The 121,896-nt window shown below is 44.1% G+C and overlaps 3 protein-coding genes across 14 annotated transcripts; 1 reads left to right on the top strand and 2 right to left on the bottom strand.

Annotated features, from left to right (window-relative positions):
* Positions 1-9,913: 9,913 nt before the first annotated feature.
* TMEM230 (transmembrane protein 230) lies at positions 9,914-22,299 on the bottom strand. Of its 12 annotated transcripts, none has more exons than XM_070485610.1 (5): positions 22,250-22,278; positions 19,870-19,987; positions 19,427-19,505; positions 18,446-18,568; positions 13,191-14,280 (listed from the first exon to the last, which is right to left on the bottom strand). In XM_070485610.1, exons 2-5 carry the CDS (start codon positions 19,887-19,889, stop codon positions 14,140-14,142), a joined length of 363 nt encoding a protein of 120 aa, XP_070341711.1. In that variant the 5' UTR covers positions 19,890-19,987; positions 22,250-22,278; the 3' UTR covers positions 13,191-14,139. The 12 variants fall into 12 exon arrangements, with proteins under 12 accessions (XP_014684211.1, XP_014684214.1, XP_044604534.1 ...); XM_070485607.1 differs by having other exon boundaries at positions 22,015-22,268; XM_070485609.1 differs by having other exon boundaries at positions 22,164-22,268.
* A 1,393-nt stretch (positions 22,300-23,692) lies between these two features.
* PCNA (proliferating cell nuclear antigen) lies at positions 23,693-30,189 on the bottom strand. Its single transcript, XM_014828747.3, has 6 exons — positions 29,748-30,189; positions 28,735-28,832; positions 28,506-28,573; positions 26,800-26,994; positions 24,192-24,315; positions 23,693-24,108 (listed from the first exon to the last, which is right to left on the bottom strand). Exons 1-6 carry the CDS (start codon positions 29,966-29,968, stop codon positions 24,029-24,031), a joined length of 786 nt encoding a protein of 261 aa, XP_014684233.1. The 5' UTR covers positions 29,969-30,189; the 3' UTR covers positions 23,693-24,028.
* A 7,754-nt stretch (positions 30,190-37,943) lies between these two features.
* CDS2 (CDP-diacylglycerol synthase 2) lies at positions 37,944-95,553 on the top strand. Its single transcript, XM_044748596.2, has 13 exons — positions 37,944-38,311; positions 74,592-74,728; positions 75,982-76,078; positions 76,842-76,939; positions 78,643-78,782; positions 80,302-80,360; positions 80,997-81,079; positions 83,129-83,216; positions 83,730-83,798; positions 84,707-84,859; positions 86,447-86,566; positions 87,005-87,108; positions 87,358-95,553. Exons 1-13 carry the CDS (start codon positions 38,255-38,257, stop codon positions 87,488-87,490), a joined length of 1,338 nt encoding a protein of 445 aa, XP_044604531.1. The 5' UTR covers positions 37,944-38,254; the 3' UTR covers positions 87,491-95,553.
* The last annotated feature ends 26,343 nt before the right edge of the window (positions 95,554-121,896 follow it).

Raw genomic sequence — 121,896 nt, 5'->3', positions numbered from 1 at the left:
CGGCCAGTGGTGCAGCGGTTAGTGCACACATTCCACTTCGGTGGCCTGGGGCTCACCCGTTGGGATCTGGGTGCGGACCTATGCACCACTTGTCAAGCCATGCTGTGGCAGGCATCCCACATATAAAGTAGAGGAAGATGGGCACGGATGTTAGTTCAGGGCCAGTCTTCCTCAGCAAAAAGAGGATGATTGGCGGCAGATGTTAGCTCAGGGCTAATCTCCCTCAAAAAAAAAGAGTGCTTCTTTAGATTAACTAAATGGCTCTGGATTCAGAGAAAAGAGAATTAGAGGGAAGCAGGTGGGTTCAAAAGTTTAATGTGTCCCTGCTTCCTGTCCCCCTCCCCCAAAGCCCAAGCATTGCCATAAATGGAGAGCAGGAATGGAAGGGGAAAGCTGCCAGCAGGAGAACAAGAGATATCCTTGACAGACCGGGAAATTGAAATCGGAAGGGACCCACGCCCTTTTTCTAAGTAGAGCCTGGGAAGGAGCAAGATCCTACCATTTCTTTGAGAAACGAAAAAGCTACAGGCAGAGCTGGGCAGCTGGATTGGAGAGAGCCCACACAGTCCCTACACACTCCAGTATGGGGCTGGGAGCAGTAGAATAATTTGATGTGTGTCCAGGAGCCCAAAGGCAGTGAAGAACTTTGGACTCTCCCACCAAGTAGGCACAAGTGCCACCTAATGCTCCCAAGTGCCCAAATGGGGTGCAGAAGAAGGCAAGAGACAGAGACCTTTACGAAAATGTGCAGCTGAGAACAAGGGCCACCACCACAGCTACCTGTATGGACGAACACCTGAAGTCTAGACAAGACAAAGTACATCTCAGCAAATGTCAGTGTGGACACACAAGGGCCAGATGCCTTCGCTCCCTGAAGGCGGCCTTCACACTGTGACATTCCCCTCCGCCAACCAAGATGGCAAACCGGGTAGGAAGGGGACCACTCAATCCCCTGGTAGAATGGTGGCTCATGACTGAAATTCAATGGAATTATTTTAAAAAGCAGAAAACATCGGAAAGTCTTACTTCTTACAGAGTTCAGTCTCTGGACCAAGACTCATGCCTGCTTTTGCTTTGTTTAACCAGAATGACAGATGTTATTGGCAACTTTACCTTGTTTCTGATTTTAATGGGAATGCATCTGGTATATCACTGTTAGGTATTTGCTATTGGTTCTTCATATTCTTTATGATGTTAAGGTCTATCTATTTGAAGTTGGCTAGAGAGTTTTAATTTGCTTTGTTATTAAATCAGGAATAAATATTGAATCTTATCTAATGCCTTTTTGGCATCTATCAAGAGGGACACAGGATTTTTTGCCTTAAAGTATTAAGTAACAAATTAATGAAGTTCAACAACAGATTTACTTAATGTACCTTTGACTTTGCCTAGTTCTGTTAACTCATACCTGGATTTGATCTTCTTATAATTTATTTACAATTTAAAAATCAATATTCATGAGTTTGGTGTGTACTTTTCTAAAACACTTATTGGACAAGCTTTGATATGGGGGTTATACTAGCCTTATGAAATAAATAGTGATGCTTCTAAATTTTTCTCCTGCTCGAGATTATAGACAATAAAAACTATCTACAGTCTCTCTTGAAGATTTGCTAGAAAGTTTCCACACTATTGTTCATCTGGGTCTGAAAATTGGGGGAATAAGTCCTTTGAGGACTCTTTTCCTATCACTAGAGTTAGTGAGTTTGTTTGGGTTTTCCACTTCTCCCTGAACCAATTTTAGTAACTTATATTTTATTTTAAAAAATCCATTTTGAGCCAGCCCTAACGGCCTAGTTGTTAAAGTTCCTGGGTTCCTCTTTGGTTCAGTTCCTGGGTGCAGAACCACACCACTTGTCTGTCAGTAGCCATGATGTGGTGATGGCTCACACAGAAGAACTAGAAGGACTTACAACTAGAATATACAACTATGTAATGGGGCTTGGGGAGAAGGGAAAAAAAAAGAGGAAGGTTAGCAACAGATGTTAGCTCAGAGTGAATCTTTCCCAGCAAAAACCAATTTTAAAAATCCATTTCCTTTCAATTTTAAGTCACATAAATTTGTACCTAATATTCTCTTATCTAGGTGTCTATCCCTGAATCCTGAGTTTCATCTGAAAACAGCAATCTTGGACTCCAGGTTGCCGTCTCCAATCTCACAACAAGTATGATTCTTCTTTTTGTACACATTTCCCGTTACTGGAAGCAACTCCCCTCCAATTCTCCTGCTGCATTTTCTTTTGTGTTCCTGAATTTTCTCACCAGCCAAGTGCTTTTTCTCATCTTTATCCAAAGAAGTCTGTTTTTGTTCAATGTCAGGAGTTTGATGGGCTTCATCAAAGACTGGAGTTTCCTGTTCTAATCTTCTAGTCTCAGACAAATAAAAAAGTCATACTTTCTCTGGGCCTCTTTATCAGATTTAGAGGACGAGCTGAGAGTGAAGAGAAGGGCTGGACCCCCAGCTGGGGCAGGGGACATTAGACCACACTCTTTCCCATGGCTAGAGGGCTCTCAAGATCTCACCTGTCTGCATCCTCTCCCGCTACAACTTTATCAAGCGAGGCAGTTCTCAGGCCACACTTGCCTTCTTGCCTCTCACCATGCTATTGGTGCTGCTCCCTCTGTCCCACAGGGATGCCTGTGTCATGCTTCTTGACTTGGGGGGCGCTTCCTTGAGTTTCCACTTTTAAGCTGTACATTTAGGTTTTGTGCACTTTTCTATATATGTATTATATTTCACAATGAAAAGGGTTTTAAAAGTATCTATATTTAGGGGCCAGCCTGGTAGCGCAGCGGTTAAGTGCGCTGGTTCTGCTTCAGCAGCCTGGGGTTTGCTGGTTCGGATCCTGGGTGCGGACATGGCACTGCGTGGCAAGCCATGCTGTGGTAGGCATCCCACATAGTAAGCAGAGGAAGATGGGCATGGATGTTAGCTCAGGGCCAGTCTTCCTCAGCAAAAAGAGGATTGGCAGCAGATGTTGGCTCAGGGCTAACCTTCCTCAAAAAAATAAAGTATATAAAAGCACTTAATATATAATTATTAAATTTTATTATAATAAAATTTTATTATATATTTATAAATATATATATTTATAATATAAATTTTATTATAATAAAATTACAATAATTATATATAATATAAATATATTAGAGTATTTTATATATGCGTTTTTTCTGGGAACATAACAGTAAACTATTAATGAGGGATCTTTAATCTTTTACTTAGTACAATTCCATATTTAAAGAAATTAAATTAGTATTTTCAAAGCCTGGAAAATGACCAGATAGCAGGAAAAGCCTGGGCTGACTCCAAATGACCAGAGATACTCTCACAGTCTTGGCTGCCTCTAGAGAGATTTCAGCACGCAGCTGTCTCCTCTCTGGACCACAGACAACCGCCCTTTGATCTGCTGCCTTCTACCCGCATTGCAGACTGTCAGTTACTAACAGGGTTTTGAACCTCAGGACCTAACCTTTGCCAGGTCTGGCTCTGCACACTCCAGGGGCTTTCTAAGGATCTCAAAGAGCAATAGGAATTAAAAAAATTACTAAAAAAATTATTCAAACACAATTAGTTCTAATTCAGTTTCCCTTTAAAAAGAAAGACATAGTATTTTCCATGGGAGATAGAGGCTTAAAAAGGAAGGAAGCTATTCCTGTTTTGAGAGCATCATAAAATACATTTATTGAGCGCTTCTAGTCCATAAATCAATGAGTGAAGTGCTGCCCGTGTATCCTAACTTGGCTAGGTCAGAAGTGTGAGCACAGGCCGAGGAAGCAGGTCTAATAACTGGCAGGGGGCACCGGGGATCAGAAGTGAAGCAGCAAGTGGAATGACACTGTTGGTGACACAAGCTCATCCGAACGTGGGTGGTGGCAATGCAGCAGAATCCAGGTCCTGGAAGAGCTTGGTGGAAGACGGGACCATGGGTACCAGCAAAGGGCCTGTGGTGGGGACCCATGTAGGAGAGCAGGAAGGAGGGATAAGAAAACAGGGCCAAACAAGAATTGGGTGAGGCCAGAGGAACAAGATCAGGGCTCAGGTACTGGAATCATAACTCATTTTCCCTCCCATTCATGGCACAGAAAGCAAAGAGAAAAAACATTTTTGTGTTGCTGTGACATTGACAGATGGGACTCTTTCACCCAGGGCCAATAGAGACCTTAGATAGGACTCAGGGCAGTCCTGGGAAAGCAGTTCATCTGCTCAGTGTCAAGTAGACTGGGCAGACCCTCCCACTCTTTTACTCCCAATTACTAGAGAATGATGAATCCTGATCGGAGGGGAAAAAGCAAAGCAGCACATGATTTTATATACAGAATTAACCAAAACTTAGGAATTGGTGATACCAAGTACCTCTAAAAGTGGGGGTAGAGGTGAAGCATACATGAGTGGATTGGCTAAAAGTCTGTTTAAGAATCAGACTTTAGGGGCCGGCCCATGGCCAAGTGGTTAAGCTTGTGCACTCCACTTCAGCGGCACAGGGTTTTGCCGGTTCGTATCCTGAGGATGGACATGGCACCGCTCATCAAGCTATGCTGAGGTGTCCCACATGCCACAGCTAGAAGGACCCACAACTAGAATATACAACTATGTACTGGGGTGCTTTGGGGAGAAGAAGGAAAAATTGAAAAAAAAAACTAAAAAGAAAAGAATTAGACTTTATATGTTTGCTTTATGAAAATACATCAAGCTTTTGATTTGTGTACTTTTCTATATGTATTCTATACTTCAATAAAAAGTAAAAAATAAAACGAGTTAAAGGGTTGGCCTGTTGGCATAGTAGTTAAGTTCGCATGTTCTGCTTCAGTGGCCTGGGGTTTGCAGGTTCGGATCCCAGGCGAGGACCTACATGCTACTCATCAAGCCATGCTGTGGCAGTGTCCCACGTACAAAATAGAGGAAGACTGGTACAGATGCTAGCTCAGGGCCAATCTTCCTCAAGCAAAAAGAGGAAGACTGGCAAGAGAAGTTAGCTCAGGGCTAATCTTCCTCACAAAAAAAGAAAGAAAGAAAAGAGTTAAACCCTACCTCTCCTCCCAACTCTGAGCAACAGGGCAAAGATCACTCCCATACCCTGGCAGAAATCTGGAAGTTTGTTCCTTGGAGAGGGCTTTTGAAGTGAACGTTTTTGACTGAGAGTTTGAGAGACATCATTTACAGTTGATGTGGGAGCACCAAAACGGGAACGGGGGTTAAGTAAAAGTCTACATACTCAGTGCCAAGACTCCCAGCCTTCTTCACCAACTTGGTTCCCAGACATCAGTAGCCAGCCCTGTCTGGGAAAGATGAGCCTCAAAAAGGGATCCAAAGTTACTGACTGTGGGTATTCCCCAACGAATGGCCCAGGCACATTGACCCACAAAGAATCCCACAGTCAAAAAGGCCCTCCCAAAGGCACAGAGCTCCACTGGGTTTTGTATCCTCACTCTTTACAATGAGTTGACAGTCAAGGATCACCTGAAAGATAGAGACCAAAGTAAAGAAACAGAAAAAGCAAAACAAAGAAAAGACAGGCATGAAGGGAGAAAGAAACTTCAAAAACAAATCATGAATATCTTCAAAGAGATTCATTCATTCATCCTTTCACTCAACAAAGATTATTCGTGCCCCACGTGCCAACCATGGTTCTCAGGTGCTGGGAACAACAGTGAAGAAAACAGAGATGTTTGCCTTTATAAGCTAATATTCCAACTGAGGTGGGGTGAGCGAGAGAAATGGAACAGAAAACAATGAAGAATACACAGAATAAATAAGTAAAATTAAATAGTGAGTTAGAAAGTGACAGCTGCTCTGGAAAAGAAGAGAGGAGCAGAGAAGGGAGACCAGGAGTGCTGTCTAGGGATGGGATGGATGCATGGGCACATTCCATTATTAAACAGAGGCCACGGCAGGCATACTGAGAAGATGTGACTTGAGCAAATCTTGAAGGAGTGAGGGATTCTAGGCAGAAGGAACAGCTAAAGCCAAGGCCCTAAGGTGGGAGTGGGCCCAGAGAAGTCAAAGAACACTGAGGAGGCCAGTGTGGCTGCAGCAGAGTGAACAAGGAGAGGCTGATGACATCAGGGAGGCAACAGGAAAGAGATCACGTTGGGCCTCGGTGGCCATGGCAGGGATGCAGGCTTTCCCTGTGAGTCAGATGTGGAGCCACTGTGGAATTTTTAGAGGAATGACATGATATGACATATTTTAAAAGGATAGCTTTGACTGCTGTGCTGATAAGTATATATTTTATGTTGATAAGAGAGCATATTGAGATAAGGAAAGATGTTATAGCCAAAAATAAAAATTGATTTCTATTAAAAGGATACACAGCCCATTAAAAAGAGTCCTTGGACATTAAAACCATGATACCAAAAAACCAAAAAGTATAACAGAAGAGTTGGAAGATAAAGCTGAGGAAATCAGAATTCCATAAAAGAGATCAAAAAGACAAAATATGGAAAGACGACAAAAATGTGGAAAATAGGAGAGAAAAGATAAGAACCAACATCAAAAGAAACAATTCCAGAAACAGAAAACAGTATGTTGCAAAATCCCAGAGGAAGCAGGTGATTCCTGTTTAATGCCTAGAGGTGCTATGTCTATAGTAGGAGCCAAAAAATGTTTCATGGATGAACTTAGAAGTAGAATTCAAGGTGAATTAATAGGCAAATTTAAATCAAAGTCTGGAGATAAAACCAAGGTTAGATTAAAGCTGTGACTGATAATAGTTAAGACATGCAGAGGACCTAATTGTATCAAGATGGAGTTGCTTTCAAAGCTTTGTGGTCTACTTTTTTTTGGTTAATGTTTAACCTGAGTTGTTTTAATAAAGAGATATTTTGCCCCCAAAGTACTCTCAAGTATCAAGTTTCGGTGACCTGGGCCTTGGTAAGTAAATGTGGGTCCACCCAGCCAACACCCTATGTGACTTATAGACTTTGTGCCTGCCTTCTTTGTTTTTCTAGATTGTAAAATCCTATCTTTGTGCCTTGAGAAGTTAAATTATTTTATTGCCAATCAAGAGATAAGACCGGAAGAGAGAAGACTCCCTGGGCCCCTGCTGGATGTGGGAAGCAAAGACCTGGGAGAGCAACAGTAGATCATCTTGAGTCAATGTTCAGAACGAGCAGGAACCCTTGATGTCGGGCCAGCATCATTCCATAGCTCTTTTGGTCTCACTGTAGTTTCACTCCCCATTAAATGTGGAAAATACTTGGCACGTTCTGACTTCCCCAAGAAGGGGAAAGAGAGCTCTCACCAAGTCCCCTGTCAGCCAGCTCTTAAATCCTAAAACGTTGAAATCACAACTACAGGGACAGGAGTCTGTAGCTATGGCCAGAGAGATTTGACTTACCCCGAGCTCCTCACGGTGGCTCCTCTCGCCTGATGCAAGTCACCTTCTGCCAGGTCACAAACCCTCCTAGGCTGTGCTGATGATTCTGGTGCTGCCACCTTTTCAGTTGCAGGGGGATACTGGTCCTGTGCGTGGTGGTCTCAGAGCAAACTCTGCAGATATTAATCCTGGAGAACACCCTCTGCAAGGACTAGCATCGTGGCCAAGACACTTGATCCCTCAGATTAGAGCATTTTCAAGTTGGCTTTTCTAAGTTAGTGAGAATGAAAGAATGGAGGCATCAGAGACCCACAGAGACAGGGAGGAAAGCCAGTGCCTCACGTTCAGGGTAAACTCCTGAGCCACCACGTGCGCTTCCCACAGAAACTGAGAGAAAGCATACCCTGCCTCTCAGTGGGTCACAAATTACACATTGTTCCCTTCCCCTGGGCTTCAGAGAACCAAAGCATGCGTCCACTCCTGCCCCAGACCTTCCCCATCTGTGGGACTTCCGGTTTGATTTCTCACTGCTCACAAAAATGACCTTCACAAAGCCTTCTTGTGTTGTTTCTGTGCTATTTCCATGAAGTTTCTTTGAGACCCTGGGAGTTGGGACTGGCCCAGTGGTACAGTGGTTAAGTTCACGTGCTCTGTTTTGGTGGCCCAGGATTCACTGGTTTGGATCCTGGGGGCGGACGTACACACCGCTGATCAAGCCATGCTGTGGCAGGCGTCCCATGCATAAAGTGGAGGAAGATGGGCACAGATGTTAGCTCAGGGCTACTCTTCCTCAAAAAAAAAAAAAAAAAAAAAGACCCTGGGAGTTACCATTTTAGCTGGAGAAAAATTGTGGATCAAGGAGGAGAGGTTATACCTTCTGGGTGCCCCCCAACCCGCAGCCATTTGGCTCTGCCAGAGGTCCAGTCCCAAAATGAAGAAATGGACTAGGAGGAACATGGCACCCCAGGGCAGTGCTTCTCAGATACTGAAACATAATGGACCCTTTAGAGGTCTTGTTTAAATGCAGGTTCTGATTTAGCAGGGCTGAGGCAAGCTCAAGATTCTGTGTTTAGGGGCCGGCCCCCTGGTGCAGCGGTTAAATTTGCACGTTCTGCTTTGGCTGCCTGGTTCAGATCCTGGGAGTGGACCTATGCACTGCTTGTGAAGCCATGCTGTGGCAGGCATCCCACATAAAACAGAGGAAGATGGGCACGGATGTTATCTCAGGGCCAGTCTTCCTGAGCAAAAAGAGGAGGATTGGCATCAGATGTTAGCTCAGGGCTAATCGTCCTCCAAAAAAAAAAAAAAAACAGATTCTGTTTCTAACAAGCTCCCAAGTGATGCTGATGCTCCTGGTCCACAGACCACACTGAATAGCAAGGGGCAAGACTGAGGAGAGGAAGTGCAGAAAGAGAAGAGGTGAAAATAGGAACCACAGAAAGAAGCACGAGGGAAGAACACGCTCCAGGGAGAGGTGGTTTGATCTCCAGCTGCACCCCCTGTCTTCATGGCCTTCCCTGCAGGGCATTCCAGCGCAGGGGCCTCTGTGACCCACATGTTGGCTACAGTGGGTGCTTTGGTCCTCCCCCTTCCTCTCTTGTTCCAGAGGACTGGAGCACACAGCTTCCCAGGCCCAGCTGCTTGCTAAAGAAGGGCCAGGAGACTTCCTACGGTCTCCTGTAGACAGTTCTGTCAGGGAAGAGAGCCCTGCCTTGGCTGGGGCTGACGGCCGTGCTAGCTCCGGCCCCTGGATCTGGGGTGGTTCCGCCATGAAGCTGCAGATTGTTCAGCTTGGCTCCACAGATAACAAATGCACTCTTCTCCTCTCTTCCTCAGCTTCATCCCAGGCACTACTCTCTGAAGCCAAAGGAATGACCTTCTTCACTTTCTCAAACAACTTCTCTTTACTGAATGCTTACTATGTGCCAGGCTCTGTGCAAAGCACCCTCCCACATTGTTTTATTTAATCCTCACAATTGCCCTATGGGGTAGGAACTGGTTTACCCCCACCTTACAAGATAAGGAAACTGAGGCTCCAGTGGTAAATTGCAATACCTTGTAATAAGCTACAAGATTCCTTCTATGCCCTTCCCACCCAGGCACTAATCCATGACTCAACTACACACCTGCAAAACCAGGACCCTCTGGGACTGAATCTAGCAGAGAAGTCCCGGGATAGGAATATAGATAATAGACCAATGCAACCAAGGTGGGTGGATTTGGTCTATGACCCTTTGAAGGTCAGCAGAAAAGTCAAGGCTGTTACTGTCCCTCTACCAGTCTCCCTCACCGCACCAGTAACAGGAAGATCTCATGTGCCAGCTGGCCAGGATGTTGAACGACCCTAGAGGAGACGACTTGCAGGTGGTTGTGAATTGGACTCACTGGCCTAAGTAGAGGGTGCCAGGCAGAGACTTGACTCACCAGGTAGCACCAAATCTCTTTGAAAAGAAGCTGGCCTGCCAGGGAGCTGATGGAGGGTCATTTAGGAAAGTCTGAATCACATGGTACCAGCCCACATATCCATACCTCAAAGGAACATGGTGTCCTGGGAAGGAAATGCACTTTCTGAGGCAAAGAATTGATAATCAATCTATAAATCAACATTGGGGTGAGTTTATTAAGAGCCAGATCTGAGGACTAGCCCAGGGCCTTCCTTCCCCAAGGAAGGAAGGGCACCAAAGTGGGGTGTACAGAGTGGTTATATACCATCTCGGAACAAACAGCATATGTCACACATGATAGGAATGTCCCATTTACAACTGTCACAAGATGCTTAGCTGGCACAGCAGATCAATGGTCAGCAGGTGAGTGTTCACGAAGTGAGCACAGCAGGTTGGTAATTAATCCTTAGTTCCCAGGAAGAGATGCTTATCCTTAAAGAAACGCTGATAAGGGGGGAAGTTACACCCCTATCTTTAGGGGCATCATTCTTGTCTTTGGGACATAGTAAATATTTAAAGCAGACATACAATGCATGCTCAACAGGCCTCGTCAGGCCCTTTTGGAAAAACAAGGTCAGGCTGAATTAGTTTTAAACCAAATGGCTTCCTCATATACTCCAATATATCCTATTACTTTTCATTTACTTATCACACTCTTGAATCCGGTTCTTCATTCAATAAACCTAAATGCCCACAAGCACTGTGCTAGACTTTGTGGGACCGTAAGACATGCTCTTTGCCCTTAATGAAGAAAATTAGCAGGCTGGGTAAAAAATTAACTGAGTGGTGGGGACTGCAGTAAACTGGGGAATTCTGCTCAGCCAAAGCCTCTTGACTTTCTTGTTCTAGTTGGTTGCAGCCTCTCAGTAACAAAGAAAAATCTATTGATTTTTCAAGAAAAGCCCCAAATCAAGATCATGTGAACCTTTCCATTTCTAAAAACACAATGCAGGCCAAAATCTGTGGCCACTAGTCTGGAACCTCTGCTCCTCACTGACCAAGCCCTATCTTGTCAAGCCCTGTTCTACCCTCAGCATCTAAAAATTCCTGGTAGAAACAAAGTGGTCAATGTGCTTCTGGCACAATGACCCGGTGAAGCTCATCCAGGGGCAATGGGTTTGGAATTGCCATCATACATGGAACAGCTGATGCAACTGGGGAGGAGTTTTAGCCTCAGAAATGACTGAGACATACAAGAGTTGTTGCCAATAAGAAAACCCTCATAGAGAATTATGTTAAGTGAAATAAGCCAGCGAGAGAAAGATAATCTGTGTATGACTCCACTCATATGAGGAATTTAAAATTATGGACCAAGAACAGTTTAGTGGATACCAGGGGAAAGGTGGGGTGGGGGGTGGGCACAAAGGGTGAAGTGGTGCACCTACAACATGACTGACAAACATTAATGTACAAATGAAATTTCACAAGATTGTAACCTATCAATAACTCAATAAAAAATTTAAAAAAAATAAAAAAAAAAAAAGAAAACCCTCATAAAGCTAAGGCAACCATTAATGTACAATTGAAATTTCACAAGATTGTAACCTATCAATAACTCAATAAAAAATTTAAAAAAAAAAAAAAAAAAAAGAAAACCCTCATAAAGCTAAGGCACATGATTTGGCCAACACTTTAAAGAGGGGCGGGAGGGGGAGAAGGCTGCTTTTAGGTAAAACATACATTTCACAATTGACCTTGGTCCCCACTACTACTGTCCATAGCTCTACATCCCCCAATTTCTTGGTTCAGCCCCTAAAAACATTTGGCTTTCACACTTCGTAAAGACAATTCAGGCTTTGCCTAAGTTTGAGTCCTGAATATCCAACCTACTACCTCAGAATCTCATCCAACTCAGGGTTTTTAAAAGGATTAAAATGAAATAGAGTATGTAATCAAAGTGCTTGGCCACATGTCTGGCAGAGAAACATTTACCATTATGATGGAGGTTTAGATGTTTTCTATAAAGCACTAGAATATACAATTACTGTTAATGCATAGTTACAGGGAATCCGACTTTGGCTTAATAAACAATACTTCTTTAACAATCCAAACTGGAATGAGATTATGAGCCTGTTCCTCAGGGGACATCTGAGAGGGGATTCCTGCTCCAGGAACCTAACTTTTAAGGTCTCTGTTCTTAGGACCCTATGACTGCATGCACAGCACGGAAAACTCTATTTATAATGTACATTAAAAAGAATGTGTTAATCTCCATGCATATGGAAAGATATACAAAATACAGTAGGTGGAAAAAAAGAAATTTTAACTATACATGGGAGGCCCAGTTTTTTAAAAAAGAACATATACGTTTATGTGCTTAGAACATTTCTGGAAGAGTATACAAGAAACTTAATAAGATAACCTTGGGGACTGGGCTGGAGGAACAAATGTTTACTACCCCCTCACCCATCAAATGCTCACTTTTCACTTTACACCCTTCTGTTACATTTTTTTTTCTCTTACTAGCAGCATCATTCTCATAAAAAGAGCCAAATAATTCGGTTTGGCCAAAACCTCCTGGTCTGAGCTTTGCTTTGCAAACACTGCCCAGGATAAAGCTTTATATGTTTCCTCACACCTTCACTGTCAAGGCCCAAGAACTTTAACTAGACTACTGGAATCCCCAGCCTACCCTCCCATTACCAAACAGACCTAACCTTGGGGGCTACTTCAGGTCACCCTCTCTTTTTTGTCCTTCATTTCCTGAGTCCTATTTTTTTCCATATGCACTCACTTGGTAGGTGATCTCAGCCAGCCCCTGGGCTCTCAGATATCGTCCCAATACTGACTCCTAAATTTCTCTCTCCAGGATAGACTCTCTCCCTGAACTCCAAACCTGCACACTACAATTGCCCACTCAACATCTCCACTGGGATGCCAAGTAGTATCTAAAATTTAACACATCCAAAGTTGAACTCATCTTCCCCAATAAACTTGCTCTACCCACAGCCCTCCAAATCTCCAAAGCCATCCCTCTGATAGCACTTTGAGGCTTCTAGTCACCCATGTCCACAACCTCAGAGTAAAACAACAATTGGAAAGCATTCTGACCCACGATGCCAGATATCTAAAAATTAAGATAGTCCTGGGTATTGGGATCAAAAATATCATATAATCATTAAAATGTTTTCTGAAATATGTTTAAAGTTAACTCTTTGTTTTTGGTGAGGAAAATTAGCCCTGAGCTAACATCTGTTGCCAATCTTCTTCTTTTCGCTGGAGGAAGATTGTCCCTGAGCTAACATGTGCACCAATCTTCCTCTATTTTGTATATGGGATACTGCCACAGCATGGCTTGACGAGTGGTGTGTGGGTCTGTGCCCAGGATCTGAACCTGCAAACCCTAGGCCGCCAAAGCAGAACATGCAAATGTAACCACTACGTCACCCAGTCGGCCCCCTAAAGTTAACTCATTTTAAGTCTAGGATGTAGATTTTAACATTTTAATTTCTTTTAACTGTAAGACGCTTTTTGCAAGCCGGAAACAGAATCAAACTAAGGCAGTCCAGTCCTCTAGGGATCCAGGCCAAGTCTTGTGATCTTCAGCAGAATGACGACATAATACAAGGTGCTAACAACGATGTTATGAACTCTAAATAATAGCCACTTATCTATATTTTTCCTTAGGAAACAGCCAAAGGTCCAGTCCTTAAAGGCATGATATACAGTACATCTTGATCTACAAAGGACAGAATGACCATAATTATATGCTGGCCAACCTATCGGTAAACCAGATCAGAGATGGCCAAGGATTGGTGAAGACAGAAAGTGTTTACATTTTGAAAACTTGCTCTGAGGTTTAAAAAATTCCTGGTTGCTGGTTAATAAGAAAGCAAGTAAAAAATATTACAGATGCACCCACAGTGATATCTGAGTTTGCCAAGGTCTTCCACTAGAACGCAAAGTTAAGAGATGAATACAGGGGATAAGATACTTAGGTATTTTCAAAATAAATTACTTAGTAATAAGAAATTTGACACACTATATTCTTCCATTTGTCACAAGAACAAATTGATGATGAGAACTATTTAAAGAAATGCTCAGTTCTAAAAACAGTGGTGGCAGCAACACTTTCCACTACAGAGTAACCTCCTGCTTTCCCATAACACTGCTACTCTTCCATGATACATATTCATGTGGAATACACTCATGATGAGCTTCTGCCAGGGCCAGGAGACGAAAAATAGAGCATGTCCTAATTAGCTATTTGTAAGCTCAGTTAACATCTTTAGGATAGACCCATAAAATCTGGCCATTGTTTTGTTAACATCTGCAAACTGCAGAATTCCTCAGCCCTTAGTCATAGCTTCTGCTCAAAGTCTTAAAGCTGGGCTCAGCCATGTGTGTGACTCTTCTCCTCAGGGCTGATGTGGGTGCTAGTCATCAAAGTCTGGAATGTCATCGTAGGAGTAACCCCGGTAGCCTTTGTATGCATAGAAGGCGATGCGCAGGTGGTAAAATCCTGGCAGGAACATCAAGATGCCAATGATCAGGAAGGGAACGGCCTGGTTTGCCTCCTGGTGGCAGAAGGAGGCAAATGCATTAGTACCATACAAGTTACAAATTTTAAAAGAAAATAAAGCCATGGGTCCAATTCATAGATCAGTATCTTACACTTTTCAGAGCATTTTCTTTGGGTAGTACACTATCAAGGGAAAAGATTTACATCTCTTTTCCTCTTGACTATCAATTGTAAAAAAACTGCATGGGCCTGGCCCCGTGGCCAAGTGGTTTAAGTTCGCACACTCTGCTCCAGCGGCCCAGGGTTTCACTGGTTTGGATCCTGGGCATGGACATGGCGCCGTTCGTCAGGCCATGCTGTGGTGGTGTCCCACATGCCACAACCGGAAGGACCCACAACTAAAAATACACAACTACATACTGGGGGGCTTTGGGAGAAAAAGGAAAAAAAATAAAATCTTTAAAAAAAAACAAAACTGCAAAGTACTAAAAATTATAAAAAAATAACTTATCCATGTTCATCCATAGATATTTTGGCTCATTTCCTTCTGCTGCTTCTTTAAAGTTTTTGGTTGTGAACACATCACACTGTGACTTGTTTTTGCCTCTTATAACAAGCAATTGCCAAAACATTATTAAAAGCTCTTCATTGGGGCGTGAGGGATGGATGAAATGGGGGAAGGTGGTCAAAAGGTACAAACTTCCAGTTATAATATAAATAAATCCTGGGTACATAATGTACCCAGGTGACAGCATGGTGACTACAGTTAATAATACTGTATTGTATATTTTAAAGTTGCTGAGAGAGTAGATCTGAAAAGTTCTCATCACACACACAAAAAATTTCTAACTATGTGTGGTGATGGATGTTAACTAGACATATTGTGGTGATAATTTCCCAATATATACAAATAGCGATTTATTATAATGAACACCTGAAACTAATATTATATGTCAACTAATGATGTGTAACATTCCACTTAACGGATGTACTAAAATTTTATTTAACCACTTCCCCAGACTGTGAGTAATTTTGTCGTCTCTCACTTTTTGTTATTTTAGAATACCACAATAAACTTCAGTGCTTTTCTTGGCCTTTCAGATTAATTCCTTAGTGTACATTCCCACGAGTACAATTCACAGGTCAAAAAGAGATGAACGGTGTTTAGTCTCTTTTAACAGTAGGGCTTCAACTTTTGGGGGAGTTCCATGAGGGCAGGGACTTTGTTCATCCCTATTTCCCCAGCTGTGCCCAACATACAGTAAAGGTTCAATAAATATGCTGAATGAAAGGATTCACCTTTACAAAACTACTTTGCCCTTTCAGGTGTAGTTTTAACTGTTTATACAGTTAAATTTATCCTCCTTTTCCTTAATGACTTTTCCTACTGTTTTTAAGCTTAGGAAGAATTCCCTCATTCTAAAGATTTAAACACAATCTAAAAATCTCCTTCTAACACGGCTATTTATACAATGTATATCGACAAGTTATTTAATCAATATAATTTTGGCTGCATCGTTCACAAATAGGAGTATTTACCTTACATGGTTAAATGAGGTAATACATAGAAAGCAAATGGCCCCAGCTGGCACACACTGACTCAATAAATGCAAGCTTAAAACCAAAGATGGACTGTGTGAACATCAAAAAATAAAGTCTACAACTTCACAATTGACATACTTGGTGCTACTTCTGTTATTTTACATTTTACAAAATGATATTTTACATTTTCTACCTTTCTGCTTTTTTTTTTTTTTTTAAGATTTATTTTTCCTTTTTCTCCCCAAAGCCCCCTGGTACATAGTTATGTATTTTTAGTTGTGGGTCCTTCTAGTTGCGGCATGTGGCATGTGGGATGCCGCCTCAGCATGGCTTGATGAGCAGTGCCATGTCCACCCCCAGGATCCGAACCAGCAAAACCCTAGGCCGCCAAAGTGGAGCGCGCGAACTTAACCACTTGGCCACGGGGCTGGCCCTTGCTTCTTTTATTTTTTTGCAGGATTTTGAATGTACATCCCTAATGGGATATATCCTAAGGATTAAAAGAATTGCAAAGAAAACTTACAGTGTATTCAGCCTTCTCATACTTAGCATTAAATCTATTACTGTTATTTGGTATATAATGTAGGATAAGGCAACTAAGTAATTATATCAATATCATTAGCACATACATAATAGAAAATCAAAGAAATTAAGTTCAAACTTATCTTAAATTTGCACTGGAAATATTTATATCTTATTATATGTATGTATATATTATTTTCCCTTGTTTTCTAAAAGCTACTTATTTCCTGATTCTGTCACTGAAAAGGCCTGAAAACAATGAAAACTAATAGCAATAAACACTATTAATGCCCAGTTTCTGATCTCTAAATCTACTCCCCAAAAAGAAAGTGGGGTTCTTTAGAGAAACAGCTGTTTACAAGCTGGGAGTAGGGTCAGGAAATGTATAGATGGGCTGGGATAACCTGCTGTGCCAGAAAGCTAGCAAAAGCTACCCGGGTGGCTTAAAAGACAGGGGAGTAACTTGAAGGGGCTCCTATTGACCAAAATTGGGACAATGTATATGTTAAAAAGAATACAGACTGTGACTGATTGAAACACAAATATATTCAAAAATGATAAGTTTATAATGATACTAACAATTCTTTGGTCGCCTTTTGGGGTTGCCAGGGGTATTTTTATAAAAGTTGATCAATAAAGAGAAATAATCAAACACTTTCTACCTTCACTACACACATTGTATTTCAGGGTAACCAAATAGCAGATTTGAGAAAGTTCTTTACAGAAGAATTTCAGCTGACAAATGCTGAAAATGATAGAACATTTGTGCAAAGGGTGATGCGGAAGTTTATAATGAATGAATTTGGCTGAGGACACTTGAACCCAGTAATGAATCTTGATATCACCTAAAAATTATGACAACCACTATGTGCTTCCTAAAGCAATGGTTCTCAAAATGTGATCCCTGGACCACTGGCATTACCTGGGAACTTGTCAGAAGAATGTAAATCTGGTATTTGCTTTAATATACAAAAAAAGGGGAGAGAGATGAAACAAAACGTTTATAACTGTTGAAGCTGGGTGGTGGTCACATGGGGGTTCGTTATATTATTCCATCTAATTTTGTTTTGTTTGAAATGTCTATAATTAAAAGTGAAAAAACCCAAACCAAAAAAACAAAAACTCTATTAGTGATTTTCTTAATTAAAGATCTTTATCCTTATTTATAAAGTAGTCATTTATAAATCACACAAGATGAAATGATACTCATTGCTTGTGGATCTCACCTCCACTCTCCATTTTTATACTATCATTAACAGATGCCTTATTATACCTCTGGGATTAATACTACATGCTGCAAGGAAACTTAACTGAAGGCAAAGTCATAAAGTTAGGTGTTCAAATTGTGCACCAAGTAAGCATCTGGTGGCCATCTAATAGTTTTAAATAGCTAAGGACCTGAAGCAAAACAGATACACTTCTTAAAAACCATATGCAGCCATTTTATTATGACAGGGCTACCATTCCCAATTCTTTTTTTTTTTTTTTTACATATAGAGAAAAAGGAAAAAAATAATATAGCTGTGTTCCTTCCAGAGAGCAAGGTAAGCATCATCACCTGGCCTGGTGTGTGCTGAAGAACAGACATGAATTATGGTCAGTATTAGTTCAGCACAAGTTAGACACTGTGTATAAATGTGTGTATAGAGCCCAAGAGAAAGAACCACCAGACACCCCTCTAGGTTTCTAAGGCATTATATGGAAGCTCAACAAGAACTCCAACCAAACCCAGTGTAAGAAGGATCTGATTCACGAGCCCAAAGTCCTGGATTGGTTAGTGGCTCCAGACCTATACAAGCCACACTGCTTCTCCCCAAACACTAACTAGTATCTCTGTGGCACTGCAAAGCTACGATAACAGCATTCTATTCCAGTTACAGCCTTTGCTGTTCCAAACTATGACAGTGGCAAAATCACCCAACATCTCAGAGGGAAGATTTACCTATCTGCCACCATCCACCTCATAGGAATTGTGGGAGAAGTCTGCTTTTGCTCAAAATAAGAAACACATGTTTTGTTATCAGAGGAAAAAATCTAAAAGAAAATCCTTTTCTTTCTGCTCGAATCTGCTGTACTAGATATAAATATAAAACAACAGAGCTCTGGCTCACATTGTAAAGATCTCATGGCACATTCCCACAAGCCCTTCAGCTTACCCCTTTGCTGATATAGCCCGCCAGCAGGAGTGAGCCTATGATAATAAGAAAGGCGCCAAACAAAAACAGCACTGTAGCAAGCGCAATGGCCTTATATGGGATCTTAGGAGGGCTTTTCTTAAACTGGAAGAGAAAAAAACAAAGAAAGACAAGGAGGAGCATTATGAAAATACCAGGGCTCAGACGCTTTAAGGCAGAGAGGATAATAAGAACCAACATAAATGCTTTGTCTGTCTTGAAGTAAGTCCTACTGCCCAGTGCAGCTTTGGGAAAGGAAAGGGACAGGCAGAGACGAAGTGCAAATTACTGCTCAAAGGAGTCCCAGCAGAATGTTATTCTTGCTAGTTCTAGTCTCAATCCACAGACTATTCACTGTACCATAAAAAACTATTTTCTTATAAAAACAAAAAACACTTTATGGTCATTCATCGATTAGACTTGTGTTTATTAAACGCCTGGCACATGAAAGGCTGTACTAATCTACAGAGATTCAAGAGCGAACATTATGCTCTGGAGATGTAAAGAAAATAACTGATTACTGGCATTCAAAGTCAAGTCAGCATATAGTCACAGGTTTTAGAAACGGCTTTTTCTGAAGCATTAGTTGCCTGTCCCACGGAGCAGATAACTTGTCTTATTAACAAGTTCAATTCAAGATTAAGATTCAGACAAACTTTCTAAGGTTTGGCTCATGGTTGTATCTAAGCTAACCGGCTGGAAACTTCCCAGATGTACTTTTTAAAAAATCTCTCTCCTCCAAGTGTGGGTCCAAAGGCTATAAAGAATAATTGATTTGTTTATTTTTAAAAGGATGGGTTCCTGCTACTTCCTCCTTGGCTTTGGTTCCACCCAAAATATTCTGTTCTAAGGGTAAGTGAGCAAAAGGAGATCCTACACCATTAAATATTTTATAATCAATGATCAGAGTAGGATACAAGGTAAATATTCTCTGTTTTACTTACTGTTTGCCACAAAAAATACCTTTAATAAATTGGATCTCATGACATCAGGAAAGAAGGAAGATTCCCACAATCTGCTGGCTTTAGCAGTTAGTTTCTCCCTTAAAAGATGAACTGGCTTTGACTAAAGCGTAAACAAACCGATGACACAGTCCTAAAAAAAATTCTACTTAATAAAACACAATCTGATTATTTTCCAGATAAACTAAAGAAAATTGGCAACTACTGGCCTCCGGTGTTAGAACTAAAAATTCTTAGAAATGGACAATAATTATATTGGTTTGAAACTTCTCTGCCAAGGCCCCTCCTGCAGGCTATGGCTGAAAGGGTCTCAGAGGCGAGTTTCCTTCTTGCTGTTCACTCTAATCCCCAGGGACAGTTAGCAAAATCTTGACCTGAAATTTCTTCCTCCTAACTCAGCAGAAGCAGCACCAGCCACTCTCATCAGCACCCTTCTGCATTTACCTGAAGGTCAATGTAGCCATCGTCTGTGGAGAGCCTTGAGTATTTCACTTTACTACTGGGGATTCCAGTAGCCAGGTTGGTACGAGACGGCATCATAACACGCTGACACAGCTACCGTCTGAAAACAAAAAAAACCTGTTATTGTCTGCAAGTGACAATGGTATGTTACACATTGGAGTTCTGAGCTGTGATGTCATACCAGCAACTTATAATTTAGGCTCTGCTGTTCTTAGAATCTTATCTTCCTTTGACAAGATGAAAGCATTCTCACTATGTATCTACTCTAATTTGTCCTGGTAGAATAAGAGTCAAGACATGTGCCAAGAACCAGACCTCACGTTTAATCTTGCCACCAACATCCCCCTGCCTCCTAATTTTTCCAAAGTCACACAGAGAGTAGGTAGGAAGAGTGGTGACTTAAACCCAAGTCCATATGACACCAAAGTCCATATTTTCAACCATTCTGCTATAGTACTGCCTGTCCCTACTTCAGGAAAAAGTAAGAGCAGGATATACTCAAATGATTCTCTCATTTGCCAGGGAGGAAGGAGAGAGGGTGGGGAATGGAATACACTCACATCAGCATTTTGCCTATTTCCCCCTAATGGATGTCACCCTTTTAACACAGAGGATCAGTAAAGCTTCCCCATGTAAATTTGGATAAGCTACTGGCCATCAGCACTGTATCAGTGCCTTCTGATTTGCCTCTCTCTGCCCCACTCCAAGCACTGAAAGTAGTGATTTCATTTGCCAGATTACTTCTATAGCTGCATTAAAAAAAAAAACCAAAAACGCTGAATAAATATATGATTTTTGTTCAAAATAGTCAAAGACGACTTCACTAATGAAATTACGGTTATTTTGTCACCAGTTTAAGAGCCAGTAGGTAAGATTAAAAAACAATGACATTTATGGGGCTGGCCCCATGGCCGAGTGGTTAAGTCCGCGCGCTCCGCTGCAGGCAGCCCAGTGTTTCGTTGGTTCAAATCCTGGGCACGGACATGGCACTGCTCATCAAACCACGCTGAGGCAGTGTCCCACATGCTACAACTAGAAGGACCCACAACAAAGAATATACAACTATGTATTGGGGGTCTTTGGGGAGAAAAAGGAAAAAATAAAATTAAAAAAAAAAAAACAAAAAAAACAATGACATTTAAATTGAAAAATACTTGTAATTTGTGCACTTTTCCTTCATAAAATCACAGTTTTATGAGTAAAACAAGTAAATCTGTTTTAATCGTGAAGCTATTTGATTTTTAAAAATGAAAACATATCTTTAAAAAGAGATTAAGTATTTCAATAAAGGAGATATTAAAAAAACAAATTATAAAGACTCGCCTGCCTCTAGTATGACACTTTCCAAATAACCATCATTATAATAACGGCTGTTAGTAATTATCTAGTGTTGGTTAGCTGCCAGGTACTGTTCCAAGCGCTTTATATATATTCAATTCTGAATATTAATGAGCTGTTTTAAGTGGCTTTGAGTCAACCTAAAATAACTAGCATTATGAAGGAAGTGGTGCTAAATGCTCATGTTCCTTTTTTGCAATTACATACTATTGGTCCAGAAACCAAGTATTGAAAAAATAAGAGTATGCTAACACACGCTTTTTTAAAAGAGATCAAACCGCGTCAAACACTAGGTTTTTGTTTCGCGATCCCACTTATATGATAATCTAAATTTAATTCTATAAAACTTAAAAGTCCAAACTACCAATACGTGGAGGTTTTGACGGCATTTAATCACCACTAACTTGTATTAGTCTTTTCTTTTTATGTTTACGTACTCTGCCTTTAACTATTCATACACCTGCATCAAACAGAAAAAAGCGCAGGGCGGAAGGGAGAAGAGAATACTTATTGGTGGCAAAAAGTAAGAATTCTAAAAGAGGGGAAAGGAGAAACGTAAGAGCCGATGTGTTCAAAGTACCAGTCCAACTTCCCAAAAGGCTTTTTCACAGCTCCACCGCAACCCCCAAGTTCCCTCAGCACCTGAAGGTTGCAAGAAGCTTAAAAGCACCAGCAAAGCACTGAGCACAGCGCCTGGCACCACGCGCCCGCACACACACTACTCTCTCCAGGCCTCGCTCGGAAGAGATACAAGAACCGACGCGAATTTAGAAGGAAAACAAACAAAACCGGTTTCTGGAAAGAGGCCACCGTGCCCAGGCGGGCGGACGCTCCACATCAAGGAGTCGGGGCTTGCTTTCGGCGGGCAGCGCAGCCTCGGCCACGCCGGAGCCTGAGGGGTGCGCCTCTGCCGCCGCCACGCCGCACGCACGCCTTACCGGAGCGCCGCGCCGGGCAGCCCGCGCGCCAACAACCAGCTAACGGTTGGCAGCTGCGGCGCCCGACGCCTCGCGGCACGCCTCACCTGGCAGCCGCTTCGCCCCGCCCGGCGTCGGAAATGGCGCAGCGGAAGGCGGCGCGCCGGAAGTGGCGTCACTGGGAGCGACGCCTTCTCCTCCCGCTATCGGAGATCTCCCCGTTTCAACCCTACGCTGCTGCGGGCAGCCTGCGAGAGGCGTCGGAGTGCTGCTTCGTGTGGTTTCGGGAGGTACCGCGGCCTGTGCTTGCTGCCGGCCATCTCCGCAGAGGCAGGGGGTGGGGGGCCGTCCCTTGGGTGCCTGCCCGCCCGGGCCAGTGAGGCCCAGGACAAGCCAGCTTTTCTTTCCCTGAGCCCTCGGGGAGTGTAGGGAGCTCAGTGGCGTCCCCTGGAGGCGGAAGCTCAGCCCCTCGGAGCCCCCGAGTCTCAGACCCACTGCAGGACAGTCAGCCTTCCACGGGGGCGCGCCACAGTCTCTACCAGTCAATAACCCCCCATACTCTTTAGCAGCCCCACGTTCTCATGCTTCAGTTTCCCGCTCCTTGTCATCAGGCCTTGCCCAGGTAAGAGGCTCGTCCACAAGGGATATTTTGCCGCACATGAAGCTTTTTAAAATGTCAAATTTATTAAGGCATAATTTACATATAATAAAGTACAATTGGATGTTTTGACAAATGCATAGTCTTGGAACCACCCCCAAAAAGTTCCATCAAGCCCCTTTGCAGCCAGTCTCCTTCCCTGCCCAGGCACACACAAGGTAATGAATAGTTACCTACTGGATGCAGTGAGTTCTGAAGTCCAATAAGTAGAACTCCTCAGTCCAGGTACAACAAAATCATTTAATCTACCCAACACAAAATACACTGGGAAAAAGGACTCATAATTCTCAGTATGTAGCATGCCAGTTTATGATCTTGTTTTAAACAGTCTTTGTTTCACAAGTGCTGGGCCTTTTCACTTTCTTGGTTGAATCCAACATCCATGGAAATTAAGCTGCTTCATCCTTTAAGGGAGTAAGTCCCAAACAAGGCTACTTATACTGGAGAAATTATTTTTGCACACATACTCCTTGAATCCTATACAGATCTATTAAAACTTCCAAGTTTCTTATAAAATGTTCCCCCGGCTAAAGAAACACCACCCTATAACTAATAAAAACCCACAGCTTTTGAGTACATTAAGCTTCTGAACAAAGTGTTAGTTTTTGCTAACGAACATGACAAAATAATGAAATATATAGGATTTGTCCTACTCTCCCCTGTTCATTTCTTGAGCTCAAGTTAGAATACCAAAACAAGTTTGGCAAATGAATCCCCAAAGATACGTCGTCACATACTGTATTTGGAATACTTTTTATTGCTATATCTAGATGTATTTATATCAGGCTGCTCTACACTGAAAAAATAAACACATTACATGATAGGGTAGCTTCAGCTGTGAATTCCCTAGGATCCTTGTAACAGTCGTAGTCTAAATGAAGGCACTGTCCTGTTATGTTTAAAATTCAAATAATTTTTATTTAAATTGAAAACATTTCTTAAAAATGCATTTAGAGTCATAACCCTTTTGTTATAAAAAAAAATCATAAGGAGTATTTCTTGGTAAGTTAGAAGTATTTCTAGGTTAACAAGACCAGATTTGACTTTGGACTTTATTCTTTAAACAGATTGTAGAGAATGAAGAAAAAATAGGTTATTTACAGAAAACATTATCTACATATGTACTCAGAGATACAAATTTGGTGACAGAAGATAGTTAAGTACATGGTGGCATTTCAGAAGCAGTTCTCAAAGAGCTTGGTTTTGTTTTCTTGGATTTTAAGAATGCCTAGGATGCGTCCTCATCCTCGATCTTGGGAGCCAAATAGTACTTTAAATGTCCCATATCAGCAATTTTATACTCTACAACTGAAAGAAGACAAGAAGATAGTTAATTACTGAGAAGTACCACATACACTACCTACAAAACACGATTCAACAATTTATCTTACCAAGGGGTACATCTGCAGACATACTGAGTGTTACTGTAGGAGACAGTGGAGTGGCTTTTGTAAAGAAGTTCAGGTACCTCAGTGCAAAAGTTAGCTGAACTGGCTCATTCATCTCTATGGTAACCTAAGGGAGAAAACAAGACTCATCATATTGAAAAATGTCAAGCAAGTTGCAACCCATTAGTTTGCAATATATATATATTTAAAGACAAAAACAAAAAAAACCCTTTACTGGTTACTTTAGAAGATGCTATGAAACTAATTTTCTGTGTGTGTGTGTGTGACGAAGATTGGCCCTGAGCTAACATCTGTGCCAATCTTCCTCCATTTTTGGTATATGGGACACCACCACAGCATAGCTTGATGAGTGTTGCGCATGTCTGCGTCCAGGATCCAAACCCGCAAAAGCCAGGCTGCTGAAGCGGAGCATGCAAACGTAACCACTGGGCCGGTCCTGAAATATTTTCTAATAAATAAACCAACTAATAAATGAAGAAGGAATTAAATATATTACAACTCTGCAAACTCTAATGACTTAATGAATCTAGACAATGATTATTAACGGCTGCTAAAATCACAAAAAGATATCCAAACACCCCATGCCTTCTACTGGAGGTACACACTACTACCTAGAAGTATTCTTGCTCACCCACTCCCAAAGAAAGCACCCTGAATATCAGATCATCAGGCCTCTAAGTTGTAGCTACCAGTTTATAGGAAATAAATGTAGAGGAACATAAGAATTGACATAAGGGTGCAATAGGCAAAATCCAGACTCTGAAACAAACTTCTGAAATAACCAAGGAAATAGGAATACTGAAAAATTCCTTAATATTGAATAATTTTCTTAGATATGGTAAAGTTTAATGTTTATACATCAGATAATATTAAAATATTTATGGAAGAACTAATATTTGAGATTTTAAAAACATCGAAGAGGGGCCAGCCTGGTAGCTCAGCGGTTAAGTGTGCAACGTTCTGCTTTGGCGGCCCAGGGTTTGCCGGTTCAGATCCTGGGTGCAGACATGGCACCGCTTGGCAAGCCATGCTGTGGTAGGCATCCCACATAGAAAGTAGAGGAAGATGGGCACGGATCTGAAGGCCAAGGCCAGTCTTCCTCAGCAAAAAGAAGAGGATTGGCAGCAGCTAGCTCAGGGCTAATCTTCCTCAAAAGAAAAAAAAAAATGAAGATAGCAGGAGAGTGGAATGTAACTTAGGAGACAAGTCAGAATTAGCCTCTAGGCTTTTGTTATTAATATATATATTTTTAAAGTTTATATTTAAATGGAATTTTACCTTCATTTAAACTTAGGGTTGACTATTCATGCAAGGAACAAGAAAATAATATCTAATATTTACTATGAATTTACAATATGACAGACACTGTGTTAAGCACTTTGGATGTTACCATATTTAATCCTAATAATCCTGTGAGGATAGGACCTTTAATTGTCCTTGATTTAGAGTTAACTGAGGCTCACAGGCTAGCAAGTATAAGTTTTATTTTAGTACAATTGCCAAATATTAGTTTATAAATACTCCACGGATCTAAAAAAAGACCTGATTACAGGAAAACCTTAATTTAAGGATATTTAGGAATTAGCATGTTCTTTATTTTTCGGTTAAATGAGGGTTGTCTAGGCCCCCTTTTGGGCCTACCACAAAGAAAATTAGTATGAGGATTACATACCTCATAACAGCTAGATTTTACCCCTAACTAGATCCCTGGGGTGAGTTGCCATCCTATGCTCAATTATTTGGTAAAAGCAGAGTAAGTACCTCTAGAAAGCTAAAGGTTAGACACCTAGCTTCGCAGTCCTGTCCTTGAGTATGTGCAGGTTTCATACAGACCCATTATTCTGTGATTTATTAAAAAAAGCACTGGGGGTCCGGCCCCGTGGCCAAGTGGTTAAGTTGACATGCTTTGCTTTGGCGGCCCAGGGTTTCACTGGTTCAGATCCTGGGCACGCGACATGGCACTGCTCATCAAGCCATGCTGAGGTGGCATCCCACATGCCACAACTAGAAGGACCCACAACTAAAAATACAGAACTATGTGCTGGGGGCTTTGGGGAGAAAAAGGAAAAATAAAATCTTTAAAAAACAAAAAACAAAACACCTGCAGATTTCAATAATGTCTTTCAGTTCTCACAAATTACTAAGAAATGCAGTTGTCTATTTTTCTTTAGAGTGTTCTTTAATTTTAGCAATTACACCTTGTCTAGACTGAATGTTTGTGTTGTGCCCCCCACGTTAAAACTGAATCCCCAATGTGATGGTATTTGGAGGTGGGACCTTTGGGAGGTGCTTAGGGTCATGAGGGTGGAGCCCTCAGGAATGGGATTAGTGCCCTTATAAAGGAGACCCTAGAGAGTTCCCTCGCCCCTTCTACCAGGTGAGAAGGCTGCTGTCTATGGACCAAGAAGCAGGTCCTCATCAGACACGGAATCTGCCAGCTTCCAAGCCTCCAGGCCTGTGAGAAAACGTACGTTGTTTATAAGTCACCATGGTATTTTGTTATAGCAGCCCAAGCAGACTAAGACATAACCTAATGCTAAGCAGTGTTACAATTCTCTTCAAAGTATTTGTTTACTTAAAAACTACTTACAGCTTCCTCCTCTTTATCAACATTACTTGTTTGTGACAACTTAATATTTCCATTTCCAAGTTCTCCACTTGCAGAAAATTTCACTCCGTCTTTTGCACAGGAAATCACAACAGCATCTCCAATATGACTGAGATCTCGGCATATACGTGCAAATTCGCCAGAAGGCATCTTTACTACACAGCTATACTCTTGTTCCTATAAAACAAAATTTTGAAGTCAGTTGCTGGAAATTAAAGATCTGGCACCCTCATTTTCTGAAGAATCAGCATCTAAACAAGAATTCAGAATTTAAGATTTTCTGATTATTTTGAAATATCACTCGTATAATTTCTTAACACACTCTAACCACTCAAAAAATAAATGCAGGGGCCGGCCCTGTGGCGCAGCAGTTAAGTGTGCATGTTCCGCTTGGGCAGCCCAGGGTTTGTCAGTTCGGATCCCAGGTGCAGACATGGCACCACTTGGCAAGCCATGCTGTGGTAGGCGTCCCACATATAAAATAGAGGAAGATGGGCACGTATGTTAGCTCAGGGCCAGTCTTCCTCAGCGAAAAGAGGAGGATTGGCAGCAGATGTTAGCTCAGGGCTAATCTTCCTTAAAAATAAATAAATAAATAAACACAGATATAAGACAAGTATGTTATAGAAAAACAAATTAGAAGTTAAACCTTTAACAGTAAATGCACTATCCAGGGAAGTAGAGCCTCCCTGTAATCACCCTCCAGGGTTAAATCAAGAGGACATTAGGGGCCGGCCCAGTGGCGCAGCAGGTAAGTGTGCACGTTCCACTTCGGCGGGTCGGGGTTTGCTTGTTCGGATCCCGGGTGTGGACATGGTACCACTATGCTGTGGTAGGCATCCCACATATAAAGTAGAGGAAGATGGGCATGAATGTTAGCTTAGGGCCAGTCTACCTCAGTGAAAAGAGGAGGATTGGCAGCAGTTAGCTCAGGGCTAATCTTCCTCAAAAAAAAAAAAGAACAAAAAGAGGACATTAGAAAGGGCCAGCCCGGTAGCTGAGTGGTTAAGTTCACAGGCTCCCCTTCAGAGGCCCAGGGTTTCACCGGTTTGGATCCTAGGCGTGGACATGGCACCCCATGCTGAAGGCCATGCTGAAGCAGCATCCCACATAGCACAACCAGAAGGACCTACAGCTAGAATGTAGAACTATGTGCTGGGGGGCTTTGGGGAGAATAAGGAGGAAAAAAAAAAAGAAAATTGGCAACAGTGGTTAGTTCAGGTGCCAATCTTAAAAAAAAAAAAAAAAAAATTAGAGAATGGCATACAAACTACCAACAACGATGGTGCAAGCAGGCCTACCTGCTTCCCAAAACAAAACAAGAGAATATGATATTAGGTATTTTAAACACTCCAACACCTCTTCTCTCCTTTGATGTTGATAAACCTACTCTTAATAAAAACCAAGCATTCTAAGGAAAAGAAAAAAGCATGGAGGTTAATGCAAACATGCATACTTGGCAGCAATGAATTCAACCAATGATCCACCTTAGAGTACTGTAGTTTAATAAAATGACAAGTGTGTCAGTCTAAATACTAAAACCCCACTTTGGATCATGCATCAGCAGATACATAGAAGAAGTTCTATTAGGAAGTAGGCTTTAAATTATACTAACGTGTTAACATATCAACATATCGTATGTAACTATCATGGCTGTGTACAGTACACTCAGAAATTTTGATACTCACTGGAATTCCAAGTTGTTCAACATCTAAATCCATCAACTTCATTTCATAGTCTGAAACCTTTTCTTGATCTACCAAAAGAAAACAAATGTTGAAGAACAGTGGAAGTTTACAACTGATGTAAATTTTACAAGCATCACAAACATTATCTTAAATTTCTCACAGCTTTGAGAAATACTGATACCACATTTTAATTTTTTTTAGCATAACTCAGTAGAAGAGTATGACTTACTTGGAGCTTCAAATACTAGTGCCAAGGTGTCCGCGTTATCTTCAGCCCTTAGGGTAATGATGTCTTCATTGCCAGCACATTTTAGTATTTTGGACATACTAAAACACAGAAGACAGAGTTTAAAATCGACACCATCTTCTCAAGATTGTTAGATTTCGAAGCAATTAAAACAAGCAGTTACCATTTTTACCCATTAGGCGGTCTGATGAATTGGAGAGTTAGGTAAACGTGCTGCAGGAGGATGTGGAAACCGGTCCAGCCATTTTGGAGTGCAATCTGGCAGTATTTATGTTTAAACTAAAAAGCCCACACCCTACCACCAGCAGTTTCATTTCTGAATATAAATAAAAGAGCAGCATTTCCTGAATTGCAAACTCCTTTTAGCGGACGAAGTAATTACTGGCCCGCGAGGACCATTAAAAACGATGTAATACAGCTATTAAAGTACATCGCATGTAGCATGGGTAAATATTCCTCATAAGCTTTTAAAAATTGAAACATGTATACGTGCTAGATAGTGACCAAAAGTTGAAAGCTACTGCCCTGGAGAAACCTTCCTCGAATCCAAGATCTCAGGTGCCAAGTGCAACTTTGCAATGATAAGAGACCAGAAACAACCTATTGTCCCTAAGTAAGGAGGCAGGCCTAGAGAATGTTATAAAGCGGTTAAAGTCAACCGAGACCAAGATTTCTCATCCAAGGCCGCCGGCACCCAATGTCCAAAGAGCTCTGGAACAGTCTTTTCCCGGCACCGCAGAGAAGCCCATCATTTTCCCGCCACCACCAGCTTTGTGACTTTGGCGCGGAAAGTGCCGGTTCGCGCGGCCGCCAGCGCGGGCTTTCGGAACCGCGCGCTCCGCTGGATCCCGCCCCCCGGCATGGGAGCCCAATGAGAAGGCGTAGACACCCCACGCCAGCCAATGAGAGCACGGCTCGGAGGCGCTCCCGCCAAGAGCTGGGGGGGGCGGGGGACTCGGGGACCAGGGCCGGCTCCCCGCCGCCCCGCGGCTCACCTGGTGAGGTTCACGCCCATGGCCAGGTTGCGGTCGCAGCGGTACGTGTCGAAGCCCTCCGAGCGCAGGGTGAGCTGCACCAAGGAGACGTGGGACGAGTCCATGCTCTGCAGGTTCACGCCGCTCGAGCTGATGTCCCAGCAGGCCTCGTTGATGAGGTCCTTAAGGGCCTCCAGCACCTTCTTCAGGATGGAGCCCTGAACCAGGCGCGCCTCGAACATGGTGGTGGAGTCGCAACGACACGGCTACAGGCGAAGAAGAGGAGGAAGGTGTAGCCGGCTTAGGCTTCACAGAACAGGAGAGAACCGCCGAAAGCCTCAGAGCGAGAAAGATCCAAGCTTGCCGCGCCTGCAGCCGTTTAATACGGCCGCGTCTGCGAGCGCGCGCTCTCTGCCCCCGCGCCCCGTGTCGAGGCGTCACCACGCTGCCCCGCCCACTGCCTGGCGGAGAGACGCCAGAGCCAATCGCCTGCCTTCTCCGCGCAAAGCCCGCCCCCCCAGGAACACCCATTGGAGGATGCGGGGACGGAGGCGGGGCAGGAACTCAGTACCTCCCCGGGCCGAGGGGGCGGTGTCCGGCAGGACTCCCCGCCTTTTTGTTATGTTCCGGCGTCTGGGCGCTGGACAAGTCCGGGCCAGGCCCAGGCCAGGGTCGTCGAGCGGCGGATGTGTGATGCCTCAACCTCCCGCATTGGGGATAAAGAGTTTCCAATCACGAAAGTGAAAGTGAAACACAAATCCAGCCTACCTGGGGGGAAAGCCGCCGTGTAGCCTCAGGAGAACAGCTTCTTTAAAGGTGCACTTTATTCTTGCTGTTAAAGAAGTGACGCTCTCCTAGAAGTCAAACGATAAAGAGATGCACAGTTATGATAAAAAAATTATCTCAGCTCCCCACCCGCCCCGAGCGCAAACCACTCAATCACTTCCTGTATACAGCTTTCTAACCTTCCTTTTTTTGTACAAATATACATTTTTAAAAAACAAAAATGGGTTCATACCGTTAACACTTCTGTAATGTACCTAATAAAGTATATTTTATGCCACGTACATCTTTTTTATATCGGTACCTTTTAAAAAGATGGCGTCATATCCTATGTAACCTTTTTTTTTGTTTTTTACCAATTTCTTGTGATTACAAACACCTTTGGGAACTTAGATGATTTTTCTGAGATAAACTTGAAGTAGTTTTGCAGGGTCCAAGATCATACACATTAAATTTTTGGTAAATGTTACTAAACTGACCTCTAAAATATTGCAATTTACATTCCAGCCAAGAATATGAGCATGTTCATTTCCCCTTATTTTCCTAACTATAGATATTAGCAGTCTCATTTTAAAATCTGTGCTCATTTGTGTGAGGTTGGACCTCTTTCATATACGTCTTGACTATTCCATGTTTATATTTTTTCTATTAAACTTTTTCCTATATATTAAAAGGAGCACTTCATTTCCCTATTTTATGTATCCCCCCATTATTTCTCTTTTGCTTTGATTACAGCATTTCCTTTTAGTTGCAGCTGATATCTTGGTCTGTGGATTCTTTAGTTTTTCTACCGTGTATCTAAGATTTGGTTTTATTTATCCTGTTCAGGGAATTTTGTGTTCCCGAATCAGAAGATTCCTATATTTCATTGTCTAGAATATTCTCAGACCTTTATGGCTTCAAATATTGCCTTTCCCCACTCTGTCTCTCCCTCTGGCATTGCTATTAGATGTATCTATTTCATTGAGTTTAAGACACCTTCAATTGTTGTTGTTTGTTTTTTTGCTATTGAGTTGTATGAGGTTTTTTTTTTTTTTTCCGAGGAAGATTAGCCCTGAGCTAACATCTGCTGCCAATCCTCCTCTTTTCGCTGAGGAAGACTGGCCCTGAGCTAACATCAGTGCCCATCTCCCTCTACTTTATATGTGGGATGCCTACCACAGCATGGCTTGCCAAGCAGTGCCATGTCCACACCTGGGATCCGAACCGGGGAACCCCGGGCTGCCGAAGCGGAAAGTGCAACCTTAACCGCTGCACCACCGGGCCAGCCCAGTATGAGTTCTTTATATGTTTTGGATAGTAGCCCCTTATCAGATATATGACTTGCAATTATTTCCTCCCATTCAGTAGGTTGCCTTTTCATTTTGTTGATAGTTTCCCACTTGTAAATTTTGATACTGGCACTTTCTTGTGTGATCAATTTATGTGTGATCAATTATCCTTTCACATACCTCAATATGTCAAAATATATTAGCTTTATCATTTTGTGTTCTCCTTTCTTAGGTCTTTTAGAGTCTCTGTTCTTTTGCAAAACATGGAATGTGTTCATTTCTCCAGTGAGGCACATTTGTTTCACTAATAACAAATGTATACTCTGCTACTCTGTTTCTGAGCTTTTTGCTGACATAATAAAATTCTGGTTTAATGCTAAGTCAAAGTGTAATCAATTTGAAGACATTTTAAATGGCAATTAAACTCCACCCATGTGGTACCCACAGTGCACATGATCAGTTGAAATAAAGACATATGAATGGCTATCACCTGTGGTCATAAAAGGCCTCTACAAGGAGGTAGCATTTTACCAGAGAAGCTAGCTATTTGGAGAGTGGAAGAAAGAGTATTCTAGGCTGAAAGAATACTGTGTTTTAAAAGGAGAGCATGGAGGCCAGCCCTGTAGCGTAGTGGTTAAGATTGGCAGGCTCCACTTCTGTGGCCTGGGTTCATGGGTTCGGATCCTGGGCACAGACCTACACCACTTGTCAGCCATGCTGTGGCAATGACTCACACATAAAGTGGAGGAAGATTGGCACAGATATTAGCTCAGGGGCAATCTTCCTCAAGCAAAAAAAAAAAAAAAAAAAAATGGGGGAAAAAAAGGACAGGATACTTAGATGGTGTTCAGATAGTAGTTTTAGAATTCAAAGATTGGGGTGGGATCTTTTTCCCCCAGTTTTTTAATTGAGATATAATTGGCATATAATAGAACTCAAAGATTGATGTGTTTGGAACACATTGAATGGGAAGAGTGGTGCAAGGTGAGGTTGCAAAGAGAGGCAGGGTCGAAGTCTCACAGGACTTTGCGAGCCCTCTGTAAATGCAAGGGAAAGTTATCCAAAGGTCTTTGATACGATCTAATTTGTGTTTTAGGCAGATCACTTGAACATCTGGTAAAGGTGCTATTCCAATCAGTGAGAGAAAGAATGAATTAAGTAAATTATGATCAAACAATTGGTAAAACTTCTAGGAAAGAATAAAGTTGTAGATTCTTCCTAATAACCGTTCACTGAAACAAATTCCAGATAGACTAAACAATTAAGATTCAAATAAATGTAAACCCAGCAGGAAATAGAAAAGTATTTTGGAAAATATTTATGACATCTTGGAGCCAACCCCATGGCTGAGTGGTTAGGTTCCCGTGTTCCACTTCTGCGGCCAGGGGTTCATGCTTTGGATCCTGGGTGCGGACATGGCACAGCCCATCAGGCCATGCTGAGGCACGCATCCCACATAGCACAACCAGAAGGACCTACAGCTAGAATATACAAGTATGTACTAGGGGGCTTTGGGGAGAAGAGGAAGAAGAAGAAGAAGAAGAAGAAGAAATATTGGCAACAGGTGTTAGCTTAGGTGCCAATCTTTAAAAAAAATATATGACATCTTTCTGTGGACATCTAAACATAAAAGGAAAAACCCCATAAAACGTAAGGAATGACATACATAAGTTTTAAAACTTCAGTATGCCTAAACGCACTGTGTTGGTCAGTACACTTCAAATTTTCACAACAGAGAACCCAATTCAAACTGATTAAGAGAAAAGGGGAATTTATACATCTAAACAAAAGCCAGAGACATCTGACTTCCAGTGTCCAAGGCCTGGTCTTAGTAAATGTATGAAATAATGGTTGGTCATAATAATAAGCAAAGAAATATAAATTTAAGGGAGATAGAATTTTAACATACTGTATAATAAAAATTGTGTTAACACTCATTTATTAGGAAGGATTCAAAGAAGTAGGCACTGTCCTGCATTGAAGATGGGAGTATAAATTCATATAACTTTTCTGGTGGTAATTTGGAAACGTGTATGGAAAGACTTAGAATTTTGTTTATTCTTTGACACAGAAGTTCAATCTCTAGGACTTTTTTCTAAAGAAGTAATCAGAGGTACTTACTAAGATGAAGCATGTTTGTTTCTTATAGAATTCTTTTTTTAATATTTTTTTTTAGATTTTATTCTTTTCCTTTTTCTCCCCAAAGCCCCCTGGTACATAGCTGTATATTCTTTGTTGTGGGTCGTTCTAGTTGTGGCATGTGGGACGCCGCCTCAGCGTGGTTTGATGAGCAGTGCCATGTCCGCGCCCAGGATTCGAACCAATGAAACACTGGGCCGCCTGCACGGGAGCGTGCAAACAACCACTCAGCCACAGCCACGGGGCCAGCCCCTCTTAAAGAATTCTTAACAATTCCCCTGAAACTGGAAATAACCTTGAGGTCTAACTATGGTCTTTGTAAGGCAAATTATGGTAAATATGTAAGATGGAATACTATGCAGCCTTTCAAATACTATTCTCAAAGGGCACTTGATAAAGAGAAGAGTCAGCTTATGAAACAGTTTAAACAACAGTATTCCAGTTTTCTAAAATTGTTATATCTGAGTGTAAGTACACAGAGAATAGAAAGAAAAGGTGAGAATATTAACAGTAACTATCCATGGCTGATGATACCACAAATAATTTTAATATTTTTAATTATACTTTTCTGTATTTTCCACACTTTCTTCATCAAACATGTATTGTTGATGGAAAAATGTTAATGAAGGTTGGGAGAGAAAAATACTGTAAACTATTTTATATAATTTCTGGCAAACTTCTTTACAAGGTGATAGCATGTATTAGAGTGATTCTCAATCCTGGTTGCACATCAGACTCACCTGGGGAGCTTGACAACAACAAAAAAGCCCATTTCCTCTAGGTTCTATCTCCAGAGATTCTTATTTAGTTGGTCTAGGGTGGGCCCTCCATTGGTATATTTTGGAAGCTCCCTAGGTAATTCAAATGAATAATCAGGGCTGAGTAGTACTATTTCAGCATGTGTGATCAATAGATTAATATTTGTGCTTAAAGCCACCTGCATCCCCATGTAGACGATTGGTTTGAAAAAGTAAGACCTACGGTTTGTCAGAGAGGAGACTGACATTATAGTTTAGATGGACTGTCTAATAATCTAACAGGCCTGTTAGTTTGAGAGAGTGCAGGATTTACAGTTTTGAAGCTTTACGAAGTTTGCCAATTCTGCATAGCCCATTCTCACTTGCTTTTTGCATGTCATCTCATTAAACTGAATATGAAATTTTAGCTGGGAACACTAGTCAAACTAAGAAGTAGAGGCAATAGGAAGGGTAAGATAAAGAGCAGATAAAGCCCGTTTTTGTTTATTGACAATTCTTTAAATAATTCATTGTTTAAAGAATTGTTTACTGGGGCTGGCCCGGTGGCCAAGTGGTTAAGTTAGCACGCTCCACTTAGGCGGCCCAGGGTTTCGCAGGTTCGGATCCTGGGGGCGGACACGGCACTGCTTGTCAGGCCATGCTGAGGCAGCGACCCACATAGCACAACCAGAGGCACTCACAACTAGAACATACAACTATGTACTGGGGGGAGAAGAATTAAAAAAAAAAGATTGGCCACAGTTGTTAGCTCAGGTGCCAATCTTAAAAAAAATAATTAAGAAAGAAAAACACAATTGTTTACTGATAACTCTTCCCCTCTAAGAGGAAAAACGCTATTCAGGGAACTGAGGAATTTCTTGTCACTTGTACCAATGCAGTTTTCAAATATCAAAAAAGCGGGAGGTGTTTTTATTATAGAATGATAATTACAGTGATAGCTGCCCACTTATACTGAACTCACAGGCAGCCTTCACAATTTGGGGGACTAAATCTTATGCTAGTTACTTTTTCTTTTGTAGGGCAAGATTCACCCTGAGCTAACATCTGTTGCCAGTCTTCCACTTTTATTTCTCCTCCCCCAAGCGCTAGTGCATGGTTGTAAATCCTAGCTGTAAGTCGTCATAGTTCTTCTTTGTGAGCCACCACCACAGCATGGCAACTGACAGAGAGGTGGTGTGGTTCTACCACCAGGAAAGTGCCAAACTTTAGTCAGCTAGACCATCAGGGCTGGCTCAGCTAGTTACTTCTACTAATCAAAATAACATCTGAAAATAATGGAACTAGCCAAGGAGTACAATGAAAAGAAATCACTGTATACAAGATATGCCACAAGCCTGGAAGAAATGACCCTAGAGCAAAGAGCTAATACGAGGAATAGAGAAAAATCAGGGATAGAGGAGGAGGTGTAAAGTAATGTAAAGGAACAAAATTCCTTTTTGGGCTGGAGGTGGGGGGAGATTTTTGCTTTAATTTCTTTCTGCAATTGAGGGAGAGGCCCTAAAGCTGGCCCAAAGGCCTGTTAGCATGGCTTCCAGAAGTCTGAGTACCTGATCCCTGTTCTGCACAGCACTGACTTCGGGAAAGTACTTGGTCTGAACTCAGTTGGCCTGGGAAGGCTGAGTGTGATGGAAAAGAAGTTCATGTCAAATTGGAGGGCATTATCTACCTTGGTAATCATACCATGCATTCTGAAACTCCCATCTAGGTGCACTGGTTCTCCAGCCTCCTTTACGTTAGGCTGGATTTGAAAGGGAACAGCTGAGCTTCTGGAAGGACTGATGTGATGCTTACTCACGCAGATTTGGCAATTATGTGCCCTAAAGGCGAGGATCTGGATACTAACACCTCTGCCTCTCTCAGAGGATGACCTTGTGGCTCTCTCTGTGTTGATGTCCTTCTAGGTCCTTTAGATAATAAACTTTGCTTAATTTACCCAAGGGGTGTCTGGCCTTTAGATCAAGAGATGACCACTGACATTAGTCAAAATGGTGGTCACACAGTCCTCAGCAGATTAAAAGAGTTTTAAAATTACCATCAGCATGTTATTTACTTTTATAAATAACATTGAAAGACAAAACAAAACACAAAAACAAAGCTTTCTCTAAAATTTAAAATACGGTCTGAAGGGAGTGGTCTGTTTCTCTAAAAACACCCCACAAGTATTTTTGCAATGTGATTAATAGGAAACAAAGCATTCTCCTAGTTCAGTGTTCCTCCACCCTATTTTACTGTCACTTTGAAGCACTGTTACAGGAATTTGGGAAGATAATCCGACATAAATCAAAAACATATAATGCCCTTCTCAGAATTCTCAATACTTTCCCAAACCCGCGCAGCTGAAGTCAAAATTGCTAATATGAAACTCCTAAGTATGCAAGTTTCTCTCTGTGTTAAATTACAATATGCTTAAGGGAAGGGACCCTATTTTATACTTGTTTTACATCACTCACAAGGCATCAAATAGGAACCGCTAAAGGCAATGCTTGAACATAAGGGTATTAATAAATTTAGGAAGGTAGGCAGTATGTACACTGGTTAGTGTGGACTTTGGTAAGAGATCTGTGTTCTAATTCTTAGCTGGCACTTTCTAGCCGTGAGATCTGGGGTAAATCATTTTCCTTTAGGAGAAATTTTAAACCCATTTAATAAATACATGGATGTGTCAAATAGATAGAGGATCATCCGGTTGTGAACAAAGTAGGCAAGCGCCTGTCCAAAAAAAGGTCTTTCAACAGTCCAGAAGACAGAAAAACAATCTGAAAAACTGCGGAAGATCTGTAAAATGAAAATCATATCCACTTCTAAGAGTTGTGCGGATTAAATGACATAAAGCGATTACTTAGTTCAGCCCAGCACATAATTAAAGTTCAATAAGTACTAGGGACAGCTTCGCAAAGCAACGCAGATTGAAGTTTGGGTTTCACTTCCTTATCACGTGATCCCTTTCTCTTACACAGGTGGGCTCCCAGGCATTTCCACGCAAGGCCTAACAAGTGTCTATTTATACGTGTGAGAGAAGAGCCCTGGCGAAGCCGAGAGAACGAGGATAGCTAGCCAGGACAGAGGCTCAGGGTTGCCGCTTCTCCCGCCGGTCAACTCAGGGCGCCAGCGCCTGCCATCCGCGGTGAGGCCCGAGCTCCCATTGGCTAGTCTCCCTCGGAAAAGCACGCCTTTTTCCGCTCCGTGGCGCTGCTGTCCAATGCACGCCTCTCCACTTCGCTCCGCCCCGCCCTCACCGCCCCGCCCCCCGGCGGGTTCGCGCCATTGGTGGATTTCCGGGGCCGTCATGGCGGCGGTGCGCGTGCGCGCTCGCTCCGCAGTCCTCCTCCCGAAAAAGGAGCAAGTGGGGCCGGGGCTATCATTCTCCGCCGGAGTGAAAGGGCGGCGGCGGCGCTGGGCGGGGCCGAGCCCCAGGACTGGCGGCTGGCTGCGGTGGGGCCTGCGAGCCGCTGCGGAGTTGAGTGCCGCTCAGGCGGGGCGGGGCCGGGCGAGCGGAGTCCGCGCGCGTCCCCGCTGAGCTGCCCTCTCCGGCGGCTGCGCTGCTCGCCCGCGGCGACGTCGCGCCCGTATCGCCAGCATGACCGAGCTGCGGCAGAGGACTGCCCGCGAGCCGGACGGTCCGCCCGAGGACAAGGTAGCGGCGGCGTCGGGGTGGGCGCGGCCGGGGCAGCGGCGCCCCCGGGAGATGCGCAGGGGGCGGTGCAGAAGGGTCCTCTCGTCCTCTGACCCTTTGTCTCGGCCAACAGTGGCAGCGGGCCTGGGCAGCGCGGAGGGTCCTGGGGTGCGGGGACCCCGCGGAGCGCGCGTCGCGGGTCAGCAGGTGGGGGCTCTGGGAACACAGTTCTGGGTCCAGTTGGGGGTGGCATCTCCGGGGCGTAGGAAGGAGGGCGCGGGGCGTTGCGCACGGCCGCCTGCCTCTTGCCGAGGTTGGGGCTCCCCTTCTTGTCCCCCACCTCCCCGAGGCCTTCTTCTTTGTGAAGACGTCGAGACCTCGCAAAGCCTCGTCTGGCAGGCGACTCCTCTGAGCCCGACTTAGAGTCTCCGCTCCCCTTTAAAATGTTATCTTTTTGGCGGGGAGTTTATCAAGACAAGGCCAGGGGATTAGCCTTTTAGGGGATTTAGATGCCTTCTTGAAAGTTAAATCTGTTCGCTTTAAGCAGAGAAGTTTCTTAACTCACATAGTCAGCAGGTGTTGAAAGGATACTCCCAGTAGATGGGCTTGTTTCCTGCTTCAAGTGTGGGCATTGATGGGGTAGAGGAAGAGGATGAAAAAGAGGCCATCTTGGCGGGGATGCAGCTTGTTGAGGGGTGAGGGATGAGAGGAGTAGACTGCTTTCCTTGAAGTGAAAGGGTTGTGTAGGGGACTTGAGGAAGGTGGAGAGTGGCTATGTTGCTGTGGACGTTGAATGGCAGCATAAGGCTTGGCATTTCGAGTCTCGAGGTAGCAGTGGTCAGGAACAGTGTATTTGGTAAATGGATCTGGCAGTGATGTGTACAGTGGATTGAGGGAGCCTGGACCAGAGTGAAAGTGACTGGTTAACTCGAGGCTTTGGTGACCTGCAGATGTTTTCTTTGGTCCACATGTTGCTTTGAAAACCAGGAGATTTCTCCTAAAAGTCTGAATTTCTTGCCTGTCTTGGGTAATTGGAAGATCTGCCATCATATTCCCACCTGGTTAATGTCTGGCTGGAGCTGAGGGATAGCTGTTTCCACCAATCCCTGTTGCCATACACCGGGCCCACAGCACCCACGTATGTAGCTTGCAGGTTTTGATAACTGGAGGAAAGGGACGTTAGGGGAGACATCAGGAAGGGAGAAAGCACAGGATTTGGTGACAGAGTGTCAACAGAGCAGTTATACGAGGAGAAATGTTTTGGGTGAACGATAATGAGGTTGTAAACAACATTTTTGTTGTTGCTGTCGACAGTGGGTCATCCAAAGAGAACTCTCCGTGGTGATTTTTAGAATATATTTTGGAGAAAATTTAGGGCTTCAGTGCAAGTTTAGGAGCTGCTTGCAGAGCTAAGATACTTTGAAATCTCTAATCTTCCCATTAAATATCCTGGTGGGGCCTGCAAGAACTCTGTCCCCACCTTGTATACACTGGTTGGTGAGTATTCAGGTGTTTGGAGGCTGGGTAGCTCTGTTTAAGGGTGACAGATCAGACTTGATGTTAATGAGACTTTGTGGACCTAGAAGGTGTTAGAAGAGGGAGAAAAAAGACGGCATGATAACCAGTGGGCTATATTTTTGAAAGGTAATTATTTGTAATAAGTAAGACATACTTGTCAAAACAAAACAAAACCACACACACAAAACCGCACAGGATTATGAAATGAAACAAAATTTCTACCCTCCTTACCCAACTCATTGGGTCCCTCTTCCAGGTTCTTTCCCATTCCATGTTTTAGATAGGGAGGGCAGGAGGAGCTGTCCAGCTGAAGGTGCCTTAATTTTTTACAACTGCACTTCAGCCACTTATACGGTGACAGACTGCCTGGAGCTGCGAGGTCCACTAAGTGCCCGTTGCTCCCTAAAGCGCAGTAGCTGCTGTGTTCTGCTAAAAGCCTGATGTAGTCCATTAGCCCAGAACAAGGCAATCAGCCCCTCACCCCATCACTTAGTATTTCTGAGTTATCACGTATGGGATTTTTAATAATAAAGATAACATTTTAAGAACTGTGAAATGCTTTATCTGCCTCTGATGAATGTCTATAGTATTGTTTTTAAAAATCTTGATTTATTCTATTTCATAGTTTGAAGAAACTTACTTCCATGATTCTGACTTTGCTGATATTCTTGTGTTAGAACTTAAGAAAATTAGAAATAACAAAACAAGCATATCTTGAGAGGGAAATGAATTGTGAAATGAGAGCTTATTTCATAGTAGAGGAATTCAGAAAACACTATCAAGTCAATTCGTTAAAAGGACTGGAACAAATTTGAAAGGTTACGTTAAAACGTTACGTTTGCTTAACTGCTGTGGCAAAATTGTTTTGTAAATAAGCAGACAATCGTTAGTTTCAAAATAATCTGGAAAACATGTTTATTATGAAGGTCAGAAGATATTTTGTTATATTTAGCATCCTAGAATGGAATTTTCAAAGCCAGTTGCTAATAAAGGAAATGTTTTCCTCTGGGAACCATGCTTATGATTTTAAAGTCCCAAAGCACGGTATTGTTGCCAAACTAAGAAACTTGGAATTTAAGCTTTGGGAATGATCCTCTTCCTGTCTAACCATGCTTTTCCAGTGGAACTTAGGAAAGAAAATGATGAAACATGAGCCAAAAGATTGGCATGGTAAGATTTATGATTGGGTTGGCAGTTCAGGAGACTTCGTTTTGGAGGTTAGAGTGATGATTCTGGGGTTTTCTGCCGTGCTTAGCTACTGGAGTGTGATTTAAATTAGAGCTTTACTCCTTTGGAGGCTTCCTTTCTAGATCGATGAAAGCAGTATGGGAGGAAATAGTGACATCATTTAGAAATGGGAGTTGACATTTTAACTGAAGACAGTGTTAAAGAGCAGGCACTGAAGAGTCAGCTGGATCCATCCAGCCTGCCACTTACCGGTTGTGTAACTGAGCAAATCACTTGTATAAAAGCCTGTTTGTCCATCTCTAAAATGGAGGTGGTAAAGTAGCATATGCTTCAGAGGATATTTATGTGCATTAAATGAGTATTCATGTTACATAGGTAGGGCAGGAATTGTCACATTGTAATGATGTGTTAGCTGTTGTTGAAATATAGTTTCGTAGGAAAAAAAACTTAATATTCACCTTCCAGTCTTGGCAGATGATTAAATCTTCAAGTTATAAGTGTTGAGAGTAGTCTTTTCCTGTTCTTGCCCTTTTAAGGAAAGTCTTGTAAACAAGGCTTGGCCTTCTAGGACCTATCTTTTCAGTTCTTCTCTTGCTGAATTTTTCAGTGCTCAGAATCACAGTCGAGCTTTAGCTGTAGAAGGAGCCTTGCTGTCTGCAATTATCTTTCCTTCGTAGCACTAACTATAATATATTTTAGGACAGTGGTGAATAATTGCAAATTGTTTTCTAATAGACTTTTAAGAGGGAACTGCTGAAATGATAAAATCTTAAGAGCTGTAACTACTTAAGATGTAGGAGAAATGCTTTATTTCTTTCCAACTTTTTTTTTACGTTGAGAAATACTTCGGGCATTGAAAAATCAGTAAACCTTAACTGTGGTTCTCAGACTTAAATAGGGAGAGCAGGTGAAAGGTTGATTTGTCATATGACCCACCATTTTAAGTTTCTTCTTTAGGTTGATCAAACAGTTTAATTTTATTTTAAAAACTCAGTTACTTCCCAATTTATGACTACTTAAAATTAACTTTTTTAAAAAGCTAATTTTGTTTAAAATGTTTTGTGTTTGCACAGATTCGTGATATTTCATTAGAAGAATTTATATCTTTTAAAAATGTTAAATTGGGCCGGCCTGGTGGTGCAGTGGTTAAGTGCGCACGTCCCACTTCTCAGTGGCCCAGGGTTCGCTGGTTCGGATCCTGGCTGCGGACATGGCACTGCTTGGCACGCCATGCTGTGGTAGGCGTCCCACATATAAACAAGTAGAGGAAAATGGGCATGTTAGCTCAGGGCCAAGCTTCCTCAGCAAAAAGAGGAGGGCTGACAGTAGTTAGCTCAGGGCTAATCTTCCTCCAAAAAAAACCAAAAATGCGAAATTGCTCTCATCGGTTGTTAGATCTAGAAGGCACTTTAGAGGTCTTTATTTTATACAAGAGGATGCCGTAGGCCAGAGAGTTTCTTAACTCGTTGAAGCTCACACAGCTGGTTAGATGCAGAATGGTTAATAGTACGAAGGTTTTCTTAATTCCTGTTTTTTTCCTTATGTTGCATAATGCTGCCTTCAAGGTACAGAATTAACTTACAGACTTTACAAGCTCTGCATTGATTGACGTTAATAGAAAAGATGCCCAAATATCACCTATTTTTGTTATGTGGCTACAAAAATAGGAAAATACATCTTTCAAAATGTCAAATATATTAAAAAAAGTAAATTCTCAGTAAATGTGGAGATTCTGGGGAAAAAGGTTTTTTTTGGTAGAAAAAGTTGTCTAGGTTCAGTTTTCCCAGTTATTGGATGCCTAGTGATTTATATATTTTAAGCGCATCCCTGGGAGCAGCCCCTTGGGTATCCTTGAGAGAAATGCCCAATGACGTGTGGGCTTCTCCTTGTAAGCCTGCTCGGAATACGTGCTTTCCAGTTGATGACTCTTAGTATCAGAACTGTTTGTTCTAGCAATAACCATTCATTGAATATTCAACACACCTTCTCCTTAGAACGTTCTCTGGGTCCAGTGTCTGCTGTCTACGGTCTCTCTTAGCTCTGAGGGAGGGCTGGTATTTGTGTTCGTGAGGAAAATGTCCAGGATTTTATACCAGTTTTGGCTCTAAATCCATTCTTTCTCCAGTGATTTGAAGAAATCATATAACCTTTGAATGCATCTGGGAAACTTTTGAAATGAATTTTGTAACTAATTTCATAGGGCAAATAATCATCCTTTAAACTGTTTGAAAAAATGTGAGCATCAGTGTTTCTGATTTGCCCACTCTTCCCTCTTTTCTGGGATCCACATAGGTGGAGTATAGGTGAACTCGTTAGTGGTCCAGCGGGCATGCACAGTAACTCTCTTGCACACAGCTTCTTAACCTGTTACCTGTGCTCCCCAGCCTTCCTGACTAGTGCCCGGGGTGAGAAAGCACAGCCTTGTACGTATTCTGCCTCTAGTTTGTAAAAGAGATCAAGAGACCATGTCTCTTGATTATTAAATTTTGCCGGGGTCTTGTTGGAGGAATCCTGATTTGTTCCTGACGTTGGACAGAGTTCTTGCCTTCCAAACCTTGTCACGTGGTGATTGCGTGGTTGGGGTGGTGGTGCAGCGCCAGCGAGGGCAGACCTGGTCCACATTAGGCGGCTCGTCCCGCCAGTCCCTGATCTTTGTTCTCATGCTGTTTGCCTCAACAGTGGGGATGGCATAGGGCCCACTTAGCTGAGTGACCTTTAAAAGGAAGTTAAACTTGATTCTGTTATTTTGGCTAGGCAATGAGTGGTTCAGAATTTGAAAGGTGCAAAGGTACACTGTGAACGCCTCCTTCTTGCCTACCTAGTTCTCCTCCCTGGAGGCAGCCACTGGTGCCAGGTTGTAGTGTTCGCAAGTGCCTGCCCTCCATGTGGAAGGACCTGAGCTGGCCTTCCCAAATCAGATGTTCTTTTGCTTTGTTGCGCTTTGGCAGCAGCTCCTTTGTATTAAGGTCACCTCAGGGGCTTCTCTGAAGACTTTGTTGTGGTTTTGAAAGAGCCCTTGAGACCTAGGAGTTACTGGCAACATTCTCTGCTCCTGGGTCTCTGACATTGAGAGGATGTCTGTCATTGGCTCTGGATCCCTCAGTGGATGACTCTCAGAACCTTGTCCCCACAGTCTGTGTCCTGCTAGTCCTGTGGTTTCAGTGGTCTGGAGGACATTCCTAGGTGCATGTCCCTCAGTCATTGCAGACTTACTCTGTCTTAGATCTGACTTTTCTTGTCTTGGATGTTGATCTTCCTTCTTCTGTCTCCTGTGCAAGTAGAATCAGGTTTCTGAGTTGCTCAGCTTGAAATCCATCAGTCCCTGTGTCTGTTGCCTCATCCAGTCCAGGTCACAGGTTCTAACCAGGTGTTACACTGATTTCTTATCTGTTGCTATTGCATATTTCACATACTTCGGGAATTGATGACTGCACTGTTGTAAACACTTCTAATTGAGCTCCCTCTCTTCAAAATTTGCTCACAGCCCCTTCTAGTATCTGTCCTTTTTATCTTTTAACAGCTCTGAAACCACCTTATGAATTCTAGAAAAGAAAAAAAAAAAAGAATTCCGGCCCCTTTTTCGTATCTCTTAAATTTGGTCCTTTATAGCTGTCTCTCCTAACCAGCCTTTTCTCCTGCTTGGTGCCTCTGTGACATGGATCTTGGCTCTTGCTATTTCCAGCTCTTGAAATGTGCTCATTTTCTGTCACCCCTCTCTCCTCCTCTACCTGTTTAGATCCCACTTTCTCCATGTCCATTTCAGATCTTCCCCATCTCAGTACTGTTTCAGCAGGCATGGATTTATTGTAGAAGTCACGGAAATGTGTACATGGGAAAATGGAATCCGTCTGCAATCCTGTCATTCAGAGAAATACCCATTGTTCAAATGCCTTCTCTCTCCCAAGCATATTGCTACCTGTGACTGTAATAATAGTTACCATGCATGATCTGATAGCTTGTCTTTTTATGCTGCCAGAAGCATTTTCCCAAATCCTTGAGTGCTTTGCAGAGAGTATTTCAAACTTTTTTTTAAATTTTATGAAAGAAACAGGTGAAAATAAAAGATACTCATTGTAGAAGCACCAAAAAGAAAAGGAATCACCTTAATCCTACCACTCAGAGATAACCACTGTTAATGTTTTGGTGTATATCCTTTCTTTTTATACACACTACACATTCCTGCACTATGTATATTATTGTTTTAGAACTCATTTTTTACTTAAGAATATGCCGGAAACATTGTTCAGGTTTTTAAACATTTTAACCCAGCATAATTGTTAATGGCTGTGTGTCATTTTGTTGTGTGGTTGTACCTTAACTTATTGAACCAGTCAGCCATTTAAGTTGTTTTAAATTTTTTGCTATTGTAAGCAAGCTGCAGGAAATATCTTTGTACAAAAAACCTTTCTGCACGTGCATGATATCCTTAGATAAGTTCTATGTTTAGAACTGCCTACTCAAACAGGGATGTACATTGTTTAAGCTTTTGATACAAGTATATTTTCTTCCCACCATAAATTTGTAACCGCCATAACTTCATGAGTGATTGACCTTGTGGTCTCTCTTCCCCTCACAGGAATACTGAGTACATATTCACTTGTTTCTTTGTCTTAGGAGAGGCATTATAGCTTAGTGGTTACAAGCAGACGCTGGAGTTGGACTGTCTGGTTTATAACTTGGCTCCACCACTAATTTCCTTTAGTTTTCTCATCTAACAATGAGGCTTAGAGTGTGGGTAGTTCTGAGGCATTATCATGCCTTTCCTACAGGAACTGTACCTTAGAGTAACCAAATAGTTGATTATGAGTTTTTCTTTATGGAATAAATAGAAAAGGAGTGATAGAATTAGAATATTAACATTTTCACCCACCATTGGATTAATAGAACAAGGCAGTAACCATCCATGCTGCTACCATCACAGAGACAACCAGATGTTGTGTACCTCCTGATGGAAGTACACAGCACTACTGATGGAGGCATCCTGTCCAAAAATCATACTCGAGCCTAATCACGACTCTGGTTCTGAGTGCTAGTTTACAGGAAATTGAAGGGACAGAGGAACACGTCGAGAAACAGCACTGGACAAATGACTTGCTTGCTTTAGAAGTAGCTGGCGAGGAGACACGGCCCCCATACATAAAAATAAAGAGTGAGGGAAGCGACGGGAACGGTAGAGATAGATACAGAGAGTAAAACCTTCAGATTAAAAGACTTAAGGCCTATTAATGATTTCTGGATCTTAGTCGGATTCTCATTCAATCAAACTGTGGTAAAGAGAAAAAGATTAAAATTATCAAGTAGATTTGAGTATTGGATATTTACTATAAGGGAACTGTTAATTTTTTTTAGGTGTGATAATGGTATAGTGATGTTTAAAAATCCCTGTTAAAAAAAACAAATTGATAAATTGAACTATGTTAAAATTAAGAACTTCTATTTATTGAACTGTTGAGAAAATGAAGAGAAAGGCCACAGACAATGAGACGATATTTATAAAAAATATATCTGACACAGGACTCATATCCAGAGTCTATAAAGAATTTCTACAAAGGGAATATATAAAAAAAGACAACTCAGTAGAAAAATGGGCCCTTCAGATGGTCAATAAAAATTTTCCCATCATTAGTCATCATGGAAATGCAAATTGAAACCCACAATAAGATACCACTACACACCCACTAGAATGGCTAAAATTAACAAGACTGAAAATACTAAGGGTTGGCAAGTATGTGGCGCATATGGAACTTTCATTTACTGCTTGTGGGAAGATAAATGGGTACAGTCACTCTGGAAAACTGTCAATATTTACTAAAGATAAAATATACACAAACCTTGTGATCTAGTAGTTTTATTCCTGATTACACAGTAGAAATCTGTGCATATATTCACTGAAGGACAAGTTCTAGAATATTGAAAGCTGTGTTCTCTGTAGTAGCCTCAAACTGCAAACAACCCAAATTGTGAATAATGCTTCTATGAACATGGGTGTACAGATATCTCTTGGAGTCCCTGCTTTGTTATTTTGGGCATATACGCTGAAGTGGGATTGCTGGATCATGTGATAATTCTATGTTTTAATTTTTTGGGGGAACTACTATACTTGCATATTCTTGTATTTTAGGAATGTCTCACTTTTAATTTCTAAAAATGGCAGGTATGGCTAGGTATAACCCACATAAACAACTATCGAGGTCATCAATAATTAGGAGTGTAAAGAGGTCCTGAGATAACAACATTCAAGGACTGCTGCTTTAATGAACTGTACTACTCATTAAGGAAGAGAAGGGTTGAAGCAGTCGTTGTTAATCTGTGTGAATGAGGTGGGTGATGAGTAGGATGACACTCTTTTGCTCTCCAGTGTCCCAGTTTGGAGGATACATTGTATGGTCACTGTAATAATGGGGTCCACATGAGATGGCTCGTCAGACTTGGTAACCTTGTTACCTTTGTTTTTGTGGTGTTGTAGAGCTTCCTGAACTGGCAAGCTTTCATCTTCCTGTGGACTACGGTGGACCATGCTTTAGAATGAAAAAACTGCAGAGCGAAGCTTTGTTACATTCCTTGTTACATTAAAAATGTCTTTGTGTGGTGCTATAAGACATCAGGCTGTTTTTTAAAAGAAAGCTCCTCGTGTGTTCACAAAGCGTTTGTTGCCACCGTGCCTCTCAGAATACCAGTACCTTTGGAGACCATACGTCTCTTTGGAAATTCACCTAGTGCTTTGAAATTTGTCTCATGATTCTGACCTTCTCCCAGTGTTACTTGAAATGTAACTCAAAAATGTTCCCATGCGTTGTTTTCTTAAAAACGTTGATGGATTTTTGAGACATAAATAAACATTTTTTTCTGTATAAACATTGACTGAAAACATCATGTTGAGGATCACGTGCATTCTGTGAAGTTTGTCTGTTAACCATCCATGTATGTCTTCCCAGGAAAATGTTATCCGAGGAAGGTTGCAGAGCGTGCGCGCTTCGTTTAGTCTTCTCCTCTTCTGGCTTGCAGAACACATCACTTCCTCCTGAGGCAGGCAGCACAAAGCCCCATCCAGTTACTGGTCATTGCATGTGCCTCAGAGTTCTGCATTGACATTTGATGTCCAGTAATCTGCTCATTGGGTCTGATGACCATGCACTAAAGGGTTATCTGTCATCCCTCCAAGTACAATTGTGGAAGAGGGACAGGATGAAGTGGGGCAGGATAACCCAAATAAGCTTTCCCATTCAGACAAGGGAGAGAATAGGGGAGTTACACAGCAATGTCTTGGCTCACCTCTCTCCTGACTGGGAATTTGACTGAGACCTCTAAGCTGCAGACGGGACCTGTTGCCTGAAGGCTTCATTTTAGGTTGAGTGGGTTGGGAGCAGAACCCCCTAAATCTCATCTACCATTCCATGTGTCAGATCTCAGTGCAGAGCTTCTCCAGGGTTTCAGAGGGCAGAGGGCTCCTACTTTTCCTGGATTCTTCCTGAAGTGTATACTCTTGACTGCATTTTCTGTTTTGTTTCATCTATTTTAGCTCTCAATCTACTTAGTCATCCAGAAATTCGTTGAAATCTCATGTCCACTGATGATCCCTGTTCCCTCTTATTTCTGTCTAAGACTGTGGTTTCATTCCTTAGTGTACTCGTTGCCATTCATTTCAGGGGGATATTGAGCTCAAAAGGCATGGCTTTCTCTGCCCTCCTCAACAGGAAGTTTTGAGTTTTGAGAGCTGAGCTGATCTTACAACATTAAAAACAGGTAGTTGCAACACTTCTGTGTGTTTTGTTTGTGTGGCGAAGGATAAAAATGGCTCCTCTTGACTGATGACACCTGTGAATTCTGGGCTTCTGCTCTTGACATTAAGAAGGGCAAGAGCTGATGCTGACCCTGGAAAGTGCCTGTGTTTGGTTGGAGTCGGCTGATGGAGGAGAGGAGACAGGGTCGGAGACCAGCGAGTCAGGACAGTGTGGTTTGCTACCAAAGCCTGAAAGAACCAGTTTTTGAGGTCAGTGTCAAGTACCACAGAGAAGGCAAGTAGAATGAGAAGTAGACATGTTTTATGCTGGCCACATTATTTCCCACACTGGCCCAAAAATCATTTTATGGAAGATGACATCTCAGAAGGTGAGGGGACCCAAGTTTTTTTGAACAGTAAACCTTTATCCATATATTTGCCATTTTATGGACTTTTCTAAGCTCTTATGATATTTTTAAGCCTCTGTTACCTTATAACTAGCACTGTGTGTTTTATAACCCATTTCTTTAAACGTTACAGCAAAATCTCAGACTTCTATGCCAAAAAGTAGTCCCTGCCCTGTTTAACTGTAAGTGACTGAAAACCAAAAATGACAGTGGCTTAAACAAGGTAGAAGTATATATATCTCTCTCACATAAAAGAAGTCTGGAGGCTGGCATTCCAGCAGCTTCACCGTGTCAAGGATTCAGGTTCCTTCTGTCTTGCTGTTGGACCATCCTGAGTGTGTGACTTCCATCTCTAGTACAGGAAGGCTGCTGGAATTTCAACCATCACATCCATTTTTCAGCAAGCAGGAAGAAGGGAAAGAGAAAGAAGAGGCCTGCCCCTTTCCTGTAAGGACACTTCCTAGAAAATGCACTCACTGTTTCTGCTTACATCCCATTTGCCAGAACTCTGTCATGTGTCCTTGCGTGACTGCAAGGGAAGCTGGGAAACGTCCCTTCTAGGAGGCCATGTGCTTGGCTAAGCGTTGGGGTTCCTATTACAATGGAAGAAAAGGAGAATGGATGTTGGGACAACCAGTGATCTCTGAGCACTTCCAAAGGCCTGAAGATGCCTGTTAAAAATTGGCAGGAGATCTACGAAGCAACGAAGAAGAAAAACTGTGGGAAGATGCAGGTGGAGAGTAGCTGAGACTGGTTTTGGTGGCTGAGGGTCTCCTCCAGTGGTGGCAGGCAGATGAGTCACTGACAGGCAAAGAGAAAAGGGGGACTGTTTCAGGTTTGAGGATGGGAAAGAAGGGCCGGGGGTCAAGCACAGGCAGCTGCCTGCTCCTCAGTGGGAGAACTCTCAAGGCACAGGCCTTGAGGATCTTTTGGTGTGTGGTCCCTAGATGTCTGACAAACAGGAATAATGCGGAGAAAACTCCCTGCATCCCAGGAGCTCCCAAGTACGTCCAGCACCACTTTTCTAGAAGTAGAGGAAAACCCAGGCCCTCAGTTCAGTGTCCCTCCTCATTTCATTTCTGCCTTTTGATCTCTCATAGGACAGAGCAGTAATTGCTACCTAAAATGGTCTTGAATTCTTAGGAAATTGTGTGGAAATGACCTGTTGAAGGCAGCCAGAAATGGTACTGCTTTAACCAGATGACTGTGGATAAAAGTTTTCATCACACATGCACTCCCTTCCTGCCCTTGCAACAGAAGTGTATGTTCCCTAGATGTTGGCCCTTGCTAGGTGTGGCACAGGTCCTGGCAGGTGGCGTTGAGACTCAGGTGTCCTGCTGCCTGAAGGTTAGGCTCTTATTAGCACCATGTGGCAGTTCTCTTTGGAGAAATGAATCAGTTATTAATACATGCAGTCTTCAAAATAATAATAGAGTCTTCTAAATGAGAGGTCCTTGCAAGAGCAAGTGAAGGGTGAGGTTGGGAAATAGCCCCATTATGTCCCATGTGGTCCAGGGAGACTGCCAGCTGGCCGGAGTTCTGATTACCTCTGGCTGTTTTTTCCCATGGGCTTTGCTCCAAAGGCATAGACTATAAGTCTTCTCTGTTGCCTTCCACTGTAGGTTTATGGTGTCCCATCCTGCTCTGAGTGTGAGGGTGCTCGTAGAGGCCCAGGGACCCCCTTCACTGCTGATCTTTGGCGACTGTGAATAGAATCCCTCACTACAATCCAGTTTGCGCTGTGTTGAGCTGGTATCTGTCCCTTCCTATGGATTTGGGAGAGCTAGAGCCATGTGAGCTTTGTTTTCTCACAGGAACGTCAGCCAAACATCCAGTTTTCTCTTAGCAGTTGCCATTTCTGTCTCTTATCTGTTCCACAGAATTCTCAGAGAATTTTCAGTTTGCACATACTGGTATATTGAAAACGTGCCACTCGAGAGTAGCTATTTTGAGAACTTCTGACAAAGAACCATTTCTTCAGCCTTTCCTAGGGGCTTTTTGTCAGACAAGTGATGTCTCATCGTTCTGGAGAATCTCGCTTGAGTCCTGGGAGCTGTGGTCAGATGTCTTGTTTCCTAGATCTCAGGGAACAATTACTTCAGTTATTGGGTTTGGTGTTCTAACGCGTGACTCTTACATTTCTCATTGGTCTTATAACATCCAAAATGCTAGAATGAGCCACTATTTGAAGTTGAAGAAACCAAGACTTCTGGTGTCCAGAGGATCAAAAAGGGAAAGGGAAACTAGGACGGTTTGAGATTTTTCAGGGCCCTTCCTTTTCAGGGAAGTTTGGCCCAGGCCTTCTGGCCTTCACTGACCAGTAATCTCAGCTTTGATGGGTTCCGTGTAGGTAATGTGGTTGTGGAAGCCGACCCTGGGTGCTGGTTCTTTGGGTTGCTTTGAAGAATGTCATATTGCCTCACGAGGTCATGTATGTGACTTTAGGGCTTGCTCAAACTTCTGAGGTATTTAGCACGGCCTGGGGAGGGGTGGAGGATGGAGCTTGATGGGGGTGGTGACATTTGAGCTGGAAAAACAGGAATGTGCCTGGAAAGGTGGACAGAGAATGAGACAAGGGTCCCGACTGGAAGGCCCTTAAGGGCCATGCCAGGGAGTTTAGGGGGAAGCCAGTAAAGGTGCTGGCACAGAGGAGTGAGAGGCTGAGATATATCCATTTTGTACTTTTCTAAATTATGGAAGCAATACTTGTTTGGTGAAAATACGAAGGTGACAGGAATGTATACATTTAACTTACCTTTAATTTTATTACCCAGAATGTAATTGTGTTAACACGTTCATCATGTCCTGCTAATCTTTTTCCTACAGTTTTAAAATGTCTGTTTGGCGTTCCCCCCATCTTTGTTAAATAGATCATGGCAGAATCTTGTTGTTTTTTTTTTTAAAGATTGGCACCTGAGCTAACATCTGTTGCCAATCTTCTTTCTTTTTTTCTTCTTCTCCCCAAAGCCCTCCAGTACATAGTTGTATATTCTAGCTGTAGGTCCTTCTGGTTGTGCTGTGTGGGACGCCGCCTCAGCGTGGCTGATGAGCAGTGCCATGTCCACGCCCAGGATCTGGGCTGCCAAAGCTGAGCATGCAAACTTAACCACTTGGCCACGGGGCCAGCCCCCGCCCCCGTTTAAAGTCTCTTACGGCATATTTTCAAATTGCCTTTCAGAAAGGTAGTACTAATTTACATTTCTTTGAGTACTATATGAGTGTACTGGTTTTCACCAACTCTATTCCCCAATGAATATTCTTTTCATTCAGTCTGATGTGAGAAAAATGGTTTTTCATGGCCTTTTTATTTTTTATGTCACTGATTATTAGGTTAAATAAAGGATACAGGTTATTGGTATTTGGGAAGTTGTCCTTTTTGCTAATTTTTTTTTTTGGTTGGCATGTTTACATTTTTCTCATTGATTTGTAAGAGTTTTTTTAATAGTTAAAGAAGTTGAAAGATCTAAACTGGTATTGTTCTTAAAGGATTTTCAAAAATGATCATCCATTTTTCACAAGCATGCCACTGTGGTAGCCTAGGGCGGATTTGGGGCAGGGGGGCTTCTCAACAGGGCTGTGATGTTATTACAAGGCCTGACCATGCAGTGACTAGCTGGCCATTCGTATATATTTCTAGAGGTGGGCTTGCTGGATTCTCAGAAGTATTGGCTCCTATGTTATAGGGATGAGCAAAAAGCCTTGAACTTCAGGTTAGAATGTGAACCCAGGTAGGCTGAACCTGAGTGCCATGCTCCTTGCTGTAGTCATTCTGCCTCCCTGGCCTCCTGGTCTCCCAAATCATTTTTCTTCCATGGTTTGGGCAGAGCTGCTCACACAGGAGGACCTGTAAGCATCTCAGGGTGAGCCAGCAGGGCCATGGTGGTGGGGGAGCCCTTGCCTCGCTGCATGGTCTCAGAGAGAGGAGATGGTGACAGTGGCCACTGAGTTTCTTGGTGTCTGCAAGCTGGCAGCAGTGGCATCTTGGCGCAGACCCTGCAGGGTGCAGGCAGGCTAGGGGCTACACCAGGGTGAGGCCTGCGTGGCAAGGAGCCCTTATCCCCTGAGGCCCAGCTCAGGCTGCATCCTCCTCTATGGAACCCTCTCGACTCCTGCACCCCATTTCTTCATCACCCTCTTTTCTCCAGGCTTCTGTGGAAATTGACTGTCCAAGTCCTGGTTAGATGTTGTTTCCTCAGCAGGTGAAATCTCTGGAGTTGGGCTCCTTGTCTTGGATTTCTGTAGCTCCCACGTGATTCAGTAAAGGCATAATGATCTGTCATAGGGTTCCTGGCGGAGTGGCAAAGCTGAATGTCCCAGGGAGCAGAGAGTAGGCAGAGCTCAAAGGCTCAGCTCTCCTGCTGGCTTTGTCAAACTCCTGGTTGCTGTCAGACTTGGCTGTTCTTAGCACATAAGGTGGTCAGGAGTTTGAGTGATGCTAAGTCAGCTGTGAAGATTAGCATCTGGCTGAGCAGTGAACCAGGCCTCTGGTTTCAGGAGGAATTTGTTGAGCTTAGTGACTAGCATTGTGGAGCAAAAAGAAAATACTGGCATGTCAGTTTATTTACTGTTAGCATTGCAGTACCATGCTGATGTTAACGTATGATGTGCTTAGTATCAACCCCAACATTTTGTTAAAAAGTGGTTAGAATTTGTGAAATGAAAAAGACAAAGTGATTCAGATGCACGAAGTTTGAACACACTACAGAACATCAAGTAAAAACTTAAATTCATAAAAATTAAAATGCTAAACATAAAAATTACTATTCCTATATAGGTTATTCAATAAAGTAAGTAAAATTTACATTTTGTTCAAAATTAAAATTTGCTAAAATGTGCTAAATCTAAAATTAAAGCTTACTAAAATTTAAAATGCAATGCTCTTTTAAAATATACATCAGTGGTGACATTGATTTAAGCATAGCATTTCTGTTTGACTTTTTCCTCTGTGCTGAAGAACTGACTCTGGCGGTAGGGAAATGATGAGACCACTGCAGCCCTTTTCATCTTCATCTTTCAGCTCCCAAGAATCCCACCTGTTGTTCTCAAACTTTGAGGATTCTTTGTTTTTTCGGAGCAGACTGTAGCCTTTTAATTGCGAGTGTGCTGTGGTTTTTGGTTCCAAGACAGCATTTCCTGTTTGTCTTGGGGTTCTTTTGTCTCATCATTACTTTGGAAATTCTTCGAGTTGGGGTAGGAATTAGTCTTAAGGCAGAAGTTTTGCTTTATTGGTTGATTTTCTTCCTCCTCCTGAGGGTTATGGAGAGAAAGAAAAAGACTTCTAAGTGGGGATCTGCAAGTGTGGGTAAGTCTCAGATGTATGAGGGGCGATGGGAGAGCACGTCATTTAGAGCGCCTTTGTACCACACGGGCGCTGTGTTTTAGTTTTCCGTCTGTGAAAGTTCAGCAGTGCTGTCTCTGCCCCTTATTCCTGCTCCCAAGTAACAACCAGCATTTGTGTGATGATTTAGTTTATAATGTTTCTCTGCATTGCCTCAGGGCCTTTCAGGCTTTTTTGGACCTCTTTGAGCCACAGGAATAAATACATTTTACACTTTGTCCCAGTACAAGCTTGTATGTATATGTCACTTTGCAACAAAAGTTTCATGAAGCAGTACTTTTACTATCTGTGATACATTCAGAAGTTTCTGTTCTGTTTGATTCTTATTCTACTTTTTGTGTAAACTTTTTATTGAAGTGTAATGTACATACAGGAATAGCTCCCTATCATGATTATACAGTGGGGTGATTTTTTGTAAAGTGAGCACATCTCTGCAGCCGGTCCCCAGATCAAACAAATCATTACCAGGACCTGGGAAGCTCCCTCACGATCCCTTCTAATCACTGCCTTCTCAGGGCGGCCACTTGCCTGACTTCTGGCACTGTGGTTTATTTTCTTCCTTGCTAGTTGGGATCCACTGAATTGATTTTAAGACCCAGTGGGTCTCGTCCCACAGTTTGAAAAACATAGCCTCACCTTATTCTAACTCCGCAATACCCTTGAGATGGGAATTGTTTCTATTTTATAGGTGAAAAGGCTGAGGTCCAGGTGGTGATGTGATTCCTCTGAGCGTCGCATAGCTGGTCCTAGCGCCCCTTCCCCGTGCCTCTGAGGCCCTCTCCCCCAAGAGAAGGAGGGGTGTTCTTCTTTGGAAAGTCAGCGGCAGCCTTTTCTGTTTTATGTCTAGTTTCTCACTCCCTCTTGTGTTTACAGGATTGACATTCATTATTCATATAGCTTTAGTGAATTCCGCTATTGCCATTCTTAAGTACTGAGAATGTTTTTGTGAATATGAGTTCTGTAGACTTGCTCACTGCTTTGGAGGCTGTGTGGTTTGGAGGCTTTTGTGGCAGTCATCCTCTGCCCCCACCCCGCAATAGAATGAAACTCTGCAGAGGCATAGATGGCCTGTAGATGTAACAAAGGACTTGGACTGCCATGCATAGCTCCCCACCCTCATCCCACAAAGCACTGTGCTGACTTGCATGCCTTTCCCTGCCCGTAGGCTTTGCCTGTGGATAGATTTCTTCCCACCTCGTGTCTCCCTCAGGCTCCGGAGTACCTACCTGCAGGACCCAAGTGCTGAGCTGCCTCGCCATCCTCAAGCCTTTCTGGTTGAGAGGTTGTTGCTCCTAGCCAGGACCTCTCGAAGTAAATGTTCTGAGAATGCTGGGGCCGATGTCCCGCAGTCCACGCCCAGACGTCCTTGACTGGGCATTCAGCCTGAGAGCCCTCTCGGGCTGTGAACTGTTCACTGGCTCTGTCCATCCCTAGCTCAGGCCTAGTTCAAAGAGCCTTGGCCTCCTGAGTTCTCCACCCTTGATAGAGTTCTCTGGGAGAGAGGTACTTGGAAATGCCCTTGAGGCAGGTATACCCATAGCAAGTGGCCTGACAGTGAGGGAGGATAAACTCGAGGAGTCAAACCTGAGCACTGAAGCACAGGGTCTGTATTATTGGGGCAGACAGCCTACTCACTCCTTCGCTGCTGAGGCCTGCACCTGCAGAAGAGCAGTGGAAATTGAAGATGTTACCAATGGGACAACAGGCCCAGAATGGAGTTGCTTATGCTAAGCCCTACGGCACCAAACTGAGACTCTTCCAGAAATGGAATCTGAAACTAGTCAACCAGGAATCACGTGATCAGCACTAAGCAGGTAATCTGCCTGATAGACTCCTGTCATCCCCTAAAGGAAAACAACCTTGCAGTAACCAATCTGCTTTATTTTTAGCCTCATGGAACTTCCTTGTTCTTGCTTTCTTCTGCCTATAAAAGTCTTTCGTTTGGTACAGTTCCTCTGAGCTCTGTTTTGTCTGCTAGATTGGATGCTCCACGATTCATGAGTCATCGAATAAAGCCAATAAGAGCTTTAAAATTTACTTAATTGAACTTTGTTTTTTAACAACAGCAAAAATATAGGGTAATATCTTGTTTAAGTGTCCTTGTTGCAGAGGTGCGTAGTAATCTTTGGGTGGAAGATTTGCTACCCCAAATGTTTAAAAGAAGCTGTTTTTTTATAGCTGAAGCAGCTAAGTTTTGGTTACCTAGAAATTTCACTATGGATTAGTGGGTTTTTTGTTGATACCAGATAACGGAGGTGTTTGAGTTTATTCGATTCATTAAACCTCAACCCTCAGCTCCGACGGAGTTGGGTGAAGACAATAGCCAGGCTGTTGAACGTGAAGATTGAGTGGCCATGACTGTTGGATTTGTTATTAAGATGGTGAGTAATTTCTTCTTTTTTTTTTATTTTGAGGAAAATTAGCCCAGAGCTAACTGATGAGGATTTTAGGCTGGTTAATTTTAAAACTGCAGATGAGAAGCAGGCTCCGAGGACCGGAGTTTGCTTGCCCTTTGCTGAGAAACATTTACATTTGTAAGGGAAGCCTCTATCTGTAAGGATGCCTCCCTCTCTGTGCCAAGAAGAAGGGGGCTGGCCTTATCTCTAGAAACTCTTAATGGGGAAGGCAAGAACTTAAGTTGGTTACTGTCTGGCAACCTCATGTAACTGATTTAGGGTGGTGGCTTCTGGCCTTTACTTAATCCCATTTGATTCTTATCCAAAAGTTGTGGGACCACCCAATGGCCAGACCCCACCTGCACTGATACCATTTTAACTTTTTTACATGTTCTTTCCTTTGTCTTGTAAAGAGATGGCTCACATACCTATGCCTTAAATTTAGCCTTACTCTCCACCCATGTTTGCAGCAGTAGCCGGGGCAGCAGCAGCTCCTCCTGCCCGTGGGTCCTGTCCCCACACTGCAGCTCTGCCTGCCCATGGGTCCTGTCCCCATGCTATTCCACACTATTCCCTAAATAAAAGAGCACTACTGCCACATCTTGAGAGTCCAAGAAATCTTTCTTTTGACTCCTCGGCTCACCGACCCTGCATCACTAACTACTGCCAATCCTCCTCTTTTTGCTGAGGAAGACTGGCCCTGAGCTAACATCCATGCCCATCTTCCTCTACTTTATATGTGGGACGCCTACCACATCATGGCTTTGCCAAGTGGTACCATGGCCACACCCGGGATCCAAACCGGCAAATCCCGGGCCGCCGACAAGCAGAACGTGCAAACTTAACTGCTGCACCATCGGGCCAGTCCTGTAATTTCTTTTTTGGTTGATGCATCTGCCTCTCTTTGCTTGGAGCAGAATCCAATTTGTCAGGGAGCTCAGCTTCTAGAGTCCAAGATGCAAGAGGCAAGTATTTCCTTTTTTGCAAGAATGCTGGAGGTGAAAGCAGTCCGAAACTGCTTGAAATTTCTTCTCGTTCTACTATCTATCTCTTTTCTCCTGGATGCTTGAAGGCTCATCTTTATGACATTCTGAGGAAGAATTTCACATTCATTCCTCGTATGGAACCTGCACATCCATGTTAAACGTGGTGAGATGGGGACATGTTGTGCAAAGTGGCTGGCTTTTGTGATGTGATATTTATGCCTGACATTTTAACCTACAGACTCAGAAGTGGAGAACTCCTTGACTGAATTCCTTGTCATCTTCCCTCCCTCCCTCCCTTTGTGAAAAACATTGAGGCTCATCTATATGCCAGGCATTGTTGGAGGCTGAGGGATACAGCAGTGAATCAAATCCCTTCCACATGGAGTTTATGTTCCAGTGTGGGAGACAGACAAGTGTGTAATAATTTCAGGCGGCAGTGATGTTATGGAGAGGACTAGAGCAGGGGTTTTTAAATATGAGGGTAGCATTTGCAGTGTTAGCATTGGAAGGGGTCTTCCAGTTTGCAGTCCAATTGGCCCAAAGGACAGATGTGTTCTGACTCTGCCTGGAGCATTTCCCATTATTCACAGGAAATGAATGGAAATTGCACAGATCTACACATTCTGTAGAGCAGGATTGAATCATTTAGGGCTCTAAAAGGTTTCTCTCTGTCTACTTATTCCATTATTCATGGCAACACATTAGTTGCTGTCCGGAAATAAGCTCATTACCACTCTGGGTTTTATGGGTGTCTCCTAGGGGCTCCCCGCCCCCCAGTCATTTTCACCATTGGGAAGGGCTGAAGATGCAGCCTTTTAGTCATTAGTTGCGTTTGAATGATTGTAGTTCTAGGATGTCTTCCCCACACAAATGCTGGCAACCATTTTTCTAGGCCTTGTAGATAAAGGTTGATGAAGTTGATTAAAATTCAGTGAGTTAAAAAACTCTCATTGAGCTTTTACCAGATTCTAGACAAGGAGCTCTGAAGGTAAACAAAGATGATTAGGACAGTCTTCGCTTTTGATGAGTTTGAAATCTAAATCTAAATTAGATTGTGCCCTCTTCACGTAAATACAAAGCACAGCAAATGGTGGCGGTGGGTGGGAGGACATGTAACGTGCTGTGGGAGATTTCTTGGAAGAGAGCTGAAGTTGGGGAACAGGAGGGGGTATTAGTTTCCTGGGGCTGTTCTAACAAATTGTCACAAACTGGCTGGCTTAAAACAACAGAAAATTCCTTTCATAGCTTTGGAGGCTGGAGGGCTGAAGTCCAGGAGCTGGCAGGACTGCCCTCCTTTCAGAGGCCCTAGGAGAGAATCCATGCCTTGCCTCTTTCCAGCTTCTGGTGACTCGGCATTCCTTGACTTGTAGCTGCGTCTCTTCACATTGCCTTCTTCTGTGTCTGGCTGTGTCAGATCTCCCTCTGCCTTTCTCTTATAAGGACTAAGATACATGTGATTACATTTATGGCCTGAGTGGAAATCCAGAATAAACTCCTCCTTTCAAGATCCTTAACTTACATCTTTGCCATATAAGGTAATATGTCTTTTGCCACATAATGTAGTATTCACAGATTCCTAGGAAGTTAATTTATTTTGAGGAGGGGGCTTTTTTTTTTTTTCCTATCTGCTATAGACGTGAATCAGGGGAGACTTTCCTTGAGGACTCTTAGTGCTTCTAAGGAGGAGGAACAGGGAGGAGAAAAGGCTGAGAGCCAAGGGGGAGAAGAGGGAAGGGTGGGTATAATCAGGGCCAGTGGGTGGTTGTGCTTGGCTGGAGTGTATAGTGTGTGCAGAGTGTGGAGGACCTGCAGTGGGAGGCACTTTGTCTTTAATTCACTAGACAAAAATGGGGGGAAGAGGAGTGTAATCCGAGCTGTGCTTTATGAAGATTAGTCTGCACCTTTGTGAGGAGTAAGTTAGAGAAGGGAGTAATTAGTGGAGGAACCAATTGAGAGGCTCTTGTAGTAGAGAAGGGTTGATGTGCAGACTCCAGCAAGGCTGCTGGCAGTGAGAATGGGCATAAGGAGAGACGCTGTAGTGACAGGATCACACTGTGAGAGCTGATGACGTATAGGGCTGGGGATTTGGAGACGGTGATGAGGATCAGTGTTCCCCATGGGACACATCTCTTGTAGATTAGGGTCTTGAAGGAAAACAGGAGGAAGAGCTGGTGTGGGTGGGAAAGGAGGTGATTAGTTTTGGACCTGCTGAGTTTGAGGTGCTGGTTGGACATCGAGGTGTCTTGTTGGCAGGTTGCAATGTAGTGCTGTAGCTTGGGGGAGAGGACATAGAGCAGTTGGGTCCATAGAATAGAGGCTGATGGCAGTGGATCACTCATCAACGAGTGCAGTGTAGAAATAACAACCTTGGGGAGCTCTGGCATTTAGGACGTGAGCAGAGGAAGAAGACAGAAGATGTGCCGGGAGAGGAAGAAAACTAAGACTATTTTAGTTGTAAATGCAGGAAGCTATTCAAACTTGATTAAAAGGGAGAAAGGACTCCATTAGCGCAGGTAACTTAAAGAGCAAGAGAATTCTAGCTTCAGGCCTAGTTTAATCTAGGGGCTCAAATGGCACCAAGCCTTGGTCTCCCTCCATCTCTTGGATCTCCTTCATGTTGGCTTCATTTCTAGGCTTCACCTGGTAGCAAGATGTTCTTCAGCAGGTGAAAGGCCCGTGGGTAAGGTCATGCCTTATTCCTGGGGGCTCCAGAAGACGTACGGGGAATTGCTGTAACTGGGAGGTATGTCCACCTCTGACCCCGTGGTTGTGGTCAAGGAAGTACAGTGCTCTGACTAATTAGGTCTAAATTACCTGCCTGCTCCTGGTAGGGGAGCAGAGGATTACCCAAAAGCAACTTTAAGGCACTTTTATCACAGAAAGGGGAACTGAAGCTGGGTAATAAAATACTAGATGTCTAGTAGATCAGGATTGACCCAGCCCGGCAGTGTCACCAAGGAAGCAGTCCCAGAGGCAGTAGATTGATAACTGACACTGATAACTGACACACACGTCAGCTGTCTTCGTGCTTTTTGTAGCTGAAACCCAGTATGGCCGTGGTTTTGTATTCTGCCTTTTTCATGTTGCTGCGTGGTCTTTATAGTTGTCTTGTTAATAGCTTCACAGAAAGTCGATTTACCATAATTTGCCTAATAATTTCCACTGGTTAGGGACATAAACTTGTTTTTTACTTTTTTAGCACTGCAGCGATGCAGGTTCACTCCCCGGGTGTCCCCAGGCTCAGCCCCTCTGGCTTTTTCATCTGTTTCTGTTAAGTAAGATCTTGCTCTTTTTGTCTTTCCTATTTTAAGCACTGTTGTGGCCATATTTGCCCCTAGGTGAGGTCTGACCAGTGCTAACTAGAGCAGGACCATACCTGTCTTAATATAGCCTAAGATTTGAAAAAATAAATTCAGCAGGTAAAATTCAAATGTTTTCTTGGCTTTATTCAACAATTCATGAATTGGGCAGCATCTAATTTAGCAGATAGAAAGGAGCTCTGAGGAAATGTACAAAATGAAAGGCTTTTATAGGCTGAAGGGAGCCGGAACAAGGTCATGTGGGTTGGTTATTGCAAGATTACTTTTCTTTAGGGGGGATGACGGGTCTATCAGGCAGATCACCTAACTAGTGCAGATCAAGTTACTTACTCCTGACTGACTGGTTTAATATTCCATTTCTGGGAGAGCCGAAACTGTAATTAAATCAAGTTGTGGTTGGTGACGTGGGGCTTAGCATAAATGACTCCATTTTGGGCATGTTGTCTTGTTTTGAACAGATTGTGTTAGGGTTTTTTTTTTTTTTTTTTTTTGAGGAAGATTAGCCCTGAGCTAACATCTGCTGCCAATCCTCCTATTTTTGCTGGGGAAGACTGGCCCTGAGCTAAGGTCCCTGCCCATCTTCCTCTACTTTATATGTGGGGTGCCTACCACAGCATGGTTTGCCAAGCAGAGCCATGTCCACACCGGGGCTTCGAACTGGCGAACCCCAGGCCGCCAAAGTGGAATGTGCAAACTTAACTGCTGCGCCACCAGGCCGGCCCCCAAATTGTGCTAGTTTTTTCTGTTATTCGAACCGTGAACTATGATTATCAACTAAAGTCCTTAAGTCTCTGTGTGTGTATTTTACTGTTAAGCTATGTCTCCCTTAATTTGTGCTTCTGAACTGGTGGTTAAAATCTTGTGTTAACTGCTGTCTAATTTTATATCTGTGTAATTGGCCCATCTTTCTAGCACATTGACATTTTTTAATTTTTCTGTCTTTATCTTTGTGAGCTATGTGTCACCTGCATGTTTTATTAGTGTGCCATCAGTAGCTTCATCTTAAGTCATTGATGATAGAGGTGAATAGGAAGCAACACAGGAATTGGGTGTGCAGTGTGGTAACAACTGTTATCCCCCCACAAAAAAACATGGATACGTAGAAAAAGACTGGCGTGAAATACATCAGAAGGTTAACTATTTCGGGTAGTGGGACTGTAGGAGGTTTTAAAGATGCATGTCCCAGTTGTCATTAAGGAATGTGTATTATTTTAAGAAAAATGTTTATCAGGACCAGATGAGGGTGGAGCCGTATGAATTCCCCTAGTGCCCTCCTTCAAAGTTGGTATTGATAATAAGTTTCAGGCGTTGGTAAGCGCGATAAAGAAAAGAAAGCAGCCTAAGGGGAGAGGGAATGATGGAGGTGGACTTGGGCCGTTCTTTTAAGTAGGGTGGTCGGAAAAACCCTCTGAGGAGAGGATGTCTGAGTGGAGACTGAGGGAGGTGGCTGGTTGAGCAGTGAAAACTTTCCTGAGTCAGGAGTGAGCTCACTGTATTGAGGGACAGCAGAAAGGCCACTATGGCTGTGGGTCTGTCCTCCCTGGAGATCCCTGGGGTGTGGAGAATGAGGGGAGAGGTAAGCTGGGACTTGCTAAGTCATCCTAAGGCAGTGAAAGGTCATTAAAGGGTTTTAAATGGGGGAGATGCGTGGACTGATAGACATTTTAGAAAGATCACTGGCTATTTTTGAGGAGAATGGCAGGTGGAAGGAGCAATTAGGAGACCAATGCAGGTGAGAGATGATGGGGGGTGGGAGGTGCCTAGTGATTGAGGAGATAAATTGGCTTAAACCATTCTCTGTCATCCCTCCACTCTGCTTTCAGGCATTGGTGTCATCCTACACTCCCATCGAGGTCCACCCCAGTGCCAGTAGCACCTGGGGCTGTGCTGCTCCCATTGTTCCCTTTCTCCTCAGGCTCATGGGGGAAAGAGAGCTCAAGTGTCTCTCTCTGCAGCCGTCTAACCACATGCTGGAGCTCTCATTTCATTGGACCATCTTATGCCAAGTGCCTACTTCGAACAGTCATGGTGCCCATGGTCTTAGGCTGGGGTTTAATGCCTGTTTGTGAACCTGTCACTGTGGAAAGGGGGTGGGGTTAAAATAATTAGCCTGTGCAGGCTCCTGCACACCATGGAGGAGGAGTGGAATGGCTTTCAGGAGGAGGCAACTGCAGTGTCCAGTGCCTGGGGGAAAACAAGAGAGCAATTAAGCATGACTCCCAGATTTTGGGCTTATGTGGGATACAGATTGTGGTGCCATCAACTGGCCAGGTAGGCAAGACTTTAGGACCAATAGTTTTGTGGGTAACATCAAAGTTCTGTGTAGATACATTATATTTGAGATACCTGTGAGAACTTTCTGGTGGAGATGTCAGAAGTAGTTGGAAATAAGGGTTTGACACTGGAGAAGAGGTTGGAGTTGGAGATAGAAATGTCGGAGTCATTGGCATGGAATTGGTAACTGAAGCCAAGGGGCTGGATGGTAATACTTAGGGAGAGAGCATATTGGGTCCAGAATTGAGCCCAGGGCCATTCCAACATGTCGAGGTCAGGTAGAGTGAAAATAGCACAGGAGATTGAGAAAGAGCAGTCAGTCAGGTCGAATGAGAACCTGGAAAGAAAGTATGTATCGTGAAGCTGAGAGAAGAATGTTTCAAGGAGGAAACGGTTAACTAGGTCTGATATTGCCAAGAGGTCCTCTAAGATGAAGAGTGGAAAGTCCATCTGATTTGGCAGCATGGAGACTGTGTTGCTTACTTCATGTGTTACAAGTTTTAGCTTCATTGTTGTCCCCAGAGCCTGGGACATCGCACTGATTTTTCCCCTCTGAGGTACTGGATATCTGAAAGTCATTTGCAGTTCAGCTGACCATGCGCTCCTTTTTTTTTTTTAAAAAAAAGGTTTTATTAAAGGAAGTTTTCAAACACAGGGAATAGTTTAATTAATTCTCTTGTACTCATTGTACAGAAAGGGTGTGATAAACACTCTTTCCTCTTAATTATTGATTTTCAAAAAAATGCTCTTGTATCCCAGAAACCTTCAAAGGTGGCCCATGTGGCTTCTTACAGTTACCATTATGAATTCACAGACTTTCATATACTTGTGTTTAAATTACTTTTAGTTTATTATTTATTTTAGTGCTGAAATTGACCTATCTTTGGTCAATAGGAGTCTTTTATTTCTTAAATGGCTTTCTCATTTTCCTATTTCATCTTTTCCCAGGCGTGCTTAATTTATCAAGGAAAGGAAAGCTATTTTGCATTGTTGCTCTCATAACTTTTTCAGCTAATATGGCAGTTTTACAATCGAGAACACTGTTAATTTCCTGTTCCTCAAGGAAGAAATATTAGAATCTATTTTATGAACCAGGAATACCGAAAAAGTGACAGTATAATCTTCCTGCACAGTAGCCAGCTCGGGTTGCTTCTTCATCTACAGGGGCAGGGAGATTGGGGCGTGAGACCCGGGCACGTCAACTCTCCTGTTCACTTCCCTTGTCTAGTAAAATCTGTAGAAAGCACTGTCGGAGATGGGTGACACTGAGGCAGGTACTGGGTGGTGATTTCTGATTGAGGGGCTCATCAGATAAGGGAACCCAGCAGCTGGTCCTGGTTCCACTTCCTGGCAGAGGTCTAGGGAGCACCCTTGAGCCCAGTTTTGAGATTGCAAATATATTTTTCTTTCCCGTCTTTTTAGATCTTTTGGCAATATTTGACATACTCTGTTTGGAAGAAGCTTATTCTAGTAAAGAGGAAACTTAAAAAAAAAATTGCTTTCTGTTCCAGTAAGGCTGATGACTCATTTTCCCTAGAAAGAGATGCCTCATGATACGAGGACCTGTTGGATTCCAGCATGGCTTCTAATTTTTGGTGTCTTGGCTCTGACCCTGGAGGACAATGGAAAAACAAGTGAAATCATCAGAACATGGTTCAGAACATCTGGACCGTGGGCAGAGCCTCCCAAGAGACAGAGGTGATTTTTCCACCTCTGGTAGTCTCTATCCCGAATTAAATAATGTCTTGTGATGATGGCTGGTACTAGATTAGAGTGGTACACTTGTTCTTTTAGTAAACAGGTGCATTGAGTCCAGAGGGAGGCCTTAACAGGGAAGATGGGAGAGAGTGTTGAGAGAAAGGAGAATTCCTGTTCATTCTGTGTCACCCGAACTCTTGGTTTAGTGTATGACATTGGCAGTTTCAAGGAGCTTGCGACCCAATCCAGTGGGGTCTGTCTGAATTAGAAAGCCTTGTATTCAGGCAGCCTTCCTCTTTTCTGAACTCTTTCTCAGACATACCTTTACCACAAATCCTGTGCTTTTTGGAATCCCTTGTATCATTTAGGATACATTTGGCCACAAATGACAGAAAACCCAGAAATACAGTGTCCCTCCAAAACAGAAGCACTTTTCTTTCTCATGTAATAGGCAGTCCAGGGCCCATACTGCTTTTGTCTTGTGGAGTCCTCCTCTGTAGGTAGTTTCTGCCTCATGGTCTACTCCTTTCTTCTTGTTGCTTAGTCATTCTTAATAGGTGGTTTTTCACCTCAAGGCCAAGATGGTTGTTGGAACTCCAGCTAGCTTGTCCATATTCCAGTCAGCAGGAAGGAAGAATGGTAGAATTGCACACAACGCTTCTGCTAACGTCTCATCAGCCAGAATTGGAAAATGTAGTCTTGGTTCTAAGCCCAGATAAAAATCAGGGCTCTGGGGCCCGCCTGGTGGCGCAGTGGTTAAGTTTGCACGTTCTGCTTCTCTGCGGCCCGGGGTTCGCCAGTTCGGATCGCGGGTGCGGATATGACACCGCTCGGCAAACCATGCTGTGGTAGGCGTCCCACATACAAAGTAGAGGAAGGTGGGCATGGATGTTAGCTCAGGGCCAGTCTTCCTCAGCAAAAAGAAGAGGATTGGCAGTCGTTAGTTCATAGCCAATTTTCCTCAAAAAAAATAAGTAAATAAAAATCAGGGCTTCTGTTACAATGTCTGAGAAAGAAGAGGAGGTGGACAGTGGGACAACCAGCTTCAACCCTGGATGCATCGTATAGTGGTCTTAAGAGTGCAGAAAATGTCGAACTGCTGAACTAAGCTCTGTGTTGCCCAGCTTTCTGCCAATCCAGTAAATCCTGGATCCTCTTGGAATGGTGGGCTGTGGCTGCTTATGCGGATGTGGTGAGACCTACTTACTGTCTTCTCTGTTCTAGGCACCATGCTAGATGTTGGGGGTACTGTGGTGAGGAAGTCGACGTGGTTCCCCATTCCCCCTGCCCCTGACAGATGTGGTCTTCAGGAGGAGCTCATACAGTGTGGGGAACACTTGGGGAAGGACAGGGGGCCACTTGGACACACAGGCAGTGGTAGAAGGTTTGGAGAGAAAGGGATCTCTTAGCAGAGATTCAAAGGATAAATTAGAATTGGCCAGAAGAGAGTTGTGTCTGAGAAGACTGTTTTAGGTAGGAACAGAATGAGCAAAAGGTGTAAAGGTGAGAAAATCCAACTCATTCTAGGAACTGACTGTAGTTCAGAACGGCTGTGAGAGATGAGGCTGGAAGGGTAGACAAGACCCTGATCCCAGAAGGGCTTGTACACCATTTAAAAAAGTTTAGACCTATCCTGGAGTGTAGTCTCTCCTTCAGATTACCAGAGGTGGGAAAATGGTCTTCATGTAGTCCATGGAGCTCTGGAAGGAGTTCAGGACAGGGAGTGATGTGGTCAGATTTTCTTTCTGGAAGGTCCTTCTTGGTGCAGTGTAAGGAGTAGAGTGGAGGTAGGAGTGACTCAAGGCTGGAGGCGAGGTGTTGGGTTGGGCTGTTGCAGTTACCCAGAGGAGGAGGGGTGATGTTGGCTGGAATTAATGGGAATGAGTAGAAGGAGCTGAAAGCCATTTTGGAGGTCGCATGAACAGACTTGATGATAGATAGTTCTGGGGGAGGAACCAGTGAGGGTGATGGCCACATTTCTCTCTGGAGAATTCAGGGGAAAGGGAGTGAAGTTGGTTTTGGACACATGGAGAATTTCGGATGTATATGGGACATCCAAGGGGAGACATCTAGTACAATTGGCTAGATGGGTCTGAAGCTCAAGAAGAGGGAGTTAGAGGCATCAGAGTGAATGAGATTACTCAAGGAGAGTGGGTAGTAGAGAAACAAAAGAGCCTAGGATGAAACCCTGCACAACCCCCAAAGGACAGGTCGAGAAAGAAGTTGCCAAGGAGAAGGCAGGCGAAAGAAGGGCTGGCCGGAGACGCAGGAGGATGTGCTTCTTGGAAACCAAAGGAAGAGTGTTTCCCGATAAAGCATCAAAAGCTGCTATGAGGCTGAGCGAGATGAGAACTGAGAGTCACAGGTTTAGTGATTAGTCATTGTTGACCCAGGAGAGCGCTTTAGTGGAATGGCTGGGCGTGAAAGTGGCCTACTGTGGCTTGAAGAATGTTGCACAGTCAGGGAGGGGGATGGGGTGTCCACAGCTCTTCCCAAAGGTTCACCCGTGCAGTGGCGAAGAAAGTGCATTGGTTGGATGGGCTGTCAAAAGCTTTTTATTGTTGAGCCTGCTTAAATGGTTGTAAGAAGGGCCTGTGGTGTGGGGAAGGTGGGAGGACGGAGAGGAGGAGAGAGATCAGTGGAGTGAGGTTTCAGAGGAGGTGGGAGGAAAGGGGATGGCGAGCACACGGTTGTCTCCCAGTGCCCTGTCTTGGGAATGGTTGTCCTTTCAGCTGCAAAGGCCCCTGTGGCCCTTTGTAAATATCGTCTGGAGGTGAAATTGCTCATGGCCAGAGTTAGGTTCTAAAAAGTGGAATCTACCACACACGCACACATATATATGCCCCTCTTTGTACCTTTTCTCTGGAGCACTTTGGTGTGGAGTGCAGTCACCTGTGGGGGTGCTTTAAGGAAACAGTCCACCTCCAGTGGAGCTGAACACATTTTCTGTAGGTCGCATTATTGGTAGGAAACTTTTGAAGACAGGGTGTGGTCATATTGAGGATGATTCTAAACTTTCAGAGTAGGGCTCCTCCTCCTATTTGATCCTTTGTTCAGACGATTGACCTTGTCAAATGGGGTTAGCATTAGAAAAAGCTAGAAATATTTTCTTTGTTATTCCTAACACTGCACACGGACGTATAAACATATATACATACATGTGTGTCTTTTCTCACTAGGAACTTAGATGACAGCCTACTTGGCTTTTTCAGTGAGGGGAACACATAAGTCCCTGACAGGATAAGCCTGTCACTGGTAATTTCTCTCCTGGGGATGTGTCTGTCAGTGGGGGAGTCGATTGCCCTCACAGTTGCCACAGGACTTGATTAAAAAGATGGCAGGCACCATATGTACCAGAAAGGTACTCAGTCTAATGACTTTCCTCCAGGACAGGTTTGTAATTTGCATCTAAAGCAGTGCAAAAAATAGTTTGTGCAAGTTATGGAGTCACTCAGTAAATGAAACTTTTGAATCTGAGTGCCAGTGGGAAGGACAGTTCTTGGAAGCATGACCAGCCAGTGCATTGAGCACTACCTTTTAATGAAATTTCCTTGGTGATAAAGAGAAGAAAAGCCTACTAGTTGGTACCACTTCTTTTCTTTCCCTAGTTTTTAGCTCTTCTGAGGCAAACATGAACAGATACGGTCATGCGCAAAACATCATAAGGATGTTTTGGTCAACAATGGACTGTGTAGGGGCCTGGAATTGGCCACCCCAAGGTATGTCTCTTTGGCATGAGGATTATTTGAGGCTGATTGCTTTTGATAAACTGGGACAGGGAAGGAGGCTCTGAAAAATAGAATTTACTTACCCTTTGTAAGAGACATTTACATTGTAAGGAAACTCTCCATCTGTAAAGATATCTCTAGAAACTCTTAATGAATGGGTAAGGCAAGGACTTAAATCTGCATTTGTTTATTGTCTTGTCTGGTAACCTCCCGTAACTGACTTCCCTCCCCCTCTCAACGTTGGCATTTCCTTCAGGATTAAGCATCTTTCCTTAGGCTAGGAACTGATTGCTGTGCTCACCTTTGACCGCCCAGCTCCAGACAATAGAATTGCCTCCTGCTTCACCCTCCGAGATAGCAGACCCACTATCTGCTGTGTCCATCAAGCGCTGTGCCACAGGGCAATCTTGTGACTATTGTGGGAGGGACATTTCAATCACATGTGAAACACCCTGTTTGGGGGTATATAACCACTCTGTGCACCCCACTTCTTCGGTGCCCTTGCCTCCTTCGGGAAGAAAGGCCCCGGGCCATGGTTCCTCATAAAGCTTTGTTTTATTTTCTCTTGCTATTCTGTCTCATGTGAATTTAATTCGTTCTCCGGCCAGACGAACCCACTTTGGATAGAGGAAATGTCTTCCTCCCCTACAACTGCATGTATGATGGTGGTCCCGTAAAATTAGTACCATATAGCCTAGGTGTGTAGTGGGCTGTACCATCTAGGTTTGTGTAAGTACAGTCTGTGAAGTTCGCACAACAACGAAATTGCCTAACAACGCATTTCTCAGAATGTATCCCCATCATTAAGTGATGCATGATTGTATTACTATATTTTCTTTAGCAAGGTACAAAAGTGACTTGGCATCTGGTAAAGAAATGGGTTGTGGGGTGAGCCCTATCTGCCTGGAGCCAGGTTGACACAGTGCTAAGTGCTCCTGTCCAGTCAGGCCACGGCCACACTTTTTTTGGTCAAGTTCTGACATTGTCACCTGTGAATGTCACTGCAGAGTCTTAAGAAATATTGAGGTCAGAGGGTGGGCCCCTGACACCAACTGGTGACTGAAAGGGAGCCTCAAACAGATGCTGTCCAGTGAACTTTTGTAAGCCCAAGTCAGGCCTTCAGGAAATGCTGAGATTAAGGAGTGGGAAGAGGTTGAGTTTTCCACTCAGAGAATCACAGTGAAAATAAGTTCTACAGATGCTATTCTGACGGAGCCAGGCCCCTCCCCAGGCCATGAGGAGCCAGGCCTCCACCACAGGGACCTTCCCCTCCCATGCTGCTGCTCACTTTGGCCCTCCCTCGCTGCCTTCTCTTGCTTCTGTTGAAGGGAGGCTTCCGTGCTGTTCTCAGCCCCAGCTTGGTGCTGGGGTTGGCTTCTGGGGAGTTTTGGTGAGGCGAGGGGCCCTGAAGGCTGTTAGGGGAAGCCTTTCGAGCAGGAGTTTCTCCAGAAATGTCCACAGGTCTTACCTGAGCCCTTGGTAACCCAGGACACTGTCCATCACCCTAAGTGCTTCACCTTTCCCGATAGGGTCTAAGTGAACCAGAAGGAAGGAAGCCTCAGAGGGAGCTTTTATTTGTCCTTCCTTTTAAAGCAACACTCTTGTTTCCTGTTTATAGCAGCATGACAGCTCCCTTGGGAAATGGCTAAGGGACTGTGAGAGGATGGGCGGTGACTGAGAGAGAATCTGAGAGACAGAGTCTGCTCCACTCAATCTCTGATCTGGGCCCTCGACTTGAAACGGAAGGAAGGAAAGATGCCTGGGAGCTGGGCTGAGATGGCTTGAAGAGGAAAGGCAGCCTCTTCCCTCTGCCCTGAGCTGGTCCCAGAGCTTCTAAGCTGGGCCCTCACACTCACCACCCAGCAGGGAGGGTGCTGGAGTGGGCACTAGTCTGGTCCTGCTTCGAGGGCCACTGTGGAGGCAGGGACATGGGTCCTTGCACATGAGCTGGAAATCATAGTGGGCTCTGTCATACTCTCGGTGCAGTCCAGACACTTTGGTCCATGGTAGGTCCATGGAATTAATTAGCTCATTAGTGCAACAAATCTTTGGGTGCCTGCTGTAATCCAGGCACTGCTCAGTGCAGTGGGAAACAAGAAGCCCACGGCTGCTGACACAACACCATGTCCGACAGGTATGTGATGTTTTAACCATGTGCCCCAGCTTGCACAAATTTACTAATTTATAAATTTACATGTACTGTCAGTTCACACGTACTGATAGGTCCATTATAAAGCATGCACAAGAAAGAACATATGAATGAGAGAAATAGAAATAAGTTCTAATATTTCTCCCACACCTCAGTGATTTGCATTGCATACATCCCACTTCAGAGAGCACTGGTTTGTGCTGTTGCCTTCATGTTTCAGACCTCCACTTTTCACGTAGTTTTGGTAAGTGATCATTTTGAGTTGGGGCTGCCCGTTGGATGAACGGAAGGTGTGAAAGAGGAAGCAAGGTAGGCAGAGGCTGAGCTCCCATAATTGGTTAGCACACGGGCCCAACAAGGCCTGATGACCACCCTTCTTTCCCCACTCCATCTTCCTTGGGAGGGTGCCTTAAGGTTCTCATGCTCCTGTCCTGTGTGCTGTGGTCAGGCTCCTGAGGGGTAGGGGTGTGTAGTCCCTTTAATGTTTTCATAGACTTTCTTTGAGGTTGCATTTGGTCATCCCACCAACCATCAGAGAGAAGGGATCCTTTCTCCACTGGAAGGCCAGAGAATGGAGGCCTGCGCTGAGTGTGATGAGAGTGGGGACCTGGGCCCTGCCTTCCCTGATTGGCTGCTGCCTCCTCCTGCAGAAAGTCTTCCTTGACATCTGCCTGTCCCGCCATCCCCTGGAGGAGCACACCAATGAACAGGCTTGGCCCCTCTGACTTTTGGTTAAGCTCCTTCAGGCTTGTTCCTTCAGGGTGTTTACTTCATTTCTTAGTTTTTCATCCCAGGTCCCCTGATGTTTTGGTAGCAACAGTCACAGTGTCTTTGTGACAGTTCTCTTTTGCTGCTTTCTGCTTCAGGATACCTCTCTTCACTTCCCTGTTTCCTAGCAAGGAAGGAGAGGAGCCAGATAGTGCTGGGCTATGATTCGTAAAAGGCCAAGAAGGTGCAGAGACTCAGGACAGAGCTGAGCTCCCTGTCCTCTGCGGGGGCTCTGCCTGGGCTCCTTCCTGTCCTTCTCCGCCTGGGGAACCAGCAACCTTTGTGAGTCTCCTTGACGACAGGATGGATAAGTTAAAAATAACCTGGTGCTGGGCCTTCTGTGTGTGGTGTGTATGTGTGTGCTCGTGCGTGCAGGTGCCCTCCCTCCTGCTGTGCTCCATCTCAGTCCCTGTGGCTTCTAGATGCTCCTGGAGAGCAGCTGTAGGAGGCCTCCATAGGGCCCAGGTGCTTGCATGTTGCAGCCATGTGGTTTAGGGGTCAGATCTAGATAATCTCGCAGCATCGTTACCTCGGGTCACTGATGGTTTCTGATGGAGTGCGGGTATTGCTGTTAAAGAATGGAAAGCCGTTCTGCATGCCTGGGTCTTCATTCAGTCTCAGTGGAGAGGGATAGTCCTGGAGGCGTTGCTGTGTTTCAGAACCTCTTGGGGCTGTGGAATAGGACACAGCCCTGGGTGGGAGTTTGGTTGGGTCTGTTCAGGGAACCCCCACAGGTAAAGAGGACCCTTTCTGGCACTTGGTGACTTGTCCACAGCCCCCTGGCTCAGCTGTGGCAAAGTAAGGAGCAGTGACCCATCATCTTTCCCTCAGATCAGACTGACAAGGCCAGCTCTTTAGGTTCTTTACTAAAGCCTCGTCTCTCTTTGTATCAGCAGTCTTGCGCTAGTTAAGACCCTCTGTTTGTGGTGTTATCACAGTGGTGAGTTAATTTAGAAATTGCTGTCTCCATAAGGGCAGGGCTGGGTATCTCTTTACCACACCTGGAATTAATTCCTCACTTCCTCCCTCCATCCATCCTTCCATCCATTAGTAAGCATTTTGCTGTGTGGTAGGCATGGGGATGTCATGAGAACAAGGTGTCATGGTTCCCGTCTTTAGGGAGCAGCAGACAGTTGTAAAAATCTGCCCCTAAGTCCTCACTGTGGCCAGTGTTGAGAAGAAGGTCTGAGTGTTAGGAGAGGGAGTGACTAGGGTAGGGGTGGGTTAGAGAAGGCTGGGGGAACGCATTCGTGACACGAAGTACTTGCATCTGGAAGGTGTGAAAACTCCCTCAAATAATAAAAAGTAAACTCAGTAGAAAACTGGCCAGGGACTTGACAGACACTTCACCGAAGAAGAAGATATCCAGATGGCCAATAAACGTATCAAAAGGTGCTCAATTTCATATATTTGTTATGGAAATTCAAATTGTTAGTTCAACTTAAAAGATATAATTGTTTCTGTGTTTGCACACATAGGTAAATCTTTAAAGATGTGGTGAAACATCCTTTTGCCATTTCTAGTTTACTTCCTTCTCAATTTCTTACTGAAAGTAAAATGGTTTCCAGGATGCTTAACTAAAAGGAAATGTAGTGGGATGAACACAATGAAGTCAGAAGACCTGGGTGAACAGGGGATTTGGGGCCAGCCACTGCGCTTGTCAGAGCCCCTGTTTGCTCACTGATGTAAACAGGGATCTATCTTCCTGTCTTCCTCCCAGAACTGCTCTGAGGTTCACGGTTATGGGAGATGCTCTTAAAACTGTGAGGGGCTCCGCAAATACTGTTACTGTTACTCTGTCTAATTCTGAGTGATTTGATTTCTCCTCTACCTCTTCTCACAGCGACTATTCTAAATTCTCCTGGGAAGTAAACAAACACTGAGTAGTAGGATGGTCCCTAGGATTCAGAGCAGCCTGCTCCTTGGTACTTCAGATCGAGAGCCTGTGGCTGGTGTGTCTCTGGTCCCCTCACACAGGCTGGGGAGCAGGGTGAGTTCCTGCAGGCATCCTTACCTGGCTGGGGCCTGGATGGCAGCCCTGTGAGTGATATCGCAGGGTCTGCTAACGCCCAGGCCTGGTGGCAAGGAAAGGATAGAGGCACCCCAGTGCTGGTGAAGCGTTGACTTGAGTGAGCGGTAATGTGGCTCCCACACTAACTGGGGCTGGCCTCCTCATGGGGTGCTCTTGTAAGGTCTGGAAGTGACACTGTAGACTTTGGGGAGTCCACTGGGGGCAATAGTCTGTACACCCAGCTTTCCCTGAGAGAGCCTGGCCAGAGCTACTGGTGGCTCTGAGTCCACGGCAGGTTGTGGCAGAGCAGGGACTGCTTGCTGTATGCTTTAGGTGCTGGTGGAAAGGGGTTTTCAGAGGTGGATGAATCTTCCTGGGTGCCTACAGGCGAACCTTTATAGGCTATAAGCCTGGGATACCTGCAGCAAGGGCAGGGTCAGCAATGAGCCCCCGATGAAATCCAGCCACAGCCCCCTTTTCCATTCTTTGGATACAGAGCAGACCCTTTCTTACTCTTCTGGACTGTTGCCTCCTTGGCTCCCTTGTAAGGCAAGGAGGATTGAGCAGATCATGGCTGGTCCTCATCCTCCCGTGGTGCAGATGCACACGGGAGAACTGGCCACTGTGGCACAAGTCAGAACAGTGTTGGACCACTGTGAGTCCCATCTGTTCTGTCACCTGACTGTGCCAGGTCCTCAGGCCTGTTTGGAGTCTTTTCTCACAGATCTCTTGTGGCAGGCATGTACAGTAACCTGCTCAGCATTTTTGACCTCTTCCTCTTCTGTTTTTCTGCGGTGTAGGAGTCGGAGTCAGAAGCAAAGGTAGATGGAGAGACTGCATCAGACAGTGAGAGCCGAGCAGAAGCTTCTCCCCCACTAATCCCTGCAGACGATACCCCAGAGGTCCTCAACAGGGCCTTCTCCAGCTTGTCTTCAAGGTAACCTGGCTTAATGATGCAGGTACTTGTTGGGGGTCTTGCAGTGGGACCAAGTGCCGCGGGAGACCCAGAGCCCTCGGAGAGCCCGCGGTCTCTTAAAGTGTGCGGGGCAGACCTGCCCACTTGCAGCAGCAGCCGCTGTCTCCCCTGCCTCCGCCCGGGCTCCACTGAGTGTCACCTAATGCTTGACAGCAACTACGAGCACAGCCTGCGAGGATCTGGCCCTTGAGGGGCTCTAGGCTGGGCCAAGAGGCGCGGGCCAAGGAGGATGAAAGTGTGGACGAAGGGGTGCTGGGCGAAGTCACTGACACAGTCGTGAAGAGAAATGGTCCTTGGGGTTTGTGACTAATGAGCGGGCTGCTTCTCACTGATGAGCCCAACTTTCTAGTTCAAAGTTTAGTTTTCCCTCTCCCACACACATCCATTGTGAACATTCCTTAAATTCTTCTGGAAGAATTGAGAATCATTTCAGCTTGGGTGACTCTAGGGTTAAAATTTTGGTCCCTTGAGACTCTGGTGCCTCCAATACCAGCTATGTGGGTAGATTAAAAATACAAACTAAAAGACCTGAACACGCTATCTAAAAGCATTCTTATGTGTGCCTTCCACACACACGTGTCCCTTTGAAAAGCTGTGTTGTGCAGTGATTGAGGGTGTGGGTTCTGGAGCCAGACTCCTAGCGTTCAGATCCCAGCTTCACCACTTCTCTATGACCTGTGTGTCCATTGCCTTATCTGTGCAAGCTGGTGGTGTTGAGAGTTGAAGGAATTAATAGACGTGAAGTCCTTATAAAAGTGCCTGGTGCATATTTGTGATAGCTGTTATTATTATTGTCTAATATTCTTATCACCATAACAATGCAGAGGAAGAGAGTGTGGGATTCTGCTGCAGGAAGAATGTGCATCCGTTTTTCTTCAGATAGAGATGGCCACAGAAGCCATCCATGTAGATGGTGCTACATTTCCCTTGGGGTTTGTTGCCTGATTCCTTCATTAAGACATAAGCTGGGTATCTTTTTCTGTAGGCCTTGGAGCAGCTGCTGAGTTTTGTGTGGGTGAGGTGATGGCTGTAGTGACCCCACTCCCGCCAGCGTGTGACTAGTGCCTGCGTCAGGGTGAAGGAGGTGCTGTGGGAAGGGTCGACCTCAGGGCTCTTCTCATCCCAGGAAGAGCCCTGCCCCTCGGGATTTGTGTGTCCGTTCTTTCTGGGCCCCTAACGTGTTCTCTCCTTCCCCTCCTCTCTCTCTAACTTAGATGGAAGAACTGGTGGGTGAGAGGCATCCTGACTTTGGCCATGATTGCATTTTTCTTCGTCATCATCTACCTGGGACCATTGGTTTTAATGATAATCGTAAGTGCCGTTTGCATGCTATTTTAGTTCTGCCTTCGGTTTTTCCTGCAGGATTGGTCATCTTGAGTGCCAGCTATTGGATTGGTTCTGGGAATCATTTGGGGTCCAGGCTCCTCAGAATACTTCCGCCTTGGAATATCTGTGACTTCTCACCTTTCATTAGCCGACTGGAGGGATGTTTCTATAGCCATTCTGTGTGGTTAAAGATTTCTCTTCATTTTAAAAACTGATTTTATTATTTCAACTGTTTGATTAAACTGTGACCCGGGCCATGACTCTTTGTGACTCTGAGTTTTGCATCTTGTTTTCCTGGGGCCTCACTCATGGGCTTAGGACTTTGATTAAGCAGTCCCAGCCTGCCGTGCTCTCTCGCAGTCTTCCCACTGTTGTGGACAGGGCCAGATGACTGACAGCTGACTGCTGAGCAAAGTAATTTGGGGCTTTTCAGGTATTTCTGTTCAAAGTCAAAAGGGGAAGAGACTGATCGAGTCCTGGGAGGTTCTAGAATAAAAAGTTAATTGAAACTTTGGGAGTGTATATTTATTGTGAAAAATTGGATCTATTCCATGTGACACACAGGGCTACATTGCCATTGTGGGATGGTGTGAGAGAGATAGGAGAAAGAGAGCAGAATCATTGTAGCACTGACATTTTTCTTAAATATAATAGTTTTTCTTGAGGGCCCAGGCCTCTTGGTTTCTGTTCCCAAAGATCGTAAGAAGTGGGGCGTTAGCAAGTGTTCTAATTCTTTTGTGTCCTGCAGGTGATGTGTGTTCAGATTAAGTGTTTCCATGAGATTATCACTATTGGCTACAATGTCTACCACTCCTATGACCTGCCCTGGTTCAGGACCCTCAGCTGGTAAGCTCTCTAGCCCCACCGGGACCCTTAACAGATTTGGATGTTAAGTGTTTGTGGTAGGTATTTACAGTGGTGGTGGGTCGGGCGGAGTGATGGCCACAGACTTGCACAGCACCTTTGAGACGTGAGTATTTCATAGGCCAGACTGGCTGCATCTGTGACCATGTTTGCCTCGGTATTTGAATTCCTTAGACTTTGCACAGTGGCCCCCCTTTTCTAGATGAGCATATTTTTCATATCCCAACATCCCACGGCAGTTGTCTGGGAGTTGTCAGTGCTGGTGTTGCTATCTCTGGAACTTGGTTTCCTCATCCTTAAACAGATGGTTAAGACTTAGTTGTTTTCAAACTGTGATGTTGGAGCCCTAGCTCCTTGGAGGTGCCTCGGGTGCCTGAGTGGGCAGGAGTGTGACTGAACATGTAAGATCCCGGCTCCTGAGGGAAGCTCTGCTTTTTCCCGCCCCTGGGAAAGGGCTTGGCTGTCTTAAAGCAAAAACAAAATCAAAACCCGTAGCGCAGATGGTGTCTGAGACCCCTTCCTGATCTGAGACTCTGCTTTATTGGCCACACTGTCCTCAGGTGGTGATGCGTGAGCAGAGCTCAGCCCAGTGCTGGGGCGTCTTGGGGCAAATATGGCCCCTTATCACCTGCTGTGCCAGGACTTGGGGCTTGATTCCATGGCTCACTAGGCTGGAGAGTAATGTTTTGGACCCCAGCAACTTGGTCGTGGCCAAGGGAGCTGATGTGCTCAGATTTGGGCTGGACACATCCTTTCCAGAGGTGCTTCCCCATCAACCAGTGGCACAAACTGCCTCGCATCTCCTCATGGGCCTGTGCTTGCCACCTGGGTTAAGATGTAGGGCTCTCTTGTGGCTGTTCCATAGCTTGAAAGCAGTGTTTCAAATTTTGTTAACACACTCATGATGTCTGAACCCTGACTGTGGTCAGTGTCCAAAGGAAGTGTTTTTTATGTAACAGAAAGTATGGGAGTTCTTGAACTTCCACACTCAAAAATAAAAAAAGAGACAGAGAGACAAGGTCTCCACTCTCTTCCCTATCTTGGGACCCTTGGTGAGTGTTGGCGTGGCGGCTGCTTGCCCCATATGCAGAAGCACCACAGAGGCTACAAAGGTCTGTGAGCTGTGGCTTCTCCCTTCCCTGAGCTCCAGGTGAGGAGAGAGGATATGAACAGTGAGGAGTTAGTGCTAGTGGAAGATTTATGTGTCAGAGCCATGTGGGAAGAAGTGGATGAGCGTAGAAGATGCTCCAGGCAGGGAGACGACAGGAGCAAAGCAGACAGGCGGCAAAGCTGGAGTAAGAGATTTTGATAGGTGTGCAGGGTTCCTGTTGGGGTGAGTGGAAATAAGACCGGGGAGGCAGGACATGGCGTGTTTTGCAGGGTTATCTTATGGTTTGGGCGTTCTTAGGTTAAGTATGGAAACTCTACAACAGCGGCAAAAACTGAGTCCCAAGTTCGTGATAAATGGAGTGAGTGAAAGCTGCCACAAGGTTCTGGATAAAGTTCTCACCTACAGTGTCACCAAAGAACAGGGAGCCGGGTCTGCTTGTCTCTCTGCAAGCTGCTCTGGGGGTATCAGGGGTCAAGTGGACTGCTTCTCTGACCCTTCCCTCGGGGTTTTCTGACGGCCTCGCTGTAAAGAGGCCACGTGTGCTTCCCTGGCAGTGACGTGTGCTCATTTACAGGTACTTTCTACTGTGTGTAAATTACTTCTTCTATGGTGAAACAGTGACGGATTACTTCTTCACTCTGGTCCAGAGAGAGGAGCCCTTGCGGATTCTCAGTAAATACCACCGGTTCATTTCCTTTACTCTCTATTTAACAGGTATGCGTTCAGCGGTTCACCAGTTCTTCCGTCTGTCTTGTTTTTGTGTGTCTGCTGAGTAGGCGCGGGGGGATTTCTTGGTTAATGTAAAGTTTTGATGGTGTTGAACTCCGACCTTGCAGGGGAGCAGAGCTGAGGGCTCTGCCTAATGTGAGCTGTAGCAGCTCTTTGCTAAGAGAAATGAGCCTGAGGGGCTTTGTGAGTGTAGGGACTACAGTCTGTGCCACCAGCCCTGTGTTCCAGCCTCCATTGGAGGACGGCGCAGCATGGCCCTGTCCTGACTCTCCTGTTGGGAGAGATTCTGCGGTGTGACCGAAACAAAAACCACCCCTGAATTTATGTATGAAAACAAGTGGCCATCTTTGAGGGGTCACTGCAGTGTGGTGGAAATTTTCCTGATTTGGGTTTAAAGAGTCTGACCTCAGAGGGGCTGGGAGCTTGATCTTTCTGAGTCTCAGTTAGCTCTTTTGTAATCTGGAGCTAAAATTGCAGAGTCACTGTGAGGATTAAATCAGACACAGTAAGGTGCTGTGTCCGTCTAGACTCAGTGAAGACTATACACTAGTTTTAGCAGTGCTGGTGTTTTTCAAATTGCATTCAAAGCCAGTTTGAGGCACGGGAGAAATTTATTCTGACCTAAATTTGTCTGGCCTACTTTTGGTAAGCTTGATGGCAGTACTTGGCTCTGTGAATGCCACCTGGCTATTAAAATACAAAATCCACTGCCAGGGGCCTGCTGCCATTGAGGATATTCAGAGAGCTTGCTTCAGACCCTGAGAGCAGCCCCCCACAGAGGGAGGTGGGGGGTCTGGATCGGCGACGTACTCTCTTCTGGAAGGACTGCTTTTGAGGAGCCCCACATGCTTCTGGGTAAAAGTCCCTTTCCTCCTGGAGAAGTGGGGGCCCTGCAGATTTGTCACCATCTGGGTCAGTGTGAGAGAGATGCAAGGGTGGCCTTGACCCCATACCAGGCGGCTCCCCATTCCGCCAGACCTATTCTCTAGGACAGGCGTACAGGGGCCGGCAGACTTTTTCTTAAAAGTACAGATAATAAATATCTTAGGCTTTGGGGGCCATAGGGCCTCTGTTGCAACTCCTCAGTTCTGCCCTTGTAGCACAAGAGGAACCCTAGACAATCTGTAAACAAATGGGCATGGCTATGTTCCAGTAAAATTTTATTTATAAAAGCAGGCAGCTGGCCTGACCATTGTTTGCTGGCCTCTGCTCCAGGGTCAAAACATTCCTCTGTGGTGAACAGTGGCCTAAACTGAGTGTCATCTGCAAGAGTTTAAAATACTGCATTCCTCTGATTGTCTTGAAGGAGTCCTTGTTTCCTTCTGACTGCTATCTGAGCAACTACTGGTTGTTCTCCCCCTGGCTTTGGAATTGTGCCCTGGTTAACTGCTGCCAGGAAATTAGCCAAAGGACAACTTAGCACAGCTAAAGGAAATGACTAGGACAGACACTCGGGCAGAATGTGATTCATTTGGCTCTTTCTCCCCCACCCTCCTTGAACTAGGGTTCTGCATGTTCGTGCTGAGCCTGGTCAAGAAGCATTACCGCCTGCAGTTCTACATGGTAAGGGAAGCCACGCGCGCCGGGGTTCTTGCCTTAAAAGTGGTTCTGCCGAAGCTCAGCAGGGCTCTCGTCCTTTTCTTGATAAATTAAGACTTCCGGAATGCAGTCTGCTCTGTGTGCATCTAGAGCCTAGAGCAGGAAGGAGGAGGGCCCGTTTGAGTTTGGTGGCTCTGCCTCCGCCTCCCCAATCACTGTTGCTTCATTTACACCATAAGCAGTCTCTCCACTGGGACCTGAAGGTGCCCTCCAGGTAAGGCTCCAGGTGCAGCTTCAGGCATTGCCCACAGATACCCAACTTGCTACATCGTCCCCTCAACTGGAAAACATTCACTCGCTGAGTGCCCTAAGCACTCTGTACTTACTTACTAAAAAATGAGAAGTACCCAGGCTCTCAGAGCACAGAAAGACTCACTCACGGCTGGGCCATGTGCGCCCTACTTTTGATGGGAACTGTAGCTGGGGGACAGAGTTACTCCCAGGGGCCTGTTATGTATCTTTTCACTTCCAGGAAGACAGGTCCAGAAGCAGATAGCTTTCCTATCTGTTTCTCAGCAGTTTTGTATTTGGTATTGACTGTTATTTGAAGTTCCTTTCAAGGTAAACTGATAGGTAAAGTTTCTTCTTTTTCTTTTGCAGTTTGGCTGGACCCATGTGACATTACTGATCGTTGTAACCCAGTCCCATCTTGTCATCCACAACCTATTTGAAGGAATGATCTGGTGAGTGATGTCAGTGAGGGGGGTTTTCCCTTTTATTTTGTGGGTGTGTCTCACGTACAGAGGGCCTGAGAACACTTGCCTTACCTTCTGAGACAGTGCTTCTCCCTTTGAGCCACATCAGAATCCCCTGCAGGGCTAGTTACAACACAGATTGCCATGCCCCACTACTGAAGTTTCTGCTTCTTTAGATCTGGGGTGGTGCCTGAGGGTTTGAATTTCTAGTACATTCTCAGCTGCTCCTGCTGGGCAGGACCTAAACTTTGAGAACCACTGTTTTAGACTAATAGATCCAGGGATATTTAAAGAATCAAAGACAGGCAACTGTGTGGCAACAAATTTGCAAACCTAGAGGAAGAGTCATGATTTCCTGGCAAAATGTAAACTGCTAAAAGTTATGAAGAAGAAAACTTGAATAGATCAGTAACTATACAAGAACTTTGAAAATTACATAAGAATCCACACCTGGTGAAAGAAATGACCAGAGATAATAGCTCAGTTTTATCTCACCCTTAATACTAAAGCCGATAGGCATAGGGAAGGAGAAACAAGAGTGATAAACTGATTTCTTTTACGATTATAGGTAAACCATTCTAAATAAAGAATTAGAAAATAGAATCTGGCAATGAGTCAAAAGAGTGATATACTGTTATTTAGTAGATTTTATTCCAGAAATGCAGGTTTCAACAGGAAATCTGTCAGCATTAATAGAAGTCGGCCGGCTGACTGAAGAAGCGGGATGATCTTAGTGAAAATGTGAAGGCATAGCCTAGCGTGTATAAGGGAGACGTACTAAAATATTGTAGTTGAGACCCTCAGACTGTGCCTGTGTTTCCAGATATCCTCCTGAGGATTATGTATGTATATTATACATACATATAATAGATTATGTATGTAAATTATGATAAATTTTTATGTATATTTATGTAAAAAAAATGTATGCAAAGTGCTTAGAACAGAGGCTAGCTCTATAAATGTTAGCCTTAGGCATTATTACTGTTTAAAACAATGATCCAGGCCTGGGAGGCACACAGCTCCTTCCCTTTCTTTCAGAGTTTTTATTAGGTAATTCTAAAGGAGCTCATACTAAAGAAGGCCTTATCCAGAGGGCCGGACATACGACTTGGTTCTACAGTGAATCGTATTAAAATCTCTAGTTACTGGTTTTCAGACTCAACCTACAAGACTTAATTATAGTTGCAGAGTAGACAAGATGTGCTAGAAGCCTCAACGAAGAAATATCGTGAAGGGGTTGGGAGATACAACTGCTCTAAATTTCTCCCTGAGCAAACAGGAAATCAGAAAATATTGCCTATCCTTGATGGGGCAGGAAATCGAAATTCATGTATATGGTGTTAAACCGTAATAGAGGAAATTACAAAACAAGTGACTGTCCCAGAGTGGAGTGTGAGGAGAGGAGAGAGATGGTCCAAATGTGGGAACTGTTACCCTTTGCGTGGTGGGGATGAGCAGACCAGCAGGGGGGTGCAGAGTAGAAATCTAGCTGTGTGTATGGTGGGTTTGCTCTCAGTGTGATCCTGGCAAAAGGCAGGGCTCACTTGAGCTAGTAATAAACAGTAAAAAAAAAAAAAAAAAAGGAGGTAAACCATGAAATAGACATAAAATATATCATGTACAGTTATGGCCATAACTACTAGAAGAAGAAAAGTCAGAAATGATTAAAAATAGTTATTTTGGAGAATGGAGAGATAGGGATGGGAAAAACAAGAAAAACTTAATTTTTTTCTTTCCTTTACAGTTTAAATTTGTATTATCGTGTGCATATATTGCTTTATAATGTAAAAAGGACAAATGACATTTTATAAAATACACCTCCATTTATTCAGTAGTCATTCAGTAAACATTTGAAGGCCTGCTGTGTGCCAGGTACTAGGTATGGCTCATATGGTATTTCATTTCTTTTATTCTTTAATGGGTAATGAGTACTCTGTGGGTTATGTTGGTACTAGAATTTATGAATGGCATTGTTTTGTGGACTTCTGAGGCATTATCATCATGGTAGAGTTGATTCTTACTTGGTTTATTTCCTAGGTTCATTGTCCCCATTTCTTGTGTCATCTGTAATGACATCATGGCCTATATGTTTGGCTTCTTCTTTGGTCGGACCCCACTCATCAAGGTAAACGGGTCCCCTAAGATGAAGTAGCACCGTGAGGGAAGGGTGGTGCGTTTGGTACGAGGAGAGCATCTTGGGAGCAGAGAGGAGATCTAGCTGGTGTGTACATCTTCATGTCATCCTGGAGAAAGGCTGGCGGTAAATCAGTTTCAAGAGAAAAGCCAAAGGGAGACGTTGACACCTACTAATAGGAAAAAAAGAGCTAATAGAGAAAATATTTTTATAGGTTGTACAGGCACACTTTTGGGGCTTTGATCTGAATTTGGGTGTTGTCATTTGATTAGGATACTGTTTCATAATATTATTAAATTACATGAATACCAATTGAAAGGGAGAGGACACTGAGGGGTATCAGGCAGGGAACAAGGAAACCAAGCATGGGGTCTTTTAGAAGGTGAAGTAGTTAACAGAATGAGGTTTTTTTTAATAGTAGAAAGGTTTTTAACAAGTAATCATTGTTCCCAAAACCAGCGTTATCAAAATGCACTTTGCTAAGAGCTTGCTCTCTGTCCACAGCTGTCCCCGAAGAAGACTTGGGAAGGCTTCATTGGGGGCTTCTTTGCTACTGTGGTCTTTGGCCTTCTGGTAGGTGGTGGCTCCTGGTGGGTGGGGGAGTGGACAGAGGCCTCACACCCCCCTTCAAAGCCTGTCCAGGGCTAGAGAGCATGTCGCCCGAGGTCAAGGACTCTGTCCTGCTGAATGGTACTCTTGCCCTGCACAGGGGCATGAGCATGGTGTGCTCTGTAACTGGCACAGGCAGCACCACCTGTCCTTTATCTGCCAGTTTTCAAGCAGGTCTTGGCAGTTGAGGAGCAGGGGCTGTGTGCACCTTCCACTCCTCTCATGCCAAGTCCTGGCGACACTCAGCAGGTAGCATTCTTGTCCAGGCATTTCATATTTCAAGGTCTGGGTGATTGGCACCTGAGAGTAAGAGGCGAGGTGAGATTTGCCACTCAGCTGAGATTTTCTCCTATGTGTGCCCTTCCTGGAGGTGGATGATCTTCCAGCCTTTTCTAGAGTACCATTCCCTGCTTCTGACCCTCAGGCCAGCCTCTCCTGTCTCAGCGTTGTCCAGCTGTCCTTCATTGCTGACCCCCCTACTTGATTGCTCTTCAGCCTCCTTCCTCCCGGCTGTCTGCCTCTCAGTCTACCACTCTCCCCACCTGCCTCCAGTTAGCACTAAGTTAAGAGATCCCAGAAAATCGGACCCTAGCTCCCCCAAATGGGGGAAACTTCTTGTAGTTCTTTGCTCAAGTTCCTTCAGGTCTTTCCTAGATTTATTCAGGACCTGGGTGTTGGGGCAAGTATGTCTGAGACCTCAGTGGGCTATGAACCTCTGTATTTTTTCCCCCCAAATTCAGGGAAAACACACATGTGGTGAACCTAAGCCTCTGATTTAGTGCATAGGGATGTGGCCAACCCAGGTGTCTGCCACCCAGGCAGGATGGCTGGAACTTTTCTCCCTCACGCATCTCTGTGTTCTTCATCCTCAGCTTTCCTATGTGATGTCTGGGTACAGATGCTTTGTGTGCCCCGTGGAGTACAACAATGACACCAACAGCTTCACTGTGGACTGTGAGCCCTCGGACCTGTTTCGCCTGCAGGAGTATGTCATTCCTGGGGTGATTCAGTCAATCATTGGCTGGGTATGTGCCACTCACATGGGGGAACTGTCCTTAGTTGGATAATGACTACAAAGAAAGAGTCCCGCACCCCCCACTGCTTTCCCTCAAAAGACTACGTTCTTCCCTCCCCGGTGATGTCATTTGCCTTTTCCACTTTGTCGACATTTGCCACAATGGTGCAAAAGCTGTGGTGGGTAAACCTGCTGGCACCTTGGCGTGAGTGAGGACAGTGGCACCAAAGTGGACTAAGTCATTGGATTCTTTGTGCCACACACATGCAGTAAAATCAGCCAGTTCCTCTTAAGAGTATCTTTGATAAAATAGTACTATTATTAATTTTACTGAATCTTGACTCTTGAATACACACCTTTCTAATACTCTGTGTACCAAAATGGAAAGTATGCTTAAAATGCTTGTGCTAAATACTGAAGTCCAGTATCCCCTAAAGGGAGAGCGTACGTACACTTGTTTTAGTTTCGAGCTGAACTAGCTGCTTTTTTGCAGGAACATAATTTTTGCTTGAAAAGAACTGATGAACTGTAGTTTTTCAGACTTGGATATTTGGCAGACATTTTTCTTGAAAATGAACAAAGTGAGCTTGTCACTTCAAGGAAAACAACTGACAGTAATTGTTATCAGTGAGGAATTGGACTTTCAAATGAAAATTAGAATTTTGGAAAGCATACACCTGCCGCTGTGAGCTTGACAGCTTCCTAACACCCACAGGCTTTTCGGAGGAGATCTGTGGTGATTTTAACATAGGATGTTTTGACATTGTAGAGTGAAATGTGTCTACATTTGGAAGATTTACATAACTCAGTGAACTGGTATTTTCTAAATATGCATGGTGTTGCACAGTTGTGCATGGGTAAAAGATCCATTCCAAGTCCAAGATAGACCAATGGGGTTTAATGTAAGAGTACAAAAAGTTTATTGATGGGATTTCAGATTCCACATTGCACCAGATTTTTAAGAAACTACCACTTGTCAAGTTCTGGTGTTGTGTCAAAGAATAATACCCACAATTCTCTGAAGAGACAGCACTAAGATAGTCTTTTTTTTCAGCGATATATCTATATAAGGCTGGAGTTTATTCATAGACTTCAGCTAAAGCAACATATCACAGCAGACTGAATGCAAAATATCTTTTTTTAACATGCTTTTTTTTCGTTTTCAGTGAGGAAGATTGGCCCTGAGCTAACATCTGTTGCCAATCTTCCCCCGCTTTTTTTCTCCCCAAATCCCTAGTACATAGCTGTATATCCTAGTTGTAGGTCATTCCAGCTCTTCTATGTGGGAAGCCACCACAGCATGGCTTGATGAGCGGTGTGTAGGTCTGCACCCAGGATCCAAACCTGGCGAACCCGGGGCTGCCAAAGCAGAGTACACGAACTTAACCACTTGGCCATGGGGCTGTCCCCCCAAGAAGGCAGAATATCTTAATGTCTTCTCTTAAGCCAGACATTAGAGATTTGTAAAATAAAAAATCCAGTCTTCTTACTAATTTTGTTTTCTTGGGGAAAATATAGTTCTTAAAGAGCTATTTATGTTAACAAGTAATGAGGCTTGGCTTGTAGGCATCTTGACTTTTCCTTCCTTTGTTCTCAGAAAATAGTCCGGATGTACCCCTTCCAGATTCACAGCATTGCCCTCTCCACCTTTGCCTCCCTCATCGGCCCTTTTGGAGGATTCTTCGCAAGTGGATTCAAACGAGCCTTTAAAATCAAAGTAGGAAAACCCTTTTCTCTGTTCCTCTCATTGTCTCCCAGCCAGGCGCCTCTTCACCCATCTTCTGCCTTCTTCCTGTCCTGCCCCATCAGCCACCACCTGCTTCAAAATACCAGGCTATAAACCCTGACTATTAACGTGTGCTTTTCTTCCATGCAAGTAATGGAGGCAGGTTAAATGAAAATACCATGTTTCAAGAAAATTCAATAGTTGGATTTTCAGTTTGTTAATGTATCTTGCATCTTTCTTCCAGAGAAAGATTTTATAATTTAGTAGGATTGTGTCCTATTATAGGCTTATCATTTGGGCCAGTGCTTACTTCTCTCTTTCTGTTGCCCTCAGCTACTCAGGATAGTAGCTGGATGTGAGTTGGGACCACAGGTCAGGGTTTGGTCTTGGCTGAGCCCAGGTTCACCAGTCCCTCCCTACCTCTAACAGGACTTTGCCAACACCATTCCTGGCCATGGGGGCATCATGGATCGCTTTGACTGCCAGTATCTAATGGCCACCTTTGTCAATGTGTACATCGCCAGTTTTATCAGGTACAGTGCCTTTCCATCTGAACCAAGTAGGTGGAGTTTTAAGTATGGTGAAAATCTAGAATTTTAGCTTTCTCTGTTTGAGTGAAAACCGTCCCAAATAAGAATGCAGTTTTCACTTGCTACTGTTTATGGATTCTCTGAGGGCCCCCTGCCCTCTGTTAGTAGAGAATCCAGAGGGGGAGCAGCCTCTTGGATAACCAGGTCCTAGAAGTCCCCCACTCAGTGCTGTTTCTTCATATTCTCTTCCAGGGGCCCGAATCCGAGCAAGCTCATTCAGCAGTTCCTGACCTTGCGGCCAGATCAGCAGCTCCACATCTTCAACACGCTTAAGTCCCACCTGACCGACAAGGGGATGCTGACGGCTGCTGCCGAGGATGAGTAGGGGCCACCCCGGGCCGGGAGAGCAGGACCGAGCGAGGGGCAGGGCTCCAAGGCAAGCCCAGCTGGTGTGACTAGACAATGACAAGGCTTCAACTCACTGTCTTTTTTTTTTTCCCTTTATTTGTGGGTTTAAAAAAAATCTGTATATACAGTCTATGTGCTTATGATTTGGGTTGTGAGTAAACTATAGCTTTGAGTTGGAAAGAAGTCATGGCAGTAAAACCGTTGGGTTTTTTAAACAGAAGTTTTTGACAGCCTAGAAGACAGTGTTGCCCAGCTCGAGAGCATCTGCTTGGCACTTCTAGCTGCCATCAAGTGAACTGTTTCTGGGCTCGAGCAGAGAGTGGTCGTGCTTCTGTGTCCGTCCAGTTCAGGGGCCCCGCCTGTCTCTGTGACCACCCCCAGCAGGGAAGAGGAGTATGGCTTGGATGTCTTTACTGCTGGAGAGCTTCCACCTGGGCTTCTCGGTCATCCCTGCCTTGGAGCTGCAGGAGGGTTGCCTTCTCCCGGCTGGAATGACAAGGCTTGTTAATCAGATAAGCATCCTACCCACATGGAATCCTTTGGAGCACAAGCTCGGTTTTATGATGTGGTTCACCTTACTTCATCACACACTGAGAGAAGGTTTCAGGTTTTATTTTCTTCAGAAAGCACGAAAAGTTATTTATAATAGTCTGGGGAAAAAAAGCCCACACTGTATTATTAGAAGTGTATGCAGTAGCACGTACTGTGACCAAGCCCTTTCCCGCGGGTTTTAGGCTCAGGTGGCTCCTACAGGGCAGTCCAGCTCACCATGTCTTTTCAGGGACAGTGCTGTTCACGTTTGTGCTGTACACTTGTTGCTGCTGAATCCCTCCTGGGGGCTTTCCCATTAGGCGGCGAGCAGAGGGCTTCTGGTTCCCGCACCCCTTGCCTGACCGACCACCCGTGTAGCTGCTGTGTTGTATATATATTACTGTTAAGGCAAGTGTGTCTCTGTGTGTGTTAAAAATCACTTATTTCTTATAGTGATTTCAAGTGTACCATGACTTCTTCACTGAAACCACAAAGTCCTGCTTTAAACTCTGGAAATCCTAACCCAGCTAGAGATTTGACTATTATAAAGATTAAATGCATACTTTTTATATAATGTGACCAGTTTCAATGTAGTTTGTATTTTACTAGGGGACCTTTTTTCTTTTAAACTGTGATTTATTTTTTTCCCTTCCTAATTACAGGAGTGAGGTTGACTGTGGGAAGACAAGTTCTTTGTCGGGACAAGTCAGGGAGGACGGGAGAGAGAACTTGGTGCCCAAATGTGTTAAATTATTCTGTGCCATGGTTGTTCTTGTTGCCAAATGAGGGGGTAATGGTTTGCTTCAGCATCTCGGTGTGGTGCTGGTTTGCTTTGTGTCTGTTTAAATCAGCCTTCCCGCCACCCTGAAAGCCCGCGGTCAGCACAGACCACTGAGCGTCCAGCGCAAGGCAGACCCCTCTCGACGTTTCAGCTGACAGTGACTGCGGGACCTCCACGTGCAGGCAGCACTGAGGCACCTTCTGAGCTTTTCCTTCCATTTTAGCACATGCCTTTTCTTTTTCAGGCCCAAGGCCCCTTTAAAAACAAAACCTGTTTTTGCACGGGGGTTTTAGTCATGGCTGTGTGACCCTGGGCAGGATGCATCACTCTCTGGGTCCTCACGTTCTGAGCCGTCTTCGAATTCCAGGATTCTGTGATTCTGGCTGAGCAAGTTCATGTCAGCAGAGGCTGCTGTGGGTGTTGAGTTGTGTCCTGGGCACCCAAAAAGCAGGCGCTTTCAGGCCTTTTCTATATGCTTGTCCTTAAGGTGAGTGAGAATCTCAGCCACAGTGAAGGTGAATATGAGCGCATTTAGTTTTCTTGTTAAAGAATGATTGGTTCCCCAAACCAGAGACAGAAGGGTGCCTCATTTCTCTGGTGCCCCATTGTGGGCATATGGTGGGGTCCTTGGTTGCTAGGGCCCAGCAGCAGAGAGCCACTCTTGAATAGGGCTGCCTTTGGGATCAGGGAACCTGGCGCATCCCTTTGTGGAAGTGGTCACTGATGGGGGTCCTGGGAAACTGCAGCTGGGTGCGCATCAGAGCTGCTAGCAAGAAGCCCAGAGGGTCAGCTTGAGTTTATTTTCTTCTGATTTCCCCACATGCTTTCTGGTGAAATAAGGAATTTCCTCGTTGAGTAGCCCGGAGGGCACACCACCTGTTGTCTCTACAGCACAATGGTTTTCTTTCTCCCATTTACTGAAGATATTTCACCATAGATAAGATTCAAGTGGCTGTGTGAACATACGCCTGTGCAGATCTCAATGAACAGCATAACTGGCTTCAGATCCATTTTTTTTGTGTGAGCAATAAAATGTGACTGAAACTGAAACTTGTCGTGAATTCAGTTTCTCACTGCCACGCGTGGTTTTGTTTCCCGCTTGTTTTTGTGTTCATAAATACCATGCAGTCCTGAATTAGAGATTTTTGTTGTGTTTTCCAATTTGAATCCTATCCGTTCTCACAACAGCCTTCTGAGGTACCTCGGGCGAGAGTCCTCAGCACCTTCCCGGTGAGGAAGCTGAGGGCCAGCGAGGGTAGAGAGCTTCCCCAGGGTCACGTGGTGCAGTCAAGACCGACTCTGTCTTGTGCTCCACACACCAGGACAGGGACTGGATCGTCCCCACGCACACTCGCCTTTGAGGAAGTGGCGTGAGCGCTCCTGGAATTTTGCAGCATTCCTTCCCTCAAGCTTAGGAGGCCTGACCTGGGTACCAGGCTGGAGCTTAAGTTGCCATTAGCTCATAACTGGTGACATAAGGAGCTGATGAGCGAGAGTGTCACAGAAACCGGGGAGTGTCTGCAGAGGGCTGAGCCGAGGTATCCTCTCTGTGGGTCCTGCTCATGACTGCTCAGAGGGCACCCCAGTCTTTTCCCTTGGTGTGCGCAGGCCACCCCCTTAACTGCTCTCAGCATTGAAAAAGTACATTTGTGTTTTACTCCTGAAAGTGAAACCCTATTGAAAAAGTACATTTGTGTTTTACTCCTGAAAGTGAAACCCCCTAGGGCAGCCTGGGCTTTATGTTTATTATTTTTTGCCTGTTTCATATTCTGAGCATTTTAGTAGCTGTAATATAACTACATTTAAAATGTATTTACTCTTAGTGTTGTACAATTCTATAATGTATGTTTGAGGCTAGTGTTTCAGAAGCAGTGAAATGTAACTTTTAACCTTACACAGGTGGACTTTGAAACCATTTTTATGGTATGTACTTTTTCCTGCTGTACTTCTTAGCCTGTAACTTGACTTATATTATGCAAGAAGATTCCAAAAGTATATTATAAGTGAGACTAAACAGACCCCGTGATTTGAGTCTAAGCTAGTTGCTGAGTTGGCTCGAGGCTGATGTGAGTGGATCCTTGAGTTCATATCCTCAGGCTGTCAGTGAGTCCCCAGCAGGCTCAGGAGCAGCCCTGCTGTGGATGCAGGTGGTTGGGGGAGGCTGTGAGTGACTCAGGGCAAACAGCGAACCTTCTCTCAAAACTACAGCAGTGGCCTTTCTCCACAAGAAGCCTGCCCAGGGTCAGTTTCCAAGGGAGTAGATTTTCATTATTCTACCAAATGTGTTAGGTCATTGCTGAAACTTCTTCCTGTGTCGCTAATACCTTAGGCATTCTTGCCTTTTGTCTTTTGGGGTAACTCCCATCTGTGCCCACCTTGTGATCATGTGCTGAGAAAAGGGTGGAGTGGAGTGGGGAGGGCGACGTCCTTGGACCCAGGGTTCCCGTTCTTCCGTAGTCAGGTGGGGAGGAAAGGCGAAGAGGGGCATGTCCAAGTGGCTGTCGGAGATATGTCACGAGACAGCGAACCGTGGGCAGACTCACTGTGCTTCTCTGTAGCAGGGGCTCCAGAAGAGCAGCGGAACAGACCAGCAGCTCCCTGAAGAGAGGGGCTGATTCTTGGGCAGAGCCTTTCTCTCTCCTTGTCTTGGCCAAAACATCCTTCCTTTTCCCTTGATCACCCTCCACAGAGTTGCCCCAGCTTCCAGTTTTTAACTGAATTCTGGGAGATTAACAGCTCCCACTTCCTCATCTGGTTTCCCTTGTTGGGTGGGGGCCTTGTGGCATGACCTACGTAGGGTGCTGGGGTTTGGACCAATGGTGATGAAAGAGGCTAATTTAAAGGCCTCTTCTAGGCTCATCTCCTCAGCTCATCCACCTTCCCCTACAGAAGGTGGGCCCCATTCTCAGTGAGGAACAGAGTCCCAGCTGCCGACTGCCTGTATCAGTTGAAAATGGCCCCGTCTTTCCGTTCCTCCCAGTACTGTCCCACCCCCTTCAGGTTGACCAGCAGCGACCTTACTGGGCTCTCAGGTGGGTAGGCTGCTGTTCTTACAGGGGGCTGCCTCTCGATTGAGTAAGGCTTTTACCTGTTTGTATGTTTTCAAAGGCAAAGAGATCTCAGCTGCGAGGGTAGTTTGGGAGACATACTTTGGATGCTAACGTGTTGGGGTTTTTAGAGCATGTGGATGATGTATGAGAATAGAGGGAGAGACATGTGACATCTAGGATTTTATGGCCAGTGTGTTTCAAATCTGTTGGCTGTTTGAAAACCCTGTCCCCTCTCCCACCCACCTCCACCGATGGCCTATCTGCTGAGGCTCCTTTTCTTTTCATTCTTGAGCCAGTAAGTTACCAGCAGTGTGTTTATTAATAATTGCAGTAATAGTAATAGTGCTTAATATGTGCTAGGCACAGTGCTAAGGGTTTATATACATTATTTCTTTTAATCCGGAAAACAATCTTTTTTTTTTAAAGATTTTTAATTTTTCCTTTTTCTCCCAAAGCCCCCTGGTACGTAACTGTGTGTATTTTTAGTTGTGGGTCCCTCTAGTTGTGGCATGTGAGATGCCACCTCAGCATGGCTCGACGAGTGGACATGGACATGGTGCCATGTCTCCACCCAGGATTCGAACCAGTGAAACCCCGGGCCGCTGAAGCAGAGTGCGCTAACCTAACCACTCAGCCACGGGGCTGGCCCATGGAAAACAATCTTTGATTAGGTATTATCATCTCCATTTTATAGATGAGGAAACTGAGGCACCATGACAGGCTGAGCGCTGTGGTTAAGAAGATGACGTTAGGCTCAAATAGTCCAAGGTCTGGGCAGGTTACCATGTGCAACTTAGGCCCAGTTGAATCGGATAATAGCACTTCCCCAAAGGAACATTGTGAGGGTTTTATGAGATAACACACGTAAGCAGTTAGCACGGTGCCTGGCACACAGTAAGCGCTTAATAAATGGAATTATTTTGGTTGATCTCAGCTGATGGTTTGAACCCAAGTTGGTGTAATGTTGGAGACCAGGTTCTCAGCCACAGCACTGCCACCTGCCCTGCACACAGCCTGGGGTTCAGGGTCTAGAAGGTGACCACACCACCCTCCTGAGAGGAGCAGCCCAACCTTAGCACCCACCTGCAGTGTCTGGGTGCTTGAACTTGGTTGAGAAGACCAGCCTGGCAGAAGGAAAGAGGACGTGAGGATGTTGTGAAATTCTCCGTTCTTAGTGGGAATGGTTTGCCTGATGTCTTGCACACTTCGTGCCACCCCTGGTTTGCACTTTCCGTGGGGACGGTAGCCCTGACCTCTTGACCAGTGGTGCCTCCACTCCGTGGGCAGTGAGGGCCTATCTGTGACTCGCTCTGGACCCCACTTCCCCCTCTGGCCAAGGGCTGTGTGCTCTATGCACACAGCTCAGGAACCCGCAGCAGTTCCCTGACAGGTGGACATCTCAGCGGCCAAGCAGAGTGGGGACGAGGAGCCTTTGCTAGATTATATGGACGGCACGCCTAAGAGCTCCGCCCACACCCTTCCAGCCGAACAGGTCAGGGGCCTGTGTTTCATGCCTTCCTGAAAGTATTACCAGGAGACAGGCGAGTGAGCACTGGAGGAAAGATGATGTAGGGTGTCTCTGTTGGCTTCTAGGAGAGGAAAAGATCACGGGTGACTCATGAAGGAAGGGAGAATGGGTGTGGGATTCCATGGGAAATGTCTTGGTTTTCCAAATGGAGATGGGGGGTGTGTGTGAGGTGGAGCGTTCGTCACTTTGAAGGAATGGTGTTGACAGAGAGGATCCCTGAGACTCAAGCCAATGGAATCATAATAACTTAGGGCTACCGGCTTGACTGTGGACTGTTTCCTGGGTGTTAGTGGGGAGTGATGACCAGACCTAGGGCCCTTTGTGTTTCAATAATGGTCTCCCCTTCAGTTAATGGATGAGTGACAGTGGCAGGATCAGGAGCACATGGTTGTGCAGCCACTGTGACCGACGGACCCTGGGCTTGCCCTCTTGCCCTTCTGGAGTCAGCGTGTGCCAGGCCTGGACTTCCTCCCTCATTGTTGCACCTAATGGACCAGGCAGCTTTTTAACTATGGAGAGAAAGGCTCCAAACTCAGGGCGCGGGCCCTCTGGGCATGGGGCTGAAAACGCCCTTTCCTGCTCTCCCAGGCGTTGGGCCCCGCCTGGCTCTTTGGAGCCTCCTGAGGGCTTCCCTGTCTAGCGCCCAGAGGGTTTAGCCACCCGGTGCCACATTGCTCTCTCTGTCTTGGCTGCTGGAACACCTGTTTCCTACCTCCATCAGGTTCATGTGCTGGTTTTGCTGGCTTTGTGCCAAGGAACACCAGCCTGGAAAGGGGTTAAGAATGTTTTCTAGTGTTTTCTAGTGGGCAGAATGTGCACACATGTTCTTATAAGGGTGTCCTTCGAGTGCTGTTTCATTTAAATCCTCCACACACAGCACCTGGTGGCTGCCTCCCGTCACACTGGCTGGGTATCTGGGGACCGTTTACAGAAGGGAAGAGCTGAGCAGACGTCAAGGTCAAGAAAACCAAAGGATTTGGAGCCAAGAGAACAAGGCAGGGGCAGGATGCAGTGATTTATTGTCCAGCCAGAGGACTGTCAAGAAGCCGTGGGGGCAGCAGCAGGAGAAACATGGGAAGGGAGGTGCCAGGAGTCCTGCAGGTGGGGGCCAATTGCCAGAGGCCAGCCTGTGTCTCTCGTGGGTGTGGGGACCAGCAGTTGGGCTCAGAAGCCCATCATGGAGACTCAAAGCTCCTGGATTATGAATTATCTTCTAGACTTGATGCTGATACCAGGTTTTAATTTTTATTGATGTTTAATACTTTCCAAAACAGGAGGGGAAGATCAAACGGATAGGAGGCCCCTCTGCTGAAGATTCTTGGGGACACTGGTGGTGGTGGGTGAGTCAGGCACAGCTGTTAACTTCCTCCTCAATTCTGTCCACTCTCAGGATCTGTTTAATGGGAAAGTTCCCCAAACATAAAAATGGCCTCCCTGTCCCCCGTGGGGAGTGCCAGGTGTCACATGTAGCCCATTACTGCCAGTGTTTGTGCCGCCCAGAGGTCAGCCCTGTGTTTGCCCTGTCCCCTCTGTGATGGGCAGGCCCAGGTCAGTTTCTGTGCTCTCCCTCCGTGTGGATGGACACAGTGAGATTCAGTACAGTCAAGTCCTGCATAACATTTCGGTCAACGACAGACTGCATATATGATGGCCGTCCCATGAGATTAGTACCATATAGCCTAGGTGCGTAGTAGGCCTTACCATCTAGGTTTGTGTAAGTACACTCTGTGATGTTCGCACAACGATGAAATCGCCCAATGACACATTTCTCAGAATGTATCACGTGACTGTAGCCTCTCACTGATAAGCCGGGTATTGATATTCAGTTTTCCCACCCTCGGACGTCGCTGACCATGGAGCAGCTGTTGGGTGTGTGTGGAGCCCCTGTGACAGTCCTCGGGGCCTCCCCAGAAATGTGTGTGCCTGTGTGCTACTGCTCTGTCCTTTATCCGACTTGGCGTCTCACTAAATCCATGTGTTTTTGCCACAGCTGGCCTTTCTCTGTTCATTGTCTGATTGGTGTTGAGCAATACATATAGATTCTTCTTCAATGCAGTGTCAGAACATGGTATACTGTACATTGGCAAGTACTCACCTTATTTATATACCTGAATGTGCCCACAACACAAATAAACATCTATGAAATTCTAGATCCCGTGTGGTTTTTGATGGGAGTGCTCACTTGGGGTGAGATGTGCAGGTGGGTGGTGTGGAACCAGCGTCACTGCCCAGGATGCTGCCGACTACTCCCTGCTCCTAGAGGCACCCTCTGCCCTTGGCCTTCGCAGCCTGCCCTCCTGACCTTCCTCCTGCTTCCTTGGCTGCTCCTCCTCAGCTGCCTTTCTCTGGCCCGGCCCTGAGGTGGTGTCATTCTGCCCAAGGCCCTCTTTCCCCCGTTGAATTCTCTCTTGGGTGTTCTCACCACTGTCAGGGCTCCGGTTACCACATGTACCTCCATGATTCCCAAATCCATGTCCCTAACCCACACGGGCCTGCGAGGCCTCTTCATGTGGACTTTGCATGGGCAAATCCAAACCCCGGCCCTTTTCCTACCCTTGCCCCAGCCCCGTGTTCTGTAACCAAGGCCTGCCTGTTCTACCTTCTAAATGCCCTTCAGATTCATCCCGACTGCCTGTCATCTCCCTGAGCTGGGCCACCTCTGTTTGTCCACTCCTTACACTATAGCTGGGGTGAGCTTTCTCTGCTTGGAACCCTTCAGTGTCTTCCCGTGGCCTTAGGTCAAAGTTCAGATTTGTTATAAATAAAGGAAGATTGGCACAGGTGTTAGCTCAGTGATAATCTTCCTCACCAAAAAACCAAAAAGACCCCATCACCTTCTCATATTTACCAAAGGACATCACCAGTTCCAAAATCAACCAAAACCCAGGGGACTCCAAATGGAGTAAAACTGTGCCACAGCTTCCCTAATGTCTCTTCTCTATTTTAACAAGAAGCTTCCGCACATTGTTAGGGTCAAAAGCACGTCCATCAGATGGAGGACAGGTTCAGAGTAAACTCGGATCTCTGACCGAGAATGGTAGGTGTTCCTGCAGCAAAGAGGGGCCCTCTGATCTTGTCCACGTGGTCCCGATTTCTCTGAGATTCAAAGAGCCGCTGAGGCAGTGCGTTCTAAGTCAGTGATTCTCAAACTTGGCTGGATGTTAGAATCACCTGAGAAACTTAAGAAACATCTCAGTGCCCAGGCAGCACCCGGACCAAGCGCATCAGAATCTCTGGGAGTGGGACTCAGGCACTGGTGTTTTAAAAAATATTTCCTGGGTGGTTCCAACATGCAGCCAAGGTTGAGAACCAGTGGTTCAGATTCCCTCCAGTGAGTCCATCTCTTCTCAGACACTGTGCCTCCCTCAACTCCCTCTCCCCACCCCACAAATGGTCACTGTGCTCTGCTAGAGCATCCCCATTGGGGAGCCTCGGTGTCCTGAGGCGAGCCTTCTGGTGTAGTCATTCGAGTGATGCTCCACACCTCAGGCCACGGTGTAGAAGGACGTGTGCCTCCCAGGACCTCCATCCAGTGTTTGTCTTCCTACATCTCACAGTCTGCTTCTCTTTTGCCTGATGAATGTCTGTAGTGTTTCTCAGCTGCCCCACGCTAGCTCCTCTCCTCGCCACCTAGCCTTGTCTTCCCCAGCTCTTCATCTTGTTCTCTTCACTCTTCCTCATGAGGAATGCCTTCCAGCCCTTTCGCTATGCCGACCAGTGTCTGGACACACACAAGTTTATCCTTCCTGGGGGGCCCCTATCATTGCCTGTAGTTGTGAATATGTGTATTCATTGGAGGGGTGCACATGGGGTCCTATGGGAACTGAAGACCCCTAGGAGTTACTGCCCACGAGGTAGCTTCTTCCTCCTGTTGTCTCAAGGGTCCAGGTACCTACTATGGTGGTTGTGATTGTTGTCATGAAGAAAAGCCAAGGAGGGAGCCCCATGGATAATAAATCTACAGTCTCCTAGGGACTCCACTGGTTACCAGAGAATGTCCCAGGAGAGCCGTGGTACGTGGCATCCTGAAAGTGCAATTGTTTAACTTTTTATTTGAAATAATTTCATATTTAGAAAAAAATTATAAAAATAATATAAAGAATTCTCCACAAACTTCAGTCAAATTCCCCAGATGTTAGCATTTTACTAAATTTAATTTCTCTATACACAAACACACTTTTTTTCTGAGTTTGAAAGTTGTAGACATGATGTCCCTTTACAGTTATGTAATCTTACTCAAATTTCACCGATTATCCCAATAATGCCCTACATAACAAAATAATACATATACTTTTGTCCGATGCAATTTAAGGGGCTCTGCAGTGGATTTGGGAACCAGAACTACCCTCCCTACCTCCTCCCCCTGACCCATCCCTCATCAGATGGACTCGCTCAGCGTGCTGTGTGCTGGAAGCCTATGTAAAATGTGGTACCCAGCACTGCAGGGCAATGCTGTTACGTGCCCAGCAGAGGGCAGCAGTGGGTCACAAAGCGAGACACAGGGCTTTGGCGTGACATGCTTGGGTGGAATCCTGGCCCAGTGGTCATTAGCTTTGTGACATTGAACAAAACACTCAACTGCTCAGTTGCCTCCTCTAAAAATGGGGATGATTTTTTTTTATTGAGGTGTAATTGACATACAATGTTATATTTGTTTCAGGTATACAACCTAATGATTTGATATTTGTATATATTGTGAAACAATCACCACTATAAGTCTGGTTAACACCCGTCACCACACATAGTAACAGAATCCTTTCTTTCTTGTGATGAGAACTTTTAAGATCTATTATCTCAGCAGCTTTCAAATATACAATACAGTATTATTAACTGTAGTCATCATGCTGTACATTGCATCCCCATGAGTTATTTATTTTATAGCTGGGAGTTTGTACCTTTTGACCCATTTCACCCTTTCTGCCTGATCCCCAGCTCCACCTCTGGCAATCATCAATCTGTTCTCTGTATCTGTGAGCTTGATTCTTTTTAGATTCCATGTATAAATGAGATCATATGGTATTTGTCTCTGTCTGGCTTACTTAGCATCATACTCTCCAGGTCTGTCTAAAATGCGGATAATTGAGAAGATAAGCAAAGCACTTGTCCAGCACCTGCCAATCACTTGTCAGAAACTTTTCTTTGTGATATTACCCCTTAGTCTGACAGTGAACTTCTGGGGGATGCAGGGGAAGGAGCTGGCACTGATGCTGCAGTGAAGGCAGGGGCAGGGCTGGCCAGTGAGGCTGCGTCACAGAGAAGGGAGGGTGCTATTGGGAATGAAGGGGTGTGAAACTGAAGTTATAACTGAGCTGTTTACTTACTTTGGCACCCCAAGGCCAGTTGGGACTAAACTTCACACTGGAATGCTGGCTGAGCATGTCACGGCATTGTGCAGATTCCCACCTGGTGCTGGAATCGCCCTCCACAGCCATCCGTAGCAAATCCATGAAGGAGGAGGAGTGGCTTGTCTTCTTTTCCCTTTTGGTCAGGAGGGTGCTTGAGTTTGACTCTTGACTCCATCATTTACTGGCCAGGTGACCTTGCGGCTTTGGGCAAGTTATTTAGCCTCTCCATGCTTCAGTTTCCTCATCTGAAAAGTAGGGATAGTAACAGTGCCCACTCGTGGTGTTGGTGTAAGGATTAAATGAGTTAGTATTGTAAAGAGCTTAGCTTGGCTTCTGGCACACAGTAAGTTTTCATAAATATTAGCTATTATTGTTTCCGTGTCCCCACCTTTTCTTCCTCATCTGTGTTCTTTGCCTGTGTCATCCCCAAGATGGTCCCGTTGTGGGTGGGAGTTAGTCTTGGGTCTGGCCCTCCCTCTCCAGAACATATCTGTTGTACATAAGCTGCTGCTCACACTAAACTCTCTCTAGCCACCAGTCAACCTTGTGGAATTTTCCTCTGACCAAGGGCTCTCTACCTGTCCGTTATCTACTGCTGCAAACATACCAGAGAGCAAGGGGGCTAAAAAAGACAAGAGAGTCGTATCAAAAGGCCTCAGATCCAGCAAGAAGAGGCTCCCAAAGATGGGACATTTTGAACATCAATAGGGATAATAACTGCAATTGATTGAAACATATCAATTTTGTTTAAATACATGAATTCATAGTGATACTTTAAAAACTCAATTGATCACCACGGGAGGATGCTAGTAAACCAAGTTTATTTCTAACACTAGTAAATAAAGAGAAAGAATCAAGCATTTATCCGGTCTTTTCTAAAGAAACAGTATCTTGATATTAAATACCAGTTACATAAAGATGAACCAACCAGCAACCTCTGTGGTAATTTTAAAACTGATAAATAAAGTGAAAGAATTAAGAGCAGGGAAACTGACCTACATACATGGCCACTTGATTTATGACAAAGGTGATAGTGCCATGGGGAATGGGTGGTCTTTTCAGTAAATGTGCTGCATCAATTAGATATCCATGTGAAAAAATTACTGTACACCATACCAAACAAATCAATTCCACGTGGATTGTAGGTCTAAATGTGAAAGATAAAACAAAGCTTTTGAAGAAAACATAGGAGACCACCTTCATGACTTGGAGTAGGTGAAGATTCTTGAACAGGATACAAAAGCGCTAACTATAAAAGAAAAAATTGGCAAATTAGACTAAAAGGCTACTGTATTAGGTACCTTGAGGGATACGATGATAGCCAGACCTGGTTCTAGTTCTAATGAAGTTTATAATTAAGCCTACCTATTGTTTTCTCTTTCTTCCTTTTTTTAAGAGAAGAGCTTTTAAACCTGGCCGTAGGCTTTCCCTGGGTGGTGGGTTACCTCCCTCAGTCGCCCTGCTGTTATCTTGCTGAATATCCCCAGAAAGCCTGTCTCCCCTGTAATAATTGATATTTCTCCTTTGCCTTGCTGACATCAGCCTTGATTAGGAGAGGAGGTTTGGAGGTTGGGGAATGGGGATGGAGTGGGAGAGGAAAAACAGGTCTTCTCTGTGTCACTGACAACTGATTTCTGTTACCAAAGTGCTTAGATTGTGAAACTGTCAATTGGTGACGATTGAGATTCTTTTGGGGTCCTGTGGGTACGAGAGGGGTGGTGGCACCTGTGGACATAACAGCGGCAGTTAGGGAATGGACAAGTTGCTGTCCAGAGCCTCAGCCTAATCATCCACTGGGCTCAGAGATAGTTCTTTCTCCTTCTTTCCCTCCCCTCCCCGCCCTTCTCTCCTTTCCCTTCCCTTTCTTTATACTGTGGGCCTTGGGCCTCAAGTATTGAAAGGAGTCAGAAAAAACTCAGTGGCCTGGGATTATTCTTTCATTTATTCACCAAAAAGAATATGCAAGGACAAATAAATCATTCTCTGCCCTAGGTAGTAGGAGAGGCAGACACTTAAAACGGACCATTACAACAACGTGGGAAGGGTTATTACTAGCTAATCGTCAATGACATTTAGGGAAGCTTTCCATGGAACAAGTGTTGTGCCTGACCCTTTATTTGCATCATTTCCTTTAATCCTCATAACTTCCCTGTGAGCTAAATATTATTCTACCTGTTTCATAGATTATGAATTTGAGGCTCATAAGGGTTTACTCAGTTGGTCAAGTGTATTGTCAAGGATCCCAATAAATCACAGATCCTGGCCCCTAAATCAGATGCCACTTGGCAAGAACTCTTTCTTGCTTTGTTATCAAACTGTCTCCAAAATTATTTGAAGCCTGAGGCCTCAATTAAAAATCTGGCCAGTGGCACTTGATTATAAGGTGGCAGAGTGCTCATGCTATGTTTGAAAGTCAGAGCGTGATTCATTTTTAGCTATATATTTAAAAAGGAGTGATGGTGGCTACTTGTGTCTCAGGGCAGCACCCCTTTGATGCCCAGCCTCTCCGAGAAGGGTTAGGGCTATAGCTGGCTGGCCCCAAATATAGAAAACTCAATAGTTATTTTTCTGGCGTGGCCTGAGGCACAGGATACAAACCTGTCCATGCACAAGTATTGCACCTGCCGAGACACAGCAGCAGAAGTCTGTCTTCCCATAACAAGATATGGAATGATCCAGTTCTTTCAGAAATGTTTAGCATGTGAAAACAACTCTGCCTGCTTTCTCCATGTTCAGCATGTGCTGTGGCCCCACCTGAAGTCGGGAAAAATAGAAACTCCTAACTTTCTTCTTTCCCGTTAGTTCGCAGGAGGGTGAGAGGTGGCATCAACCTTCTTGAGCTTAACCTTTTATCTTAGGTTGGGTTTCTCTTAGGTTCTAAGGGGATCTGAGTGCATGCAGTTTATTTGGGAGGTGGTCCTTGAAAGCTAGAAGGGGATGAGGAAGTTTGAAACAGAAGAAAAGAAATCCAATACCTGGTGTGCTAAAGAGTGAGTACCTCTGACAAGTTAAGATATCTATTGTAAGCCCTAGAGCAACTGCTAAGAAAGTAACTCAAAAATATAGTGAAAGAAATAAAGGAATTATGATGTTACTCTGAAAATATTTACATAATATAAAAGAAAGCAGGAAAGGAGGAACAGAAGATAAAAAAGATATGGGACATATAGAAAAGAAAAGGTAAAATGGGGGACTGGCCTCATGGCCAAGTGGTTAAAGTTCCATGTACTTTGCTTTGGTGGCCTGGGGTTCATGAGTTTGGATCCCAGATGTGAGCCTGCTCCACTCATCAGCCATGCTGTGGAGGCATCCCACATACAAAGCAGAGGAAGATTGGCACAGATGTTAGCTCAGGGCTAATCTTCCTCAAGCCAAAAAAAAAAGAGGATTGGCAACAGATATTAGTTCAGGGCAGATTTTCCTCTCACACACACACGCACAAAATAAAATGGCAAATGTAAATCCATCTATATCAATAATAATATTAAATATGGATGGATTATAAAATTGAATAAAAAGACAGCAATTGTCAGACTGGATTAAAAAACATGATCCAAATATATGTTCTCTACAGGAGACAAACTTTAGATTCAAAGATACAATAGGTTAAACGTGAAAGGATGGGAAAAAATATATCATGGAGACAGCAACCCTAAGAAAGTTGGAGTGGTGATATTAATATCACTCAAAATACTTTAAAATAAAAAATGTTAGATAAAGGGGACCATTTTATAATGATAAGAGAGTCAATGCATCAGGAAGGTATAACAATGATAATATGTATTCACCTAACGCTAGAGCCCAAAATTACATAAAGCAAAAACTGACATAATTGAAGGGAGAAAATAGACAATTGAACACTACTAGTTGGAGACTTCAATACTCCATTTTCAATAAGGGATAGAACAGCTAGGCACAAGATCCACAAGGAAATAAAAGACTTGAACAACACCATAAACCAGCTAAACTCAACAGACATGTATATTCCACCCAGAAACGGCAGAGTACACATTCTTTTCAAGTATACATGGAATGTGCTCCAGGTCAGACAAGGTACTAGGAATAAAACAAGTCTCAATAAATTTAAGGGAATTGAAATTACACAAAGTATGTTCTCTAACCACAATGTAACAGAAGGATTTGGCAAGTTCACAAATATGTGAAAATTAAACAACACACTCCTAAATAACCAATGTGTTATTTAGAGAGGAAACCACAAAGGAGATTAGAAAATAGTTTGAGATTAATGAAAATGAAAACATGACAAACCAAAATGTGAGAGACGAAGGTAAAGCAGTGCTTAGAGGAAAATTTATAGCTGTAAATGCGTACATTAAAAAAGAATTCCAGGCCTGGCCCAGTGGCACAGTGGTTAAGTGCGCACATTCTGCTTCGGTGGCCTGGGGTTCACCGGTTTGGATCCTGGATGTGGACATGGTACCACTTGGCACACCATGCTGTGGTAGGTGTCCCACATATAAAAAAGTAGAGGAAGATGGGCATGATGTTAGCTTAGGGCCAGTCTTCCTTACCAAAAAGAGGAGGATTGGCAGCAGTTAGCTCAGGGCTAATCTTCCTCAAAAAAAAAAAAAAAGAATTACAGGGGCCAGCCTGGTGGCACAGCGGTTAAGTTCACACGTTTTGCTTTGGCGGCCTGGGGTTCACTGCTTCGGATCCCGGGTGCAGACATGGCACTGCTTGGCAAGCCATGCTGTGGCAGTTGTCCCACATATAAAGTAGAGGGAGATGGGCACGGATGTTAGCTCAGGGCCAGTCTTCCTTAGCAAAAAGTGGAGGATTAGCAGCAGATGTCAGCTCAGGGCCGATGTTCCTCCAAAAACAAAAAGAATTCCACCTTAAGATACTAGCAAAAGAAGAGCAAACTAGAGCAAAAACATGTAGAAGGAAGGAAATAATAAAGATTAGAGAGGAAATTAATGAAATAGAGAACAGAAGAACAATGGAAAAAATCACGAACCCAAAAGTTTTGTTCTTTGAAAAGATCAGCAGAATTGACAAACCTTTAGATAGATTGACCAAGAAAAAGGAGAGAAGACTCGAATTACTAAAATCAGGAATGAAAGAGGGGATATCACTACCAACTTTACAGAAATAAAAAGGGCTATAAAAGAAAATTATGAATAACTGTATGCTAGCAAATTAAATAAATGAAATGGACAAATTCCTAGAAAGACACAAACTATCAAAACTGCCAAAGCAGACGTGGCCAGGTAAGCGGCTACTGCAGTAGTCCAGGCGGGAGTGCTGATGGCGGCTTGGACCAGGATGGTTGGGCTGGAAAGGCAGAGGTGTTGGACCCTTGGGATATATTTTGTAGGTGGGATCAATGGAATTGCTGATGAATTGGATGCAGGGTAGTGAGGGAAAGGAATCAAGAAGTCTTAGATGTGAGCCTTGCCCAAAAGATAGACAGGGTGCCATTGCTTCCTCCTAAGAATCTCACTCTTTAGTATAGGACAGAGGTTGTTAGGGAGATGGGGAAAGATTCCAGGGAGTGGGAACATAACTGGGCGAAGGTCGTGGAGGATGTTTCAGAGGGAAAACAGCTGAAACATCTCTTTCTTTCTCCCCACTTTGGAAATCAACACTTCTTAGTCTTATTCATCTGGGAGTTGATTACACTGGCCAAGGATAATTCCTTTGCTGGGTTTGTTTCTGTTATCTTTGTTTTGACAGTCTCTCTTTTTCTGGCATTTGGTGGGTGTCAGCATAATTAGGTTTGTAGAAATAACAGTAGTTCTTATTCTGCCCACTGAGTGGGATTGATTTGAATGTCATTTGCATATGTTAAATTCCTCTGTGAAAATTACTTCCTGTCTACACTGGAGTCTGAAGAATTAGAGTTGAAAAATTAAAGGAAGAATCAACTTAACTAATCCATTAAGCAGCTGCTTTAGCTTGTGGTTCTCCAGAAGCAGACCCTGAGACAAGGAGTTTATTTGGAAGTGAGCTCAGGACAACCCTGCAGTGGCGTGGCAAGGTAAGACAGAGAAGTGTGTGTTAATGAGCAGGTTGCAGCTGGGGACAACTGGGTATTAATCCCCTTGCAGAAACTTGGGAGACTATAAAGAGCACATTCCTCAGAGTTGTCAGCATTGAGAGGTGAGGAAATTCCTCTAACCTGCTTTGTCACTGGCTGAGGAGAGCTTCTGGGGGCATAAAATCCTCCAGCACATCCCACCAGTGGGCTGAGAACATTCCTGCACCCAGAGGTAGCTCTCGGGCAATGAGTCACAAGCACTTGCTAAAGGAAGCCGTTGCATGCGCAGGAATGGTGAGGGCCAAGGGGATGTGGGTGGGGCACTCACATCATCTGCTACAACAGCTTTTAGGGAAGACATGGGCCACTGGACCCAAGGCAATGACTGGGAGGCCACGAAGACAGTCTTGACATAAAGGATGCCATTGCTGCTTGTGGGAGTTCACGGTTTGAGAGCCTCACAACAACTTATAAACAATAGCAAAAGAATTTCCATGGTAGTTCAAGCTCCAAAATATTCCACTAATTCCTGATATTTCATTCAACTATTCTGTCATTTTAAATAGCTTGTACCTAGCTCATGCAACTCCTGCAGAAGGTATGGATTGGGGGTGGCAATCTTTTCCAGGAATTCATGCATGAGGTATCTGGATAATTGGCTGACATTGATTTATTGATACCTGGCTCATGTGGGCTCAGCCTGCTGAGTGCTATGGCACAGATTGTGTGTTACACAAGGGTGCCAGATGATGGGTGCCAAGATACAGAACAGTTAACATTCACCAAGTCCTACGTCCTGCAAGGAGCCATTTCTGGAGGAAGTATCTTTTTCTGATGGATGTCTCTCTTTCTAACATGACTTAATGGAAGTGCTAAATAGGAAAAATGAATTTAGATTTATGTCCATAGTATGTCATTAGGGAAGCCGTCAGGTATAATAAAGGCAGTGCATTGGCATTCAGTGTGGATAGAATGATGAGTCATAATTAGTTCTGGGAGCTGTTTCTTCCCTCATCAGTCCAAATACACACTGGCCCTTTTGAGGACATTTAACTGTTAACATAAGAAGAACTAAGTGGGAAGTCACATCTGTTGTCTTTAAGAACATCTTCTACTTCAAAATAGCAATAGCAAAGGAAAGTTAGGGGAAAGTTGCAGCCTGAACTCAGCTTTAGGCACGTAATGGGAATGGACCCTCCTTGGGGAAAACAGTGAAAGTTCAAAGAGGGTCTTTGCCATGAGAAAAGGAACCAGGAGGAAGGAGTGAGGTGCTGGCCGAGTGAGTGGACACTCCTGCCTCTCCAAGCCCACACCTCACACAGGCAGTGTCCATGTCCAGCTCTCTTTTATCATTTAGGTTTTATGACATGGATATTTGTAACATCACTGCTGGCACAAATGATATACTTTTCATTTGATCTCTTCTTACCCCTTGCTATCCTCTGACACCTAGATTATGGTGCCACCTTCCTAACTGGTTTCTCCTCTTCTGTCCCTGTCCCTGTCCCTGTCTTCAGTCTACTTTCAACATAGCTGCCAGAGTGACCCAGCTCACTCAGATCCTGTCCCTCTTCAGCCCAGAGCAGGGCTCTCATCTCACCCAGTAAAAGCCAGAGTCCTTACAATGTCTGTATGATCTGGCTTTATTTCCTCCTCATGTCCCCTTCATTCACTCTGTACCAACCATGCTGCCCCCTGGAATAGCATGCTTTTCCAAGCATGTCCCACCTCAGGGCTTTGCACACGCTCTTCCCTCTGCCTGGATTGCCCTTACCCCAGATGTCTACATGGCCCTTTCACCTCCTTCAGGTCTTTTCTCAAATGTCTCCTTCTTAGCAGGATCTATCAGGCTACCCATCTAACAATGCATACACCTACACCCCCAGTCACTCCCACTCCCTTTCCTGCTTTATTTTTTTCCCTTAGTGCTTGTCCCTATCTAACATACTACATATTTTACTTATGTCTTCAATTGTTGTCTGTCTCTCCCTCTTGAAGGTACAATTCCTGAGGGCAAGGATTTTGCCTGCTTTGTTCACTGTTGTGTCCCCATCACTTAGAGCAGTGCCTGGGCCACACTTAGTCCCCCTGCAAATACACATTAAGTGAATACATGTGAAGAATGGGGACCTGGAAGTGCTCATTCTATGAATTTATCAGCAGTCACTCTAAGTGGCCACTGGGATCACCTCTCTCTTAGATTCCCAGATGCGTGGAAGGCTAGATGTTTTGGTCTCCTGCCTAATTTCCTGTCTCTGTCTCGCTGTGTGGGCAAAAGATGCCATGAGATCTTCTGGGCTATGGTTTCCTGTAAAGTAATGGATTTGAACTGGATGATCTGAGCTTTCTAAATCCTAAATTTAGTCTCCTAAATCTTAGATTTTTCTTTTAAATTTTCACCTTCATGTGGCCAATCTTCACACAGACTATATTATCAGGGTAATTAAAGCCTCTATCTGGTGAATCCTAGTCTCAGCTGCCTACCACAGACACCATATAGCCTAACTCCTGGCACTCACCATTCCAGGACATGCCGACTGCATTCCGCTGCAGCCTCCTGTGCCTTTCTGCCTGAGGGTTTTCTCGCCACAGTGATGGAGATTGGAAGTTCTGGGGAGGAGGTGTCCCCAGGAGTGGCCCTCAGCTGGTGTTGTATGAGAGCTGGTGGATAGATAACCTGGTCCCGCTGCCCCTCTGGTGTGCTAACTCTGAGGCGTGTTCTGAGCTGTCTCCCAGCAAGACTGAGCCCAGTTGCCCACAGTGGTGTCCTGCTCATTACCACTTCCTGTCGTCCCTATATCCGTCACCCTATTCCCCTTACCAGTGTTTCCTGGGATCACCTCCCTAAGAACCTGCTTGTACTCAACTCCTTGTCCCAGGGTCAGCTTCTGGGGAAGCCACCTGAGACGCTGTGCCCTGACTTCTGCTCAGTCACCCACTGCACCTGCTGCCTTAAGGGAACTCAGTACTTCATGCATTTCCTCCATGGGTCCGCCTCCCTCTCGAGTCATTGTGGTACAGACCCCATCCTCCCACAATCTTCAGTCTTTTTTTCCCAGGCCTCAGCAGGCAACTCTGACATTATTATGCAGAGTGATTTAACTGTTCTTTATCCTCTCCCCTCTCACCTAAGTTATGCCCCTGGGGATCTTTACTCTCTCTACCAACCCCACCTATCAAGATGCTTCACTAAAAAAACAATAGGTCTCCTCCTGCACATTTTGCTTACTTCTTTGAGTTTGAGCTGTTGCTCAAACTGCAAGCAGTTAAAAAATGCATTTTCCTCATTACACCTGACACTATGAGAAAAAGTGAGCTCGAGGTATACTAAGAAGACTGGAAATCACAGCTGCCAAGTGCTGTTCGTTCACAGAGAATTTGGGGTAAGACATAGCCTCTGTGGCCACAGGAATGACAAGCAGAGATACAGACAAATTGTACAAGAAAATAATGTTCCTTCTTCCTGGACTTTCTCTAAAAGAGAAAGGATGAGGACTCTAGGTCTTATTATTTAAAAAATTGACATATAGCCTCAAATTGCCAATCCCCCACAAGCATACACTTGAAGGTATAATTATTCTTGAATATCTAGCATACAAATGTTAGCTTCCATGTCCTTGGCTGGACTAGCAGCATGGACAGACTGTGGAGATGCTGAATTGCCTGCCTGGGGAGAAGGCGGATTTGAAAATAAATAATGCATTCCGCAATCTCATGCAACATCGTGCTCTACAGAGCCTTGAGAGATGTAAGGCGCTACCACCACTCCGTGCTTCCCCAAGCGTTTCTCATGAAGTCAGGGACCACAGGCCCCCGGTGGAGCCGAAGGAGCAGAAGGCACAGGGAAGGGGCGCAAACTGGAGAGGTGTCTGCTTTCCTTCTCAGTCCTCATCTCCGTTTGGCCACCCCAGACCAACTCTCTGCCTCAAAGAGAAGGAAGGAAAACCCCAGACCTCAACTAACTGTAAGTCTGTCCACTTAAATAAACAACCCTGGGATCCAGCCAGGCGATCAAATTGTGACCCTATGATGGATTACTTCATGGCCCTTACGGTCATGTTCTAAAGAATATTGATTTACAGGGGTAAGTGCTCACGATAGATTGCAGACTGCAAAGCAGAATGTACAAGAGGTCCTCATTTTGGGAAATTATGTAGGCAGATATACATTATAAATGCATTTGTAAACTACTCCCATATACATGACACATGCTTGTATTGCACATGCATGTAAATTATTTACATATTTAAATCATATATACAAACACACTGGGAGAGTAGACATGACCAAATTCTAATAGGCGCATTAGAAGAAGGATAATTTGGAATTTTGGGAAAGATACTATTTATGTGTTTTCACAGTGTTTTACACTGACCATATTTTTTTTGTAAATAGAAACTTTATCAAGAAAAATAATAGTCTTTCCTCCTGTTTCTGTGAGTATTGACACAGTTTGAGTAAAACTCCTCCTTCTCCCATCTGCCTCTCCTTCAACCTCAGGTGGGGCTCCACCGTTCATACTAACATGCTTCACCTAAGCTGGGGGTGCTGGTCAAAGGGCGGGGTGCTCCTGAAAGGTCGGTAGGCCCGAGGCCTAGGCTCCTCCCTCTGAGCCTCTGTCCCCACAAGGACACAGCAGTGTGCCCTGGGAGTCCTGTCAGACCACATCACTGGCCACGGTTGTGGTGGGCCTTGCTCTTCACTGTCCTGTGTATCAGCTTAGACAGTGGGGAAACGGCTTTCCATTCAGAGATAGCCCCAGCTAACTACAGCATTGCCCTGCTCTCCTGTTACCGAACTGAAGTGGGTTTGCTTCCTGGCGAGTTAAAAATCAGAGCTTCCACCGGAAGTAGTTATCACACAAAGTAGGGTGAGACCAAGTGGAATCGTTTCCAAAGCCGTGGCTCCCCTAACAGAGGGAAGCAGGTGTCTTTTACTTCGGTTCGGGAATGAATATTTAAAAGGGAAGTTTTATCCTCACGTGTAGAGGTGGGTCTGAAGACATGCTCTCGCATACATTGCATGTTATGCCAATAAGGCCTAGGCTTCTCCTAGGGCAGAGCTTACAGTATTAAAATGAAGTAAAGGGCATCTCTTGGTCACCTCTGGGCCGTCTGTGCCAGAGCTGCCCTTGTGGTGGGGCTCGATCTGGTTCAGGCCGATTGACGCTGGTTTCTCTTTGCAACATAGTTCTGGAGAACAACCTTGGGGAAGTGGTAAGCACTTTTAAACTTCCTTAGGGCTGCTTACGCCATGCACCGGTGACACTACCACAGAGATGGAACCACTTAATGGTCCAACAAGAGCTCAGCCAGTTTTTACAATGACCCCGTTACATTGAGAGATCACTTGTTTAGGCATCAGAAAATTCTGCATTTAAGTCCTAGATTAGAGTCTCAGGCCTATGTATTGCGTAACTTTGAGCAAGTTACTGAAACTCTCTGAGCTTTGCTTTACTCATCTATAAAGTAAGATCCATGAGAGGATTGTTGTGAGGATTAAGAAAGTCCATGGTCCAGTGCCTAACGTCTGGTGGTCACTTAACACATGATGGTCATTATTAATGTCTACTTCTGTCACTTACTAGTTTTTGACCTTGGGCTACAGCTCTATCTTGCTGAGGCTCAAGTTTTGCATTTATAAAGTAAAAACGACAACAACAAAACCAAGCTTGCCTGGGCGCCCCACATGGGACTGGGGTGAGGTTTAAGTAAGGTGAAATTGAGAAATGGTTATTAACCAAGACCAGGGGGAAGAACCCAGTGTTTGGTCTTGGAGAGGAACCAAAGGGAAGATTAATGAGTCACTCTCTGTGGATTGATTGCAAAAATAACTCCAATTCTTCCTCTCCTTGTATCCACGCTCCTTGGCAATGTGACTTTGTAGCTTCTCCTATCAGGAGGTGGAGTTCATTTCTTACACCTTGAAATTGGGCTTGGCCATGTGACTTGCTTTGCATTGTAAACAGAAGCTTGAAAAGTGCTTGCACGATGAAACTTGCTCTTGGGAATCCTATGACCACCACTGTGTGAATGAGCTTACTAAAGGATGAGCAACACATGCTCTGATAAAGAGACCTTTATTGTCCCTGCCAATAGTCAGTCATCTGGCAGAAATTCAAGTGAGATCATTGACCATGAGCTGACTGCAACGCATGAGAGAGCCCAGCCAACACATGTTGAGCAGCCGTCCCAGCCAGCCCAGCCCATCTGTCTCACACAGCATTCCTCCACATCTACAAGTAAAATCAGTCTCTGAATTATTGCCCTTATTCATTACCAAGCTATGGTTTAAAACTTTTTCATTCTTGCTCCACATGTGTTTGAAAGCACATGGTATAGTTCCAGGCGTAGACGAGGTGTTTGGTGAGTATTTATAAACTGGGTGGATAGACACATCAATGGATGTTGTATGTCCAGGCAGGATAAGAGGCTGGAGCAGGGGGTTTCTCAACCTCAACACTACTGACATTTTGGTCCAGATAATTCTGTTATGTGTGTGTGGAGCTGTCTTATGCATTGTAGGATATTTAGCAGCACTCCTGGCCTATATACACTAGATACTAGTAACAACACACCTGTTCCCCACAGTGTGACAATCAATAATGTCTCCACACATTGTCAGATGTCCCTTGGGAAGCAAAACCACCCCCTAAATCCCACTGAGTTAAGGGAGAAGACTCTGAACAGCTATAGGGATTACATCCGGGTGACAGTAGAGCAGCTGCTTCAGAAGGCTGTATCCAAGGACCCATGAACAGGACAGAGAGGTCAGGAAGTCTGGCTGAGGCTTCTGGGGCTGAATGCCAGAGTCATTGAGCCACTGGCCCTAATCAAGCTCTGAAGCTCAGGCTTAGGGTGAAATGAGAATTGAACGATCTAATTTGTGATACATAACTCCCCATTCTCTCCTGCATCCTCTGGAGCCTGCCACCCTACCTCTTCATTGGCATTTCCACCAGTCAATGGACAGAAGATACAAAACTGAAGAAACTCTGGGAGCCAACATTGTTTTTTACTTTAAGGGTCTGGGGAAGGGAGAGGAAAGGAATTGAAATTGCCTCTGTGGGAATTCCAGTCTCCTCAGCTCTTTGTTCCCATTATGGAAAAGGTAGTTAAGAATTAGCTTTATTTCCATAAACGGTGACACGGACCCAAACCTACAGCATTCCCTTACCACAGTGCAGTTCATTGCCAATCGTTTAGAAGAAGATGGTAAAACCAGAGCACTATACGTTTCCCCCACACAACACAGCAGAGATGCATAGCTGTTTGAGTGCTTCTCCATCATAATCCAACCATCAATAAGTCTCTGGGTAAGATTGTGTTGTTATAAAGCCTCATCCATCAATGATGTTTTAGTATCCCCTGACACCATTGCAGGGTAAAGATGTTCTATAAACAGAAGACAATGAGCATGCCTGGTCTAATAGCTTTTCTCTCCCTCTGTTATCCAACCCACCCTAATGCAGGAGTTCTCACATTTATAATTCTTAGCAAAACAAAACCTGCTCCCGGCTGTATAAACCACGCTGATCTGGGTGTGGGAAATACACCAATGAGATGCTTGAATGTAAGTATGGTTCCATAGATGTAGAGTATTAGATGAATTTGTTTTTATTGGTGGCCTCTGGACGTTGGGAATAATGAAACACCATGGTCAGTGTTTTCTAGCAGGATTGGGAGATGAGATTTCCAGGCCAACCAAATATCCCGGCCTTTGGAGAGCTAATGAATATAGGTGACTGTATTAATTTACCATAACAAAGTACCACAGACTGGGTCGTTTAAACAACAGAAGTTTGTTTTCTCACAGTTCTGTAGACTAGAAGTCTAAGATCAAGGTGTCAGCAGGGTTGGTTTCTTCCCAGGCATTTCTCCTTGGCTTGTAGATAGCTGTCTTCTCCCTGTGTCTTCATATGGCCTTTCCTCTGCATGTCTGTGTCCTAATCTCCTCTTCCTATAAGGACACCAGTGGTATCGGATTAAGGCCCACTCAATGATGTCAGTCAACCTTAATTACCTCTTTAAAGACTCGATTTCCAAATACTGTCACATTCTGAGGTAGTGGGGGTTAGGACTTTAACATACGAGTTTGGTGGGCAGAGGGGAGACACAATTCAGCCCGTAACAGTCACCATAGCCAGGCACATATTCTTTATCTTCCCTGTGTCCATCACCAACCGTACAGAATGTCAGATGCCCTTTATGATCCAGGGGACTCATCTTTTAGCTGTTAGGAGTGTTGGCAGCTAATGGCTCACAGTTGCCCCCTCCTGTGAAGAATTTTCCTTGTCTAGGAGCTTCCTTGCCTGGGAAGTTATCCCCCCTCTCCTTTGGCAGCCCACAGCTAACGACTGACTGATATGGGGGTACAAAGGGCCAAGCCCAGTGCCTTAAGATGAGACCACCTCTGTGGTACAGTTCATGCTCCAGAGCTCCCCGTGGACTCGGCTGATGCTAGACTCCAGCTGAGACCACATCTTGCTCTGCTCCTTCCCCTGCCTCCTCCTGTTGCTGTCACGCCCCTTCTCCTGAGAGTCAGCCTCAATCAATCTTGTGCACCCAAATCCTGTCTCATCCTCCGCTTTGAAGGGACTTACCCTGAGACTATGAATTTCAAAGAAATCACTCAAATGCACTTAACAAGAACACTCTTCAGAAGATAATTCAGTTGTTCTTGGATGATTCGGAAGATACCCCCTGACTCTGCAGGGGCGCTGGGCTTTTATGATGAACATCGGTTCTTTTTATAGGTGGGAGGAAATCTCCTTGAACAGAGCACTCTGGTGGCTAGAGGATGCGAGAACACATTTGGATTTAACAGTAGCCAGAACCCAGCCTGTTTGGGTACAAATGGAGTCAAATCTGACGGCAGAGCCAGATGTCAGAATGATATCTCCAGTTGACTTTGTCTACACCAACGGTCCCAAGGCATAGCCACTGGGCTCCCACATGTGTAGCTTCTTGCTCTGACAGCATTTCACATCGTTCATCTCATTTATAGACATATAGGACTTTAGAACTGGGAGTCGTTCCTCTGACAACTATTTAGAGCTCTGTGATAGGTTGAATTGTGTCCCCCAAAGATATATTGAAGTCCCAACCTCTGGCACCTCAGTAGATGACCTTACTTGGAAATAGGGTCTTTGCAGATATAATTAGGATGAGGTCATATGGGAACAGGGTGGGCTCTAATCCAAAGCTTTACACTTTTTCATTGTTTTGTTTTCGAAGTCATGGGAAACCTCATTCAGAACTTGACAGAATTTCATTAAAATTAGTGATGATTACTTAGAAAACCTCTTTTGATATTTCTTATTTAAGAGTAGAAGATGAAGATGTCGCCCCGTGGTGTACTGGTTACATTTGCATGCTCCACTTCCACCACCTGGGGTTTGTGAGTTTGGATCCTGGGCGTGGACCTACACACTGCTCATCAAGCCATGCTGTGGTGGCATCCCACATGCAAAGTAGAAGAAGACTGGCATGGACGTGAGCTCAGGGACAATCTTTCTCAAACAAAAAGAAGATTGGCAACAGATGTTAGCTCAGGGTCAATCTTCCTCACCAAAAAAAAAAGAGTAAAAGAAAAGCTATATGCCATTGTGTAAAACATTGTCTCATCCAACCAGAATAAAAATGATTGAAAGAATGATTGTTTCTATATGGAAACAATATGGTCGCAAAATTAAAATGCAGTCCTTGGTCAGAAAATGTGTGGAAGAGACCTAGAAAATGTATCTGGAGATTTGGAAAGCAGCAAAACAAATTACACAGGTGGGAAATTTGCAATACAGTTTGATAAAAGTGCAGATAGATGTTCCTAATGTGTCTCAGCTTACGCTTGTTAGACTCTGTAAGTAAGAAAATGCAAGAGCTATTTTTAAATGAACCATGAAAGGAAAGATGAACTAGATAATAATATCAACAGTAACAGCTTTTTGAAGAAATCCGGAGTTTGATAGGAAGTAAAAGTTAAAAACCTGTAGCCACCAAGAATTATCTGCTTTGATGTCGGAGGGGAACAGAAGGGATTTGGGGGTGAGGACATTGAGCATCCCATAAAAAAAAATGCATCCCCCGTTGTATCAGTGCCTACATGTTGCGGAAAAGAGGTGGCAATCGGAAATGCCCCGTTGACGTAGCTCGCCGAATAAGGATATTTTTAAAAGGATGAGCATGAAAATCATTTGGCGACACAGGAGTTCACTGGTTATCTGGTGGCAAAGTTTGTAAAAGAGCTTCTAACTTAAAGACAAATTGCATAGTTTTCCTTTAAAACAAGATAAATGTTTCAAATTTGGGAGCCTCTCCTGAGAAGGCAAATGACTATCAACAAAATTGACAAAGGACAGTGGAGGGCTCAGGTTGGCAGAAAGCCAAGAAACAAACTTGGACAGGTAAATCAGCAAGGTTCTCTGATCTCATGGATGGGGAAGGAGGTTGGCATAGCCAGAATTCACTGCAAAGAGATTAGGAACATTAACTGAGCCGTGCAGAGGTATAAACTTGCGCACTAAACCTCCCAGAGCTACACAGTGTCAGGTGACAGCATCAGACTGAATGAGGAACCCATTGGAGCTTCTGAAAGCCTAACTGTCTCTCTGGCTCCAGACTTGCGTAATAAGTTCTGCACTAGAGACAGGAGCACCTCCTCACTCTGGGAGTTCATGATATGCAATATTATTACAGGTCTTAGTACCCTCAGCCCTGAACACAGCCTTCCGTGTCCCCTCTGCCTCCCGAGGCTCACACAGCCTTGTCCAGACATGTTCCTGACCTCAGTGCTGCCCAGCTGCCTTTGGATTAAGAGACTTGAGAGACCTAACAGCCAAATGCAATGTATGGTCCTTGTGTGGATCTTGGCTCAGATGGACCAACTGCAAAAGACATTTTGGTGACAAAGGGGGAAATTTGAATATGAAGTGGGTACTAGATGATATAAAGGAATTATTGTTCATTTTGTTAGGTATGATAATGGCATAGTGGTTATGTAGGAAAAATCCTTATTTTTAGAGATGCATATGAACATATTATGAGGTAAAATGTCATGGCCTGTAATTTATTACAAATACTTTGTCAAGAAGTTACATGAAGCAAATCTGGCAAAATGTTAAGAATGGTTAAGTCTAGGTAATGGGTGTAATGCAGAGCATTATACCATTTCTTTCTACTTTTCTGTGTGTATGAAAATGTTCATAATAAAAATTTTTATAATAAATGAAAATCAATAAACAAACACAATCTGTATCATCAAGTTGGAAACGATGTTTCAGCGTTGAGTAAGAAAGCAAATATTTTTTGGAATGGAATATATGGAGAGAACATTTTGAAAGTTTCAATTGTTATATCATTTTATTGACAAAAGAAACACAAGTGGGTCACCTGCCAACTTTCCTCCTGCCATAGTTAAAAAAAAATTGAGGGGGCCGGCCCCGTGGCGGAGTGGTTTAAGTTTGCGTGCTCTACTTTGGCAGCCCAGGGTTTCGCCGGTTCGGATCCTGCCTGTGGACCTGGCACTGCTCATCAGGCCACACTGAGGCAGTGTCCCACGTGCTACAACTAGAAGGACCCACAACTAGAATACACAACTATGTGCTGGGGGACTTTAGGGAGAAAAAGGAAAAAAAATTGGGAAAAACAATGAATAATCTGAAAAGGAAATTAAGAAAACAATTCCATTTACAATAGCATTAAAAGTAATAAAATACTTAGGAATAAACTTAACCAAGGAAGTGAAAGATTTCTATGCTTAAAACTATAAAACATTATTGAAAGAAATTAAGGAAGACAGAAGTAAGTGGAAAGAGATCTTGTGTTCATGGATTGGAAGATTTAACATTGTTAAGATGTCAATGCTACCCAATGCAATCTAAAGATTCAGTGCAATCCCTGTCAAAATCTCAATGGCATTTATTGTAGAAATAGAAAAATTTACCCTCAATTCATATAGGATCTCAAAGGACCCCAATTAACTGAAACAGTTTTGAAAAAGAACAAAGTTGGAGGACTCACACTTCTTGATTTCAAAACATATTACAAACTTCAAAACATATTACAGGGGCTGGCCCAGTGGTGCAGAGGTTAAGTGCTCATGTCCCGCTTTGGTGGCCTGGGGTTCGCCGGTTCAGATCCCGGGTGTGGACACGGCACTTCTTGGCAAGCCATGCTGTAGTAGGCATCCCACATATAAAAAAAAAAGTAGAGGAAGATGGGCATGGATGTTAGCTCAGGGCAACTTTTCTTCAGCAAAAAGAGGAGGAATGGCAGCAGATGTTAGCTCAGGGCTGATCTCCGCCCCCCCCAAAAAAACCCCAAAACATATTACAGAGCTACAGTAATCAAAAAAGTGTGGTTCTGACATAAACACAGACAAATAGAACAATAGAATAGTATAGACAGTCCAGAAACAAACCCTTGTGTATATGGTAAAATGATATTCAAAAAGGATGTCAAGACCTTGGGGAAAGGATAGGCTCTTCAATAATGGTGTTGGGAAAACTGAATTTCCATAGGCAAGAGAATGAAGTTGGACCCTTAGTTACACCATATACAAAAATTAACCCAAAATTGATTAATGATCTAAACTTAAGATCTAAAACTATAAAACTTTCCTAGAAGAAAACATAGGGGAAAAGCTCATGACATTGGACTTGGCAATGATTTCTTGGATATGACAGCAAAAGCACAGGCAACAAAAGCAAAAATAGACAAATGAGACTACATCAAACTTAAAAACTTTTGTGCATCGAAGGACACAATTGATAGAGTGAAAAGGCAACCTACAGAATGGGAGAAAATACCTGCAAATCATATATCTGATAAAGGGTTAATATGCAGAACATATAAAGAACTCCTACAACTCAACAACAAAAATTCAAATAACCCAATTAAAAACTGGGCAAAGGACTTGAATAGATATCTCTCTAAAGATGATATAGTAATGGCCCACAAGTGTATTAAAAGATGCTCAACATCACTAATCATCAGATAAATGCAAATCAAAACCACAATGAGAAATCACCTCACACTCATTAGGATGGCTACTATAAAAACAACAAGAACGGGGCTGGCCCCATGGCCCAGTGGTTAAGTTCACGTGCTCTGCTTTGGTGGCCCAGGGTTTTGTTGGTTTGGATCCTGGGCGCAGTCTTAGCACCACTCATCAAGCCATGCTGGGGTGGTGTCCCACATAGTAGAACTAGAAGGACCTACAGTTAGAGTATACAATTATGTACTGGGGGGCTTTGGGGAGAAGAAGAAAAAAGAAAGAAGATTGGCAACAGATGTTAGCTCAGGGCCAACCTTTAAAAACAATAACAATGACAACAACAGAAAATAACAAGTATTGGTAAGAATGTGGAGAAATTAGAACCTTAGTGCACTGTTGGTGGGATTGTAAACTAATGCAACTACTATCAAAAACAACATGGACTTTCTTCAAAAAATTAAAAATAGAATTATCATATGATCCAGCAATCCGACTTCTGAGTGTATATCCAAAAGAATTGAAACCAGAATCTCCAATAGATATTTGCACACCCAAATGTCCATCAACAGTTGAATGAATAAACAAAATGTGGTATACACATACAATGGAATATTATTCAGCCTCGAAAAGGAAGGAAATCCTGACACATATTACAACATGGATGAACCTCGAGGACTTATGCTAAGTAAAATAAGCAAGTGACAAAAAGACAAATATTGTATGATTCCACTTATATGAGGTATGTAAAGTAGTAAAATTTGGGCTAGCCCTGGTGGCCTAGTGGTTAAGTTCGGCTCACTCTGCTTCAGCAGCCCAGGTTTGGTTCCCAGGCACGGACCTACACCACTTGTCTGTCAGTGGCCGTGCTGTGGTGGTGGCTCACATACTAAAAGAGGAAGCCTGGTAGCAGATGTTAGCTCAGAGCAAATCTTCCTCAGCAAAAAAAATATAAATAAATAAAGTCGTAAAATTTGTAGAGACAGAAAGTAGAATGGTGATTATCAAGGGCAGGGGAGAGGGGGAAAAGAGGAGTGGAGTTGTTTAATGGGTCTAGAGTTTCATACTGGCAAGACGAAAAAGTTCTGGAGATCTGTTCACACAATGAAATACTTAACACTACTGAACTATATGCTTGAAAATGATTAAGATGGTAAATTTTATGTTTTGTGTTTTTTACCACAATAAAAAATGGGGGGAAAAACCTTAGGAACAGAACTGTCAAGCTCTTTAAAAGCTTCCAAATGAAATATTTCAGTAGGTGTTGAACTGAAACACTGTTAAATACATAAGAACACAGCTGAGTCTGCAAGAACGTCAGGGAACACAGTGGTTCACTCGCCATGTGTCAACAAGAATCTTTGCATAGTTGGTGGTGGAAGAGGTGGAAAAATGAGTCTCAGGCTTTAGGAGAGCGCATCCAATGGTGTCCTTCCCACATCTGCTTTTTGTGAGAAGTCGTATTCAGTTATGACAGTAATCAAAAGCAGGTGTTGAAAGAAACAGACCTTCAAGTTGTATTATCCCAAATGTTAAATCAAGATTGAAAAAAAATTAAAGTAGATTGAATTATGTTTAATTCAAAATACCAATAATAAACGTATATGATGCTATCTTAATGAGAACTATTCCTTATAATAAACTATTGACCTATTAATGTGTAAATTTATAAAAATGTTTATCAAATATTTATTTCATATTTAGTTCATCCTTTTAAAATTTCCTTTGATTGGAGCTCAAGTATTTTTTTTTTCTGCTTTTTCTCCCCAAATTCCCCAAGTACCAGTTGTATATCTTAGTTGTGGGTCCTTCTAGTTGTGGTATATGGGATGCCGTCTCAACATGGCCTAAGTGAGCAGTGCCATGTCTGCACCCAGGATCCGAACCTGTGAAACCCTGGGCTGCCGAAGCGGAGAGTGTGAACTTAGCCACTCTGCCACAGGGCCGGCCCCCGCAGCTCAAGTATTTTTACTGATGGGGTGCTTGTATATCAAGTTTGAGGTCATTGCTGTAGAGGTCAGGAGTTGCTTCACACTCAAACTCTGGAGAATCGTGTCCGATCTCTGCCAGGAATTCTGAGCCAGAGGTAAGAAGAGGCTGTGGAAGAAAGGGAGGGTGCGGGGAGGGAGGAGAGGAGTCAGGGAGGAAAGATAAGACTTTCTAATCCAATTGTCAAGTTTTTCCAATTATCAAGAGCAACACTGTACAGTAGAGCTGTCTGTGATGAAGGAAATGTTCTATATCTGTGCCGATACAGTAGACACTGGCCACACGTAGCTGCTGCAAAGTGAGCAATTGCAAAGTGGCTAGTGTGACTGAGGAAATGAATTTTAAATTTTGTTTAATTTAAATTAAGTAAAATTTAATTAGGCACATGTGGCTAATGGCTACTGTATTGGCAGTGCAGCACTAGAAAGAAAGACAGCCAAACATGCCTAAAATGTCTAGTGACAGAAGGGAAATATGAGATGTGTGATCCTAGCAATGAACTGCTCATGTGTCAACATGGAGAAGTAAGTTGGTACAGGATGTAGAGATGGCATAATCTGAAGAATGTAGGTGGCTGAGGTCTCACATTTTCTTTTCTACCTTGGTGGAAAGTTTATAAGTTCTATTTTATTGCAGAATGGAAATGTAAGTTTCCATTATGTTTCACAATTTACCTGCCTACAAAATGTGTATGCAATATACTTTTCATCTGTTTTATCGTATCTCATAGTTTCAAATTATTTTTCCTTTGAGAAGTTGCAGGCAGGGGGATGTGCATCCCTCTTCCTTGAGCCCATCCTCTAGGCTTATTATTTCATCAGTGCCAGTGGGATAGCTTCATTCTTTTCCTCCTCAGGGCTGCACATGGCTGCTAGATTTCATGTTCTCTCTTCTCCTTTGTTAAACCCCTTCCTTCAAAATATGTCTCCTCAAATGCTGGCATAAAATTCTTTTAACAGCAAACAAATTCTTCTGTTCCCCAATTAGAGATAAAAGGCCTATGATAGAAATACTACCTGACATAAAACAAGAAACTCATCCATGCTAAGGAAAAAATCAATCAGTAAATTGAGGAGATCCTCATCTCCTTCTCTATGAGGGAGAGGATGATTGAAGAAGGGAAACCACTGGTTCCATGAAAAAGAAGTGCAGACAGCAAAAGTTTCTTTGAAAGTACATTGTGGAGATAAAGAAGAAACATATATATATATATATTTAAATTATTTTATTGAGGTCATACTGGATTACAACCTTGCATGAATTTCAGGTGTACATCACTATATTTCAGTTTCTATACAGACTGCATTGTGTTCACCACCAACAGTCCAGTTTTTAACCATCACCCCTTTACCCCTTTCTTCCTCCCCCCACCCCCTTCTCCTCTGGTAACCACTAATCTGTTTTCCTTATCTATGTGTTTGTCTGTTTATCTTCCACATATAAGTGAAATCATACAGTAATTGCCTTCTCTGTCTGATTTATTTCGTTTAGCATAATACCCTCAAGGTCCATCCATGTTGTCTCAAGTGGCACAATTTCATCTTTTTTTTTTTATGACTGAGTGGTATTCCATTGTATATATATACCATATCTTCTTTTTCCCTTCATCCTTTCTTGGGCACTTGAGTTGCTTCCATATCTTGGCTATTGTGAATAATGCTGCGTTGAACATAGGGGTGCATATATCTTTTTGAATTAGTGATTTCATGTTCTTTGGACAAATACTCAGTGATGGAATAGCTGGATCACTGTTTTCCATAGGGGCTGCACCAGTGTGCATTCCCACTAGCAGAGTATGAGGATTTCCTTTTCTCCACATCCTCTGCAACACTTGTTATTTCTTGTCTTGCTAATTATAGCCATTCTGATGGGTGGGAGGTGATATCTCATTGTAGTTTTGATTTGCATTTCCCTAACAATTAGTGATGTTTAACACCTTTTCATGTGCCTGTTGGCCATGTGTTTATCTTCTTTGGGAAAATGTCTGTTCATATCCTCTGCTCCTTTTTTGATCAGGTTGTTCATTTTGTTGTTGTTGAGTTGTATGAGTTCTTTATATATTTTATAAATTAACTCCTTGTCAGATATATATATGTATATATATTAACTCCTTGTCAGATATACTTGCAAATATTTTCTCCCAGTTGGTGGGTTGTCTTTTCATTTTG

This window comes from Equus asinus, chromosome 15 (genome assembly GCF_041296235.1).
Source record: "Equus asinus isolate D_3611 breed Donkey chromosome 15, EquAss-T2T_v2, whole genome shotgun sequence".
NCBI lineage: Eukaryota > Metazoa > Chordata > Mammalia > Perissodactyla > Equidae > Equus > Equus asinus.
This window is presented reverse-complemented; position numbering and strand designations above follow the sequence as displayed.

Bases quoted from the DNA above. Each gene is read 5' to 3' on its own strand.
- TMEM230 (XM_070485610.1), bottom strand. From the start codon at position 19,889: ATGGCTACATTGACCTTCAG. The intron at 18,569-19,426 runs GTATTTTTTGTG...TTTCTCTTCCAG, and splicing joins TGAGATCCAATTTATTAAAG to TTTAAGAAAAGCCCTCCTAA. The intron at 14,281-18,445 runs GTAAGCTGAAGG...TTCTGCCACCAG, and splicing joins CGGGCTATATCAGCAAAGGG to GAGGCAAACCAGGCCGTTCC.
- PCNA (XM_014828747.3), bottom strand. From the start codon at position 29,968: ATGTTCGAGGCGCGCCTGGTTCAGGGCTCCATCCTGAAGAAGGTGCTG. The intron at 28,833-29,747 runs GTGAGCCGCGGG...TCTGTGTTTTAG, and splicing joins ATGGGCGTGAACCTCACCAG to TATGTCCAAAATACTAAAAT. The intron at 24,316-26,799 runs GTAAGTAGTTTT...TTTCTCCCTTAG, and splicing joins TTGATAAAGAGGAGGAAGCT to GTTACCATAGAGATGAATGA.
- CDS2 (XM_044748596.2), top strand. From the start codon at position 38,255: ATGACCGAGCTGCGGCAGAGGACTGCCCGCGAGCCGGACGGTCCGCCC. The intron at 78,783-80,301 runs GTATGCGTTCAG...TCCTTGAACTAG, and splicing joins CTTTACTCTCTATTTAACAG to GGTTCTGCATGTTCGTGCTG. The intron at 83,799-84,706 runs GTAGGTGGTGGC...CTTCATCCTCAG, and splicing joins CTGTGGTCTTTGGCCTTCTG to CTTTCCTATGTGATGTCTGG.